This window comes from Theropithecus gelada, chromosome 14, assembly GCF_003255815.1.
Source record: "Theropithecus gelada isolate Dixy chromosome 14, Tgel_1.0, whole genome shotgun sequence".
Lineage (NCBI taxonomy): Eukaryota > Metazoa > Chordata > Mammalia > Primates > Cercopithecidae > Theropithecus > Theropithecus gelada.
Window position 1 is genome coordinate 117,197,973 of NC_037682.1, and position 144,179 is coordinate 117,342,151.

The 144,179-nt window shown below is 41.8% G+C and overlaps 1 protein-coding gene and 1 pseudogene across 2 annotated transcripts; one reads left to right on the forward strand and one right to left on the reverse strand.

Annotated features, from left to right (window-relative positions):
• Positions 1–8,563: 8,563 nt before the first annotated feature.
• Positions 8,564–109,977, reverse strand: CDON (cell adhesion associated, oncogene regulated). The gene is made up of 20 exons (XM_025358456.1): positions 109,923–109,977; positions 69,887–70,023; positions 67,305–67,577; positions 65,644–65,790; positions 64,335–64,478; positions 63,092–63,379; positions 61,248–61,517; positions 55,724–56,077; positions 51,154–51,452; positions 49,324–49,498; positions 47,151–47,282; positions 42,568–42,771; positions 40,220–40,401; positions 39,630–39,735; positions 35,055–35,177; positions 28,662–28,883; positions 25,902–26,182; positions 23,146–23,225; positions 9,697–10,040; positions 8,564–9,153 (listed from the first exon to the last, which is right to left on the reverse strand). Exons 2-20 carry the CDS (start codon positions 69,960–69,962, stop codon positions 8,990–8,992), a joined length of 3,864 nt encoding a protein of 1,287 aa, XP_025214241.1. The 5' UTR covers positions 69,963–70,023; positions 109,923–109,977; the 3' UTR covers positions 8,564–8,989.
• Positions 109,978–115,350: 5,373 nt separating this feature from the next.
• Positions 115,351–116,693, forward strand: LOC112606915 (annotated as a pseudogene). The gene has a single exon (XR_003115706.1). The product of XR_003115706.1 is annotated as a nucleosome assembly protein 1-like 1 pseudogene (transcript).
• The last annotated feature ends 27,486 nt before the right edge of the window (positions 116,694–144,179 follow it).

Sequence of the window (144,179 nt, forward strand, 5' to 3'; positions counted from 1 at the left end):
TGAGTGGCCTGGCGGCGAGCCCCCCGCCACGCTGAGCTGGCTTGACGAACAGCAGCAGCCCCTGGGCAGTAGCAGCTCCTCGATGGCCGTTCACCTCCTGCAGGCCCAGGAAGATCTGGCTGGCAGAGAGTTTACCTGCCGGGGCACTCACCTGCTCAGGACCCCTGACCCCCACTGCCACCTCCAGCTGGGTGAGTAGGGGCTAGCGAGTTTGTTCTGGGACTGGGACAGGAGGAGCAACCCTTTGGAACCAGGAGAAAGAGATCTTGGGGGGTGGCTGTGCTGGCACGGAAAGCGAGTCAGTGAGGACGGGGAAGCTAGGAGATAGGTAGGAGCTGAGCTCCCAGGGACTCAAGTTTTCTTTGATCCATAAAATGAGGGGGTTAGGCTAGGTCAGAGTTGTATAATAAAAATATAATGTGAGCTATATATGTGATCTAAAATATTCTAGCAGCCACATTTAAAAAGGAGAAGAAACACGTGAAACACTTTAGTTAACTCAATATATCCAATATGTTATCATTTCAACATGTAATCATAAAAATTATTAACTAGATATTTGACATCTTATCTTTAAAATCTGGTATATATACAATTACTGCACATCTCAATCTGGCCTGGCCACATTTCAAGTTCCCATATTGACGTGGCTGGTCACTACAATATTGGATAGCACTGATCTAGGTGACATGGAAATGTCAATTGCATAGTCTTCATTTACATGGATTTGCGTAAGAGAGATGCCTGATTATACTGTTGATTTGCATTAATGTTTCCAAAGTCAGTTCTTTACCTCTCTTACTCTGGTTTTGGTCTGGTTCCTCCTTGTCTTCATCTGGCTCTGCCAGTCTATTTACTGCAACCAGGAAAAAAGAATTACATATCAAAGTAAAAAAAAAAAGAATGTAAGAAAAGCAAACAGAGAAGCTGTCACACACAACAGTTCTCACAGAATGGTTTACTTCTTGGTCTCCAAAGGCTTGGTAACTAGCATGTTCTCAGGGCTCTAGGGAGGCCTCAACCCCAAATATTTCCTTCCCTATTACTCAGTCTCAGGACCGGAAATTCCATCGTAGGAGATTCATTGACACCTGAGAGTCTGGGTCTTTAATAAGTCAGTCCATAAAATCTGAGCGCCTGCTATGGGCCCAGCGCTACGCCTGGAGCCAGCCAGGAGGTGGGGGCCACTAGTGGGAGGGAGGACAGGTGCTGGAAGGGGCTGTTCATGCAGAGACGAGTAAGGCAGGGCCCCTGCCTGCAGGAGCTGAGGCTAGGGTGGGGCAGGAAAGGAGCAGGGAGGAACACTGCTGATTTTATCCTATATCAGCCAGCCCTGGAGCACACTGCGACAGGAACTTGGCATAGAATGGGAACGTGAAGAGAAAGCAGACTGGCCCCAGACAAGCCTCATTATCAACTCTGCAGCACTCCCGCTCCATCTCCTCTCCATCCCTTCCAATGCTGGCCAACACCTTGTCCCCAGGCCCTCCCACTAGCCAGCCTCTTCCTCTCTGTCCCCGCAGAAGCCCCACAGCTGGATGTGGCTGAGCCCCGCGTGTCAGTGTTGGAGGGGGGAGAGGCCTGGCTGGAGTGCTCGCTCCGCGGGGGCACACCACCTGCCCAGCTCCTCTGGCTGGGGCCTCAACAACAGCAGGTGGACCATGGCACTTCACGATTCATGCTGCACCCTGAAGGTGCCCAGCTGCGCCTGGGCATCTACGATGCTGACCCGGCACACCACAGGGGCACCTACCAATGCGTGGCCCGCAACGCCGTGGGTAACAGCAGTCGGAGCGTGCTGCTGGAGGTCCTGAGTGAGTGAGGGGTCGAGTGTGTGTGTGTGGTGAGGTGGGGGCTGGGAGACCAACAGCCACAGAGTGCTTTAAGTGGAAAGGCACAAGGATTCCCCACTCCAAAATGTGAGCGCTTGAGCTTCCTTGGGCATAGGCAGGACTCAAGAGCTAGATGGGTAACATGTGTGTGACTCTGGTACACTCATGGCAGACAGAACGCCATGCAGGCAGCATCGCCTCCCTTTCACTTTATACACGAAAGAACTGATGGGACAAGACAGGGCTTCTCAGGTCTACAGACCCCAATCCAGTGCCTTTTCCACACAGCCAGGCTGCCTCTCGACAGGAGCAAATCTGGGGGCACAAGCTCACGTGGTTGTAGGTATACATGTGCCTCTCTGTGTCCCCACCCTTACCCAGGATATCCAGCTCCTCCCAACGTCACCATCAGCCGCCTGACCTACGGGAGGCACCGGAGAGAGGTGCAGCTTCAATGGGCCATCGCAGGCCCCGGGAACCTGACGGGCTTCCTGGTGCAGCGGAAGGCCAGTGCCCTGGGCCCAGGAGCTGGGACGTGGGAGACGGCAGCTAGTGACATTGAGCCGGAGAGCCGAGGCCGGCGGCTGGGAGGCTTGGACCCCGGGGTCCTTTATGCCTTCCGCATCCTGGCTCTGAATCACCACACTGCAGGACATCCCTCTGAGGTGAAGATACCAGGTGCCAGCTAATGCCAGGGAGGGACCCACCTTTTCTCCAAAGCACTGGCCCCTGGTTCATCTTCCTCTTCACAGAGCATCCCCTCCTCTGTTCATTTGCTCCCGTCCTACTGAATTCTCCTGTCCCCAGCCCGTCCTTTTCTCCACTCTCCCCTCAGATAATCACCACGGCTCTTTCCCGTCCCTCCCTGGGGGGCTCAGGAGGCTCCAGGCTGAGGGTTAGGAACCCTAATTCATGTGATCAGAATAGAGAGGAAGGAAAAGGTGCTGGTGACTAAGAACAGGAGCCCACTCTGTGCCTCAGTCTCCCCTCCAGGGCTACAGGCAGGCTCTCGGCTTCCTGCTGCCCCCTCTCCATCCTGGGAATTCCTTATTTTATGGCATACTTCCCTTCAGCCCCAAGCCGCCAAGATAACCAGACTTTTGCCTTCTGCACCAGAAACGGGACTTGGCAGGAGAGTCAAACCCCACAGCACTAGGCAGACAGAGCGCCGTGTTCCTTGGGAGAGACCTGATCTCCGGGTTCTCTGGGTCCCGCATGTCAGCTGCAGGGGGAACTGGATGAGCAGGGCACCGCTTCTCCAGAACCCTGGTGGTTCCCTACAAGCCACTGTGGCTCAAGTTCTGCAGTGGCTCGAAACCATGTAACCTGTGCTCTCCCCTCCTAGTGGACCCCCCCTTCAGTGCCTACCCAGCGGTGTTGGGTGCAGCAGGCACAGGAATGGTGGTGGCAACGGTGGCCTCTCTACTGGTGTTCCAGTATGCTGCCCGGCACCCAGAGACTTTCCCCTGTGAGTGGGAATGGGAAGGGAAGGGCTGCTTGACCCCACAGGGTGGCCAGACCCTGAGCTATCCAAAAGAGATACAGCACTCCCGGGGGAGAAGAATCTAGGCTCTTCCTTAATTCTGACCCTCTCCCCAGAGCTAGATGTTGCCATTCAGGGCTCAAACCCCCAACCCAGGCACCTGGGGCCATCCCCTTCTGGGTTCCTGAGGCCCTAGTACAGACCCATTGGGAAAGAGAGGGCCATTCTCCTGGGATCTCTGCTGGGCTGGCCAAGTAATGTTCCTTTTCTTTTCCTTCCTACAGGCCTTGGTCAATTGCTTGTTCCCATGTGAGTGTGGAACCCGGCATCCTGGGGGCTAGGGCTTTCCTCCAGTTGGAAAGGAAAGCGAGGGAAGTGAGTTGCCACTAACTTTACTCTCCCACTTCACTCTCAGGGAGCAAAGGCACCAACAGAGGGGCTCCAGAGAAGATGCTGAGGTGCAGGCAGGTAAGCACGACTATATCCAGAAAAAGACGACTCGTGTGCAAGGAGACCACTGCTGGGTGCTGAGGGTGACGCTTGGTCTCTCTTGAGCTCTAGGAACATCTGGACACTCCCAAAGCATCTCTCTGTTCTTTGCCCACATACGCTTTTCCTAGGCCTTGAAACACCAACCACCACCCCAGGTTTGGATCCTGCACAAGAAACCACGGATGCTCCAGTGAATGTCACCATCACAGTGACTGCAACACCATGAGGTCCAAAGAGGAAGATGCAGATAGGCTTAGGGAAGGCAGGTGGCATTTGGGAAGAGCACTTCTGTCAGACTTTGGTCGTAAAACCAACGTAGCTAAGACACCAACTACCACTTTCACTTAACACCCAGTCTTTCCAACTGGTGCAAGGCCCTAAGTGACATGGTTACAAGAGAAGCCCTGGCCCAGCTTGTGGAAGACAGAGGTGGCAGGACGAGGAGGAGGACCCACAATTGGGAGAGAAGGATCACTGGGTGTCTGAGGGCAAGTGACAGCCATGGTACTGGGAACCGTCTGTGGTGCTACAGAAGTATGAGCAAGCTAGCTGCTTCCAGAACAAGTCTGGATGGAGCAATTCCTAAATAAATCAGAGCTGATGTCCACGCCCACAGAGGGCTATTTCCATTGCAACTCCCGCAGAGAGAGGCTGATGGCTGGGTCCCAGGTGTGGCCAGTGGGGACAAACAAGGTGTGTAGGCGTGTGTTCCTTCGCTCAACCGTAGCTTAAGAACATCACTGACGCTGCAGTGGCCCGACTCCAGGAGTCCCAGCCCACAAGATACAGAGCGGAGGTACTGCAGATGTAGCTTCCCGCCCCCAGGCTGGGGGAGCTGGCCCACAGAACACCGGGGCTGTTCCAGAGTCACAATGTCAGCTGCCAGCATGACTCACTAGCTCCAAGTGTGTGTGTGTGTTTGTGTGTGTGTCTGCAATCTGGGTGAAAACACAAATGAATGCTTGTTCAACTGACTAGAAGACTCGGGACTCCAAGCCGCCTCTGCAGGAGACACAGATGAGAAGAAACGGCAAGAAAGCCAACGGGTGACCCGCCAGCACAAGGGAAGTGGCGCCTGAAAGGAGACAGAAAATTGAGAAACCGAAGAAGGTTCTGTGGTTCTCACAGAGTTAGCCTTTATTAGATAAGGGGTTTCAGCTACCCTCAAAGCTCTCAGCACTGGGGCTAGGGTGTAAGGAAGGCTTATTTAAATACGGGAAATAAAATACGAAAGGGCCACACCTGATGCAAAAGACTTTGTTGGCCTTCTGGTCAGAGATGCCTAGAGATGTGTATCTTCTTAGGGCAGTAAAACAACACTTTTTCACAAGGCTAAATTTCTATACTGGAGTTCATAACAATGTGGCCCTAGGTTAACGGTAAAAATAGACAACGTGTGAGGCAGGACCGCTCCTCCTCATCCTTCCAAGCTCCTCTCCACCTCCCTTCCTTCCAAACAAATGCAAAGTTGCCTGGAGGAGCTGGGCCTGCCTCCACATCGCCCCCCAGGCTCAGGCACGTTCTCAGCCTCCCCTAAAACACTTGCCCAAGATCCTGCTCCTTCGGGGCCTTGATCTCTGCAGCCAGAACAGAAGGGGTGTGCACAGGGGAGGACAGGGGAGGACAGGGGTGGAGGCTCCAAAGAATTTCAGAGGAAGACATTCGCCCACCCCAGTCACAAACTATAAGCAGCGTTGTACAAACAGGGAGTAGCCCCGCCTTCAGGGGCTAAGCTATATGAAAGCAGCGTTCTCTTTTAATATAAAATCATGTCACCCAAATAAAACCTGCCAAAGCTACATCATTTAAAATATGTACAGTTTCACACATAACATTACAACTTTAAGGAAAATCAAACATACTTTTCAATATGATACAAAGCATGCATCTCAAAGTCATTACTTTAAAAGAGAGCAACACAGGTAAAATTCAGTCATAAACTTCACGTCCTGGCAGCGCTGGAGCTGGAATGAGATCTGTGGCACGCTCAGCCCAAGATGGATGCACTGAGTCTTCATAGACTCATTTGACAAAAACAAAACCCAGAAAGAAAGGCTTTTGCTAAGAACACTTCAAAAGGTTTAGAACATTGCCACTTCACTTGCACCCTGGCAGCACCTGACACCAGACTGTCAATGCAAAACTGAAAGGAAAACATTAAGAGGAGATAGTGAAATGATACAGTGGGAGCAGGGCAGTTTAACGCTAAAACAATCACACAGAATTCTAGATGAGAAGGAACATGAAGAGGCTTGACCAATTTCCTGATCACTGAGCACAGTAAAGCTCAAATTTCTAGGTGGAGGTGGCAGACGGGTGCATCAAGGGGAGAAATGTGGACTCCTGGAAGACGAAGTCATAAGCAGAGCTCTGCCCACAGAGGCCAGAGGGCAGCTTCTTCAGCTGTGGAGCTGGAGCCTCGGAGGAATTGCACAGCAGGGACAGATCACAGCATACGGAACGGGACTGGTTCTATCCAAAGAGTGAACCGCCATGCTTGTGGAAAGCAGGATGGAAAAATGGGAGGAGCCCAGATTATGGCTCCAGATAAACTGGGTTTGGATTCAGGTCCCATGGCTCACTGGGTGACTTGGGGATTTTAACGCCAACTTTGTAGATGTGTTGTGAGGGTTAAATGAGTTAACAGTAACAAGCACCGAGCATAGTGCCTGGTACACAGCAGTTATTCAACACGTGTTAGTGCTCTCTCTCACACCGTACCATGCCCTCTCATTTCCTGGTGAAGTGACATTAGGTAGGACTGTTTGGGTGCCTGTGCAGGGCAGAAAAGTTCAGAGCCAACTCACGCTTAGGGAGAACTCATACCACCTAAACATAAAGGCAATTATATATATATATGTGTGTGTGTGTATATATATATATTTATATATTTCAATATATAAAGGCATTTTTTATAAATAAAATACAATAAAAAGAATAACACTTAAAACAGCGTTACTAATATAAATAAAGCAGTCCACAATGAGATTGTCCTAAAGGTAAAGCCATTTTCTCTTCCTCGTGGACAGATCCCATATTCAAACTCAATCTTTAAAAGCAGTTCATGACCTAAGGCTCATGCTAATACACCTGTTTCCTGAATCAAAATGGCTGTCTATGGACATTGACTCGCCTGTTTTCTAAAACTCCCTTTGTGACAGCACTGCTGTAACTTGATTGGCTAACACAGGGTATGTTTCCATATTCTGCGCGCTGGGACTTCGTCCTTTGCTAGTCCCAGAAATAAGGGATGCAGCTATCCCCCTCCAGAGCTAATTGCATCTAAGCAACATGAAGGATAAATCCAGTATACTATAGGCACGGACATCTGGAATGTAGAACTTGGGTCTACAGCATCCCTAATATCTGACTAGGGAATTACATTCACTACATTCTACTGGAAGTAACTCTTGCATAGTGACCCAGCTTAAACAAGCACATTTTCACTAACAGTTCTATTATAAAATATATAGACATATGTAAGGGAATACTGATGCATTTATACAGAAAGTTGGTTAACATAGTATTATATTCTATTTCACTGCGATTTCTGGGAAACTAACATTTCTTCACTTCTGCTGGAATTGCTTGACTCTATATAAAGAGAATAATTTTCTGTTTCTTTCCCCAAACGGATGCATAATGCAAAAAGGAGCAGTGATCCTTGAAAGCTTGACTCAAGCTATGAAACACACTGATATAATTATTGCTTTTTAATGTGAAGAGCCTTCCAAAGGCAGCTGCAAATGTCCTTGTCACGCAGAGGCAGCCGTGGTCAGGAGCTCTGCTGACCAACGCTTTGGGTGCCTGTTTACAAGAGTGACATTCTGAAAGAGGTATCAGGAAATTTCAGGAAAAAAAACCCCAAAAAACTCTTTTCTTCCAACGTAAGTCTTTTCTGACACTCACCCCTGCAGGCTGCTGCCTACGTTGGAGATGGGGGATGACTAGTTTCAGCGTCAGGGCACCATGAGCATATTCCTACGCTAATCCAACAGACTGGAGAGCTCCCACCAAGACGGGCTCCCTGCAGCCTTCCCCTTTCTTTCTTCTAAAAATGTGTATCTTTCTCTTCAAGCCACCACTTAATGTCTTATTTTGTTCCTACTCCTAGAAACGGTCAAAGAGAGCCCCATACTAGCCATCTGATAAATTAATGTAATTTTAAAGCAGTGGGACATTAGGCATTATTTGTCTCTCTGGCCTTGGTTTCTTTTCTGCATACTGCCGTAATTCATCAAGACCTTACACTCCACCATGTCCACAACACCATGACTAGTGCCTAGCAAACTGAACATCACTTGTGCCCACGTGCAGACAGAAAGTCAACAGGTCACATCACCACTTTTGTGGAAGGCACTCTTGTAAAATTCGCCAGCCAGGTCTGCTATTATAAACATGGGTCACAACTGCAGTTGACTTCAAAGTGTTCTCAGAAAGTCTGGTAATACAGGCTGGGCATGGTGGCTCACGCCTGTAATCCTAGCACTTTGGGAGGCGGAGGCCAGTAGATCACTTGAGGTCAGGAGTTCAAAACCAGCCTGACCAACATGGTGAAACCCTGTCTCTACTAAAAATACAAAACAATTAGCCGGGTGTGGTGGCAGGTGCCTGTATGCCTGTAGTCCCAGCTACTCGGGAGACTGAGGCGGGAGAATTGCTTGAACTCGCAAGGCAGATGTCACAGTGAGCCGAGATGAAGCCATTGCACTCCAGCCTGGATGACAGAGCAAGACTCCATCTCAAAAAAAAAAAAAAAAAAGTCTGAGAATACACTATTAAAAGACCATTTTCTACCTGAAAACCCGGCTGGTGGCAACCTTCAATTGGCCCCTGCATTCCCAGCCAAGAGATGGGACCCTTTGCATGAGGAGCTCTTGCTGTCACTGTAGCTGTTAGAAAACATGGAAGGACCCCTCGGCCCTCCAGGTGACTGAATACTATGCAAAACAAGGTTGTTTCCTACTGAGGGGGAGGAAGGAATGGGGAAGAAAACATTTAAGGCATAAATAATATAAAAGGGCACACATTTTAAGATACATTCATATGACATTACTACTACAAAAAAATAAATAATGATTTTCTCTGATTTGAATTAAGGTCCTTCACACAGTTCACTCCCAGGCCTGTTTTGTGCAGTTACTGGCTTGAAGTCGGAAAATGACTGGTTGTTTGCACATCCTCAGGTTTCCTGGGGCTGCTGAAGGGCCTCTGTCAGACTGTCTGAAGGAATGCCAGGCGGAGACCACGTTGTCTTTTCAGCACAGCCCTCTGGGACAGGTGGCAAAATAAGAGCATTCCAACTTACAATGTTGTTCTCTGTTTCTGAATGGGCACAGCTGTCTTCTGAAACACAGAAAGGTTTGGGAGCATTATCAAATGATAAAGGTGGATTTTTACAAAGCAGTCTAAAAACTTCTTCACACTTTGAGCCATGAAGAAAGAAAAACAAGCGCAAGTAGAACCTGGTTTGTGTTTGAATTTGAGGGAGACAGAAGGTTTAAAAGGTTTAAATAAAGTTGAACTCTCATGAGTAGCTATACAATTCACCTGAGGATTAAAGCAACCCCTTAAAAGCCCTGCAATAACCATCTGAAAGAAAGGTTACCACTCCAGAACCAACTCATATCAAAAAGGGGCTCATGTTCACAAAATGCATTCTTCCACCACGTCTTCTGTTATCCTATGAATGAAATCAAAGCCTATTTCCAAATAGATTTTCCCAAGTGTGATGGGATTGACAGCCTGAGATGAAGGACATGAGTAATAACAGAATTTCAAAGAATCCTTTAACTCGAGTCCTATCTTTTCTTGAAGGACCCAGCACCCCACCCAGTCTCCCAAGAACTATGTAAACTAATCATAGAGGGGAAACTCTGAAAGCATCACCTTCCCATACACAGCTCTTAGCTAACTGAAGACGATCTGGAATCCCAAGGTTGATCATGCCTTCCTGACCTCTGCTGAACTCTGCTGGATCTTCTGCGCGATCAGAGCTGACGTCATTTACAATGTCCTGACAGCAGGTACGCTGAGTAGGGACTGGTTCCACATTGTCCTTGACGCTCTCCTCAGGCAACTGACCACAATCAGGGACTGCAGAAGCCAGGCATACAGGCACCTTCATGTGACTGAGGGGCTTCATTTCCAAACCATCCTGAGGATAAGGTGCTACTACAGGGACCACAGGGAGAGGGCTGCTGCTGAAAGTGCTGTTGGTTTTGGTGAAACACCTGCAGAGTTTAAACCAAAAGAAACAGAATTGTGTCTAGAGGAACTAATAATTAAAATAAGCCTATTCTGAAATATCATTTGGTATTCTGTATTCACAGACTCTTAAGACTGATGCTTAAAAACAACTAAATGATTCATCATGATCTGAAATCCTGAGAATTTGAAAATGATAGTGAAAGTGCCACACAACAGGAGAATACATCCAAAGAAGACTTAAGAATGCATCCTTATACAATGTCCGAGCACACAGGCTTCCTTTGTCTTAGTCTACTGTCAGAAGTCATCTACTTCATTATTAACTGGCTCCCAAAAGTAGCACCCAGAAGGAAAAGGCCATTAGCTACTGGGAAGAATGAGGGAATGAAAGAGGAAGACGAGGACAGGAAGCTAAGAAATGTATGGCCACATGAAAGAAATGACCTTAGGAAAGTTAACCAAAAACACACTGCTTTGAAATCAGATGATATGTTCCCCCTCATTCTTGGAGGAAGCACTAAGGATTAGACATTCAAAATCCAGGAATTTTTAATTTTTCAACTTTTTTCTTCACAGAATTAATTACTGGAATTTATTACCACGGAGCATTTCACATCAGTTCTGCTCTACTTTTAATTCTTGCCTTTACCTACAATGTGCATTTTAATTTTTTTCTTTCTGTTCTTCAGACTGGACAATTTCTACTGATCTATCTTCTTGTCCGTTCACTTTTTCCTCTGTTGTCTCCAATAGCTGTTAAGCTCATCTAGTAAATTTTCCATTTTAGTTATTGAGCTCTTTAGCTCTGGAATTTCCATTTGGTCTTTTGTATAGGCTCTGTTTATCGGTTAAATTCCCTATAAGTTCATTTATTATGTGTATACCTTCCTTTAAGTCCTTGAACATATTTATAATGGCTGCTTAAAGTCATTATCTGCTAATTGTGACACCTGGGTCATCTCAGAGTCTGTTTCTATTGACTTTTTTTCCCCCTTAATTATCACATTTTCCTGTTTCTTCACATGTATAGTAATTTTTTTTAAACTGGATTTTCCTTTTAATTTTCTGGTTGCTCTGTTGGCATCAAACTCAGTGCTCTGATAGCTTCTGCTTGCATCCTTGCCCCGAGATTGGAGAACGCTTTCAGACAAAAACCCATAAACTCATAAATCTCACATATTTTATTACAAGGGTAGACTCTTATTGTTTCTGCCTCCTTCTGTTTATTCTCCAATAATTTCAAGTAATCCAGATTTTATCATTATTATCTGTTGATGATCAAGCTATTCCAACATTCTGGAAGTTGGAGCCTCAGAGACATTTTTTTCCCTAAAATTGGGAGTAAGAAAAGTCTGGAGATGACACTGCACTGGGCTTTGATTTGGACATGTTAGGTAGGAAACACATAGGACTGACCAGTAGTATCCTGAAGCTAGATAATGTTAGGCAATGAAGATAAGAATTATTTGGATTTGCATCCTTTAAACATGGGCTGATATGTTTCTGGGGCAAAGAAAAATCAGTAAAAGTCTAATCAACTGTTGCTAGCAGTTACACTGGTTCAAGTTATTGGAAATACCAAATCTTAAGCATGAAGACAGATATAAACCTGAAAGAGAATAAGATATCTGCCAGTAAACCAAATCTTTAAATAACTCCAACTTTAATTTCAAATAGAGAAATATACTCACTATATAGATAATTAAATTCAGAGACCAGTCACCTGGTAAGTAAGGTAAGACAAGTATTCATCTGTGCAGAATAATTATCTAATATGACTCTAATTTTAATGCTTAATTCTATAGCAAAAAAAAAAAAAAAAGCCTAATTTAGATATAGCCTATGTGTTTCCACACATGTCTTCAGTGAATAAACAGTGAAGAAAACCCTGGTGCGGAAGCACGTTAACTGGAGCCACAATCAGAGCACTGGTCTAGAAGTGTCATGACTGCAGAAGAGTAGGGGATTCCTGACTTATTCTCTCGTCTATTTTATTCAACCCTGAACTGATAAAAAATGTTTCTGGATGCTGGCAAAGGTGAGCACTAATCTGAAAGCCACTTAAAAATGCCCATGTGATCAGTGTCTTTCTTTCCTGCATTTTGTCATTAGTCTCCCAATACTCAGGGAACCCTCAAGTCCCCCTGAATGTATTCAATGCATGGAATCTACAGACTCTAAACAGGGTGAAATGTGGGGCAAGGTCGGGCGCGGGGGGAGAAAAGCCTTTGTGAATTTGAACTACTACTGAGAATTTAATGATTATCCATCTATATAAATAACCTTATCTGAAAGAACCCTTTATTGAGAAAGCATTTGCTAAATACCTTCCATAGGTTAGACACCGTGGTAGGCACTGAAAGAGTGAAGAGTGAAGCAGAAAGACAGTAGAGAGGGCTTTTATAAAGACTGAAACTCAGGACCAAATCATGTCAATCCCAGAATGACTTAAAGTGATCTGGCCCTTGTCCAACTGCCTGCCAAAGGCAGAAGGAAATCCTTTCTAGAGGGGGAAAACATCTTCCAGAAACTCTGCAAGTTTGTATATCTGATGTCTAAAATTCAATAAAAAGTACAGGGCACATCAGGAGGCAACAACAAGAGAAAAACAAGTGACGTGGATAGTGAGTTAGCAAAGACTTTAAAACCTGGATGAATACATTCAATAAAGTAGACGACAATCATTTTAACAGAGAACTAGAATCTAATATTAATAATCACTTGGAAATTCTGAAATTAAATGTAGAGTAACTGAAATTTAAGAACTCAACACGTGGGGATAAGAGCGAGCTGGGCACAGGCGAACAGAGGATTGTTGATCATGAAGCACATCGGTTCCCACGACAAAGGATGGAAAATATGAAAACAGCTGAAGGAACACAGGAGGCACTGCATGGCAAAAAACTCTATGTATAACTGGAGTCTCTCTGCAGGGGAAAAAGAGAGAATGCAACAGAAGCCGCACTGGAGACATAGAGGCTAAGAGTTTTCTAAGCCTGATGAAAGCTCAAGCTGCAGACCCAAGCTCTGTGGATCCTAAGCAGAATAAATACAAAGAAAATTACACCTATCAATGCCAATAATTAAATGGGTAGAAGCAACATACACAGACAAAATCAAAAAAGCAGCCGGAAGAAAAAGACGTATTACCTTGAAAGGGAACAACAATAGCTGTATAGATTATTTTTCAACAGTAATGACGGAAGCAATAAAGTAACAGAATAATGTCTTTAAAATACAGACAGACAGTAACTGCCAATCTAGAATTCAATAAGCGGTTAAAAAAAAAAAGAAAAAAAATCCTTCAAAAAGGAAGACAAATCAAAGATATTCTTTGACAAAAAAGCTGGGAAACTCTGTCACCTTCAGTCTTGAACTATAAGAAATTCAAGTTGAAGGACAATGACTAGCAACAGATTTTTTTAAAAAAAGGAAATACAGAAAGGAATGAATAGCAACAAAAAAAGGAAACCAGGGAATTCTGAATAAATATGGATTGCAAAAGCAGTAATTTTAACGTCTTAGAGGATTTTAAGTATTTTTAGAATACAAATGATGAAAATAACACAAAACATTAGCGGGGGAAATGGAGTTAAAATGTTTTAAAGTATTTGTATTGTCTGAAAAGTAGTAAAAAGTCCCAATTCACATTAAACTCTAACTAATGTCATAATGGCTGGCACCAAGCACATAGAAAATGACACACAATAGGACCTCAAAAATGTTTTTTAAAAATGATAAACATTAGAACACCAGACTGGTTCCTTTTTTAATTATCAGGGAGCAACAATTAAACTAATAGTCAAAGTACCTTATAGCAGCCCATGCCCAACAGTAAGATAGACACATATATTAAAGTGAGAATGAATGGATACACTTTGAGTTTTTGTATCACGATAGTAGTTATTTCTGTCCTAGTTCAATACTGATTCTGGGATCTGTAAGGTTCTTCTATTATCTGTCAGCTTCAAAGTTGTCTGACTTACACTTCAGTCTCCTGGAGTAAAGGCAATGACAGTTCTCGGTGTCAGATGCCTTAGGACACACAGTACAGTCAGGTACTTAATGAAATACCTCAACAGTGATGGCCTAAAATGTACTAAGTGATCTTCTGCCTTGATGTCGCATTGCTCTGCAAGAATCTGGAGGTAGCTGGGCGCGGTGGCTCAAGCCTGTAATCCCAGCACTTTGGGAGGCTGAGACGGGCAGATCATGAGGTCAGGAGATCGAGACCATCCTGGCTAACACGGTGAAATCCCGTCTCTACTAAAAAATACAAAAAACTAGCTGGGCAAGGTGGCAGGCGCCTGTAGTCCCAGCTACTCGAGAGGCTGAGGCAGGAGAATGGCCTGAACCCAGGAGGCGGAGCTTGCAGTGAGCTGAGATCTGGCCACTGCACTCCAGCCTGGGCGACAGAGCAAGACTCCGTCTCAGAAAAAAAAAAAACAAAAACAAAAAAACCAAGAATCTGGAGGTAATAAAAAGCTACTAGAAACCTGTATTTTCTTTATGGGTCTCACTCTGTTGCCCAGGCTGGGCATGATCATGGCTCACTGCACCCCTGACCTCCCTGGCTCATGTGATCCTCCCACCTCAGTCTCCAGAGTAGCTGAGGCTACGAGAATAGGGCACTTCCCACATTCTAGGCAGAGGCTAGTCCCAGTATATTCTTCCTGATTGCATCAGACTCAATCAGACTACAGACATGTGCTACCATTCCTGAAAAATTTTTTAATTTTTTTTTTGTAGAGATGGGGTCTCATTATGTTGCCCAGGCTGATCTTGAACTTCTAGGCTCAGGCAATTCTCTTACCTCAGCCTCCTAAAGTGCTAGAATTACAAGTGTGGGCCACCATGCCTGGCTAAAACCTGTATTTTAAAAATGTAGAAGTATCAGATCAGAAAGAAAAGTTTTCATTTAAGAGAAGTAAAATTAAAATGTAGGAAAAAAACACACACACACATATTTGCCGGAATTTGAAAACCTAGGACAGCTCCCTACAAAATATTAGAAATTAATAACTTGTTTATATAGATCGAACTTGAATGAACTCATAATGTTGATATAACAAAATAATGATGACTCGCCAGACAATGAGATGCCCTTAAAGCCTCTGGCTTCCTTCCGTTTAATTTATTTTTTTCTGCTCTTTAATTTAAAGCCAAGTTACAGAATGAGATTTTTTTTAATGACGTCTAAAAGGCAGACTAACAGTTTGTAAACTACTTTTGTCAGAGTGACAGTGAAGTTTTATGGGTGGGGCAGGAGTGGAGGAGCGGGCCAGACAGAGGCACATGGGCCAACCACAAGTGTGGTCATCAGCGTGTCGACACAGGCTTTATGTGCTGGGCGCTAACAAGCGTATGAAATACACAAACTCCTTAAAGAAATTACAGATATTTAGCAAGAGAGAAGTATAATTTCCTATTACCTACTCTTTAGCATCTGTTTTTCAGAGAACTAAAACAGGAAATCATAGTAGTGTTTACTTTATTCTGAACTATGACCCTCAATTACTAGAGTGGTGTTGACAGTAACATACTTGGGAGTTAGATTTGTAAAGCAACTGTAACCTGAGTTTCAGCATAAACCACATTGATTTAAAATTTTCTAGTACACTGAATCTTAACTCATAATCATCAGTAATTAACCAATTAGCTAACCAAATGTAAATAATTCAGTTACATTACTTTTAGTTCAATTCCGGATGTCTACATGTGTCAGCACAAAAAATGGCTTTAACTAGGGGTTACATGTTGAAATACAGGCATAAAGAACATCATCTGCTAAAAAGGAATATAGTCTGTTCTGAATATAACCAGATATGATATGTGAAAACTATTATTATTATTATTATTAGTGACATGAAGTTTTGCTCTTGTTGCCCAGGCTGGAGTGCAATGGTGTGATCTTGGCTCACCACAACCTCTGCCTCCCGGGTCAAGTGATTCTCCTGCCTCAGCCTCCCGAGTAGCTGGGATTACAGGCACGCGCCACCACACCTGGCTAATTTTTTATTTTAAGTAGAGACAGGGTTTCTCCATTGTTGGTCAGGTTGGTCTTGAACTCCCGACCTCAGGTGATCCGCCCACCTTAGTCTCCCAAAGTGCCGGGATTACAGGCACGAGCCACCATGCCTGGCCCGTGAAAAGTATTATTTTACTAATAGTGCTTTAGTTAACATTTCCAAAGCAATTAGATGATCACAAAAATCCTATCTGTACCTATGCAAACTTAAGAGACAAATCTAAAGTAGTAAATAAGAAGACAGGACAAATGTCTGCAAACATATGACATTCAATAAAATGCTCTCACAATGCACATTTTACAGTTTATATAATGCAAATAGTTTGTCACTTCACTCTCTTAGGCTTTTCAAATGGTCTTTCAAATGTAGTTATTACTGGCATAAGGTGGAATAAAAGTTTTTACTGAGTTGTCTCTAGCTCAATGAAACTACTTTGTTCAATCTTAAGTTTAAAAACATTGAGTAAATGGAGCTCTATGCATCTTGCCACATACAGAAATCTAAGCTGTTCTGTAAAACCTCAGGTGGTCTGGGACCTGTTAGTTTACTAAGATAACTTTTAGTAAAACAGGAAAGGCCTGTCTGACCAATCTGTAAGATAGGAAAATTACTCTATTGTGGTGTCACAAAAAACAATAAAGTATTCTTTAAGCAACACTCTAAATAGCACAGACTAGGAAATAAAAGATTGGAAGAGTAGGGTAGGATTGTGCTTGGAAGAATAAGGTGCTTTAGTAGCTGACTAAACATATTTTGGATATTCTTGTAAAACTATACAGCACCTCTGAAATATTTTCTAGAACATATCCAAAATATTCCACTTTTGCTTACACAGTTTAATATTTGTGAAGCATGATTATGTACAGAATTACTTTGATTAGATGATTATATAATTTTTGCATTAAGTTTCCTCTTTTGTTTATGCCTAGAGGGAAAGAACTATCTGTGAATCTCCTGGATGTGTGATACTTATTCTCATGCATGTATTCTTGGGACTTCTGAAATAGTTACATCTTGGTGGTAGTTTATGTTTTTTTTTATTTTTATTTTTTTTGAGACAGAGTCTCGCTCTGTCGCCAGGCTGGAGTGCAATGGCGCGATCGCGGCTCACCGCAACCTCTGCCTCAGGGGTTCAAGCAATTCTCCTGCCTCAGTCTCCAGAGTAGCTGAGATTACAGGCACGCACCACCACACCCGGCTGATTTTTGTATTTTTAGTAGAGATGGGGTTTCACCATGTTGGTCAGGCTGGTTTCGAATTCCTGACCTCGTGATCTGCCTGCTTCAGCCTCCCAAAGTGCTGGGATTACAGGTGTGAGACATCGCAGCCGGCTGGTAGTTTATCTTAAAATTCCACTCACCTCTGCTGTTTCCACTTGTCACTGTGCCATTTTGCTGACCCAGCTCTTATTTTCGGGAGCTTATCAGTTACTACCTAAAGAACCCTGAAAATGTGGCACATATACACCATGGAATACTATGCAGCCATAAAAAAGGATGAGTTCGTGTCCTTTGTAGGGACATGGTTGCAGCTGGAAACCATCATTTTCAGCAAACTATCGCAAGAACAGAAAACCAAGCACCATGTTCTCACTCATAGGTGGGAAATGAACAATGAGATCACTTGGATACAGGAAGGGGAACATCACACACTGGGGCCTATTGTGGAGAATGGGGACGGGCGAGGGATAGCATTAGGAGATATAGCTAATGTAAACGACGAGTTAATGGGTGCAGCACACCAACATGGCACATGTATACATATGTAACAAACCTGCACATTGTGCACATGTACCCTAGAACTTAAAGTATAATAATAATAAAACAAATAAATCAATAAAATAAAATAAAAAGAACCCTGAAGGCACCGCTCCAGGCCACAGCTGTCTTGCCTTGTCACTGTCTGCTCTGTTGGACGCTGCGAGGACTGCAGCATTAGAGTGGGAGTTTCTTTTTGGGAATTAATTTATCAGCAGCCGTCACATAAAACATGACAGTAAATGCTGAGTGACAACAAATGACTGAGTGTATTCCTGAACATGCCAAGTTGACAGACACACACGAGCTTATAAAGAAAGACAAAAAGCTGGACTCCCTGACTTCCTGACAACAGGCCCTAGGTCTCCATCTTAGAAGTAGGAGACAGATTTGGGGAGATACATAACTTCCCCAAAAGGAAGGTACTGATCGATTTTTTTTTTTTTTTGGTTGAGACGGAGTCTGGCTCTGCCGCCCAGGCTGGAGTGCAGTGGCCGGATCTCAGCTCACTGCAAGCTCCGCCTCCCGGGTTTACGCCATTCTCCTGCCTCAGCCTCCCCAGTAGCTGGGACTACAGGCGCCCGCCACCTCGCCCGGCTAGTTTTTTGTATTTTTTAGTAGAGACGGGGTTTCACCATGTTAGCCAGGATGGTCTCGATCTCCTGACCTCGTGATCCGCCCGTCTCGGCCTCCCAAAGTGCTGGGATTACAGGCTTGAGCCACCGTGTCCGGCGGTACTGATCAATTTTTAAACTTCAACACAGCACTCTGAATTTCTTAGGGAAATAGGGAGATGACCATAGATGGAAGAGAAGCTGAATGCACGTTTTCTGCTGGAAGAAAAAGCTCGGGTGAACTGGACAACTTGTTGTTTTCATACTTAGCAAACCAACTGGGTAGATCAAACCTTAGGCCTGAAAGAACTACTATTATAATTAATGTTCTCATATTCATCTCTACATTTTTTTGTCATCAGAGGACATCTGACATCCACGGAGGGTTTCAGGTTGGCGAAAGAGCATTCCCAAATCCAAGACACAGACTTTTAAGGTTGTCAATATATAAAACTCAGAAGTCATCTGTAGTATCTTTGTTCTCTAAAGCACTGTTCCCAATCGTTTTACTACTTCTCTTGACTATCAGCCATGTAACTTGTACTGTTTTTCCCAGATGAATTATGTAATTTTTCCAAGCTGATTTTTGCTGGGAGACTTCCTGTCCATCTCCAGTCTCTCTAAGACTCTTAATTTCTCATTCCTTCCTGATGGGACCTCTCAGTTTGTTCATCTGTGAATTTCATCAGTGTCCCCTCTACTCTCTCTTACAAATTATCAAGGCTGATGTTAAAAAAGACCAGATTTAATGTCAATCCCTTTCCATTAAACTAGCCAAGCAACTAAGAAGCCACATTTGATTACATATACAGAGCTGCATTACTGCCTTTTGAATTCAGGAGAGGAGAAGAGAAGGGTAGAAAGCTTTTGATGTTTTTTGATTAAAATCCATTTAACTCTTGAAATGCCCAAACAGCACAAGGATTTCTTGATTAGGTCTCTGGTGTAAGGAACTGGCTCTCTGCAAAGCTGCATTAAATATGCTTCTTTCTAGGTGTTCATAGTGAGCTTTACCTATTACTCTTAAAAACTGCAAAGGGGGGCCGGGCGCGGTGGCTCAAGCCTGTAATCCCAGCACTTTGGGAGGCCAAGACGGGCGGATCACGAGGTCAGGAGATTGAGACCATCCTGGCTAACCCGGTGAAACCCCGTCTCTACTAAAAAATACAAAAAACTAGCCGGGCGAGGTGGCGGGCGCCTGTAGTCCCAGCTACTGGGGAGGCTGAGGCAGGAGAATGGCGCAAACCCGGGAGGCGGAGCTTGCAGTGAGCCGAGAGCCAGCCACTGCACTCCAGCCTGGGCGGCAGAGCCAGACTCTGTCTCAAAAAAAAAAAAAAAAAAAAAACTGCAAAGGGGTCAGGCGCGGTAGCTCACGCCTGTAATCTCAGCACATTGGAAGACCGAGGCGGGCAGATCACATGAGGCCAGGAGTTTGAGACTAGCCTAGCCAACATGGCAAAACTCCATCTCTACTAAAAATACAAAAGATTTAGCCAGCCATGGTGGCACATGCCTGTAATTCCAGCTACCAAGGAGGCTGAGGCATGAGAATCGCTTGAACCCAGGAAGCAGCACTGCAGTGAGCCAAGGCTACACCACTGCACTCCAGCCTGGGTATCGGAGTGAGACTCTGTCTCAAAACAACAAAAGAAAACCAAAAGAAACTAAAAAGGATTCAAGGTAATGGAACACAGTGAGGCAAGTGGTCATTTATGGCATGTCACAAGAGCCCCAGAATCAAGAAAAACCTCCCCACAGATCTATATAGTGCCCCCTCCCCTCACCTGTTCTCAACTGCTCATATCATACTCTCATATACATAATAGAGGCAACGTTTTCTCTCCAGAAGGAGAGATAAAAGGGGTCAAGGGTTGGCAATGTCTTGTTTCTTAAAAGCTCACTCTAAGAAATATGTTTAAGTTTACAACGGAGAAGGCAGAGAAAAAAGAACCTGGAGTGGCAGGGCACAGGGCAGGTAAGAGTCCATACAGAAAAGGCCCCACGCAAGACTTCTCCAGTTCTTAGTACCTGTGGAATAAAGAAGGTGAACTGCAGAGGCACCACCAGATCTCAGAGGGCAACTCCCCAGAAGTACACTGTGGGGCAGCAGCTCTTCATCTCCCGCAGTGCTTTCGGCCTCGAAGGCTGCACCCAGACACCTAGACATCACCTTCAACTGCTTCTTCCACTGGCCTCTTCAACCGATTACGTGGTCTTTTCTTTTTTTTAATCTCTCAGACTCATCTCTTTCTAAATCCTAAATCTCTCAGAATTCTTCTTTCTCTCCCTGCAACTATGCTAGTCTACTATTTCTCATGTTTGTTTTGCTTTGTTTGACCGAATAGCCAAAAACCCTATGAGGCCCACTCGACAGCCCTCATATAACTTAACTGAAATCATGCTTCTGTTTATGTTTACACTATTTCAGCTGACATTCAGAAATGCAAGCTCATTCATAGTAACAATGTGGATATTCCAAAAGCATAAACTTACTACGATTTTCTACATTTTGAGAGTAAACCACGTATCATCTACCTTTCAGCGTTCACAGCTTTTTACAAATTTTGTCATTTGTAAGATCTTACGAGGAGATACCTGTTCTCAATTCCAAAGTGAAAAGACTTAAAATCTTTAAATTTAATAATCCAAGTTTTCCAGAGCTGAAGGTAGGTACTTATTGATACTTATCTGTCCAATTAGTAAGTGTCAAAATCATACAGTTGCTCCTGGGAGCCAGGTGGGACACTGGCTAACCTTGGAGGCAATGCAGGCAAGTAAAGACTTGCCCTAAACAGGTAGATTCTCATGAGGAAGAAAATTTAAATCAGGAAGAAAAAGAATCTGGTGTTCCAAGCTGAAGAGAATTCACCTAAATTCCCAGATAACAGTAAAACCCACACACATGAAATGCAGTAAGTCATTAACTTGAAAATTAATAGAAATACAATTGTCCATTGTCTTAAAGGGGAAAAAAAACTATTATAATAAAAACTTTCAAATACTAAAATACTACATACACACGCACATGCGTGCACACACACACCCCCATTACACATACAAATAGCCACAAATCCAAGGTCATTTAAATGGCAGAGGTCATATAAGTCCTTCTAAGGAAATGGGATGTATTCTTGATATTAAGATGATACTTCATCATAAAGACATGATTGGCAGGAAATTGCCAGAGTCTACCATCACATTATGTTGGGAGCAATTTTACATTACCTAGGACAATTTTCCCCTTTTCGGTTAAGGAAATAGCTTCAGAAACATCATGTAAGTTTCACAGGATCACAGGTTTAAGCTATGTCAGAGCCCAGGTCTACTTATTCTTAGACCAGAGATCCCGTCGTTAAACCATTTTATTGTCCAGGGAGAATCAAGATCTGCTGATGACCAAGAACCATAAAAGAAAACACATTATCTTTCTCAACAAAACCGCTTGTAACTAAATCCATCTGATTATTCGCCAGGTACATGAACCACCTTTACCAGGTCTTTAGCATGTTGCCTAACAAACTATGGTAAAGTCCATGAAAAGCTCAAGACAAAAATGTGGTTTCAATGTGATGAACATTTTCAAAACCAGGGTCATAAACAATTGAGATACGTAACAAGTAAACCTTAGTACATAAAATAAGCAGATGGCTCTTTTATAGACACACTATAAGTAAATGATTAATGGGTTAAGTAAATGATAACAAAAAATCTCCAAGAAGCTTCGTTGCTTTTGTTCTGCAACTCTCAAAACGCAGGCTGAAACAATGTACTTTTAATTCGATGGTTGGCCTGATCCTTCTTCAAGTTCTGGTTTCAATAACTCCCAGAGACAACTCTTAACTGTTAATTCATTTTAAGTATATAGGCCAAACATCATTTCAATAATAAAATATCTAAACTCCCACCCATACGCCAGTTATTTTATGTACTAACTATGATATAATCTTTTTGGTTGTAGAGTTTTAGAACTGAGAAGGAAGGACTTTTGACACCATGTAATTCAATAACAATATTATGTAAAAGAAAGAACTAAGATTTCTGAAACAACTTTAATACAACAAAAAGCTTGGTAATCCTTTGGGATTAATATAGAGATAGTCGGAAGGTGTGCTGAATATCCTGTGTGTTAAATGTACATTGCTCTACATATTTCTATCTTGTTTGAAATATTGTGAGTACACATCACTTTTAAAACTAAAATACAAAATTCAAAGCAAGGTTTTGCTACTTAATCTTCTTAAGATTTTAAGAATTAAAAAAAAACACACTGGCTAATCTGGTAGGAAAATTTCAGTAATATTACTATGAAAAAAACGTTACTATATACAGAGTGTTCCCGCCTCCCCCCAACACTCGGACACACTGTCATTCATCCTCATAACATCCCATAACATAGAGTAGAAAATAAAACGGGAGAAAAGATAAAGTCTTTATAACAGGGAATGACCCTAATTTAAAATTTTCAAAAACATGAAGACTTATAATAGTATTTCTGTGACAAACAGACCCTTTAAGATTGTTTCTATATAGCTAAAGACACCGAGGCACAAAAAGATAAAAATTGGAAAGCAGAGGCAAAAAAATCAGTAATAGCCTTAAATTTAAGACTGCAAATCCTGAACTTTATATCCCAGGTAAAATTCCGAGAACTTCCTTCGCTGAAGGGAAAAATAAAAGGATGCATATGTCTTATTCACAACAGCTTGTGCAGATACATCATTAACGTACCTATTGTTGTTTCGACAGTTTCGGCAGTTAACACACTCCAGAGGGTCAATCTGAGGCACGGCCGTGTACATTCCACCACCCTGGACAGGAAGGAGGGTCAGAGAAAAAGAAAAGAAGAAGGAATGCTGAAGGTGCCCACAGACCAGTAGCCAAATAATCACAAATACACACAAGCCACGTCAACCATAAATGGGCACACGGTATATTCTAACCAAGTCCCAGAGCAATGTCATTGTCAATATCACTGACCCATATTCACAAAGGAGTGAATGAGAGTTCTGCACTATATTAAACTGTATTCCAAAAACTTCACTGCCAGGTTTTTCTATGTATTTCTGTAATAGACAAAAGCAAATATATGAAGGGAAAGGTTTAGTCATTTCCCTTCAAATCTAGTGGGCTCAAAAATACATTATACGTTATAGCCTCTGTTCATTTTTCCTTTCTCGGCAGTCAGGGAAGAATTTCATGTGATGCCAGTTGGAGAAACAGGGTGTAAAACCTGTGTGGATGATGTCACATGATAAACTCATCTTCATTTTCCTGTAATTATTTCGATGAGGTCTGTTCACTTGACAACGCTGAGTTTTAAAGCACGCTACATTTTTCCAGATGGAGGGGATCTGTGGCCAGCAATGACTTGGAGGGGGCGTGTTAATATTTGGATGTTGCTTTTGGCGGAACTGCCCAGCAATTAAGAAAAATGCCCAGATTAACACATACCTCATTGTAAAATGTTCACTTGACAGATAACGATAGCAAGGTTCTTCAAAAATGAAGTTAAAAATTAAACTAGCCTGATAGTCAGAGGCAGAATTCTGCTTTCAGAAGAAAAACAGAACTGAATTTGATACAAGGTGGGAGAGGCTGTCACACTGCACCCAAACCCAAAGCAGGCCTTCAAGGTTAGGAAAAGTTCAGGCAATTGTTTTTCCTAGAATACTTTCCATTGCCATTCATTTCGTAACAGCAGCCAGAATCTCAGCAGACCAAAAGCGCTGAAAATTTCCTTCAGTGTTTCTGACCCAACCAGCAATAGGAATGATTAAGAACATATCAAGAGAAAAGAACTCTCCTATACTATATTCCGTCTGAGAGCAAACCTGAAAGGTTCAGAAAATGAACTTCCCAACCTGCAGGGTAACGTTGTGGGTTAGGGATTCTCTGAATCCCTAAACATGTTAAAGTTAGTGCAATGATTTTTAGGGTCACTAACACTGTTAAAATTTCTTTATTTCCCCCACTCAGAAAAGTAAGAAATCTGATAGTTTAAAATCACAGATAACTTCTGACATTGTACACCAAATGGGGCGCCTATTATTTAAACAGAAATTCATTGTTCAAAAAACCCAAGGTTCTGTGTTCAAACACTAAAGCAAACATTGGCCTTATTTTTCTTCTTATGGAAACAGTGTGTGCTTGTCAAATGTTACTACTCTCTCCTTCAGTTTTCTTGGACAATGGTAGTAGTTTGGACTAGGAATGGTGACCAAAAAAGTTCAGAAGTCTGAATACACGCTGTATCTTTCCACACACAACAACGAAATCATTATTCTCTTTTAGTAATGAGATGCATTAAAGCAAATTAATATTTCTTCCACAAAAGCCAGGTCACACAAAAGCCATTCAATTTCTAGCTTTAAAATATGAGTACACATTAGTTTTGTTCTCCAAATAGATTTTAACAAATCTTTAATAAACTGAAGATGGGGAAAGAAAACCTCTAAGCTTCTTCAAATAGTAGCATGCTGTGGGTCACGGTAAATTTATTTGTAATCAGAACAATGCCAAAAACTGAGTGCTTAATTCGATCAATTAAACACATTATCTATTTGATCAAAAGTAATAGAGATGTGCATCCAAACAATGTCATGAATCAAACTTTCTAATGCAGACAACCCCAGCATAAGTCTAAAATATGCTAGTCATTCTACTCCCATTTCGAAAATTAAACGGTATCAACTAGTTATCTCTGAAATCAGGTTGTCTTAAGGGATTATCACTCTTTGTGGCTAAAGAATACTAACATTGTAAAATGTGAAAAGCTTACCAGCCACAACAACAAAACACATTGGGCAAAAACCAACAAAAGCAGCCCGTGAAAGGTCAGAGGTCACAACCAGTGGCCTGCAGAGACGTTTGGCATGGCCTACAGATGTTTTCAAATTTTGAATTAGGTGCCAGCATGTAAAAATCGGTCAATTTCACCTGGATTTACAGAGGTTTTGAAAAATCAGAAAATCTGGCAACACTGGGCCCTCAGCCCATGACACCTGTAAGTGTCAAACTGCGGCTGCTTCCCAAAGACACAGTCTGTGCTCTCCAGGTGGCCATCGCCTGCAGCGCTACCATCTCACTCCCACGATGTCCTGATCTGCCTGCCTCTTCTCGGCATTTGCATTTTCAAGACCCTGCTCTCAATAAATCAAATTTAAAGTATTTGGTCTAGTCTACGTCCAGTGGTATTTCCATTTCATCTAAAGAACGACTTCCAGTCTGTTCATTGCCGGTATTCCACTTTCAGTGTTTAATAATTTTAAAATGAAACTAAACTGATGAATGTAACTATGACCTGGCAATAGAAAACAACTTACAAAGACTACCCGGGATCAAAGGGCTGCCAGTGATCGATGCTGCTTCCATTCAAGGGAACCTGCGAGGTTTCTATATTGAACAAAGCCCAGCATGCTGTCCCCGTTCTGGTACTTGGCACCCTGAGGGACAGAGGGGTTTTTATTTATAGTTAAGTCTCTTACATTCACTAGATGATGAGGATGTTCGAAATCCACATGCGTCCTGGTTAGAGAGTTGGTGTGCCCAGAGTAAAGCCCTCCATTTAGGCTCCCATTCACGATTCCATTGACTCCGTTGGGGACCTTACGGTGAAGGTGGGAATAGCCACTGCTGAGACCGCCGTTGGTTAGGAAGCCTCCGTGAACATTTCCATTTATCTGACTCGCTCCCGAGAGAGTGGTGTATTCCACCATCTGCCCATTCATATCTGATCCTTGGTAGAGATATCCTGGTGGGTCATATTCTGTTAAAAGAGAACAAAAAAGCCACACACACACACACACACACACACACACACACACACACACAAACACACAAAATAAGACACTAAAAAGGACAATCTTCTTGCTGAGAAGGTCTTACTGATAAAATCTCTAAGAGACTACAAATAGACTAAAATAAAAACATTTGAAAAATGTTCACTTAAAGCCTACTTGTAAGACATAGTTTAATAAAGTTATTGCTATTATTTTCCATAGAGTGTAGAGATAGCTGTGAACTCTGAGTTAATTATGATTCTGTTAACGGGAAGAAAAATTAACTCAGGAGAAATTACTCAAAAGAGAACGAATATATTGGGCAAGCTAAACCATCAGAGTACTGGCAACACTAGGAAAAAGTGCTTAAACTCCTAGATATTATACTTCAAAGTGCTGAAAACAACGGCATAAAATGACAACAAAAGACTAGCTTTAGGTGGGGTATTTCCAGTAGCAATAAACAACTCTGTTAAGTAAAAGGATGGAGCTGTACATACAGTCACTGACCATTCATACAGCTCCTTAGTCATTATAACCCATTTGGAAGGTGTGGGGTACCAAAGGCAAAAAGTGATTCTCTTTTCTTTTCTTTTTTTTGAGATGGAGTTTCGCTTTTGTTGCCCAGGCTGGAGTGCAATGGCATGATCTTGGCTCACTGCAACCTCTGCCTCCCGGGTTCAAGCAATTCTCCTACTTCAGCCTCCCAAGTAGCTGGCACGTGCCACCATGCCCAGCTAATTTTTTGTATTTTTAGTAGAGACAGGGTTTCACCGTGCTAGCCAGGCTGGTCTCGATCTCCTGACCTCGTGATCCGCCTGCCTCGGCCTCCCAAAGTGCTATGATTACAGGTGTGGGCCACTGCACCTGGCCTTCGATTTTCTTCTATTAAAAGCATATAAATGACTGTCTCAAAAACTCTGATTTCCAGAGGCACAGCTACCAGATATATGTAGAAAAAGTAAAGTATCTCTTAGAAACTAAAGTGTCCAAACTGTACAGGATTTGTTGTTGGAGCTTGGATAAAATCTTCGAAGGTAGGAGAGCTCGCCAAGGCTGGATTAGGTGTCCCTCCTTTCCTTAGCTGCCCACATTACTGTGCACTCTTGCCCAGGTGTGTAATCTCAGTACACCTGCTTGTGGTCTCCACTAAACTATAAACTTTGAGAGGGCAGACGTGGCGTTTATTTTATTTACCATTACATCTCCACTGTCCAGAACAGTGCCTGGTATACAGAAGACAATGATTATCTTTTGAATAAATGACTGAATGAACACCACCATGAGAATTATCCATTTTTAAACATATTATCAGGTCACAAAGTAGGATGACTTTAATCAGATTAATATAGCTCAGATGACCAGATTAATACCTCTCTTTTAATGATTCAACATGCACTCACACAGTTAAAGGCAACAGCATTAAAACCACTTAGAACATCAAATGATCACCATCCCTTTCAGATTAATACTTCTCTTTTAATGATTCAACATGCACTCACACAATTAAAGGCAATGGCATTAAAACCACTTAGAAAATCAAATGATCACCATCCCTTTCAGCCTGATGCAGCCACCATCTCTTCCCCTATCTCTTGGATGGCACCATTCAATACAGACAGAGTACTTCCTTTCCCCGGAACCAGTAACTAAAAGGGGAGCATGCGTGAGAACTGGCTAACAGCCACTGGAAGTGCCTGCTGGGGTCGTCCCTCACTTTTCTTTCATTTCCTTATTCTGGAGCCAAAGGGAAAACCAAAAAACTTCCTCCCACCAAAGACTAAACTCTCTGCTTGATTTGATGATCCTATTTTATAATAGCTGAGATAATACGAAAAGTAAGACAGTGTGCTGAAGAGAACTGAAGGAAGTGAAAAGAGAAAGGGGGTTCTAGGTTATTTCACTGTTATTTCAAAGCAGAGCCATCGTCGATGTTCAAGCACACGTATTCCTAGATACACTCCAGGGAGAGGATGCCACGCTGGAGCAGTCTTGAGTCCATCAGGCACAGAAACAGGGCTGCATTATCCTCATTGGTTACGTGTCATTCAGTGACAGTGACTTAGAGAAGTTTTCACTACCTGCTTTCCATCATGGCTTTTCTATTCCCTGTTGGCAAGCTCTGTACCAGTGTAAAGGTGTTCCTACAGCAATTCCAGAGCTCAGGCTCCTCTTTGGTGGTCCAACAAAGCTGGAGTTTCCCAGCAATAAGTCAGCTATTTACTTAGAGACCTGCTTAGTTTTGGCTTTGGTGTTTATGTCTGCTGGGCAATTTAATTTGATGCTCCACTTACTCTGGCTGACAGCTAGGATAGTTTTAAAGTCATCTACTCTGAATGAAGAGTATCTCATGTGCTTCGTACCATGACACCAACACACAACAGTGTTAGAAATCAATATTTATTCTGACAATATTTGTCCACCCATCTTTAGAAAAAGAGAAGGAAACACTTATGAGTGACTTACTTTGTATGGTATTCTGCTGGCGATTCTTCCACAGGCACATTGCAATGAAAACCATCAGAATGAGGACCATGACGCCCAGCACACAGCCAACGATCAGATATAACATGTCACTGCTTCTAGCAGGGCTGGCTGCAGGCCCCACATTTCCTCCACTTCCCGAAGAATTTGGAGGGGTACTCAAGTCTTTGACAGGATACTCAGAAGCTCCAGGAACACGTTTCACTAGTTGAAATATAAAGGAAAACATGATGTCAGAGTGAATACAGACTCCATGAAATGGTTTACTCTCTGAAGGAGGTCTGGTTAGGAATGCAAGCCAGTCTGTTTACTCTTGTGACTGAGATGATCTGACCACCAATGAGTCACAAAGAGGGCTCCAAAGTTTAAAAACCTGATGTGCCAAAGTTTTAGTCCACAAACTTTAGAGAAATCCTAAGAGCAGAGGAACACATGCACTTGGTCTAATCCAAACTGCTATATGATTATCTGCTTAACTGTACTTGGAGAAGACTCCCAAATAGTTGAAATGAAAGTGTTTCCACTTAGGCCGGGCATGGTGGCTCACGCCTGTAATCCCAGCATTTTGGGAGGCCGAGGCAAGCAACTGTCTGAGCTCAGGAGTTCGCGACCGGCCTGAGCAACACGGTGAAACCCCGTGTCTACTAAAAATACAAAAATTAGCCGGGCGTGGCTGCGGGTGCCCGTAATCCCAGCTACTGGGGTGGCTGAGGCAGGAGAACTGCTTGAAACCGGGAGGCAGAGGCTGCAGTGAGCCAAGATCGTGCCACTGCACTCCAACCTGGGCGACAGAGCGAGACTCCATCTCAAAGAAAAAAAAAGTATTTCCACTTATGGATGGAACACAAACTCCTTTCTGTCAGGTATATTTTGAGCTAAACAAGACTCAGAATTACGTATTTTATGCTTCTACCATGTATATAAAAATCACTACCAATAATAGAAATTATGGCTTTGGGTTACTAGAACAATGACCTTCCAAAATCTCACACATAGTATTAAGCATTCCAAAAACAAAGCCTTTGGAGCCCACGTAGGTGCAGTACTCTTACCCGGTTCATCGGTATTCTGGGTAATAGCCATAACAAAAACTAGTAACAGGTGGGACTCAAACCTCATTCTCTCATCCCCAAATCGTATGTTCTTACGTCTCTACATGTCACAGAAAAGCAGCAGAGCAAAGTGGTCGGCAGCCCGTCTCCGGAAGCACACAGCCTATGTTTATACCTCACCTCCACCTATCATTAGCTGTATGACTTTTACCTCCAAAACCTCAGTTTTTATTTATTTATTTATTTTTTTTTTTTGAGACAAAGTCTCGCCCTGTTGCCCAGGCTGGAGTGCAATGGCATGATGTCGGCTCACTGCAGCCTCTGTCTCCCAGGTTCTAGCGATTCTCCCGCCTCAGCCTCCCAGGTAGCTGGGATTACAGGCACATGCCACCACGCCTGGATTTTTTTTTATTTTTAGTAGAGACAAGTTTTCACCATATTGGCCAGGGTGGTCTCAACCTCCTGACCTCAAGTGGTCTACCCACTTTGGCCTCTCAAAGTGCTAGGATTACAGGTGTAAGCCACTGTGCCCAGCCAGTTTTTACATTTTGAAATGGGGATATTAATAAGAGCTCTATCAATTATCTAGTGGTAATGAAGGGTAAACGTGTTAAGCCACGGAAAGCACTGAGAGCCTGGCTCAGGGTGGTGGTCAATCAGTTCTGCTGTTATTATTGGTTATACTGAATTTCCTGTTACGGTGCCAACAAACCACAGAAGCAAAGCAGCTTTTTAAAAATCTACTCAGCTAAACAGACACAGATGAGAAAAAATGCTCATCATCACACTGCTCATTAGAGAAATGCAAATCAAAACCACAATGAGATATCATCTCACACCAGTTAGAATGGTGAGCATTAAAAAGTCAAGAAACGACAGGTGCTGGAGAGGATGTGGAGAAATAGGAACACTTTTACACTGTTGGTGGGACTGTAAACTAGTTCAACCATTGTGGAAGACAGTGTGGCAATTCCTCAAGGATCTAGAAATAGAAATACCATTTGACCCAGCGATCCCATTACTGAGTACATACCCAAAGGATTATAAAGCATGCTACTATAAAGACACATGCACACGTATGTTTATTGTGGCACTATTCACAATAGCAAAGACTTGGAACCAACCCAAATGTCCATCAATGACAGACTGGATTAAGAAAATGTGGCACATATATACCATGGTATACTACGCAGCCATAAAAAAGGATGAGTTCATGTCCTTTGTAGCAACATGGATGAAGCTGGAAACCATCATTCTGAGCAAAACCAAACACCGCATGTTCTCACTCACAGGTGGGAATTGAACAATGTGAACCCTCGGACACAGGGCGGGGAACATCACACCCTGGGGCTTGTCATGCGGTGGGGGGATGGGGGAGGGATAGCATTAGGAGAAATACCTAATGTAAATGATGAGTTAATGGGTGCAGCACACCAACATGGCACATGTACACATATGTAACAAACTTGCACATTGTGCACATGTACCCTAGAACTTAAACTATAATTAAAAAAAAAAAAAAAAAAAGAGGAAAAACCAGGAAAAAAAAAAAAGACAAAAATCTACTTGGCTGGGCACAGTGGCTCATGCCTGTAAGCCCAGCACTTTGGGAGGTGGAGCTGGGCAGATAACGAGGTCAGGAGATCGAGACCATCCTGGCTAACAACGGTGAAACCCCGTCTCTCCTAATAATACAAAAAATTAACCAGGCTTGGTGGCACGTGCCTGTAGGCCCAGCTACTTGGGAGGTTGAGGCAGGAGAATCACTTGAACCCAGGAGACAGAGATTGCAGTGAGCCGAGATCACGCCACTGCACTCCAGCCTGACTCCGTCTCAAAAAAAAATAAATCTATTCAATAAACGTTAAATTGGGGTTCAATTTTCTAGCAGCATCAACTACACCAAACAGAGCTGGGAATGAGAAAAGAAGTCATCTTTCAAGAGAAGGTGTTCTCTCTTATTGAAAGCTGGATGAATACTTGGCAGAGATGCTAAAGGAAATTTCTACTTGAGGTGGTACGTTAGATTATACAATTCTATGTCCTGGCCGACCCTAAAGAAAACAAAAGAGTTTCTGAGGCACAATGGATGTTCCATATCATATATTAAAGATCATGATTACTCATAGGGAAGTCGGTCAGGTTTAATCACTCCTTATTTATTCTTAATTCATTTGTAATTCTATCAAGCTTCATGATCTGGTTTCCAACCCCTTGCTAAAGTTAAAAACTGAGGACAGATGGCTTGCATTGAAGGGTGAGTGAGATCCATTAACACTGATAGGAAGAGACAGATAACAGCCTGAAATAAGAAAGGTGAGATGAAAAACATAAAGAGAAACCAAAGAACTAAAAGAAACATCACAGCAGTCTCTGATCTTCGGTGGGAAGGGAAAACAGCCAGCCTTCAGCGCCTCTGTCATCCCTGAAAACCTTCCTCAATTACTCAAGATAAAACCATCATTGTTTACAAGAACCTAGAGTCATTTTTTAAAGGTTGAAGTATACATGAGATCTCCCATCTAAACAGGCTGGGAATTATGTAATACATAATTACATAAAAGTCATTCAACATGAATAGTTAACATTTCAAAGAAGTTTTTTGTTTTTCACTGATCTGAAAGTCTATAGGTAGAACCTTTTCATTCCCTACTGATGTCAGAAAATGAGGTATACTATTGTAATCACAGCTATACTACTATTATACTACTATAAATAACAGTTATGTTTTATGTTTCGTCTGGCTAGATTCTTAAATGTCCTGGGGGCAGAGATGATAAATTTCATTTTTATTTAACTTTACTCCAAGTATCCCATGCACACATCACAGTGTCTGGTACAAAAAGGCACTCAAATATGTGCTAAACAAATGAAATTCAAGGTAAGTCTAAAGGTATGTGGATATATGTTTAAGTATGGACTTAAGATGTGAGTATTGCAGCAGAGACACACATGATTTAGAATTTAAAAGCTAGAACTAAGCCTTGGCTTATCATTCAATCTTTTGGAGCCTCCATTTCCTCATTTTTTAAAAACCTACTTTTTCATGTCCTCATTTTTAAAAAGGAATAATAAGATCACCTGTAGAGGCCGGGCGCGGTGGCTCAAGCCTGTAATCCCAGCACTTTGGGAGGCCGAGACGGGTGGATCACGAGGTCAGGAGATCGAGACCATCCTGGTGAACACGGTGAAACCCCGTCTCTACTAAAAATACAAAAAACTAGCCGGGCGAGGTGGCGGGCGCCTGTGGTCCCAGCTACTCGGGAGGCTGAGGCAGGAGAATGGCGTAAGCCCGGGAGGCGGAGCTTGCAGTGAGCCGAGATCGCACCACTGCACTCCAGCCTGGGCGACAGAGCGAGACTCCGTCTCAAAAAAAAAAAAAAAAAAAAAGATCACCTGTAGAGACACTGATGGCTGCCCAGCTCACTCAACAGCCGTCTTTACCATGTTATCAGAGCTCCAATTTTGTTTGAGTGTCTACCTCAACCCCACAGAACTCTGGGATAAATCTGGTCAATGGTTTGGGGGCAGTGTGTGGCTGAATTGTGACTAATGAGACTTGTGGGAAGATCTAGTAGAGGCCTTTGGGGGAAATTTTCCTTGTTCTTGAAAACAAACACTATCAGACATTATAACACCTTAAAGGTGATGCCCAGGACTGAGGCGAGCTAACAGCAGTGCTAGTCTTAGGGCCAAGCTGGCAACGGGAACATGGCAAACAGGAAAGACAGAAAACAATGAACTTTTTTTTTTTTTTTTTTTGAGACAAGGTCTCACTCTCTTGCCCAAACTGGAGTGCAGTGGCCTGATCTTGGCTCACTGCCACCTCTATCTTCCAGGCTCAAGCAATTCTCCTGCCTCAGCCTCCTGAATTAAACAACCTTGGAATTAGTTACCTACTTCTGGGCTGCTTATTTTTGGGATAACACATTTCTTCACTGTTGAAGCCTACTGAGAGGAGATTTTTGTGTTCCTTGCAGTTGACAGTATCCTCAAAGTTGTTGTGAAGATTAACTGAGACTGTGGACAAGAGTGTTTTTGTTTGTAAACATCTACATGAGCTATTTCTATTATTCCCCTGTGGTATCTTCTCTTCTTAAACATGGCAACACTCTTGACAGTGAATCTACCTATGCAGGCAGAGTTGAGAATGTTCAATTTAGAATTAGCAACTGCTAATTCTAAACTTTACTACACTTAATTAAACAAGTAGATAGAAGTTACATTATCTGTCACTCAAGAAACTACTTTAAACATATGTTTCACTTCTTAATATTCTTAAACTTTTGTTAGTATTCTCATTTTCACAGCAATCTAGAAAGTAGTCAACAAATATTTTTATCATCTTTGTAAAGAAAAAGGGAAGGGTTCATGACCAGCCTGGGCAACACAGTGAGATGCCGTCTCTAAAAAAAAATAAAATAGGCTGGGCGCGGTGGCTCAAGCCTGTAATCCCAGCACTTTGGGAGGCCGAGACGGGCGGATTATGAGGTCAAGAGATCGAGACCATCCTGGCTAACACGGTGAAACCCCGTCTCTACTAAAAAAAATACAAAAAACTAGCCGGGCGAGGTGGCGGGCGCCTGTAGTCCCAGCTACTCACGAGGCTGAGGCAGGAGAATGGCGTATAAACCCGGGAGGCGGAGCTTGCAGTGAGCTGAGATCCGGCCACTGCGCTCCAGCCTGGGCAACAGAGCGAGACTCTGTCTCAAAAATAAATAAATAAAATAAAATAAAATAAAATAAAAATAAAGAAAAGGGAAGGGAGGTGATTTACTTAAGAGTCACACAGAAATTAACAAACAGGATTAATGATTATGTAAACTACTTTTTAGACAAGTATTCGAGCCCACATGTTATACATTTGTCTGGACAGTGTAAGTGTATGCACCTAGAAAATAGTCCAAAGCAGAAATTTCCTTAGGCAAATATATCAATAGTCATGGCTGGGTGTGGTGGCTCATGCCTGTAATCCCAGAAGTTTGGGAAGCCCAGGCAGGTGGATCACCTGAGGCCAGGAGTTCGAGACCAGCGTGGCCAACATGGTGAAACCCCATCTCTACTAAAATTATAAAAATTAGCTGGGTGTGGTGGTGTGTACCTGCAGTCCCAGCTACTTGGTAGGCTGAGGCAGGAGAATGGCTTGAACCCAGGAGGCGGAGGTTGCAGCAAGCTGAGATTGTACCACTGCACTCTAGCCTGGGCGACAGAGTGGGACCATGTCTCAAAACAAAACAAAACTCAGAATATATCAACAGTCAGAAGCAGTAATCCAGGGTTGGAATTCTATCACTGTCCAGGGAAAAAGCAAAACTTCTCCCACCTTTAGTCTCGCAGATCATCACATTGCTAAATTCACTTTCTCCTCCTTCGTTGAAGCATTGCATTTTAATGTCATAGGAGGTTTCTGGCTGGAGGTGGCCAATCATGTGCCACTGCTTTGAACCTAAAAGGAAAAATAAAAGGCTTTACACATCATACAGCCTAAATGATAATATCGATATAATTAGTTAATGTTTTCAGGATGAGGCTGGAGCAGCATCCACCACCATCTAGTAGTTTGTGCAATAAAAATGTCCTTAACAGTAAGTATTTGACTAATGCACCACAGATAAACAGCATTTCTATTACATGGCATGAAGGAAAAGTAAAGAGAAGAGATAAGCTGACTTAAAACTGTATCTGTGTGTTGGCAATAATACTTGTTTCACTAAAAATAATTAGTGGGGAGTCTTTCATAAAATACATGTTAATTTTATGCATAGGAAAGAAACCTCAAGTCCTTTCATCCCCATCTTAACCCAGCAAGTCAATCCACTATGTTCCTTCACCAAAAAGCAACAGTACATTTGGGACCAGCAAATGGTGCACTACCCAGAGCAACTGACCAGTTACGAGAATGGCCTGAGCAAAGCTCTCAATTCCATTGTCATGGATGCAACATGAACTGACATATGACCGAATGCCCGAATAAACTGCTGAGAATCACCAAAAAGCAAAATCTACTATGGGAAACTCTTGGCCGCCACCCCCACTCCTGCGTTCTTTTGAGTCAAGATCTCCAAACCACACAAGTATCTCCAGTAGAATGATTCTGTTATCCGTGGCACACAGCCAACATTTCATTTAGAAACACTCCTAAATTGAACACTCCAGTAGAAATCACTCTTCATTTTGACTTCCATGGACTGGTGACAACCTTTCATAAGCAGGGACACTTTTGCCAGATTAAATTAACTCTTCAAGCACCCTTAATCCCTTGTAGAAACATCTCTTCAGACTGTTTCGTAGAAACTCAAGCATACCCCCGAATGATTGAAGAATTAATTAAAGGGGGAGAAAAAAAGCAAAACAAAACCACATATGCAAGTTAAATCTACTTGGCTGACAGGACCAGTATCACCAGACTCCTTTCTAACTCAACGCAGACAAAAATATTTCAATCTGGAAGTACAAGCCTCTTTCCAGGTCAACAGTACAACACCCTTCACTTGTACAGACCCAAGGTTTCGAAGGAAGAAAATCTGCTTGTTTTAGGATCGTCTCTGAAAGGCTCAAAAGTGAGGATTTCTATGCCCCATTTACAAATGTAAAAAGGATCCCCCAAAAGATACTGACTCAAAAACTGGTTGAAAATGGAATAGATCTGTCTCTAAAATCCAAAGGCTTTCCAAAAAACTTCTTTTTTTTCTCTAGCCTTGGGTCTTTCCCAACCTGGCCTTACACTTACCTACACTACATTCTCTTGAATAATTACTACACTAGATTTGAAGTTTTCCTTTCATAGCATTCATAAAAATGGAATTAAACTAGGCTTCGGATATGTTACTAATAAGAGAAAAATCGTTAAAATGATACATATTTTGTTAGATTAATATTTCATTGTTATAGTTATTCTTCCACTGGCTAAAATTACAGGAAATAACAGCAAAGAGAAAGAATTTTACTGATCATTGATGAATAAGACAACTAAGTACATCATTAGGTTTAAAACCGACCAACCAGCACATATCCTTGGATTAACAGGCAATTATTTTCCCAAAGGATATTTTAGAAAAGGTAAGGATTTACCTCAGAGAGAAACCAAAGCACAGACTTAAAGATCAGAATGACTGATACTTTATTTGGAATTGACTTAACTTTAAAAGATAAAAATATTCAACACCAAAACACTGGTGTGCTGGAAACATGTACAGTTTACCTACATGTGGAACCTAATTCAGAAAACAGGATAGCTTAATTGTCCTTCTCTTACTGAATTCTTTTACAATTTGACTTTTAATTTTGTTTTCAAAAGTTTAAATGTTGGGTCAATTCACAGAAGTAATCCAAAACTTAAAAAAAAAAAAAAACTTTAAGTACAAAGGATGAATACTTTTGTTCCTGCTTTTTGGAGAACAGACCAATAGTTTCCAACTGCCACAAAAAGAATTTCAAATGCATAAACTTGAAAATATAGAATAAGCAAATTACACAGCATAGTGAAGTCCACTTAAACATCTAACTGCTCAGTATATTACATTTATAAACAAATGTGAACCTACGGCAAAACTCACATTTGCAGACACTACTAGATATAAAAGCTTCTTTAAATAATTTCCAAGTTCCATGCTCAATATGCATATTTCAGAAGTTTGTAAAAGCTCAAAGATTTGACTAGAGAATATGGTTTTAAAACTGTTTATTAGTGGATATTTCTAGAACATAGAACCAAGAAGGGTGATGATGAGAGAGAGAAAAACAGAGAGACAGAGACAGATACTCATTTTACTTAGAACTATTTTATGGCAAATGTTTAGCTTCTGTCAAAAAATTTTAAAAATAAAATTCTGACATCCCCACTGCCCTAAAGTCAATGAAATAAAAGGAAGACCTAGATAGGCCCAAAATGGAGAACAAGCACTATTAGTTTGGTGCAAAAGTAATTGCGGTCTTTGTCATTAAAAGTAATGGCAAAGACCGCAATTACCTTTTACTTTTGCACCAACCTAAATATTATTCTTCCTTTTCTTTTTTAAAATAGCCTTTTTACTGATGTAAAGTATGCATACAGAAAAGTCCACATAACTGTACCGCTCAATGAACGTTCACAAACTGGACATGCCCATGGCACCCATACCTAAGTCAACAAAGAGAACACAGGAAAGCCCCCACCCCAAACATCCCCTCATGCCCCTTCCAGGCTCTTCTTTCCCGTGAGACAGCTACTATGGTGAGTCCTAAGAGCACAGAATAGTTTTGCCACTAAAAGTTATGGCAGAAAGGAAAGAATCATTCCCTCATTCAAAAAATATTTACTGAGCACCTACTATGTGCTGAGCATTAAGAATTGGATCATAAATTTCTCATTATAGTACAAAAGTCATTCCACTGGATAAATATGAAAAGGACTGCTACAATATTTTAAGAAATGTGATACAGCATAAAGTAATTTATTAGAACACAAACTATATGCAGTATTTGATGTCAAGAAGTCATATGGAAAATAACCTTGGCCTATGGCAATTTTCTGACATAATTCACTAGCACATTTCTTATTTCAAAGAATCAGAATCTTGAAGTGAAAAAAAGAACTTGGAAGAAGCCTTCCTCCAAAGGCAAGAATCCCTTCCAAGATATCACTGAGAAGTGGGCGTTCAGCTTCTGCTGAGCACTTCCAGCATTAAGGAGCTGACGACTTTGTGGGGGAACCTATGTTAGGAATGCTATGTTAGACAGTTCTTTCTTATACTGCTTTCTGGCAACTTCCCCTCCCCCAGCTGACTCAGCTCCTCTTCCACATAACAGTCCTTAAATACTTGAAGGCGGCGATCAGGTTGCTTCTGCTAGTCTTTTTCAACCCGAATATTGTTAGACATTCCCTTGTTCTTTTTGGACTCCATTCATACATTAATTCAATACTGGCCACCTCACCATTGTAGGTTCTGGAGACATAGCAGTGGGAGAAAAGGTCCCGTGCTCACCAGGGAGTTAACATCTAGTAGAGGAGACAGACTTTAAGCAAACAGTTTCAAACACACACATACACACACACACACACACACACACACCCCATGTACTTAAACTTTGATAACTGCTATGAAATAAACATAAAGGGTATGGTTAGAAACTACGGCAAGGTACCCTCTCATGTAAATGAGAGGAAGTTACCTGAGAGGAAGTTACGGGGAAGATCCGACTCCCCGTAACTTGACTGTCAAACATTTTGAAAAGTGGGACAATTTTTCTGTGCACGCAACTAGGTAAAGGCAATAGGAACTACCCTGTGCCAAGGTCCTGAGGCAAAAATGTCTCAGTGCACACAAGGAAACTGAAAGAAGGGCCAGAAAGGGAGAGGTGCAAGAGACGTGGTGTAGACAGAGGCCAGCCAGGTCAGGTGGAGCCTTCAGGCCATAGGCAAAATTGTGGATTCTATTTAAATGCAGTTAAAAAAGCAGCACCATCTTCTTAGCTGTTTTCTTTCTTTTCTACATGCATTCCAGTTTCTCAGCATCTCTACAAGCGAGAAAGATGCTTAAGACGTGATCTTTCTAGGACAGACTCCAGCGAAAATGAGTGAGATATTATTTTTTAAAAGTAGCTAAACATTGCAATGGATTTTTAAACTCAGGTCACTGTTCATTTAAATGAAACAGAAATCAAAATGTTCTTTCAGATGAACTACTACTGATTAATCATATCTCCCCCAAATGTTTGTATAAGTTTCTGCAACCAAAATATAAGGTGCTGCATATATTAAATGGGAAAAGGTGGCTTTCTTTGGGACAAATTCAACAGCAATAACACATACATCATTCCACTTTGTACTGTCTTAACTTTGGATGATGCATTTTACATTCATCAACCTTCTTTCTCCAAATCTCCTTTACAGGGACTCCAGTAGGCCAGGCGGACTTACCTTCTACAACGTCCCTCTTGTAATCACTGTCATTGTCACTATCTGTTGGTCGGTAATAGATATAAAATCCTTGAATGGGAGTGTTATTGTTACTGGATGGAATGTACTAAAAAATAGAAGCAAAGACTTGTCAAAGAGAAAAATAAACACAACTTTCTCATTCATTAAGGTTTCTTTATCTACTTGGTCACATTTTTCTAGTTTTGTTTGGCAAACATACCAATAATGGCCATTTTTAATTTACTTCAAAGGTATTAAAAGCATTTAGCTTATTGCAAAGTTAAACAGAAATAAGGCAGTACATTTCCCCGGGTTCAAAAGCATAAAAGCACATTTGGTTCCAAATGAATAAATCACGATGGCAATTAAGTTAACAACATTTGGATGAGAGCTGAGGAAACAATAATTTTCCTTTTAACCCTGCCCCTCCTCAAAATATGTGCTCTTATTTAGACAAATATTGGTGCCCTTGCATGTCCCCTCAATTAAAGTTCAAAATTTGCTGTTTACTGTATTGTGTCATGAGAATATTAAATTGACTGTTAACATGACCAAACCAGAAGATCTCATTCCAGAAGATGTTTACTGACCGTCCACTTTAGCATGATCTGAGTATCGCTGACAGCTTCTGTGTACGCAATGTGGGGTCCAGTTACTGGACGGTTGGAAAAGCGACTGGGGAACCCAGCCACCTGATAAGGGCGAGATGCTGAACTCCGAAAACTCTCACCATAATGGTTGATGGCAATGACCCTAAATTTGTATGTTGAACCTTTGAGGGAAAACAAAAACAAACAAACAACAACAACAACAACAAAACATAACTAAGAAAAGCTGTAATAAGACAATGAAAGGCAGAATAGTCAAAATATGGCAATTGTGCTTAAGTACCTATCTATAATAAAGTATCTAAAGCCCGCATGGTAAATAGATTTCAACCCAATTGACAATTTCAATCAACTGGGAGTGGCTGCTCCATGCATCATTGTGTTCAAGATCCCAAGACCTTCTTAGGAGTCACCAAGAAAGAGGGTTGAAAAAGATTAATGACATCTCAGGGAAGAAGCAGGTAGAGAATAGGAAAGAGGACATCCGCTCTTTTCACCATCCTGTTCTAAGTCATACCCGTCAATGACAGTATTAGTTGAACTATCTGTCCCCAAAACTAGGTTCTTTTCACTTTAAAAGAAACAACTGAAGCACGGTTTAATCCGGTGAATACACTCATAAAGAGGCACTGTGCGGGCGGCCACAGATGTCACTCTGGCTTCACTGCTAACAGGGTAAGAGGGAGCAGATTTAACTACTGGGGAAGGAATTATTGGAATTAGATATTAAGAACTTAAAAAAATGTTGAGGACTGTGAATTTCTGAAAATCTGAACCTAAAGAATAAATTAAAATCCTAAAGCAAGTTTCCTGATAGCTCAAAAATAATTATTGAGCTTCTGAAGACAGTGCTTTCAATCTACGGAATGTTTCTTAGCTTCACCCACATTTAAAACTGATGCTTCTCCCAACTATATCTACTTGACCCTATGCTGCGCATGTTGCTTGTTTTAACAGCCATAGGCATTTGCTACTAACATAGCAAATTTTTTTCTGGACATTTAAAAGTCCAGAAAAAAATCGCCATGAAACCTAAACGAAAGTACAGAAAGTTGATTTATGCTTTTCGTCTTTTATGGTTTAATTTCTCTCATATAGCCTCAAGATTCTTGTGGGGAGGGGAGGGTTTCTCTGCTGAAACAAAACTTAAAGAACAAACGGGTGTTCATCACTGACTCACGTCCATAACACGAAGCACTGAGTATTACAACTATGCTGAAATTCAGCAGATCAAGTAATTTTTGTCAAACAACAAGCAATTTTCCTCTCAAAGCATTCAGTCATAGCAAAACACACACACATATAAGATGTATACCACAGTATTTCTAACTCCAAATAAACAGAAATACTCTGAAGATCAGAAATAAAGAATAGCTAAGTGGATTATGCTATATTTATTTATATGAAAGGTAAATCTCTACTAAAAGTTGAGTTTGTGAAGAATTTTTAATGATACTGGAAAACATATATGATAAAATATGGGGAACATGGGATAACAAAACAGTATTTATGGCATGATCCTGTGGTGGCTCATGCCTATAATCGCAGCACTTTGGGAGGTTGAGGCGGGCAGATCACCTGAGGTCAGGAGTTCGAGACCAAACTGACTAGCACAGTGAAACCCCATCTCTACTAAAAATACAAAAATTAGCCGGGCGTAGTGGCAGGTGCCTGTAATCCCAGCTACTCGGGAGGCTGAGGCAGGAGAATCACCCGAACATGGGAGGTGGCGGTTGCAGTGAGCCGAGATCGTGCCATTGCACTCCAGCCTGGGCGACAGAGCAAAGCTCTGTCTCAAAAAAAAAAAAAAAAAAAAAAGAGAGAGAGAGAGAGACAAAGGCTACGAAAAAATACAACGAAATATAAACAAATATAAACAATGATTATCTCTGAATGGGTGGATTTTAGGTGACTCATTCTCTTCTTTATATTTTCTTTATTTACACATTTTTATACAATAAGCATGACTACTTTAACAATCAGAAAAAAATATAAGACTACTAAAAATTTCCATCTGCCAGGTGCTATGACTCACGCCTGCAATCCTGGCATTTCAGCAGGAGACCGAGGGTGGCAAATTGCATGAGCACAGGAGTTCAAGATCAGCCTGGGCAACATGGCAAAACCCTGTCTGTACAAAAAATACAAAAATTAGCCAGGCACGGTGGTGAGTACCTGTAGTCTCAGCTACTTGGGAGGCTGAGGTAAGCCATGATTATGCCACTGCACCCCAGCCTGGGCCAACAGAGTAAGACCCCATCTCAACATATATAAATGTATGTATCTAAAGTTCACATCGATGGTAAAAGGAAATGTTTGAATATTACTACCTGGTTCTAAACTACGAACTTCCACTGAAAGTTTGGAAGGAGGGATGTCTTCAGCTGCCACCAGCCAATCGCTGGTCCTCATCCGTTTATATTCAACTTTGAAGGCAGTGATTGGAGACCCCCCATTTGCCCGAGGAATCCAGGTGACATAGACCGACGTCTCTGATGCAGTGGAGATGGTAGGCCGATCTGGTGCCTCTGGAACTAAACACGGAAACGTTCATTTCAATAACCCACCATGTCAGAGACAAGAATTACATAGATAAATGAATAGGATTAAGTCCCAAACTTCCTCTTATTAAACGTTCTTCACCAAACTTTTTGCCAGAGTTTATAACATTTACAGCTATCTTCCCGTCCTCTGTGAAAAGCTAATGGGAATACAGGAAATAAAAGAAAGAGAAAGTAAAACGAAAGAGAAAGTAAAACAATCTATAAATTTGATAACTAGCTCTGAAAAACTGAAAGCTAACAAGTATGATCATTTTGACCATGCTATTCGGATTCATGGCTAAAATAATATGTAAGTACTATTTGATGCTTCCAGTTTGACTGTGGTTAAAATTTATAATAAACTTTCACAGTTATGTGTTATCTTATTTATATGTTTTTCTTCATCTATCCAAGCTACACAAAATGCATTCAGCAACCTACTAATTCTAATACTATTACTATTCCATATTATCTTAATACACCTCATGGCTATAGGAAGGTTACTCCAAAATACAGACTAGAAGTTGGCAAACAGAGATAAAATCTGACTGATAAAATCAATACTGTTAATAAAGGGGAGAGAGAACGCTGCTCAGGATGAATACGGGAAGACAGGAGATGTCGTTAAATCAAAGTGCTAGCAGAAAACATGATCCACGTGAACATGTAGAAAGGGGGTCAGGGAGCTAGGGTCTAGCAGTTTTCACTTGGCACTGCCAAGGAAAGGGGATGCCCTGACACACGAAGTACATGGTCTAGACCCTGCAGGAGGTGAAAACATGAGGAAGAAGCTCATCAGCCACTGAAACCATGTATCTAACTCTTCTTGATGACCAAGGGATATGGCTTGGATACTTATTCCCTCCAAATCTCCTGTTGAAAAGTGATCCTCAGTGTTGGAGGTGGGGCCCGGTGGGAGGTGTTTGTGTCATGGGGGCAGTTCCCTCATGGTGGCCTGGTGCCCTCCCCTACATGGTAGTAGGCGAGTTTTCACTCTGTTGATTCACAGGAGAGCTGGTGATTTAAAAGCATGCGGCGTCTCTCTTGCTCCCGTTCCCACTATGTGATGTGCCTGCTCTCGCTCCAGCTCCCACCATGACTGTAACCTGAGGCCTCACCGGAAGCCAAGTGATGCTGGTGCCATGCTTGCATAGCCTTCAGAACCATGAGCCAAATAAAGCTCTTTTCTTTATAAATTACCCAGCCTCAGGTATTCTTTTATAGCAACACAAACAGACCAACACAACAAGCAATCTTGTGGTTGTAACTGGCTTCCCACTGGGTTCCTACAAGGAAAGAATGCGGATAGAAATAATCCGGTCTGTATGACAGTGACATTGCAAACTTGTAATTGCCATTCTGGTTTGCCTTGATCATCTGTGAATTGTGTAGACATGAGCCGGTTTTCAAGAAACCAGTGATCTTCCGGCATGCTGCCAATCAAGTTTCTAGAGCTGGAACGTGGAGGGCCAACTCTGGGCCACGGTGGCAGTAGCTACTTTGGGAAAGCCAACAGGGAGCCCCACCTCTAGCCTATGCCATGCTCCTCAACCGAGCAACACCCTTCCACCTCAACAGGTCTTCAACCCGCCATACAAATACATAAGAGAGAAGAAAATAACATTCAATGTGGTATTTGTATGGAGAAAACTGTAGCACTTTAAAAAACAAATTGCTTACGGGATAAAAGAGGACTATATTCAAAGCAGGCAATGCTGAGTGATACTTACTGTATTCCTTTCAAGGTAGAAAGCAATGAAAACAGAATGAATAGAATGGTTAGTGACTCTTTTTTAATACTAGAAAACCAAACGACTTCCTTAATGTTGACTCGTCTGAAATCAAAATTCACCTAACACCACAGATCAAACAGGAAAAATAAAGTTATTGGAGAAAATATCTCTACAGAAAAGAATATCTTCAATATCTAAGAGAAATAGCATGTGACTATCAACAAGGTATAAAAGAAAGACGGCACTTGGAGTTAGACATGGACTTGAATAGCAAGCAGTTCCTCCACTTTCTGGATGATCTGAGGCATCGTGCATAACCTCCTCGTGTGTCACTTTCCTAATCTGTAAAACAGATACGGAAATCTGTTCCTCATTGGGTTGTTATGAATATTAAATAAATCATTTCTTATGGTTATCTCTTCTTGGACAACTCCAAACTCATGATTTCCAAAACTGAATCCATAATCTTCACCTAAAAACTCTTATTACTTATCTTGGTAAATGGTCTCCTGGCGCCCACGCCCAATCCATCATCTTTCTCCTTCTCATTCAGTGTGGATTCCATTCCCCTGATCTCTCATACAGGTCGTCCCCCTCCTCCATCCACACTGTCACTCGCCTTATTATTTCTGTAGCCTTTTCTTTTGCTATTCCTCCCTTCTCCTTCTCTAAAATCCTTAGGGGTTCATTATAGCTTTCAAGGAAAGATTCAACTTTGAAGTGTATCACACAAGGCACCTACCTGCCTGCCCACTATAGCATCATTCCCCACAGCAACCAGTCACACTAAATAAAATCTCTAACCTCTCAATCTCTAAACAAAATAGAACATGTCAGCCAGTTGTCTATTGCACAAGATGCCTTTGCTAGAAACTCCTTTCCTGTTTCATCTATCTGTATCGTCTTTGTCCTTTGCAGCTTAGCTTACGATGCAGAGAAGCCTCTCTTATCTACTCACCCTTGTCTACATTGAGTGACTGACTTAGATAGTTCTCTTGTGAACCCGTAACACAAAGGGTATCAAGCATAATCAATCAAAATCGTTACTAGTTTGTCTACATTATCCACATATTGTTATGGGTTTAGCTATCTGTATCATCCACTATACTGTAATTAAAAAAAAAAAAAACAGGATCTCACTCTATCACCCAGGCTGGAGTGCAGTGGAACAATCATAGCTCACTGCAGCCTCAAATTCCTGGGCTCAAGCGATCTTTCTGCCTCAGCCTTCTGAGTAGCTAGGACTACAGGTGCACCCCACCACACAAGGCTACTTTATAAGTAGAGACCAGGTCTCACTATGTTGCCCAAGCGGTTCTCAAACTCCTGGACTCAAGTGATCCTCCTGCCTCAGCCTCCCAAAGCACTAGCATTACAGGCATGAGCCACTGTGCACCACCATGCTAGGCCTACATTGTAAACTTCTTGAAGGCAAGGATTATTTTATCTTTGCTGTTCCAGCATTTCATATAGTATCTGCCAGAGGATGTGTAAAATAAATGGCAAGGTTTTTGTTTTTCAGACGTTACTTTTATTCACATGAAATTAATACTCTTATACATAATCTGCTTAAGGTAGCTGAAAGGTGCCTCAGAGACAAGTAGAAGAGATTCATGATACTGAAGATACAGAGGTGCTCCGGAGGGAGTTCAAAGTGTTACAACCTGCTTTTGTCTGAGATCAATTCATGGAAAATGGTAAAAATATGGAAGAGAAGTCTGAAAATTCTCAGAGCTTAGCAATGAAATTTTAAGTCTTCCCTAGATGTCCTGATGTTTTAGAACAATCACAAAAAGCACACCTGGCTGTAAGTGTAGAGCTCATGTAAGTGTGAAATTTAAATACTAAAAAAGTCTTTTGAAAATTATATAGCCAAGACCTTTAAAAACCATAAGATTAACTAGATATAGCAAAAAAAAAAAAAAAAAAAAGAAAGAAAAGAAAAGAAAGGGGAATGTAACATGTAATCCTTCAGTAAAACAACTTATCACAGGTACCACTATACATTTTGATGAGTCACACACATAAAAAATGAGATTTTCAGAGTTCAGAATATAAATTTCCTTCTCTTACCAGAGAAGAAACAGAAAACTCATTTTTTTGTTGTTGTTGTTGTTTTGTTTTTTTTTTTTGAGACCGGGTCTCACTCTGTCATCCAGGCTGGAGTGCAGGGGTGCGATCTCAGCTCACTGCAACACCTTCCTCCCAGGCTCAAGCGATCCTCCCACGTTGGCCTCCTGAGTAGCTGGGACTCCAGGTGTGTGCCACCACACCCGGCTAATTTTTTTGAATTTTTAGTAGAGACAGGGTCTCCCTCTATGTTGCCCAGGCTAGTCTCAAACTCCTGGTCTCAAGTGATCTGCCCACCTCAGCCTCCCACAGTGCCTAGCCACAAAACTCCTTGAGTTCTAAAAACTTAGTACCAGAACATTTTGAGTCAAAGTTAATGAGGTTAAGTACTAATCATGACACTGAGATGCCAAAGTTTAAATATAGGACATTAAAATGGCTGAAATAGAACCTAAAAGACCTGTACAGTAAGATATGAAAATAAACACCCTATTCCACCCCACCTCCCAAAATCTGAAGCAGGTCAGTTACATTTGTAAAGAAACAATAAAATATTATTCTTTTTACCTCCACTGTGCCTAGAGGAATCTGTAAGTACCACTCCAAAATTGTTGTTTGCAGCCTCTGAAACAACAGGATACTTAGGGATGCCCACGGGTGGAGAGGATGCCTGGGTGTTTTTTGATGATGCTGTTTTTTCTAGAAAGGTAAAAAACCATATACAGTAACATGAGCTTATACGCATGTGAAGTGGGGAAAAAAAGTACTGTGAAACTTACCTGGTATGTGGTTATAAATCTATGAACTGATCTGCCACAGCATCTACATGTAAGACCTGCTTCATAAATACTTAGCTGATCTGAGGAACTGACCAAAAATTACTTTGTCTTTTTCCAGTATCTTTAAAGTAAAGCTAAAATATGCCTTTCTTCATTCTAACTTTACGTATCCAAAAAACATAGGTGAAAAAGCCAAATGACTAGGGGTTCAAATTATTCGTCCATTTTTCTTTTTACTGTATATATTTCTTAATTCTAAGCCATAAAACTCACCATTAAAGAGCTTCTGCTAAGTTTTCTAAGGACAAATGTCACATCGCTTTAATATTTCAAGAGGCAAAAAGTGAAACTGCGTGATTTGTTAAAAACTGAAACGTAAGATTACTCAGTATTTATAAGTCAGACTCTATGAACACCTAATGACTGATGATGAAAATTAACTCAAGATACATTTAACATAGAAAGTACCTGTTATTTTTCTGGCCAGACTTAGTAATTATTTGAAAGGGTCTTTTTCAAAAGCCACTGGCTGGTTTCTTCTCAATCTTCACACCTCCTTTTCGTTACAGTGCCATACTAAAATACTCTTCCACCCAGTTCCCTTCTCTACCCACTGACGTCTCTTTGTTCATTTACAGCCAAGCCATGACGGCATCTTTTTTTTATCAAGGATTCCCTCACAAGCTGCCCCGCAGAAAAAAATATCCTTCCTTTGTGCTTCCCCAGCACTGTCCTTGGAAATCTCCTGTGGTGCCTGGCATATGCTGGTGTCTTTGCCTGCACTCCTGCCCGCCCCCACTCTATCCAGACTCCAGTCAGTTCCAATGCTCCAGCTCTTCCCAGTTCACTCAGAGGTAAAGACAAAGTCCTCCCAAGGTGGATGGTGTGCTGTGTGATGTGGACACCCCGTTGTTCCCTACAGCCTCCTCACCCACGTTGCTCCCATCACAGTGGCCCCCTCGTGCTCCTAGTGAACACCACGCACACCCCACCCTGGGCCCTGGCGCTTGCTATCTCTGCTGGGAATGTTCTTTCTCTAGAGGGACATGTGGTTTTCTACTTCCCCTCCTTCACGTCTCTGCTCTGATGTCAACTGCTCGTTGAGGACTTCTCTGGCCGTCTGCTTAAACTGTTACCTCCTACCCCATATACTTCCTATATCCACCCCAACTTGTATCTCTGTTAACACCTTCTAATGTACTTATAACTAACGTATACGTCTCTCTCAGCTAGAATGTAAGCTCTTTGAGGCCACAAGTTTTGCCTATTTTGCTTCTTGCCTGACACATAAAAGGCATTCAATAAATATTAGCTGAACTGAATACTGTCTTGTAGTTGGTATTAAGTGACACATCTTAGCTTTCTTATCGAAGTACAAGCTCTGTCGGGATGGATCTCATCTTGACCATCTTCATTTTCCCTATATCATCTATCCTCACTGCCTTATATAACATAAGCTTTCAAAAACATCTGTGGAATATTCGATGGAACAGGACAATACAAGCACCTAAATGTGACCCCAAAATGGAAGGGGGAGGGTATAATAAGGTCGTTTAGTGTATTTATATATAGGAATTTCTACTATCCAAAAGAATTCTGGTTGGGCGCGGTGGCTCACGCCTGTAATCCCAGCACTTTGGGAGGCTGAGGCAGGCGGATCACGAAGTCAGGAGATCAAGATCATCCTGGCTAACACTGTGAAACTCCGTCTCTACTAAAAATACAAAAAATTAGCCAGGCCTGGTGGTGGGTGCCTGTAATCCCAGCTACTCGGGAGGCTGAGGCAGGAGAATTGCTTGAACCAGGGAGGCGGAGGTTGCAGTGAACCGAGATCGCGCTATTGCACTCCAGCCTGGGCGACAGAGCAAGACTCCATCCCCCCCCAAAAAAAGAAAGAATTCTTACTGGTAAATTGACATCAGGGCAGCCAGCTCGTTCCTCCAAAGGAAGCCCTCACTCACCTTTGCTGGTTCGGAAGGTAAGCATGGCAGGTTGGCCTTCACCTGCTGCGCTTCTTGCTACCATCAAGACTTCATAAAGACTAGATGGCTCCAGCTCAGCTAAATGGAGCTCGTTTTCACTTCCTGGGACTCGAACCGTGTGCCAGCTTCCCACCATGCCAACCCCATCGTCCAGCTGCCCAAGAGAAAACACACCAGAAAAGCAGGAGATGGAGGATAGGAAAACTTTCAGTCACATTTGATCAAAACTAGGATTCATTTAATTCTAGAAGAGTTTTAAGAAGTCAGACACCACGATAAGTAAAAAAGACACAATATTTCTTCACATTAAGAAACACAAGATCTGTTGCAAGAACGCTGCAATTCTCACTGCAGAAAGACTCCTGGCTCTGCATCTGACCACTAATGTGTGGCCTCAAGCAAGTTACTGCCCTCCCAGACTCTGCTTCCTTTACTTGTAATGGAGACATTACCTTCTTTCCTCCTGGGCTAATGAGGAATAAAATAAGTATAAAATAATAGGTATCACTGGTATTTATATAGTGTACCTAATAGATATATGGTAATGTAAGATGGATATTATATTACATGTATATTAATTATATAATTATGTATTATATATTTCCAGCATTCTTGCTTCATGTCTTGACACTGTTCAATATGTGTTAGAGGAAATAAAAAGATCTAATCAGTTGTTTCTTGATAAATGGAACCAAGAAACACTATTGCATGGAGGTTTTAGGGTAGATGAGATTATTAGCAAACTTCCTCATCTAGAATCATTCGTTAGGTTAGAAACAGTATGTAAACCTTAAAATATCATCATGTTAAAATATGATCATGTTATTTTTCCTAGTCATTAAAAACATTACCATTCAACAATGTATACTAAAATTTCTTGAACAAAGAAAAAGATTTTAAATATGAATGCATCCCTCCCATTTCATTCATTTACTGGGCTCATTAAACAGAGGAACTTTTCCATTCTGCTCCAATACAAGCCCATGGGGAAAACAGTATTTGAAGAGTTAACTGAGAGAGGCCCAAGGTTTACCCCAAAAAATGATCAAACAATGTATGATTTTAATACATTTGAAAAGGCAACTTGAAGCTGGGCACAGTGGCTCATGCCTGTAATCCCAGCACTTTGGGAGGATGAGGTGGTGGATCACTTGAGGTCAGGAGTTCAAGACCAGTCTGGCTAACATGGCAAAACCCCATCTCTACTAAAAACACAAAAAAATTAGCCAGGTGTGGTAGTGCATGCCTGCAATCCCAGCTACTTAGGAGGCTGAGGCACGAGAATTGCTGGAACCCAGGAGGTGGCATTTGCAGTGAGACGAGATCGCACCACTGCACTCTAGCCTGAGTAACAGAGCAAAACCCTGTCTCAAAACAAACTAACAAACCAACTTGAAATACAAACAATTGACGTAAATTATTCCACAGACTCTGTTCAAACAGTTGTTTTTAATAAAAAACTGCTTTATTTGCTAAATAAATAGTATTCTACTACCTTAGAGAGGGAAGGAGTTTGTATTTTTAAAGTGGTTATAGAGCTTTATATTGAAGGGTTAAAACGTTTGATTAAACATGTAAAGACATCATTGGGTTCCTAGAATTCCAATTTGGGGGGAAATTATACTTCATTCTCAGTGCTTTCCTAGGATTGGTAAATCCAGCATGACTGGGATCTCTCTGACAAACTCATCAGTCTGGACACTCTTGTTCTGTTTCCTGCCATTCCACAAATGGAAAAGACAACAGTGTATGTCATACAAAGAATGTTCAGGTGTGAGCAGAGAAAGATGATAAACGACAAGATATTACCTTTCGATACTTCACAAAGTAAGCATTGATGGGCAGCCCACCATCCTTGCCTGCCCTCCATAGCAGGTTGTACGTGTCTGGCGTGTGGGTCTGTGGGGGGCTCAGTATGATGGGGGCGTCAGGAACCGAGACACCGCTGGCATTTTTCTCTGGCGCTGATTCCACTGCACTGGGATGGACCTTCACTGGAAATGAGCTCAGTAACCCGGTTTCTGAACCATCTCTCTTATTTCTTTCATCATTCTGAGCAGCATCAGGAAGTGTGACTATCTCTGCTTTTGTATTTGTTTCAAAAGGAACTACAGGGAGAAAGAGAGAAGAGAGCGTGAAGAAACCCTCATTTCAGTGTCTTTTACCCAATCTGTGACGTGACTGCCCTCACTTACACTGTTAGCACAATTTGAGCCCTGGAAGTTAAAACAGGTAACACTGCCATTTATAATTCATGGAAACATTTAACCTCTAGTCGCAATCTTTTCTCATAGTGGAGCAAACGAATTGCTTGAAAAACCAATTATATGATGCAATAGTGTAGCAGTTAAATGTTTTCATTTGTTCCTTGTTCTCTAAGAGTATTCTCCTTAGTAATAATAATTTGCTAGTTTAACCTCAGAAGATTGCAAGTTGGCTGGGCATGGTGGCTCACACCTGTAATCCCAGCACTTTGGGAGGCTGAGGCGGGTGGATCGCTTGAGCCCAGGAGTTCGAGACCAGCCTGGGCAACATGGTGAAACCCCATCTCTACAAAAAACACCAAAATTACCCAGGTATGGTGGCAGACACCTGTAGTCCCAGCTGCTTTACTTGGGAGGCTGAGTGGGAGGATCACCTGAGCTTGGGGAGGTTGAGGCTGCAGTGAGCCATGATCGTGCCACTGCACCCCAGCCTGGGCAACAGGCCAACTAACTTCTACCCGAGGGGATCCTGCAACTACACCTGTCTCAAAAAAAAATTAACAAAAGATAAAACAAGCAGGCAGCCTTAACACTTACTACTAACAGCATACAGAATATACAGAGGAAGATAAAAATAATTTATTTGCACTGAAAAAATACATAGGTTGCATATAGTCAAAGATAATTACTGAGCACATATTATGTGCCAAGCATTGTATGAGCTATCTTATAAACATAATCTCATTTAATTCTCAAAACATTCTTAGGTAGATGGTAATACTCCCATGTTACAGGTGAAGAAATTAAGGTTCAGAGAGACTAAGTGACAGCGGCCAGGAAGAATGTTAATGGTGCTGCTGTGAAAAAAAAATAAGAAGGAACAATTTATGACAACAAATATACTGCCAGTACAATAAAACCGAAGGAGTGACAGCTTGGTTTCCCTGAATTGCTATTAATACTGGCAACAGAAAATTCTATTTTTCACTCCTTTTGTGGAGGAAAAGTGCAGAGGAAACAACGTACTACTTTTATTTCCAAAATGAAGTCAGATTCCTGGTAAAAGGTGGGTGTGTTTTTGGGAGAAGGGCTGCACTGTAGTAGAGAACCAACAGAAATAGGACTAACAGTGTAAGGTTAGTTCTCTGTTAGTGTAAAAGAGAGAAAGGGTGTCCCAGAAGATGCTTCAGAGAAAACAAGAAGCTAGTGAGGAAATAATGTAGAAGAAAGCTAATTAAGTTCACTGAGACAACTTCAAAATATTGCTCCTGGAACAGCAGTGTTTATCTAGTGAGTCAGACTGCAGACTGATGTTCAGGGTGTGATCTGGTGCCTGCTAATGCAGAGACAGACTCAGCAAGTGGAGGTAATTAACTGTGGCTTGAGGTAGTGGAGAAGGATCTTTTTATCATTAGAGGTTTAGTGGATCCTCCGGGCAGTTTTCCACTGGGAAGTGGGATCTGGCTGTAAAAGAGTTTAAATGCCACATGCCTCAGTTTATACAGAAGCATGAGAAAACCGTTATGCTGCAGCTTCTCCACTGTCTTGAGTATCAAAATTCCATTTCTGTAAGATTTAAGATGCAATGAGACCTCTCCAGAACTTTTATTAAAAGGGGGATTCAATTAACTTTCTTCTTCTGTTTCAATGATATAATCTGGGCACTTGAGAGATACACTCAATACAACTGAAAAGACCTTACCAGTACTTCCCCAGTGTTTTTGCATGTATTATCTCAACTTATCTTCAGAACTCTATGAAATGGGTAGAACAGGCATCTAGCATCTTTTAAGGTGGAATGTTTTTTGAATTGGAAAAGAGATTGATGCAACTATGGCAACGTAAATAAATTTAATGACTCTAAATCGGGAGGGAGTACAACCATATCTGTCAAAGATGCTCCCACTGTGACCACTGCTGCCAGCAACTCACACCCAAACTATTTAGGAAACCCACGCCAACTCCCATTATAGTTTTAAGGAGTACCACACACTCTACAAATATTTGTACATCCAGGACCTCAAAAACCCAAGGTCTCTGGAAAGAACAAAGGCTGGGGAGGAAGTTGTCTCTTTCTCTAACCTAGCTTACTCTCCCCTTTACAGTACAGTAGACAAAGTAAATGACTTGTCAGGATGCTACAATTTCATAAGGCTCAGATTCCTATGCAAAGAAGTGAGTTGTTATGTATTGTTTTGAGTTTTAATAAATTCAGTTGGATCTTAATAATTATACTAGAAAATTTAAAAAAGACAATGTAGGACCTCTTTGGTAGAATATAGCTGATGGGGTTACCATACACAAAAGTGGTATTTATCAAGACATAAAATCCTGGAGCACACGGGAATCTTAAAGATCTTCTCAAGTTAGTTCATATAACTTCAAAGGGCTTCCGATTTCTCATATTTAAGATGAGGAAGTCAGACAAAATGTCTAGTTCCATCAGCCATAACTATGACATCTGTCTCTCTACACCCTGCATTCACATAATCCCTTCAGCTAAATTCTACCCAAGAAGCTCCTGCAACTACACCTGCCATGCAGCTAACAATTTCGAGCAGAGCCACTCTTATTTTTGCCTAGAGGAATAGAAATATAAAACACACACACATATTCATTTATAGGTGCAAATTTATGTAACACTGAACTACTTTCTTCATTTGAGGATTCTTACGGTTTCTAAAATCAGTAACTATTTCTTCCTTCCCTTAACACTGCCACAAGAGATCACTATAATTTAATAATATTAGACAGTAATAATCATAACTTTATACTTAGTATCAATGGAGGGCTTTCAATTGCCAGACACCATTCTAAGCGCTTACTATGCACTGACTCCTTGGATTCTCACATCAACCCTATGAAGTTGATCCTCACATCAACCCTACGAGCACCTTCACTATACCTGTTACACAGATGAGGAAACAGAACAGAGTTCAGTGATTTGCCCTTAGGTTACAAAGCTGCTAAGCGGCAGAGCCAGGATTCTGACACAGCCCCTGTGCTCAGCCTCCACATCTCTCCCATCTCTAACATGCACAGGAGGATAAGGGGAAGTCCCTGGTCCCCACCACTCCTCCTCCGCCTCCACCTTCATTCAGAGCAAGAGCATCCTTGTTTGCATGTGAAGGGAAATCGTATGTGCACATACAAACTCTTTTTATTTCAACCATCACTCCTCTGCCAAGGACCCCCCGTTGGCCACTGCTCTGGCTAAGGGTGCCCACACACTAGTCGTGGGAGCACACTGGGCCAGGGGAGAGGAACTGTGGGGACAACTGTGAACTCACTAAAGCAGGGGACGCTGGATCCCAGACCTGTCTAGAAGGAGGAACGTGGGCTCTGAGCTCAGCATAAGCACTGCTCCTTGACCCCGTGGGCTCTTTGACCCGTGGAACCATGGCCCCAGGCAGAAGAGAGCCACGCTAAGCCCCTTAAAGCAGAGGCCAGGCTCAGAGACCGCAGTTACCCGAGACTGAAGGCACTATTGCCTTTGATATTGGGCCTCACAGGACAAATAAGGTGACAATCTACAGCCAACTGACTAGTTGTTGGGGAACACTGCTCTAAATGCCTACGATGGAAGGTTTGAATTTGAATGAAGTCACATTTGAGTTCATTTCCATGAATATTAATAGTCTATATACCAGTACATCAAAAATCATATACAGTTTTTAAGTCATCATCACAAAAAATCAGTAAAATAGGAAGAATTAATATTATACATCCCATTAGAAAATAACTTTGGATAAGATAGAGGGAATATATACAAACAGGTATTACTTAATAGTACCACAACTCTACATTCTCAATGAAGGCCAGTCCTTTAGACCCAATACTGTAGTTATCAAGGGCATAAAAAAGGTCTGCAATATCATTTTCGGTAGCTTAGAAAACCAAAAGTATTCATCCCAGAGACAGGTTATATTCTGGGCCTGCTCCCAAATGAGAGCTTTCTATATTGCAACTACAATCTTAACACACACATCAGAAACAGAGACCAACATTCCTGTGATTCACATAAAGCGAAATACCAAGAAACACAGTTCTACATTTCACTGTCATCAGGAAAAAATATAGATTGCTGGATTCATTAAAATAACATTTCAAGTCGGTTTAACTTATATTATAAAAGGAACTTATTCAACTAAAAATAAATGATAATGGCAACTCACCAACCATGAGAGATGCTTCCGCCTGTGTGGTACCATGTTCATTTGTAGCTTCGCAGATGTATCTCCCCGCATGTTCCTGAGTCACAGCCTGAATATGGAGAGAGCTTGCACCAGCTTGGGACATGACGAAGTACACAGGCTCCAGGTTCGAGCCCTCAGGTCTTGATAACTGTGATTTTCGGGATTTAGATCTCAGGACTTGAGATGGATGGCTGGTTATCAATCCATGGCTGTCATACCAACGAATGACCGGAACCGGCATCCCACTGGCATTGCAGGACAGAGTGACAAAGCCTCCGTCCGCCACCTTTGCACTTGCTGGTGCCGTAATTATAACTGGCTTGAATCCACTGTCTATTAAAAAAGTAATTGACATACGAAAAATTAAGAACACTGTAGTATCTACGATGCAAAACAATTTCATTCTATCATGTAAATGTGGGAGTAATGATTAAAACCAAGATAGCTACCTCCTTGTTAGTTCCCTTCTCAACTTTCACCAAGTAAAACTGTCAATAAATGGTAGAGTTGTTTCATAGCTGTAGGCTCCTAAACATTTCCTACATAAATTTCCTGTCCTTCAGAAAGAAAGGAATATATACAAAGAAATCTTTTGAGAGTTTTCTGAAGGTACACTATACATATTTGACCACTGCAAATATAGAACATATGAAGTTGAAACCTCAGACCTTAACAGGAAAATGTGTAAATAAGTATAAAAGCAGATAATTTTCCTTCAAGAAAATGGTCAATTTTGTGGGGTAGGATGGGAAGGGAAGCAGAAATTTGATTATAAAAAGCTTGGGAGAAAAAAACCTGTTCTGAATAAAAGTTGATACTGATGATACCTGTATTTTTTTCCCATAGACATGAACAGCATCTTTGTTTCTAAATTAAAGTGGCACCAAGTCTTTCCTTTGGGTCTTAGTATTCTCTGGAGGCATTTTTAAGAGAGCTTACAATGGAATATTGATCAAAGTAAATGACATTTTCTCCAGTTTGTCTCTTTTTCTCTAGTCCTCCTTCCCATGACAAAACCACCCAACAGCTGATATCAGATTTCTGGATTTTTGCCAAGCTACTGAGTGTAAAATGCTATCTCCCTGCTCAGAACATGCATTTTCCTGAGGTCTAATGAGGCTGTACATCTTTTCACATGATCATTTGACATTATTAATTTTTGTACTCTGTGAAATGGCCTTTGTCAGTTTTTCTATTGGGTCATGAATCTGTTCTGTAATGATTCGGAGTTCTCTGTATATACTAGATTCTGTTCTTTCGTTCAGGTATGTATGTGACTAGTACCTCCTTCCTAATGTCCTGTTTGTCCTTTCAGCTTTTCACAGTATCTATTAGGAAGATGTTTTCATTTCAATGTGGTCATATCTTTTAAAATCAGTCTTTTAAAATGTCTTATTAAAAAGTTTTACCCACAGATCATACATTCTTCAATGTTTTCTTGAAAACTTTTTTCATCTCATCTTTCATATTGAGATCTTGAATCCACTGAGAATGTATCTTTTATACAATGTGAGTAAGACACTGAGTTTCACTTTTACCTCCATGTTGATAGTCAGTTATCCCACATCAAAATGCGAAATCGGTCTTCTCCCTGCTGATGTGCAGCGCCGGCTCAGTCAAGCCCTTACATGCAAATGTCTTTTTGAAAGTCTCTGTCTTGTTCCCAGAGTCTATCTGTTTCTGTACCAATATAATATTTTCTGAATTACTACAGATATTTTAGATGTTTAAGGCAAGTCTCCCACGTTCTTTTTCTCCTTCTTTTAGAGTACCTTTGCCATTCTTGGGCCTTGGGTTATCCATATACATTTTAGAATCAGTTTGTCAAGGTCCTTAAAATACTATGATGGGATTTTAATTAGAATTGCATGAATCCACAGAAAATTTTTAGAAAGACCAGATAACTATATAATACTGAATACAATATATAATATTGAGGAACTGGTATATCTTCTTATATAACTGGCTATGTTTTACTGCTATAATATTTTAAAAGGTGGTTTTTAAATTATACTTTCTGTTGCTGGTATACAGACAGGCAACTGATTTTTTTTTTTTTTAAGAGATGAAGAGTGCAGTGGTGTGACCTCAGCTCACTGCAACCTCCGCCTCCTGGGTTCTAGAAATTCTCCTGCCTCAGCCTCCTGAGTAGCTGGGACTACAGGCGCACGCCGCCAAGCGCAGCTGATTTTTTTTTTTTTTTGTATTTTAGTAAAGACAGGGTTTCACCGTGTTGCCCAGGCTGGTATCGAACTCCTGAGCTCAGGCAATCCACCTGCCTCAACCTCCAAAGTGCTAGGATTACAGGCATGAGCCACTGCACCCAGCCAAGGCAACTGATTTTTGTTCACTGGTCTTCATCCATCCACCTTGCTAAATGTTATTATTTATCATAACAGGTCATAATAGGACATACAACAGCCATAATAATGGCCAGTAAACTATTTGGGATAGTCTGTGTTGACAATCATATTGGTTGTAAATTAACAATGATCTGGGTTCTTTCCCTCTTTTACTTTTCATGTCTTTCTGTGCTGGTTAGGATCTCCAGTATAATGATGGCCAGAAGAGATTTTCAAAGGGAGTGCTTCTTATATTTCACCATTAAATGCAATGTTTCCTGTAAGTCCTTGTTAGACACTCTTTATTAAGAAAGTTCAACTCTATTTCTACTTTTCTAAGTGTCTAACATGAGTACTCAATTACGTCTAATGTTTTTCCATCTCTAGTGAGATAATCATATTGTTTTTCTCCTTTATTCAATAAATAGAGTGAATGGCACTCTACATTTTCAAGTGGATTCCTGGGATAACTGTTTGGAAATGACGTCTTTTCTTTTTTACACTGTCCTGGCTTGTTAATATATTATTTAGGATTTTTACACCTATGTTCATAAATGAGACTGGCCTTTGATTTTCCTTACTTGCACCATCTTACTGAGGTTCTAGAATCAAGACTGGAGAGTTTCTATCTTTTCCTCTTCTCTGGAACAGTTTGTATAATATTTGAAATGGTCTATCCTTCAAAGTTTGGTAGAACCTCCATAAAATCATCTGGCCCCTTATTTTCTTTGTGAGAAGATTTTTAACTCCTAATTCAACTTATTTCACAGGGTTAGGACTACTCAAGCTTATTTCTTTTCAGTCAGCATTGCTAAGTTACATTTTTTCCTCAGAATCTGTCCATTTCTGTCTTTATTATAAATTGTCATAAAATTTAGCTTAATCTTACTATCTTTAATTGCTGTAAGACTTGTATTTATAGCCCTCTTTTGTTCCTAATATTATTTGTACCTGCTTTCTTTTCTTTGGATCATTTTCCCCAAAGATGTGTCCATTTTCTTAGACTTTACAAAGGGCCAATTCTATCTTTATTGACCCTCTCTATTTTTTCTTTGTTTTCTATTTAATTGATTTCTGCTCTTATTTTTATGATCTTTTTTCCTTTCTTTGAATCTATTCTGTTACCCTTTTACTTCACGCAGTAGTTTTTAGTCTTACTAATTTTCTTTTACAGTCACAGAAGGCTGTAAACTTCCTTTTAAATTCTATTTGGCTGTCTCTTACAAAATTGACTGTAGCATTTTCATTATCATTCAGTTCAAAGTATTTTAAATTTCCATTATGATTTCTTTTTTGATCCAACCATTGAGAAGTATAATTTTAAATGTCCAAATACATGCCCATTTTAAAAAATTATGTTTTCACTATTAACTTCTAAATAAATTACACTAATGTCAGAACATTCAGTCCATATGATATTGATTCTCTGAAATTTAAAATATTTATAACTCATATCATAAACAATGGACTTCCCTAATAAAGAACTCTTATAAATCAAGAAGAAGGAAAGACCAACAACCTAATTTTTTCAATAAGCAAAAGACAAAGAACAGTCAATACACAGAAACGCAAATTTAAGGGGCTCAAAAACGTGAAAAGATGCCCAACTTTACCTGTAATAAAAGAAATACAGATTAAATGGTTCTTTTTTTTTTTTTTTTTTTTTTTTTGAGACGAAGTCTTGCTCTGTCGCCCGGGCTGGAGTGCAGTGGCCGGATCTCAGCTCACTGCAAGCTCCGCCTCCCGGGTTTACGCCATTCTCCTGCCTCAGCCTCCCGAGTAGCTGGGACTACAGGCGCCCGCCACCTCGCCCGGCTAGTTTTTTTGTATTTTTTAGTAGAGACGGAGTTTCACCGTGTTCGCCAGGATGGTCTCGATCTCCTGACCTCGTGATCCGCCCGTCTCGGCCTCCCAAAGTGCTGGGATTACAGGCTTGAGCCACCGCACCCGGCCTTTTTTTTTTTTTAACCTATCAGATTGGCAAAGACTTTAAAAATTGACAACACCCCATGTTGGCGAGGGTTTCAGGAAACAAGGAGAGTTAAGTGTTGCTGGTGGGAGCGAACACTGGGAATGACTATGGAGAGTGATTCAGTAATCTCTACCAAAATTACCACCACAGATGCGCTTTTATTCTGCAAGTTCATTTCTAGGAATTTCTTTTACAAATACTCACATGTGCAAAATAATCTTTGTAGAGGGGCATTCCTTATAGAACTACTTGTAATAGCAAAAGATTAAAAACAACCATCAATCAGGTACTAGTCAAATTGTTACAGCTATACAATGGACCACTAAGCAGCCATTTTTTAAAAAGGAATGAAAATACTTTTTATGTACCATGTGGGAAGATATCCCAAGATGTTAAGTAAAAAATTTATAGTAAAGCATGCTACCACTATTTAGGTAAAAAAACAAAAACAAAAACAGATATTGTTATAAAATGCACACACACTCTCTCATGTTGTGTGAAACCACCTGTATGTGTACTACATACAAGGCTGCTCAAGAAACTGACAAAACTAATTACTTCTAAAGAAAGGAACTGACTGCCTAGGGAATAAGCGTAAGAGAGAGGCCGGGCGCAGTGGCTCACATCTGTAATCTTAGCACTTTGGGAGGCCGAGGCAGGCGGATCACAAGGTCAGGAGATCGAGACCATCCTTGCTAACACGGTGAAACTCCATCTCTATTAAAAATATTTTTAAAAAAAATTAACCGGGCATAGTGGCAGGCGCCTGTAGTCCCAGCTACTCAGGAGGTTGAGGCAGGAGAATGGCGTGAACCCAGGAGGCAGAGCTTGCAGTGAGCCGAGATCGTGCCACTGAACTCCAGCCTGGGCAACAGATTGAGACTCCATCATTAAAAATAAATAAATAAATAAAAAAGATTAAGAGAGAGATTGTACCATATAGATTTTTAAAGTATGAAGAATCTGTTGAAAAGTTTTTAAAAACTTTTTTTTAATGAGCTTGATTAAATAGGATTACTTCTTCATGGAAATGCCTACCTGTCACTAGCAAGGAACATGGAAAATGAACACCGTTCTTGTATGGTGCTGGGGTTATTTTCTTTTAGTAAAAATAATTTCATTTTTGACCACAACAAAAGCCCACCTGGAAAATAAAAGTTCTTATGACTGGCATGACCTAAAAGCCTACCATTTTCAATTTCAAGTCTTCCAGTAGACTGCATAAATCCAATCCCATTATCTGCTACACACTGATACATCCCAGCATCTTCCACGGTAACCCCACTGATTTTCAGTCCGTTTCCTGCAGTTAGATGTCGTGCGGAAGGATGAATAGGCTGTGCATTGTGAAACCAGGTACAGTTGGGGGCTGGGTTCCCACGAACGTCACAGGTAAAGTGTACTGTGGCACCCAGAGACACTGTCTGATCCTGTAGTCCTTTAGAAATGGAAGCATGTTCTGAAAATAAAACACACAAATTAAACTCTGCCCTCAAAATGGACTTCTTAAATTATCAAGTCATAAAAACCTTCTTTCTACCAATAACCAGTTGAAACAAAGTTGCATTGTTTATTCACATTCTTCTGTCTGCTGTGGTAATCAAGAAAAAAATTAGAAATGTTCCACTAATAGGATAAACCATATGTTACTAATAACATATCGTCTCGTTTCATAGATTACTCCACCCACTTAACTCCCCACAACATATGGGAATACACACATATACAGAAAGAGTTTCTAATCCTGGGCTTCTCTTAGCATTTATTTCAGGTGATTAGTTTGAAATACAGTAACAATTTCCCTGGATCTCACACTAAACAGGAGCCAAAACAGAAGAAGGTTTATTCAGAGGTTAAATTATTTTTACGGTCAACTCAACTTTGAGGTTAGATGTATAATAGGCAAAAACAAAAAAATGAAACTTCCTTTAGGGATCCTTCAAGTCACTTATTACCCAGAAAAAGTAAATCATTTATCAGAATTTGTAGCATATGTCTAAATTATGCATATTAATCCAGTCCTAATCACTGAGTTCCAAAGCCCACTTGTCATACACTTACGTTAATTCCAGTGTCGCTAACCTATAGCAGGTTATGGTTATAAATATTATAAATACATGCAAAGGGTTTACAACAATTTTATTCATTATTAAACCACTTTCCACCTATTTTTTTCATGAAAATCTGTTTCAATAAAGGAAAACATTTTCTGTAGCTACACATGATAGTGAGGTAGGTAGCTGCTTAGAAAGAAAGGAATAGCTTTGAAATAAAGTATATAGAAATGTGGGTGGAAATAATTCAATTTTGTCACCCAGGCATTGATAAAGCATCCAAAAAAAGAAAATTAAATTAAATAGATTGATTTCTTTTTGAGATGACATTTTCTTTTTTGAGACAGGGTCTGGCTCTGTCACCCAGAATAGAGCACGATAGCGTGATCTCAGCTCACTGCAACCTCCGCCTCCCGGGTTCAAACCACCCTCCTACCTCAGCCTCCCAAGTAGCTGGTATTACAAGCCTGTGCTACCACACCCAGTTAAATTTTGTATTTTCGGTAGAGATGGGGTTTCGCCATGTTGCCCAAGATGGTCTTGGACTCCTGGGCTCAAGTATTCCGACCTCCTCCCAAAGTGCTGGGGTTATAGGTGTGAGTTACTGTGCCTGGCCTGACATTTTCTCAATAGTACTCTGTCTTAGTTACTACTACTGGATACTACACACGGATATCAGCTAGATTCTTCCATTCTCCTGATTTCCAGTTTTCTCCTCCATGTTATGAAGAAGAGAGAGTGATCACTATATTGCATAACTAGGTTGGGGGTGAGGTTCCCAAGAATATTCCATGCGAAATGCTCTATGCCACCCAGAAAAATGGCCTAATTCCGTTATAAAAATGAAACTTGTTCTGGCTAGGGTGTAGATATTTCTAGATATTCCCTATTTCAACGTCACAAATGGATCTTTCCTTCAGATATCAGTTAGACCAGAAAAATGGCTTCATTTGAAAAAAATTAAAAACTAACATCTTACCAAGTACATTAACCATGTAAGTCACATATTTTACATCTCCAGACTTGTTTCCCACCATGCAGGAATAGTTTCCAGAGTCCGCTGGGTCAATGCTGTCTGTGGCAAGATGAGAATACAACCTTCTCCAGCTGCTTCCTGGTGCAATGTCCTGCCCGTCCTTTAGCCAATACACTTGAGGAGCCGGGACCCCACTCACCACACACTCCAAGGTTACGGGGCTACGAGAAAGAACAGCTAATGCCTGTGAATGGGTGGGGTGAAGAATGTGAAAATCATCTGAAGAAGGACCTGGAAAAGGAAAGGAGACGAGAGATTATTAGTAAGTCTTCGTTTCTAATCTCTTGCTTAGCAAAGCTGTGGGTATCACTGTTTTCCCATGTATTCTTTATACTACAAGGTCCTATTTGGCAGTTAAATCCTTTTTAGTTGAGAATTAAAAGATTTCTGTGGTCTTTTAGGGCTACTTCTGAATTGGCGGTTTGGAAATGCAGAATTCCCAACAAGTTCAGAAGCCACGGCTTTACTATGCTCTAACTACTGGTGCTACCTCAACGCAACCGCCATAACCTAAAACTCAACAGTGATTTTCATCACATCTGAAAGAAAGAGGACAGACATATCTCTTTTTTTTTTTCAAAATTCACAGACACCAATTTAATGAACTATGAAGCTGTATCTCCTCTATTTCTTCTTGTTTGAAAAAGGGCAAAATTCTCCACATGTATTCACTCTGTCACCTTGGCCAAAATTCCCTTCTGTAAGTTACATTTTTAAAGCATGTACAGTACTCTTCTATAATGCATTAATGTACTTATTTTTTTTTTTTTTTAAACAGAGTCTCACTCTGTCATCCAGGCTGGAGTGCAGTGGTGCAATCTCAGCTCACTGCAACCTCTGCCTCCCACGTTCAGGCGATTCTACTGCCTTGGCCTCCCGAGTAGCTGAGATTACAGGCGCGTGCTGCCACACTCTGCTAATTTTTGTATTTTTAGTAGAGACGGGGATTCCGCCATGTTGGTCAGGCTGGTCTCAAACTCCTAACCTCAGGTGATGCACCTGCCTCGGCCTCCCAAAGTGCTGTGATCACAGGGGTGACCCACCATGCCCAGCCTGTATTTCCTTTTTTGGTAAGACTTTTTATGATAAACAAACAAGATTTGAAAAAAAATGAACTATCATTGCCCACATTTTTATGAGGACTCTTCCTCTTCCACCAGTTACCATTCTTCTCCCAAATACTTACGACTCACAAGGAGCTTTCGGCCAATAGGTTCAACTTTTAATTGATGTGTGACAGGATTATAAGCTGCACATTTGTATGATCCCTTGTCCTCTAAGGATACATTCAAAATCTGAAGATTTCCTGATGGAAGGATTAAGTAATTCTCTGAGGAAGGAAGGGAGTGCAGTTAGGCCTCTCCCTTTATGAAGGACACCACAGCACAACTAAAACTCACAAAGGTTGATCATTATGCTTTATTCCATCTTATTTTGTTTCATTTTATTTTATTTTATTTTAGAGATGGGGGTCTCACTCTGTCACCCAGGCTGGAGTACAGTGGCATAAGTACAGCTTGCTGTGGTCTAGAACTCCTGGACTCAAGCGGTCCTCCCACCTAAGCCTCCCGAGTAGCTGAGACTACAGGTGCAGGCCACTACACCCAGTTAATTTTTAAATTTTTTGTAGAAATGGGGTCTCACTATATTGCCCAGGCTAGTCTTGAACTCCTGGCTTCAAGTGATCTTCCTGCCTCAACTTCCCAAAGTGCTAGGATTACAGGCGTGAGCCACAAGACAGCCTGCATTACGTTTAGACGTGAGATTAGCGGCAAAGAAGCAATCAAGGAAAATTTCTTAAATGAAGGAAAGGGAAAGTCAAAGCAGAATAGAAAAAAAAGGTCAACAGAATTAGCACAGCAAATCAAACTCGGCAGAAGCACTTTAACGATAGTGAATCTCAAAGCACAAGAAACATGCTTCGACTTTGGCAAACCTCTACCTGCAGCACTGGTCACATGGTGTTTCTGCATTGTCTAGTCACTCATTTTTTTCCCACAAATACATATTAAGGGGCTACTTTCCGCCCACAATGGCCAGGCACAAGTGCTATGGCAAGGAAAAGAGCAGACAAAAACCCGGCATGCATGCAGCCCACGTTCCAGTAGGGGTATGTGGGGAGGTCAGAGAAAAAGAAATATAATCATAAACTAACAGAAATATGAATAACACAGTATCAGGTGTGATCAATTCTATGAAGAAAAGCAAAACTAAATAAAGGGGCCAGAGAGCACCAGGTATATTATTTTAGATAGGACCATAAGGGCTGTCTTCTCCAAGGAAGTGAAATCTGATGGGGGTCTGAAGGAACTGAGGGAGTGAGGCCTCAGGGGATGGGGCCGTAATTATATGTATATTGTAACCACTTGTTTTAGTCCTCTCCACTCATGCCTTCTTGCATCTACAGTTCATCTCTAGCACACAGAGCTTAGAAGCGGCTTATTTAATGAACATTTGTTCTGTGTGTGCCACCAGCTTTTCACAAAAGGTCTCACCTGTGGAATGTTTCAGCCATTTTCCCCGGATTTTATAGCGCACCTCAGCTTTGGGGTTACTCTCTGGTACCCTGCAGCCAATGAAACCAGCACTGTTTTCTTCTGCTGTAATAACATGCTTTGTGGATGAACCAAAATCACCAAGAACTGAAATAAATAAGGAAACAGATAAATAAGTAAATAAATAAATGCAAATTTGAATTCTTTTTCCCAAAGGAAGTTTAAAAATCAGAAACAACATCTGCAGCGTGGCCCTTTGTGGCCGCTGACCCCAGTCCAAAGGGCTGCATGATCTTTTCATCTCAGAAAGCAGCTGGGGCAAGCTACTCAGGAGGCTGAGGTGGGAGGATCGCTTGAGCCCAGGAGGTTGAGGCTGCACTGAGCCAAGATCGTGCCACTGCACTCCAGCCTGGGTAACAGAGTGAGACCCTGTCTCAAGAAAAAAAAAAAGAAAAAGAAAGAAAAAAAGAAAAGAAAAAAAAAAAGAAAGCAGTTGGGGCAGATGTGCATGGTTGAGGGCTAAGACCTAAGTCATGGCACCCTTTTTCATAAGTCAATGCTTCTAGGGAACCAGAATAAATATAAACTGCTCTGAAGACATCTAGAACTATAAAGCATAATTATTCCCATTTGGTCAAGACAAATCCTTTTCAATCCAGTCCCCCATCAAAACTCACTTTCCCTACAGATCCCTAATCTGTTTGTAGTTATTCACATTGCAGTAAAATGATTTCTGGAACGAACCTAGGACATCAAAAAAATAAGGAAGGATATCATTATTTAGATTATCTGAATCTACTAACTTGGTCTCAATTCCTCTCAGTCTCAGTTCACTATGGATGGAGCCTGCGGGGGAACTCTTTATGATCTCCAGGGCTCAAAGCACTCAGCAGCCTGTCACGAGGAGTTCAGCCCGCCCGTGTGTGTCTTACAGCTGTCCATGGGTCACAGCTCTACAAAAACATTTACTCTTCTCAGTTATGACAAACTCACTACTCCTGGGGAATCCAGATTTCTTCTGTAAATAGGGGTGCCCTTACAAAGACGTTTTCCATTACTGGAAGCCATCACCATTTGAAAGGCAGATGGCTCCAACTTACTAAGAAAAACCACGCATTCCGGATTTTCCGTAAGTTCAATACTCAACATTCCTTTCTTTACAGTTACTTTTTTCCTGCTTTTTAATCATGGTTTCAATTAAATGAATTAAAATCACTCAGTAATCAAGGCAAATAAAACAGGTGTGAAAGAAAGACAAAGGACTCCAGGAAATAACTAAGTGTCAGAGTAGACAACAGCTTTTGCTGTTAATGATATCATGGACTTCCAAGTACTCATAAAGAAATTGTTCAGAATTCACATTAGAAAAGGGTCCTTCCCTGGCAAAGCTGCAGAGATTATAAAGAAAAAAACAACTGTCCTAACTGTGTAACTTTAAAACAATCATTTCCATATCATTGTCACCGATGAGGACACCAGGCCAGGCTCACAGAGGTCTAAGCGCACTTCCACAAGTTCTACTCACAGCACGAGCCAAGGCTGAGATAAAAACTCCTATGTGCCTTACACCAAAGTCCATAGTCTTTCCCCTCTTCAGAAATGCAAGCACTAACAGTAATTTCCAGAAAACCCATACATAACAGGGACAAAATTAAACTCACCTGCCACAGATACTGTTGCTGGGCCACTCACAATGGCACCGATGCTATTGTTGGCAAGGCACTGGTAGTAACCCAAAAGGGAGGAGTTAAGAGAAAGAATTGTCAAAGTCCCCTGATGAATCTTAATATGTTCCATGTTTCCATCCAATTTTTTTCCATTATGCAACCATGAGATATGAGTGGTCCCAGGTTTAGCAGAACAATGTAGTACTACAGGTCCACCAAGTTTCTGGACAGCAGAGAGTGGCTCAGAAGTAAAATAAGGTGCCAAGTCTACAAGGGAATATTCCCCATATGCAAAGAAAGCGCGGGAGGTAAGAGGAGAGAGAAAGATTATATTAAACACATTTCATCTGTATCTTTAAAACTACAGGCAATCTCTTATTTTATGTTTGTTATGGTTCTTGCTGCTTGTAAAAGTTCTAGCAAAATTCTTAAGAGCCTATTTATTGGAAGTGAAAAAGAAAGTTAGCCTAGGACTTAACAATTAGGGTACAAAAGACAAGAATGCTGATGATATAAATCAGATACAATACCAATCCTATTAATAAGAAATAGCAAAGTGCAGCTGGGCCCTGGGGCCCCGCCTATAATCCCAGCACTTTGGGAGGCCAAGGCAGGTGAATCCTTGAGCTCAGGAGTTCAAGAAGAACCTGGCAACATGGCAAAATCCTGTCTCTACAAAAAATACAAAAATTAGCCAATGTGGTGGTGTACACCTGTACCTCTAACTACTCCAGAGGCTGAGGTGGGAGGATTGCTTGATCCCAGGAGGTGGATGGAGGCTGCAGTGAGCCATGACTGCACTACTGCACTCTAGCCTGGGTGACAGTGGGAGACCCTGTCAAGAAAGGGAAAGGAAAGAAAGGAAGAAAGGAAGAAAGGAAGAAAGGAAGAAAGGAAAGAAAGGAAAGAAAGGAAAGAAAGGAAAGAAAGGAAGAAAGGAAGAAAGGAAGAAAGAAAGGAAGGAAGGAAGGAAGGAAGGAAGGAAGGAAGGAAGGAAAGGAAGGAAGGAAAGGAAGGAAGGAAGGAAGGAAGGAAGGAAGGAAGGAAAGGAAGGAAGGAAGGAAGGAAGGAAGGAAGGAAGGAAGGAAGGAAGGAAAGAAAGAAAGAAAAGAAAGAAAGGAAAGAAAAAAAGAAAGAAAGGAAGAAAGAAAGAAAAGAAAGAAAGAGAGAGAAAGAAGGAAAAAGAAAGAAAAAGAAAGAAAGAAAGAAAGAGAAAGAAAGAAAGAGAGAGAGAGAGAAAGAAAGAAAGAAAGAGAGAAAGAAAGAGAAAGAAAGAAAGAAAGAGAGAAAGAGAAAGAAAGAAAGAAAGAAATGGCAAACAGCCATTTAATAAAGTGACTTGGAAGAATTGGAAGTTAAGAACCTGAAAAAGTGAAGATGACTTTCCCAATAAAAAGAATTCTCCCCTATTTTACCAACAGGATTTGATTTATGAGAGCAAGTTTTTCTACAAATGAGGGCTGTGGTACTTTCTTATTACTTCCCTTCAATATAAAATAATGTTTAAGTTTTAAGAAAACAGAAATAGAAAGTTAGGAAGCCACAGCTGAAATACAAAGGCTATCCTTTCTTAAATATACGGCTTAGTATTTTTATTTGGGATTTGAAATTGTTTGATCTGTGATTTCTATTACTCCAGGAACATGGGAAGGCAGGGGTGTTCCTGCACCAAAGTATCCACGCAGATCCTTCTGTTCCAACCCAGAAGTGGGAAGGGGGAAGAAATATTTGTTAATTTGGTGGAATAAAATACTTAAGAGAAAAAAAAATCAATAAATTGCTGAATCTACTCCTACAGAATATTTAATCAGAAACGAAGTTAAGGGGAAGTATCTCTTCTGGCTGAATCTGGGGTGGTTGTTTAGCAAAACAGAAATAAAACCACAAAACCAATATTCCCCTTATTAAATTTAATACAGCTATATGGTATTTTTAGCAGATATTAAAAACAGTACTCAATGAATAAACATCACTGTATTTGTATCTACTTATATATTCATGTTTACACAAGTCTAAAATAAAAAGAAATGCACGTGAACCATGTTTTAGGCATGGGGCTTACACACATATTTAACAACAAACACATTTATGCTTTTCAGTAGCCCAAAGAGGCAGACAATAAATTAGGCAAGGTCATAAGAGAAAGTGGCAGACCTGGAATTTGAACCAAGTTCTCTCACTCCCAATTGAACATAGTATCATGCTGATTCTAAAACTTCTCTTTGGCCTATATGGTCCACATTTTATTCCTGTTCTTTCCAAATCAGAAATTAGTAATAACATATCCCCTTATTTTAAAAAAAGTATGATTGGAACATACGTATTAAAAAAAAAAAAAAAAAGGGATAAATTACAAGGGCCAGGACAGGAAGGCCTGCTAATGTCCAAAGCACTACTAAGAGATCCTTAAATTGCTGAATTTATCAAGTTTTTAAATCAAGTAGTTGGTCAAACCAATCTTAGAAACATCTTTAGATAGCACCATTACCACAAAGCATTGCAGTACAAATTTATTTGCTGTAAGATTAAGATAAGTAAAGGCCAAACCACCCCCTCCCCAATTCTTCTACTCTTACCTGAACTCACAGAAGAGCACAGAGCTGTAAGAGTAACATATAGCAGTGTACATAAGGCTCCAAGATCCGGATGCATAGCGCCAGATGACAGAGGCAGGCAGGACAGGCTTCCAGAGCAAAACCCAGGCCTTGGTTCACTAAAAAAGAAAAAGGAAAGAAAATATAAACCATTGAAATCTTTCATCTGAGCAGCTGGAGTTGTGAGCATGATGGCGGCCATGTATTTTGAAAGCTCTGTGTAGAGTACGTCAAATACTAGGCACTTAATGATCCAGATCTTCCCAATTCACAAACTGATCTCTAGACACTAGAGCTAGAAGTTTTGCTCATTCTTCCAAGGTCCTAGGATATCTCTTACTACACAGAACTAATCACTCTGAATGAATACATTCAACTGCCTATAATGCATTTCTACTTACACATCTCGCATACATACAAAACTCAATGCAACCAACATGTATTCCTCCTCCACATCCCCCAAAATAGTAAATATAAGGAAAATAACAAAATAGTGGCTAACATTTACACAGTGTTTACTATGTGCCAGACACCGTGTCAGTGCTTTAATACACGAATTTAATCTTCATAACAACCCTGTGAGATAGGTACTACTGGTTTTTGTCCCTTTTTTTCAGATGGAGGACTCCTGGCTCATGGACTGGTCAAGCACAAAGAATATTAAGGTCAGGCCTGTGTTGGGATTGGGCTTGGCACTATTGTGAGAGTGGGATAAGCCAAAAGGATAGTAATGGATGAAGCCAGAGAGGAAGGCTGGACCAGATCACATATTCAGCTTTGAAGGCTATGGTAAAGATTGTGGGATTTATTCTAAATGAAAGAGCAAACCCTTAGAGGACACAGAGAAGGGGAATGATGTAATCTTATTTATGCTTTAAAAAGATCACTGGCTGAAGTGGAAAAGGGAGACTAAGCTGGACATACTGTAATCACCCTGGAGACAGATGAGGACACAGTGGTTAGAGCAATGAGTCAACCGTGGAGGTGGAGAAAAGTAGTTGGACTCAGAATATATTATAAAGGTCGACCCAATAGGACAAGTCGAAGGCTTGGATATAGTGTGGGACAGAGATGTGTGAAGGATAACTCTTGGGTTTTGGTGACACAAAATAAATAATAGCCCTGTTTACTGAAATGGGGAAGACTAGAGAGGGAGAGACAGAAGAGAGGGTTCATCACTAGTTCTGTTTTGGCCAAGGTAAGTCTGAGCTATCTATTAGACATCCAAGTATTACTGTCAAGTCAACAGTTGCATGTATGAGTTTGGAGCTGTATGAAGAAATCAGAGCTGGAAATGTAGATCTTAAAAGTATGAATGCCTTGGCACTAGATGAGCTCTCTCTAAGGAAAATATGTTTAGAGGACTGAGGAAAGGGGAAGAGATAAAACAGAAGAGCCTTGGAATACTCCAACCTTTAGAGACGGGAAGTAGCCAAGGACACGCAGCAGAGGTAGTTAATGAAATAGAAAAAAAATCTATTTGTCTAGGGAGAACATAAGAAATATTTCTAGGCTGGGCACAGTGGCTCACATTTGTAATCCCAGCACTTTGGGAGGCTGAGGAAGGAGGATTACTTGAGGTCAGGAGTTTGAAACCAGCCTGGCCAACATGGTGAAACTCCGTTTCTACTAAAAATACAAAAATTAGCCGAGCCTGGTGGCATGCACCTGTAATCCCAGCTACTTGGGAGGCTGAGGCAGGAGAATCGCTTGAACCTGGAAGGTGGAGGTTGCAGTGAGCCAAGATCGTGCCACTGCACTCCAGGCAGGGCAACAGAGCCAGACTCCATATCAAAAAAATAAAAATACATTTAAAAAATAAGAAAAAGAAATATTTCTAGAAGAAGAGTGTGATCAACAGTCTCAAACATCAATGAAAAGCAGAGTAAGATGAGACACCATCAGAAAGGACTACTGAAGGTCGTTGGTGATATTGACAAGAATGGTTTCAGTGGAGAAAAGACAAAAGCATGATGGTGGGTTCAGGGTAGAATGGGAAGACAGGAAACAGGAAGCAGGCACAGACACTTCCTTCCAGGGTTCTGCTATACAAAGGCAGCAGAAAAACAGGGAGAACTGCTGAAGACAGATGGTAGTCAAGGGATGGTTTGTTTGTGGGGGGTGTGTGTGTGTGTGTGTGTGTATTTTACTATAGAGACAGTATAGCACATTTGGTAAAACTAAAAAAGTTTCACAAAACCCAGCACTGGCAAGAATGTGAGCAAAAATCATTATCACATATTGCTGGTGGAAATAAAATCAGTACATACTTTTTGGAGGCAGTCTGCTATTTCTATCAAAAATCATTCATGCAACAAACACTTATTGAATACTTATCATATGCTAAGACTATCCTAAGAGGTGGAATTGAGCAATTAAAACTGTATACATAAAACTAAGTAACACATAAAAATGTATACTATATATTCAAGTAGGAGAGATGGACAATATAAAAGATAAATAAAACTAGTAAAATTAACAATGTCCATGCCATTCTCCAGATATGGCCAATTCTTTCTCTTCTATCCTTCCTCTACACCTGGGACATGCGTAACCACAGCACTCAATACTTTCTTATGTAACTTATCTAGTGACACAACTGTGACCTCTTTGAAGGCAAGAATGACATCATATTCAGCTTTGCAAAATTTTAGTGCCTAGCAGAAAGTAGGTATTTCAAAAATGTTTCTTAAAATGAAAGGAATACAATAGAATGCAATTCCAAGAAGTACCTTAAGGAGTAGTGTTTAATGAGAACTGCCATCTCATCTGAATTTGGTATATTCTAGCTGTATTGTTTATTCCTTCACTCACTTATTCATTCATATGTGTAATTTAAAAAATCAACAAAAAATACAGTAAGTGCCTACTATATGTCAGGTACTATGCTAGACTAGGCTACTATGTCTGCAAATGATGCCCCATGTTCCTGCTTAGCCAGGGCTAGACACTGGATCTATGACTATAGAATACAACAAAATCTAATGACAGTACTACATTAATGACATTTTAGAAATGAGAATTTTACATGCATTTATGCAAAGAAAGATGAACGCTAGCCATTAATAAAATTAGGTAGTAACACAGACAAAGGCACCTTAAGTACAGCTTTTAATAAATCAAATAGTATCTCCCAGAATCTGCTCACCTTCTCTATGCCAAGTACTCCAAAATCTAAAAGGTGCAAACTCAAGTTTCTCTAGCTCGCGGATATCAGGTTATGAATCCGCTTTTCCAGTTTTTTCTTGCTGACCTCCTTTAAAAAGTGGGAGAGAGACTACTGGCATGACTCAACGGCAGAAGAGTCCAGCTGTGTGAAAACTTTTTTGGTTTATTTGAATTCTCACTTGGTTCAAGGGTAAGAACTGACACAACACTGGAAAGCAGTCAAGGCAAAGTAAACATTCAAATAACTTAACAGGAGACATTTTCCTGAGAGAACGAGGACAAGAAGGATTGTGATTGTTTCTTCCTTTTGCCAAATCTTTCAGCTATTTATTTGTTAAAAAGTACTGAAACAAATTTCAGAGTCAACTTTAACCCTAGTGCATGACCTACTGAGTGACTGTATAGTTGTCCTTGAAAGTTTCACAGTTCATTACAGCTACCTAAATATTATCACACAGGAATCTTCTTTATTGAGTCTATCTTTCTATTGGGTTACTCTTTACATGCTCTCAGTTGATTTTGGAAGTTGGAAAGAACCTATGGCCAGAAAAGGCATTTACTAAATACGTGTTGGCTTGGTTTGTATTTATCCAAGGCAAGCCTGCTCAGTTTGTTAAAGAACTGTGATACTGACAACAAGGAGTTGGACTCTGCTGTTTTATGGAGTTGGGTAGCTTGACATTATAGTCAACAGCTAGTTACAGCACCCCAGGCCCAACCTCACAAATAAACATTACTGACCACACAAAGATTAGATACGTATAAATCACAGTATATCCATTAGTACTACTGGAAAATCTTTCAATGATATGTCATTTTCAAAACTACTATCTTTATCAAAAAAGAAACCCTTAACATTAGTATTATGGCTATTTAACTAGTAAGTTATTAGAAAACCAAATATATATGTAATTTATTCATGTGTGTGTGTATATGTACATGCAAATGCGTGTGTGTGTGTGTGTGTGTGTATTTAAGTTCCCCTACATTGCTCTGGCAAATAAACACAATTTTGTTTGACAAAGTTCACCATAACTAAACAAGGTTTCTGCCATCTTCTTATTCACAAGTCAGTGGCCTTAACGTGTATGTCATTTTTCTCACCTATAGAAACTGACCTTGGCAAAGGGGACAATAACCCTAATTTCTTCTACATAGTTGTTATCCCATCCTCCTTACCTTTTCTTTCAATCTGGAAATAATGACCAGCAGAGAAAAAAATCCATGATAAGGATAACCATCCCACTCTATTCCACACATAACGTGGGCACATTACTTGCCAAAGGTGCTTAACCTCTGTTCTAGTGAACATAACATTCAAATCTTCTCGTGTAAAAATTAAAAACAGAATTCTGATTTAAATCATGTCAGATAGAATAGAATTCTGACTTAAACCACACTGTCTTTTTTTTTTTCCTTACTTCAGGGATTTTTTTTTTTACTTCAGGTTTCATTTTGAATTTTTTTAAAGCACTCTATGTTGTCAGCATAATGCCTGGTGATATTTTAAACAAATTATTCAAGTTTTCTTCGCATATTTTACATGTCAGTTTTACAAGAACTGCTAAATTTCTATACAAATACTCATCCCAAAAAAGTACACATTCAATATAGAATGTGCAGAAAATACATAAACATATAAAAAGGAAAGTAAACACGACAGTCCCGCCCCCTATAGAAAACAAGTCAATATTCTGATGCACTGCCTTCTCATCTTTTCCATATACGCGGTGTACTGTATTTACATAATTGTGATAATACATGTTAGGGTTTTAAATGCTTTAATTTACAATTTAATGATCATTTTTCCTTATTAAAATTCTTTTTTGGTTATTTTTGAGATGGAATCTTGCTGTTGCCCAGGCTGCAGGGCAGTGGGGTGATCTCGGCTCGCTGCAGCCTCCACCTCCCAGGTTCAAGTGACTCTCTGCTTCAGCCTCCAGAGGAGCTGGGATTATAGGCGTGTGCCACCACGCCCGGTTAATTTTTGTGTTTTTAGTAGAGATGGGGTTTCATCATGTTGGCCAGGTTGGTCATGAACTCCTGGCCTCAAGTAATTCGCCCGCCTCAGCCTCCCAAACTGCTAGGATTACAGGCATGAGCCACTGCCCCTGGCCCTTATTAAAATTCTTCATAAACAAACCATTTAATAGCTGCAGAGAATTTACTGCATGGATGTCTCGTATTTTAGTCTACTTAACCATTCTCTTTTGGATAGTTAGGCTACATTTTTATATATGGGGGCGTGTGTGTGTATATATATGTGTGTGTGTGTATATGTGTGTGTGTGTGTATATATGTGTGTGTGTTACTTTTTTGCTATTCTAGATAATACTGCTATGAACATTTTGTCCATAAATCTTAAACCACTCTTCTAATTATGCCCTTAGGACATTTTTAGGAGTAGAATTATATTAGATCAGGGAATACAGACATTTTCAAGACTCTTAATACATATTGTCAAGTTGTGTTCCAAAAAGAGGCCCCCAATAGCCAACCCCATCCCTCACAACAAAAATCGGCACATGAAGGTAACTCCCCATCACTGGCAAATGGTTTAGATCCTCACACTGTGGTAAGCAAAGTGTGGATATAAATCATGACTTTGAGTAATGAACTAAAATACTTGCTAAGGCATAAAGTGACTTTCACTCTCTATTAGGGATTTTTTAAAACAATATTCTAAAGTTACATAAAAGTAACTGGAAAAAGAATGTAAGGCATGGACATTGCAGGCCATATTCATCAAACTTGGTCAATCCGTGAACGTCCAATGACGAAAAAAAAATGTGGACACAAAACCTCTGCTTTTTACCCATAATCTATTATATAGTAGAATAAGGAGTTACTGTTGTTACACTGTGTGGGTTAACTCATCAAACGTATTTCTCAAAATAAATTTATATGCAAAAACTGCTGACACCTTAAGGGAATATTTGCTGACATTCAAAACAGTAAATTGCCATTCATTTCAAAACCGTATTCTCCCTTTCCTACTGCTTTTCTTGTCCGTTTAATATATATATGTGTGTGTATATATATTAAATGTACATATATGTGTACATATACACACACATATATGTATATACACACATATATACACACATATATACACACATATATATGTGTGTGTATATATATGTACCCCTCCGTAATCTACTAGAGGTAATAAAATCAGTAAAGAGGTTAGAATTTGAATTTGATTCCTTATGTGAAAAACAGAAGTGGTGGGCTCATCGAACCCAGTGGTCTCAAATGGAATTAGCACAACCACGAGAAAGTTCTTCCATCTCCTTCCCATCTTCATATAAAGCTAGTGGCCCACATAATTGCATTCTTTTCACTGACAAGCTGAGTGGGTGATTTGTCTGAGAAGATGCTTAGTGGTCACTTTGCTCTCAGGAAAGCGCCTGGCAGTAGTCTCTCCAGAGAAAGACTGTAGAACATGCACGCACACAAACACACAAAATGCAGCTACGTGTCGTAAAACCATTAACCCATCTACAAAGCAGGACAACTTGTTCCTCAATGCTGTAAAAATCTCTGGAGGCTCCCCAGTCTTGTGTGGCACAAGTACTGCTCCCAAAGTCCAAATGTCACTAAGCAACAGCTGGTGTTTCCTAAGTCACAGGGCTTTCTTTAAGCCTTTCTCCCACATCCACATGGGAGGCAGTCTGTCCTATAAGCTCTACTTTATATGCCATTCCAAGCTTAGAGCATTTCTGTGGGCAGAGGGAAGCTAAAGGTATACCTCATCCTAGAATAAGAAAGGAAATACTTTCCTAACGTTTACTTAACTTATTGTTCAGGTTGTGAACTTATTGCTTTTATAACCCCTTTTCAACATGCTGCCAGAATAATCCTTTGGGAAAAGTCTTTCCTGAATTTCTAGATTTGATTACTTTGTTTTTGAAGCAACGCCTTTGCTTTCATAAGGATGATCAAGGCTGTCTTTCTGAATCATTCCTCTTCCTAGCCTCCTATTTCAAACTTTCTTGTAGTTTTCTTTCAAGCTTAGGAAATAACTGTGATTAATTTGTGAGCAAAAACTTGGCTTTGAGATCAGTATAGTTCCTCAAAATAGGAAATTATTTAAGTTAGATTCTGTTTTTTAAAAAGAATCTTATTCTATATGAAACATGGTAATTTCCTTTTTTAAAACAATGATTGATCTCTATTTTCAAACAATCTATCTCAAAATACGCTATTGATCAACTAAGAAAAACTTATTTTCAGAACTACAAGGAAAAACAAAAACATGTCTACTTAAAAATTCTTGATTAAGTACTATCAAGATTAGTGCAGTCCAATTTCAATTATAGAAGTCAAATATAGTATATACTTTTTTTTAACCCATTGGGCTACCTTGACCTTAACCACAGGCAACTTTAAATCTCCTGTCAGTTTTCTTCATTCTGAATATTTGACTAAGAAGTTAACATCATTTCCTACAGAAACTTCTCAAATAACTCTACTTTTCAAGTAAGCATTCATTCAATCAATCCATTTAATACACAGAACATCTACTTTTGGCAAGAACCTATAAGGGGTACAAAGATGTACCGAACTAAAGGAGACTGCTCAATTGAGAAACAAGGGCATGAACATAATTATCTCCAGAAAAAAGAAAAAAGTCGTAAATGCAATAAGAGAGTAAAAAGTACTGAAAGAGTTCAAAATAGAGGAATTCATCTTTTATTCAGTAAATACTTGGTGCATGCTTACTATATACCAGGCACTGAGCTATCCTGGAAACTCAGCTATGAATAAAAGAGACATAGTGTCTGCCCGCATGAGGCTTACAATCAGGTGAGGAAAGGTGACAAGTAAGGAAGCAATTAAAATACAGACTCATCTAACATAGGAATGGCGCAGATAGCAACTTTTTGCTATAATGGCTCTTAGAAAGTTATTCCACTTTTTAAAAAACATAGCTTCGTTTTATTCAGTACAACAACTTTTTCAATCAGAAACTAAAGAAAAACACTCTAAAAAGTGATACTCTGATATTATAGCTTCAGGCAAAGCTGCACACACCAATTTATATAATACCACAGTTTTTAGACTTTACACCACGTCATGTAGAAAAAAGTGAATTGCATGCTATGTTTGGATGACCCCAAACGTTGTGCTTTGTGTTCAGATGCCAACTGAGGGGGAGGACAGTGGGCATTCTACTGATCTTCTGTGAGATTCCACTAATTAGTGAGATTCTTGTAATCTTCTGTCTGCAGTGTGTGTGCACCATTTCCGCGAGTTGTGAAACAGTCTTGTGTTGAGCTTTTGTTTTGCCATAAGGTGATTTTAGGTGCTTTTATTTTCTAAGTGCAGTTTGAATGCGAGGTAACTACGAGCCTTAAGAAGACTTCCAGTGTCCAAAAACCCATTTCCTGACTCTACACCACCCGTGAAGGAATTCCTCACCATTCCTCTTTCACCAGCCTCAAGGCTTCTCTTCCTCCTTTCACAAGCATAATAAAATCAGTGCATTTTATTTAAGAACAAACTGGATTTATTTACTTTTAAAGTATCTTTTACCATCTCTACAAATGTGCTTTCACTGCTCCATTGATATGTTTTTCTGTCTGTGAAATCTGGCTATCTTGGATTGGGAAAGAACATATCATAACTCTTTCCATGAAAAGCAACGGACATGCTTTATACTAAAAGGCAGAATTTTTAGGAAACAAAGGTTTTCAGAGATTAAAGCAGTTACATGAGAAAGAGACAGGTGAGCAACAGAATAAAGCAAATACAGGTAGGTGCTCCAGGAAAAAGAGAAAGCTCACTTAGCCTAGATTTGGACTTGGAGAGGGGAAGACTTCTCAGAGGAAACAATGACCAGGTGAAATCAGATGGATACGTTTGGGGGATGCAGTAGAGGAAGCTAGGAAGAGAAGGAAGGAAGTATTCCAAGCAGAAAGAACAGTGTGTTTGCAGAATCAGAGTAAGGAGGTATGGGCTGGAGAATACAGTAAGAAGAGAAGGATAAGACACAGTGAGAGGAAAGCAATATAGGTGAGCAGAAACAGGAGTGTAAAGAACAATATAAATCATGTTAAAGTGTTTGACTTTTATTCTGAGAGGAGGGTGTTAAAGGCTTTTAAGCAGGCAAGGACATGATCAGTCCCACACCTTTGAAAAATCACTGACACTGCAATGTGGAAAATGGCTGAGGATAAGAGAAGTTAGAAGGTTATCGTGAAAGATATGGGGACATGTACTGGAGAATTATTACGGAATAAATTTGAAAGATTTTTCAAAAATTTGTAAGACACGGTCATATTTAAAAGATGTAAGAGGCCAGGAGCGGTGGCATACACCTATAATCCCAGCACTTTGGGAGGCCAAGATGGGTAGATCACTTGAGCACAGAAATTCCAAGACCAGGCTGGGCAACACATGGAGATCCCATCTCCACCAAAAATACAAAAAGTATCGAGGCGTAGTGGTGCACACCTGCAGTCTCAGCTACTAGGGAGGATGAGGTGGGAGGATCCCTTGAGCCCAGGAGGTTGAGACTGCAGTGAGCTATGATTACACCACTGTACTCCAGCCTGGGTGACAGAGTGAGGCTCTGTGATCAACAGGACTTGGACAATGAATGAGTTGGACTGGAAAAGAATAGGACCTAGGACATCTTTGGAATCCATTCATCTATCCACTGCTCTGCTTCCCCACTGCTGTGACTATAAATAAGGAATCGAGGCTGCTGTCCGGAATTCTGACTTAGACAAGTGAGTGAGTGGATGATGTGCATTTACTGAGATGGGAAATGTGTAAGGAGCAGCAGGGTCTTCTGCGGTCTGCTGCCGCTGTTTGAGGTGGTAGAGGGAATGGAGAGCATCTGAAGGTGTGGAGATAACGAGATGAGCTGGATGTAAGTGGGTTCTAAGGAAGGTCGGGCAGGCAAGCAGAAAGAAGCCTGAAGCTCTTAAGAGAGATTTGGGTCGCAGATGACACTCTGGCAGGCAACAGCAGACACACGGAACTATGGCTTAGACTGAATCCCAAAACTACCATGCTTGAAGGGGTAGGAACTCCTCATTCAAAATAAACCACACTATCAATACTACTAATGAAAAAATTTTAAAACAAAAAAGGAAAAGACAGAAATGATATTCCAGGGATGGAGTCAAACACTCAGACTTTAAAAATGAGTTTCTTAATGTGATTTAATTTCACATTTCACACTGTTATACCTTTCTAAGGTACTACAGTATAGGGTAATCAGACACATTCCTTAACCGTTGACTCCTTCATGTTTTGATTCGGGACAGTCTTCATGCTGTCCACGGGGGGTCTCCCAAAATGAGAGTAACAGCTGGCATACATCTTCCACGATTCTACAGGAGGAAAGGAGAAGCAGAGTGCTACAAGTCTAGTCGCAACAAACATACTATCTAATAGCATGCTACTCTCTGGGGCTTATGGGGGTTTCTTTAGAAACTAAAGAATTTCTTAAAGCAGTCATGTGCAATTAACAATGATGTATCTTCTGACCTGCCACATAGCTCCCAGTCCATAGGAGGAACATATAAATCTTATCAAAGTAAAGCTGCAGGATCTCAGACACCAAGGCCCACTGTCAATCACTGGGAGCGCTCTCTTCCTGCCAGAACGAAGCCCCCTGGGTTTGAAACGCAGCTTTCCACAGTACTCACTTTATAAGCACTTATTAATGATTGTGCAATCATTCAGATCAACTTAAAAAAAAAGTTCACACCTACAGACTTCACAACCCTTCCCCCACTTCTCCCAAGTCTCAATCGAGTCAGCCAAGCATACAAACGATCCTGCTGCCTGCAAAAGCATTTCCTTTCACTGTGGACTGCCAAAAGTAGAGGAAGAAAATGGAAGTGACTTGGAGTTATGGCACCAAAAAGGCCAAATGAGCAAAGAAATAATCAACTCCACATGAGCCACTTCAGCTCCAACACAATGAAAAGGGCCCAGGACGAACCCCAGGAAAGGTCACTGAGATCAAGGGTCACACGCAGAAAAAGGCAACAGTGAGGGGCTGCCAGCTGCAACAGGAATCAATGTGGTCCTAATTACACCGAAGGAGAGGGGACAAGAGCTCAGTTAGGTTCTATTCACAATATTTGTGTGTTTTTTAAAAAAAGTCAAGTGTTCCTGTTCCACTCTCTTTCTAAGAGACTATTTCTTCCTGCCACTAGAGCACAGGAAGCCAAGAATTGTGAAGATAATCCTGGCATCCACAGTGGCTTGTACAGGAGCATTATAAATATTTAAAAGCATAGCTGCATACAAATGGTGAAATTCTAAAAAGCACTGTGAGAGAGATTATTAAAAAGACAAAATACAGAAAATTTCAAGGGGATTATTTTGCAAGTCCCATGGAGTCAGCACTTGCCACAAATCCAGCACTTGGTAGATTTTCAAGTTTGTCACTGGAATTGGCTTCCTGGGAAAAAATAACCGTTATGGTAACCACAAAATAAATGCTAAAAGCTAAGTTTGCTAAGAACTAGCTATTGCAAAGATGCAGACACACATCTCACTAACTTCTGATGGAGGATGAGGAGGAGGAATATGGACACATTTGACTAACTTCTGATGGAGGATGAGGAGGAGGAATATGGACACATTTGACTAACTTCTGATGAGGATGAGGAGGAGGAATATGGACACATCTGACTAACTTCTGATGGAGGATGAGGAGGAGGAATATGGACACATTTGAAAAAGAGCTCCGTACGGGTGTTAGGTAATGTAACTAACGGAGTTGTTAACAGGTCCAGCGCTTTGCTTAGACCTAACTGACTGACGCACTGGGCTAACCTAAGTACAAGAGTTTCCCCGGCAGTTACAAAAGACTCACCCTCATGGGGTTTGGCTTAGATTCCATTTTAATAACAAGGAAAAACTCCTCAAGGAGAAACTCATTTCCATGAAGTACATTATTCAAATACACACAGTCAACATTGAAAAGGCAGATAAGAAAAAACAGAAATCTTGGAAAAGGATCTTTGCTGCAAATAAACTTGAATCAATGCTGGCTGAACACTGGGTCTCTGCCACAATGACTTTTACATTATCTTACTGTCAGGTTATGAGTTTCCTAGAGACCTAGAACATATTAATACTAGTTTCCAAGTACCTTATTCCATCTTTAAACTTGGCCACATACAATAATGGAAGAAATCTAGATTTCTTATAAGCCCCTGCTTGGTTCAAACTGGTAACGGGAATTAGGTCAGACACAGCTTCATCAAAGCTGTCATCCTACCATGGAAAAGAGGCTGTGCATTGATAAAGGGGTTCTTCAAGCACATTCATAAGCTGACGTACAAGTCAATTACGGATTACTCTGTAGTTAGTACGTAACTGGCACCAATTGACTGATAAGTCCAAAATTAAGTAAAAACAGACATTGGCCTATGCCAGGAAAACTTGCACCCTCGAAAACTTTAAATCAGTGTCAGGCAGTTAAAACCAAAGTAACCATCAGGATACAATGCTCTGATGAACTAGAAAAGAGAAAAACAAATCAATTAGGATCACAATATCTTTGTAAACATAACACGACGCAGCATGAAGTTTTAATCCAATTAGAAAAGCCCACGAAGCGGCCTCTGGCATCAGGTCCAGCCTATCAAAAGTAAAGCACAGTTTGTTGGAACGACTCTGCTAGGCCACATATGCATGTAGCAGCAGCGGCTGGATTGTAACTAACACCGGCAGGATGGCCAAAGAAAATTCACAGACGCTGATACAGAAAAGGTACACACACACACACAAATACACACACGTATCCATACTACCAAACAACACAGCCGCAGACAGAACCAACCTGGAACACAGAAAAACTTACTCCAATGATGCCTCTCTGTGCAGAACGTAATCCCTTATTAATTATTCATTGCAGGCCATAGTCATCAAACTTTGTCAATCCGTGAACTTCCAATGAAGTTCGTGAATCCCTAATTATTTTCAGTATCAATGTATAAAGCAGGCATGAATATCATTCTCATTATGATTACATCTGATTTTTAAACACATATAGTCTTAACTCCAACATTACGACCCAATTTATTCATTAATGACTATTTCCAAAAAATCAAGAACATCAAACACTTTCTTTCTTTAATGTACCACAACCAAAAAAGGTAATTCCAAAAGAATTCCAATTTTTTTGGCACAATAACAGCAGCACGAGAGTAAATATGCAGTTTCCCAAGGTGACTGACTTCTTTAAAGAAACAATTCTCATGTATAAGTCTTGGCATAGTTCTTAAAGCTTCTGTATTATACTATACTCATATTTCATAGTTACACAATAACAGACCTTATGTTTACAGAATACACTTCTACCTGTATATATCCTTGTAGGCCTCCCTCTTCTTTGAAGGACTTGTCATTGTTGACTTCTGTGCACAACATGAGGGTTTCTTTTGTTTTCAGTGAGTTTTCTTAAAACGTACAACTTTACTCATATTTTTTTGAGACAGGGTCTCGCTCTGCTGCCCGGACTGAAGTGCAGTGGTGCAATCATGGCTCACTGCAACCTCTGCCTCCCGGGCTCAAGTGATCCTCTCACCTCAACCTCCCAAGTGGCTGGGACCACAGGTGCAAGCGATCACACCTGGCTAATTCTTCTACTTTTTGTAGAGACAGGGTCTCTCATGTTGCCCAAGCTGGGCTCAAACTCCTGGCCTCAATCGATCTGCCTGCCTCAGCCTCCCAAAGTGCTGGGATTACAGGCATGTGAGCCACCACAACCAGCCTACAACTTTATTCTTTATATAACATCATGTAAACTAATTTGGGTCTGAGGATTATAAGAACGCTGGGGAATGGATCCTTAATTTTTTAAAATCTCTTCATTCAACCCATTTTCTTTCTTTTCTTTTTTTTTTTTGGAAGATGGAGTCTTTCTCTGTTGCCCAGGCTGGAGTACAGTGACACAATTATGGCTAACTGCAGCTTTGTCCTCCCTGGGCTCAGGTGATCCTCCCACCTCAGCCTCCCGAGTAGCTGGGACCACAGGTGTGCACCACCACACTTGGCTACTTTTTGTATTTTTAGTAGAGACGGGTTTCACCATCTTGGCCAGGCTGGTCTTGAACTTCTGATCTCAAGTGATCTGCCCGTCTTAGCCTCCCAAAGTGCTAGGATTACAGGTGTGACCCACTGCACCCGGCCCATTCAACCCATTTTCTAAGGACAGACTGAGTGGGGTGGGAATCTACAACCTAAAACTGCAAAGAGCAGCTTTTCATTCATTTATGCAGCAAAACATACTGAGCTCCTATATTCAAGGTAGTTAGGGAAAAAATATGGGTGGGGGGATAAAGTAGAATAAAATAAGAGACCTTGACCTCATTTCTTAAAACACTCAATCTCTGACATCTTTAACTCTTGTATAGCAATTCATAAGCAATTGAATTTTAAATTTTTTTGGTATAAAAAAGTTTCAAAACATGACAGGATCCCTAATTTTTTAAAACAATATATTGAAAACAAAATTATTAGTTGGTGGTCTAAATGGATTCATCTCCTTTTCCTAGAGAATGTTAGGCAGAACACTTACTAACTTAGTATGGCTTAGGTCCTGTCTGCAAAGGGAAGAAAAACTCCACAGTTTTTTCCAGCTTTAGAATTCTATGACAATATTTACAACTGCTGTGTGTAAATGAAAAAACATACAAACACTTAAAAGTTTATCTTACACTATAGTTTTGCCTCATCTATGGCAGGCTCCAAAAATGACTGCACTAAGAGGAAAGGAGGGAAAAAACTGCAAAGATATCCAAAATCAACAAAATGTCAGCTCCAAACATTTATGTTCATCACTTCAGTTTGCAAGCAAAAAAGAGTGTTCATGTTCACTCAAAAAAACAAAAAGCTAAGTTGAAAAGAAAAAAAAAAAAACAGTAGAAGACGTGAAGTTCACAGTTTCATTCTAAGAACCTGGAGAGGTGGGCCTTTCACTTTATATTTGGGTAAAGAATTGAGAGAAATTTCCCTAGCCAACTTTACTTTGTGAACATCACGGCCACTGTCAAACAGTCAGTGAGGTATCGGTAGAATTCTGGTGACTGTCAGAAACACGTATACAGTAGAAGAGATAGGTCTTCTCCTGAAGACTCAGTATTTATCTCAAAAAAAGAATCTCGGGCTGGACATGGTGGCTCACGCCTGCAATCCCAGCACTTTGGGAGGCCGAGGCAGGAGGATCACTTGAGGTCAGGAGTTCGAGACCAGCCTGGCCAACACGGTGAAAACCTGTGTCTACTAAAAATACAAAATTTAGCTGGGTGTGGTGACGGGCACCTGTAATCCCAGCTACTCGCGAGGCTGAGGCAGGAGAATCGCTTGAACCCAGGAGGCAGAGATTGCAGTGAGCCGAGACTGTCCCACTGCACTGCAGCCAGGCAACAAGAGTGAAACTCCGTCTTCAAAAAAAAAAAAGAATCTCTGGTTATGAACAAAAGAGCATTTCCAATTTGAAAACTATTTAGTTACAAACTGTTCCAAGAACTTACATTTTAAGATGTTTCATAACTCTACATAATCATCTTTTTCTCTTCCCAGTTTCCCTGCCAACCTAAGTAAGTACCTCAGGAGTAAAGGATCAGATGGCAAATGTAAGTATTCCAAAACAGAAGAAATGATTTTGTTGATTTAAATTACCTTCTGTGCTTGAACAGCCTCAGGGTGCAAATAAAACATACTACTAATTAAAAGAACCAATAGTAGTACTAATAAAACATCTACAAAGCAGTTTTTATATAGACAGAGGCTTTTAGGTACTTGCCTCCTAACCTCAGCACATGGAACAATGAATGTGCCCCTAAAACGAAGTGAACTATTTCCACTTCTGTTGGAGAAGAATAAATAGTCAACTTAAGTCTATGGCTGGAGAGAGAGAACCCTACTTGATATTGAGGCATCATAAAAACTTGGGCATAAATCTTACAGATGAAGAAGCATCTAGCATGAGAAACAGCACAGAAGCCATTTCCCAAGATAGATAACTGTACATAGGTCATTGTACTCAATGGAAATCACAGCAATGGTTCCCAAACTTTGGGATTTCAATAAAAGGAAAATTTACAAACAAAATACCTGTATGTCCTATGTAAGCTTTCCAAAATCTGCCCTCAAAACATTTTTTAAAAATTAGTAACTGCCATCTACTATTGGTATTTCATTAGAAAACAAAGTAGTAAGCAAGAATTAATTTCAGTATAAATGCAGCTTATGACTTTTGGTTAGCTGTTTCTCATTTTACTCCAGACGAATATAAAATCTTTATTAGAGATCATGCTGGTTCAAAGATCAGTGTCAAAAAACAACTAATCTAGAGACTTAACGTTTTCACTGTCTTAAATCAGTAGGATTATGCTACAACTGCTCAACACCACACATTTGGCTCTGAAACAGGCTGAGTCATCTGTACGCACAGGTATTCCACAGCTCTTCATCCTCAGTGTCAGCGACAGTCTCCCTAAAGCAGCATTATCACTCTTCTCAGCAGTGACAGGTTTCTGCCACTCAAAAAGACCCAATGTGTCCCAGAGTCCCATCCCTGTCTTCATGATTAAGCTTCCCCTCCAAAATAAGCCGAACTCTTAGACCTTGCTGGGAAGCTGATGTCTCAGAGGCAGGACCCCTCATCATAAGCAGCCCTGCATTCCACTCAAACCCCCCCATCGCCCCCTCGCTCTCTCAGCACACTGCTCTCCAATGTCACGTTTTAAAACTGTTTTCCTTCCACACTCATGGCCTTCATTTTCATTTTAATCTGATTTCTCGTGTGTAAAAAGCATAGACAAGGAAGAGTCATGAAGGGACAGAGCAGATGATCCTACCTGACTCACTATACTCAAAAATAAGTAAGCAAAAGAGTAAGACTAGTTTATTCACAGGTCACATAAATGCAAAAAACATCTTTGGGAACAGGGGTCTGGGGATATATGGGAAATCCTTGTACCTTCCACTCAGTTTTGCCGCGTATCTAAAATTGCTCTAAAAAAATAATTGTTTAAAATATTTCTAGAGGAACTGGATTAACCACTAGTTTGTCAGTTCCATGAGAAAAGGGGCCTTGTCTATTTTGCTCATCACTGTACAGATACTACCACCTTGCACAAAATGAGTGCTTAGTAAATTGTGATAAATGAAAGAACTTCCACTGTGAGAAACCCAGCAATGTTTTCTGGGAATTATGAAGTTACTTAACCATACCGACTTATGTTTTACTACAACAATTTTTAAAAAGTGATTATAGGATATATAATTTAAAATAGGTACTAAAGTCAAGGCGACTAACCAAGAGCATGGTGCAGCGCTACAGTAAAAACATGGGCAGGCTGGGCACGGTGGCTCACGCCTGTAATCCCGGCACTTTAGGAGGCCGAGGCAGGCGGATCACGAGGTCAGGAGTTCGAGATCAACCTGACCAACATGGCGAAAACCTGTCTCCAATAAAAATACAAAAATTAGCCAGGCGTGGTGGTGCATGCCTATAATCCCAGCTACTCAGGAGGCTGAGGCAGGAGAATCGCTTGAACCTAGGAGGCAGAGGAGGTTGCAGTGAGCCAAGATCGCGCCACTGCACTCCAGCCTGGGCGACAGGGTGAGACTCCGTCAAAAAAAAAAAAAAAGGCAAAAATTAAAATAGTTTAACAAAAGGGTCCCTTTAAACCTAAGGGAAAAAGACCACAAACAACACCAAAGCGCACTATTATTTTGTTCACAAATAGAAATGACTTGGTGGGCTGCAAAACATTTATTATGATCTTAAAAGCTCTAAAAGGCGTATGACCAACTGTGGGTAAATGGAAATCTCTACATTTAGGATGCTCTAAGGATCTGTAGCCAAAACAAACACAACAGACTCTCTTCACACACTTTTGACACACCCAGGCATTACTGGCTAAACTACCCGTTTTTTATTGTACATAGGCTTCCTGCAACATATGAACTTCTGTATAGTCAAAATCATGTAATAGCAAACTATGTTAAAATAAAATTCTACCACATAATGCTAGTACTAAACAGGGTAACTTCTTAGGATAAATTTTAAGCAGATTTTAACAGTATTGGACAAACGAACTAGGTCAAACCACAAATAGTTTCATAAATCTTCTTAAAACCATCAGGTCAATCTATCCCGCCTCTTGCCAACACTTTTTAAGTCTTAAATTTGGTAAACATCTTAAGGAAAATCAAATACACTTTTTAAACAATCTGCCACAACGCTAATTTAACCTGCACATACATGTGAGGTTAATCCAGTTCGCATGTGAGTTGTTCCCTGTCAATATTAGGCAGTATCAATTTGCTGATTTTTTTTTTTTTGAGACGGAGTTTCATTCTTGTTCCCTAAGCTGGAGTGTAATGGCGTGATCTCGGCTCACCGCAACTTCCACCTCCCAGGTTCAAGCAATTCTCCTGCCTCAGTCTCCCGAGTAGCTGGAATTACAGGCATGAGCCACCACGCCCAGCTAATTTTGTATTTTTAGTAGAAACGGTGTTTCTCCATGTTGGTCAGGCTGGTCTCAAACTCCCGACCTCAGGTGATCTGCCTGCCTCAGCCTCCCAAAGTGCTGGGATTACAGGCGTGAGCCACCGCGCCCAGCCAATTTGCTGATTTATTTACATAAATTCATCTTCATAAGCAATTATAAAATTAGGATTTTAAAATATTGTACCAGTATTTAAATCAGAGCTACCTGAGAAAGACTGAACTGTTTTGAGTCGATAGCACTCATTTTTCTGCCTCAGCACAGCCGAGCTATGCCACATTCCCAGGGGTAATTGTGGGTCACCTGTAAGTGATAAGAAGGTGGGACACATGCAGTATGAAAAATCTTGCCAAATAATTCTGATACTCTAATCCACCCCCGCCTCTTGCTTCCACAAAGCAGACAATAATTGGTTTGTGCAAAAACATATATATATGCATCTTATTAAACATCTGTTTTATGAGATTATTCAAAGAATAAGAGCTACCAATTATTAGGTTTATAACTACTAATTATTAAGTTTACGGTTCAAAGATTTTATTATTTATTTATTTATTTATTTTGAGACAGGAGTCTCGCTCTGCCACCCAGGCTGGAGCTCAATGGCACAATCTTTGTTCACTGCAACCTCCACCTCCCCGGTTCAAGCGATTCTCCTGCCTCAGCCTCCTAAGTAGCTGGGATTACAGGCGCACGCTGCCATGCTCAGCTTCTTTTTTTGTATTTTAGTAGAGACCGGGTTTCACCATGTTGCCAAGACTCGTCTGGAACTCCTGAGCTTGGGCAATCCACCTGCTGTGGCTTCCCAAAGTGCTATGACTTCAGGCGTGAGCCATCTCACCTGGCCAATTTTACAAAAATTATTGAGGCAAGAGAATAGGGTCTGGAGGCAGGGAACCTAAGGCTGTTTCACACAGACTTCCTAGAGCTAAATTGAAAGGAAAACCCTAACTTTCCACACCTAAGTAACAAAAGGACCAGAGGCTACTCCCTTTGACCTTTTCTGCATGGCAGGTGGGAAACTGGCTGTCAGCAACAAATCAGACTGATTTCGGGCTGAGTCTTCGTTTGCACAGAAGTATAACTGTGTGAAAAGCAACCAGTCAGATGTTTGCACAGAAGTGTTACCTTTGTAACTGCACTTTGGCCTCTGGTTGGCTCCTTCCTGCAACCAATCAGACCGATTGCGGGCTACCACTTAACTTACATGAGATGAGCATGAAGTGGCCAACGGGAAACTTCTAGGGGATATTTGAACCCAAGAAGATTCTGTATCCGGGCCCTTGAGCCGCTGCTTGGCCCACTCCCACACTGTGGAGTGTACTTTTGTTTGCAATAAATCCTCACTTTCGTTTTTTTGTTGCTTCCTTCTTTCTTTGCTTTGCTGGGCGTTTTGTCTGATCCTTTGTTCAAAATGCCAAGAACCTGGACAACTTGCAGTCATGACCCTCTACCAGTAACACTGTTACCAATCCTCAAACAAACTTAAGGATAGGTATTATTTCCATTTTACAAATGAGAAAACAAAGAACACTCAGATAGCCTCCCCAAGGGACCACAGCAAATAAAGACAGGGGTGAGGTTTGCACCCAGGGCAACCCCAGGCCTAAGCCTTCCCGCTCCATACACAGCTTCCTAAATAAAAGAAAGGCCTTGAGTACACAGTTGCGCTTACATCCACTCACTTCAGTGCGAATCGATGGCCACGTCTCATTCTGGAAGATTCTCAAACCTACCAGGTTTTAGTTCTTTTTCTCTATTTAATCTGCAGATGGATTTCAGGAGGTAAGAAATTCACTGAAAAAAAAGGTCATTGTGGTTATGCATTGCCGATAAATAAATTATGGTGATAATCTGATCCAGCAAAGTCTGGAACATCAACCAAAGACAGGTCCCAAAATTTCAGTGCCCAATTGCATTTGCATTTTTGGATCACAGAGATGACATCTGAAGGTCACATGACATTATAGAATGCTGTACAAACAAAGTTTGAAACAGGTGAAAAGAAAAGTGGGAGATTTATCTTGTAGCTCATGGCAGCATGGGTGTGTCAAACTTGAAAAGCACAACACAGGAGATGACCTTACACAAAGCAGGAACACACATATTGCACAGATCCCATGTTAATATGGTTCATCAACAAAAAGTAAATATTAACACAAAACAAAAAGTTTTCATTGAATGGGTTTCATCATACTTCGGTATTATACATTGGGGTGTACTTTTACACCTGGCTGCCCTGCAAAATAATGGACTGTTAAAAATAAATTCACTGTTAACAGACTACAGTAAGATCTGGCAATGACACTGCTGGATATATATCCAAAAGAAAAGAAATCAGTATAATATATCAAAGGGTATCTGCATCTCCACGTTTATCGCAGCACTATTCACAATTGCCAAAATATGGAATCAACCTAAGTGTCCATCAATGGATGAATGCATAAAGAAAATGTAGTATACACACAAAATGGAATACTATTCAGCTATAAAAGGAATGAAATCTTGTCATTTGCAAAAACACGGATGGCACCAGAGGACATTAGGATAAGCGAAACAAGCCTGGCAGAGAAAGACAAATTTCACATGTTCTCATTCATATGTGGGAGCTAAAAACTTTTTAAAATTGAACTCAGGGGGACAGAGAATAGAATGATGGTTACTAGAGGCTCAGAAGGGCAGCAGGGAGGTGGGGATAAAGTGGGGATGGCTAATGGGTACAAAGATAATCAGAAGAATGAATAAAATCTAGCATTCAATGGTAAACAGGGTGACAATAGTTAACAATAATTTATTGTTTTTTTTTGTTTTGTTTTTTTTTTTTGGAGACGGAGTCTCGCTCTGTTGCCCAGGCTGGAGTGCAGTGGCCGGATCTCAGCTCACTGCAAGCTCCGCCTCCCGGGTTCACGCCATTCTCCTGCCTCAGCCTCCCGAGTAGCTGGGACTACAGGCGCCCGCCACCTCGCCCGGCTAGTTTTTTTGTATTTTTTAGTAGAGACGGGGTTTCACTGTGTTAGCCAGGATGGTCTCGATCTCCTGACCTCGTGATCCGCCCATCTTGGCCTCCCAAAGTGCTGGGATTACAGGCTTGAGCCACCGCGCCCGGCCTATTGTATATTTTTAAATAACTAAAAGAGTGGAATTGAAATGTTCCCAACACAAAGAAAACCTAATTACCCTGATGTGATCATTACACATTGTATGCCTTCACCAAAACATTACATGTACTACATAAACACATACAACTATTATGTACCTATAATAATTTAATTTTTTTTTTTTTTTTTTTTGAGACGGAGTCTTGCTCCATTGCCCAGGCTGGAGCCAGTATTTACTTTGGAAATTTGTTTTAGTTTTATAAGATGCTTCCATTTAGTTTATTTTATACATAATTACATGAGATTAAAAGTAAGAATTATTTAATCAACATTAAGATTTTATAATAATTTTTCCTTTTCAAAAAAGTCACAAATTCAGCTGGGCACAGTGGCTCACCCCTATAATCCCAGCACTTTGGGAGGCCGAGGTGGGCAGATCTCCTGAGGTTGGGAGTTTGAGACCAGCCTGACCGACATGGAGAAACCCTGTCTCTACTAAAAATACAAAATTAGCCAGGCGTGGTGGCACATGCCTGTAATCCCAGCTACTTGGGAGGCTGAAGTAGGAGAATTGCTTAAAGTCGGGAGGCAGAGGTTGCAGTGAGCCGGGATCACACCACTGCACTCCAGCCTGGGCAAGAAGAGCGAAACTCCATGTCAGGAAAAAAAAAAAAGTCACACATTCAAGGTTGAGTGCTAGCCCCTTTTTAGCAAAATACAGGATATTATCATCTCAATTAAGACATATTCACTGAAATGGCGTTGTAACTAGCCAAACACATAGCTGTTTCCTCGATCACACATCTTCACAAATCTGGACTAAGAATGGTGTTGGGATGGTAGGATAAGAATTGAAGTTTCAAATACAAGATTCCCATTCCCTAGAATCAAAAAAGCTGTAAGAATCTTATAAATGCTACCCTAGCTATGAAGACCATTACCCTAACAAAACTCCATAAATGCAATGCAATAAACTTATCCTCTATTTTAGGGGACCCACATAGACATGGTAAAGTCCAGGCATTTCTAGAGCTGTGGTACAATGTTTCCTCCCGCATTCACGTTCAATATTGCTACAAAAATTACTGTGCTGCTCGGAAAACCTGTAGACCAGTGACAAAAATTCAGTAATCTCGCCAATCTGTAGGGTCAAAGAAAAGGATGAGATTCTCAAGACTTATCTAAATCATAGTTTTTGAAACTATTTAAGACAAGCATCTACTTTCTGAAGCATTGTTACTGTCACTGCTGAAGACAGAAAGGCAAGAGCTAGCTGAAAAGGGATGACGGTGGCCCCTTTGTCATTTTCCAATTCTACAACGCCTTCTGGCTCCAGTTTTTTGGATCCCCCTCCATTACTAAATCCCAACCTTCGATGGCCACTTGAGGTCAACTTCTACTGTACTTATCCTGGCCAGCTAGAAACAAAACAGGGGAGTGTCTGGGTGGAGCTGACAGTGTGCACACGGGTCTATCTCCAGGCAAATCTCTGCTCTGGCGACCCCACTTCTACTCTATTTCTTTTAGTGAGGCACCTTAAGGATGGTACTTTATTGGTGGCTTTTAATACTACCAATCACAGTTAAGTGTTTATCTGCTCCAACCACATGTAAGCCCAAAAGAAAAGTAGGAAACCTGAAAGAACAGATGTGACAATCATGCTCAGTATTTAAGTATACATTTTAAAATTCTAGGAAGTACTGGGATTTCCCATCGATGACAACACTCACACTTGTGGGGGAAAACTATTACTAGAAAAGTTAGCAAAGGATTCCAACAATAGCTATCCCCTTACTTTTAGCTATCCCTTGCTTCATACCGAGCCTAGTAAGGCTCGGTATGAAGTACATCTCTTATAAAAATCAATGTTATTTACCTGGTATTAAACTGAAGAATGTTTAGTTTACATTAAGCTTGAGGAGATGGAGGGGGAAAGGGAGAGTAACAAAATTGAAAATTTAAAGCAAGAAAATCAAGACGGTGTTCAGTTGCTTGAGGATATTAGAATTTACCCAAACTTTTACCATCACATATTACAGCACTCCCCAACTGCTCTCTTTCCTAGGAGCCATGTCCTCACCAACCCAAACACATACAATGAATTGTAGTTATTCCCACGTCAAGAGCTCCTTAAATTTTAATCCTACTCATTTTACTTTGATTTGACAGTCTCTAAGTAAGCTATATCACAATAATATCACATTTGTCAATAAAAGCACTCCATCTCAAACAGAACAACAACAGGAACAGCAACAGCAACTGCTCACATGCAATAAGTACCTAGCAAGTGCCAATCACTAGCCCAAGTTATTGTGTCCTCACTTTGCCTGTAAAGACTAAATGTGATGATCCCATAGCCCCATGGACCACCATATACAGATGGGGAAATCAAGGCACAGAGGGGTCACATCACTAGAATATGGTGGAGCCTGGCTTTGACCCCAGGCCTCTGACTCCAGGACCTATCCTACTCTAAACTGCTATAATACACTGCCCAAAAATGCCTAGGTTAAAGCTCCCATGTATGTAACACAAATTCATTCTAAATTCAATCATTTCATTAATCTACAAATTCCACATGCTAAATTTATGTAAAATAAGGATGTGGATGTCTTTCAGTCCCATATCTACTTCCAAAGAGTAGTACGTGAATGACATAAATGATAAAAATCAAGAAATGGTCCTCAGCTGTCGTGGTGGCTCCTGCCTGCAATCCCAGCACTTTGGGAGGCTGAGGCAGGTGGATCACTTGAGGTCAGAAGTTCGAGACCAGCCTGGCCAACATGGAGAAACCTCGTCTCTACTAAAAATACAAAAATTAGCCAGGCATGGTGGCACACACCTGTAGTCCCAGCTACTCTAATTGGGAGGCTGAGGCATGAGAATCGCTTGTGCCCTGGGAGGCAGAGGTTGCAATGAGCCAAGATCGCACCACTACACTCTAGCCTGTGCAACAGAGTGAGACTCTGTCTCAAAAAAAAAAAAAAAAAAAAGAAAAGAAATGGTCTTCAGTTGGACTCAACAGTGTTTGTAGACGAATGATTTACAGTGTTGCCAAGAACATTTGGCACATTCCCATCACACATTGTATTAATCTGTTGGTAATGGGAATGAGATAAGGAACAATCTAGCAAAGAGGTCAGCAGCAACATTCAATGCCCCAGATATGCTATTACAATCATCCAAATCATTAAATCATCCAAATATAGTTAGAAGGCAAAGGTCAAAAATCCCTTAAGTTAAAGCCAAAGACTTCCAAATAATTCAACTTCATTAGAGAATGAAGAGGAAAATTTCCTAGAGATTAAAAAAATTCTACTATCGTAAAGAATATATAGCATCAAAGAAACCCATGTTAAGAAAGATATTAAGATACAAAGCAGGTTCTCTAAAATTTCAACAATTTCTTTATTTTTTTTTCTTTTTGAGATGGAGTTTCGCTCTTGTTGTCCAGGTTGGAGTACAATGGTGCAATCTCGGCTCACTGCCACCTATGCCTCCCAGGTTCAAGCGATTCTTCTGCCTCAGCCTCCCAAATAGCTGGGATTACAGGCATGTACCACCACACCCAGCTAATTTTGTATTTTTAGTACAGACGGGGTTTCTCCATGTTGGTCAGGCTGGTCTCGAACTCCCAACCTCAGGTGATCCGCCCACCTTGGCCTTACAAAATGCTGGGATTACAGGCGTGAGCCACCGCGCCTGGCCCAATCTAATTCTTTAAAAGCCAAGTTAACCTGCAGATCTGAAAACATTATTATTTTTAAGCCATTTAATTATAACCTAAATAACAGCACACAAATTAATGCATATTGCTCACTATGGATAGAAACATTACAGACAGTTTCTACTGGGCAATTAGACATCTGAACAAGTAGTCTTTCTTGTTCAATTTTTCTCTTTTCAAATTAAAAAAAAGAAAAACTTACAGACAAGCATCATCAATCATTAAGAGGGCCTGGTTCTGATATTATATGAGCTCTGTCAACCTTAATCAAATTGCTTGACAGATCGTAGATAAGTAATGACTTGCTTAGGTTAAGCAAGGCCAGAGTTTTCCTTCTGTAGTATATACATCTCCAGAGTGAAAATAAACAGCCTCACACCTCGTCCTGGGAGCTGCACTCCCCTGCTATTACAACTCAGTCTTCATTTCAACAGACGAGGAGGAACCTTTGGCTTTAAGAACATCTATTTCTCTTTCCTTCCTTCTCAATATGGTCATCAGAAGTCATCAAAACCATTTTTAAACTATCTCATTAAACAGTTAATAATTATTTGAATCTACACCAAAATAACACCAATTAGCTATCATTAAACGCCAAAACATTTGTTTTGGCCTGCATTACACAGTGATACAAAACAAAACAGAAATAGTTAACAACTGACAGAAGCAATACTAAAGGAATCACTTAAAACTGCAAAGCTTGAATTCATGTTGTAACATATCCAAGAAATTGAAAAATTTTGTTTCAATACCATCGGTCACATTTTGGCCATAGGGGCACCACGGAACAACAGTTAAAATAAGAAAAACAGCAACCCTATTCAGATTTTGTATTCATTCTATAACCAAGACACAAAGAATGAACTAAAACATCCTCCTTGGTAACTTCTTTACATATAATTGGAAAGGGCTTTCATACTTCATATTCAGCCAGGATATACTGTTAAAAGAATTTCTAAGCATCCAAGGATTCTGCCTGCTCTAAAGAAAAGTGTTAAAAAGCAAGGATCCGGGGCCGGGCGCGGTGGCTCAAGCCTGTAATCCCAGCACTTTGGGAGGCCGAGACGGGCGGATCACAAGGTCAGGAGATCGAGACCATCCTGGCTAACCCGGTGAAACCCCGTCTCTACTAAAAAATACAAAAAACTAGCCGGGCGAGGTGGCAGGCGCCTGTAGTCCCAGCTACTCTGGAGGCTGAGGCAGGAGAATGGCGTGAACCCGGGAGGCGGAGCTTGCAGTGAGCTGAGATCCGGCCACTGCACTCCAGCCTGGGCGACAGAGCGAGACTCCGTCTCAAAAAAAAAAAAAAAAAAAAAAAAGCAAGGATCCCAGTAGCTAGGGGAAAAGAAAATGAAATGACTTCTTTAGAAGAACTTTAGAAGAATAAGTTTAAAAATACAAGATACCAGGGAGTCAATTTTACCTTAGGCAAAATGTGCTTCAATGTTTTCCATTAGGTCAACAGTATCTAGAATGCAGAGCTTGTGGTTTAGAAATGTCAAAGACCAAAAAACCAAAAAACCAAAAAAAAGCACCCTTAGAATTAAACTATTTTAATCTATTCCTAAACACATACAACTGTGCAATTATAACCTAAAATAAACCTAAAAAGAAAGACTAAAGTTCCAAATAACACTTTTCTCCAACATGCGAAAGAGATATTTTAAAGGACACCTAACTTTGAACTAGATTAAAACTTCTATATCTGATATCAATGCTCGATCATTTAGTCTTCATGATTTCCATTCTAACAAAAATTTTACAATCTCATACATTTCCTGTAAGCAGCAAAAAAAAAAAAAAGGTCTGTAAAATACTTTGCAAAATACAAAGCGCTCTATAAAAGTTATTTAAGACATGATCATTATCGGAAACAGGAAAGGAGAAAATTATTCTGTATACAGAATAAAAAAAAAAATCACAAAACAAGATTTGTAATTGCTGAAATACAAACTCCTCAGCAGGGGACCAAGGATGGGGTGTGCTGTGGCTCCTCCTAAGCCCGTCTGCGCACGCAACGCACAGCCTGGGTCAGGACTTTTCTTTCCCAGTCCCCAGGAGGCTCCATTCTTATAGCCTGCAGGGCACACAAACAGACAAGGGCCTGGCTCTGCAAAAAGCAATACTTCACTCCTTTGACATCATATTAGTTATTGTTAAATTGCCCAAGTACACATGCAGCATACATTCACTCTAGGTGAATCGGAAACAAGACACTAGTATTTCTCAGTGAATTAGAAAGAACCTTTACGAGCGAATGGGGACTTCGCCTACTCAATGTAAATTTTTTTTCCAGAAAAAATTCAACATGAAGGAAAAATTCAACATTTCAACATGAAGGGAAAAAAACCCTTAATTGCACAAATGAAAAACTCAAAAATCAGTTTCTCATTCTTGGTTGTTAAAGGCCTGTAGCATTTGAGATGTGGTGGCTGCTGCTTTGAGTCCACGGCCAGCTGACACCTATAATCACAACTAATTAAGTGTCCTGTATACATGTACAGCTAAGGAAACATGAATCTAGCCAAGTGTTATAGTTTCTGCTCTATAAGGGTAATCACTTCCTTATCTTTTCCCTAACAATCTGCCTATCTGGGAAGAGACACCCTAAAATAACAAGTAAAACACTAACAGTGTTTTCTTTAAGATAATTTCGGATATTATTTTCAAGGGGGGTGGAAAGCATTCGCCTGGATTTACCAAGGTTCACATTTAGAAATCCACTTTGGGAGTTAGCTACAAGACTCCTATTAACATTACTAAGATGCCTGCAGTCCAAACCCTGAGTTAAAGTTTATCTGATACCACAAAATATTGATAGGAAATCTTTGCACAAGCTGTATTGTATAATTAAAACCCCCACCGCGACTGCTGTCATAATAACAAATGTGAAATTAGTGTAAGACCTAACCGCTACAACAATAGCTTTTTTTTTTCTTTCTTTCTTTTTTTTTTGAGACACAGTCTTGCTCTCACTGCTCAGGCTGGAGTGCAACAGCGCAATCTTGGTTCCCTGCAACCTCTGCCTCCCAAGTTCAAGCAATTCTCCTGCCTCAGCCTCCCAAGTAGCTGGGATTACAGGCACCCACCACCATGCCCAGCTAATTTTTTGTATTTTTAGTAGAGATGGAGTTTCACAATGTTGGTCAGGCTGCTCTCAAACACCTGACCTCAGGTGATCCACCCGCCTCAGCTTCCCAAAGTTCTGGGATTATAGGCATGAACCACTGCACCCGGCCAACAATAGCTCTTTTAAAATGTATCCTCAAACACAAAAGAAATAACAAATAACATCAATTGTGTTTGCTAGCCTAACAGGAGACCACGATTAACAGCCAATCTCATAATGACTCAAAATTGGCTTTAGTTAGCCATGGGATTAAAACAAAACAAACAAACCAAAAAAATTTAGCTCTAAATGTACTATGAAAATTATACAAAAGACCTATATACAGTCAAAACATGATTACTGCAATTTCTTTTAAGAGAGAAACCCAACGAAAATATAAAATAATTTAAAACATGGTGACTAGAGCTTGGAATTGGGAACTCAGGGTAGAAATCTGATCTATTTATTTCTGTTGTAACCCTAAAAAGGACTCATACTATAAAAAAGAAAGTATGCCTAATTTTCAATAAATAGAAATCAAACTACTGATTTAGAGATCACAACAATTCTAATCAAATTATAACATGACTTGAAAATATGTTACGTAGAGTATACACACTCGACACTTGGTATCCACAGTTCCTCATCTACGGATTCAACCAACTACAGACCAAAAGTATTTGGAAAATAAAAATATAAAAAATAATACAGGCCAGGCGTGGTGGCTCATGCCTGTAATTCCAGCACTTTGGGAGGACAAGGTGGGTGAATCACTTGAGGTCAAGAGTCCAAGACCAGCCTGGCCAACATGGCAAAACCCCGTCCCTATTAAAACTACAAAAATTAGCCAGGCATGGTGGCAGGTGCCTGTAATCCCAGCTACTTGGGAGGCTGAGGCAGGAGAATTGCTTGAACCCGGGAGGCAGAGGTTGCAGTGAGCCCAGATCACGCCACTGCACTCCAGCCTGGGCAACAGAGCAAGACTCTGTCTCAAAAAAAAGAAAAACAAACGAAAAAACCTTTAAAATATACAGTAAAACAGCTATTTACATTGTGTTAGATATTATAAGTAATCTAGAGATGATTTAAACCGGAAGATGTGCATAAGTTATATGCAAATACAGGGAACTTCAGCATCTAAGGATTTGGACAGCCACAGGCAATAGGGGGTATCATGTTCTGGAATGGATCCCCCATGGATATTGAGGGACGACTGTATTTACAACTAGGTGTAAAATATACTTTTACCCACCAGAACCAACTCAGCAGAACCTCGCTATAATTCTTATTACTGTAGAAGAAAACCCGCCATTTCCTTTTGGATGAACATCCAAGATTTAATGGAAGAAACAATAAAATGACCTCATTTAAAAAGCTGATCACACAGTAAGATGCACCCAGGAGGTAAATCATGGGCACAACATAGCAGTTAAGACTCCAGTGTGGCTCTACTCAGGAGTGTAATAATCTATTAAGAACTATAAAAATACCTCCTCCAGGTTTAGTAGTCTCAAGGTTTACTGGAACTACTGCTTGGATGTTAGGACACCAGACCAAAATCCTGATAACGAGCTGTCATTAAATCATGGTCATATCTAGAAATCTAATTTCACAATAACAGTGCACAGGATGAAATGGGAAGGAGGAAACACTAAATCAAATCAAACTGCTCTGATTGGTAATCTGATATTATTGGACTGGTGTTTTTACACGGAGGCATAAATAGCACCTTTCTAGCAAAACTGTACGGTCACATACATAATCACATTCAGACATTCAGCCACATGATCATTTTATGAGCCAGTATCAGATGCTTTCACTACATTGCAAGCTATGTAATATCAAGCCAAATTGTGACGTTTAACCCCATTTTATAAATGAGGATTCCCCATACCCACTCTCATACCCTCATAGTCACCAACAGGAGAGGGACCGTTAGAATGACTGAAATAGAGCTTAGTGATAAACACTATGTCCATTCCAGCTGAAACCATGCTCACTCCCTAATTCTTACTGCCTGTTATTCACTGCGTTGCTGTTTTGTTATACACACACCCTAAGGCCAAAATCACGAAAAGAAGCCAAATTAAATGGGCAGGAAAAATGTCTTATCCCCAGCTTGCAATGCTATTTTTCTTTTTATTGGAATAAGAGACTGCCAAGTTCTGATGTCACTACAATAATTTCATGGCCTGATAAAAGCAGTATTTTATCCAATAAACATTCATTCCCCTTGCCAATTTTACCTCTAACCAGGCAGTGTGTACAATTACTCACTGAATAGATATCAAACTATAGTAAAATAAAGAATTCTAATTACTTTTATTCTGATACTGTAAAAAGCCAGTAACTGTCAGAAATTTCCCTGGCAAGAAACACAATCCAGAATATATTTTCTAGTACCTACATACCCAGAAGAACCCCTGTGAAACACAAAAAGACAAAACATGACATCAGCTCTCTGGGCACTGCATAATGCTGCACAGAACAACTATATACATTTTAAATATACAAAATTGTTAAAATATTCAAAATATTTGACAAGGATTCCAGTAATAGCCTGATAATGCATGTCCTAGTATCTTCCACATGTAACTGTTTTTTTCTTTATCTAAAGCTTTCGTTCATCTTCACTACTTGAAGCTGTGGTATCGCTCCCCGAACTTGAGAGTCATTGATGTCACTGAATTTTTAAGAGCAACATTGTGTGCTGAAATCATTCATGGACCTAGAGAAGACGGTTCAGCATCTTTCTACTCAGTGTGTTCCACCCAGCTCATCAGGATTATCTGGAAACTTGTTAGAAAGGGAGAATATTGGGCCTCACCCCAGACCTACTGAATCAGAACATGCACTTGAGCACACCCCCTCACCCAGAAATTCAAATGCACATTAATGCCATCCAGGATATCTGAGTGTTTAGGACTTGTTCAGCAGAGTGCAAAGAAAGGAGTGGGCGGGCCAATGTACATAGGGGAAAATCACATTGTCCTTAAGGAATAAGGGGGAGACCAACATGTATGCAATTATGATGCCATATCAGTGCCAAGAGAGATGCGTTTCCAGCCTGCGAGAAAGCATGGCATATTCATGCAAGGCAAAGTAGCTGGGATGGCAGAAGCTTCCAGTAGGCATATAACACTGTATATGCAATTAAAGACCTGGGCTTCAATAAGTGAGCAGTTCAGGGACTTGAAAGGATTTTAACGAAAGCAGTCACATGACCACATTTACATTTCAGAAAGATCATTACTCAGGCAAAATGTAAGAAAAATCGATGATCTGGAAGGGGACAAACCAAGACTGAAGACAAGGGGATGAGTTAGTAGCAGTTTAAGCAGGAGTTGCAAAGGCATTTTTTTCATCTCACGTGCTGAATCTCCTCTGTCCCTCTCCCAAAGTTTGAGAAGGAGAATGGAGGGGTAAAGTAACGGTAACAGAGAAGAGATAAAGGCGGCCCACTTCTAAGCTACAGGGAGGATGGAATTGGTATTGATGGGCATACATAAATATAAAACAGTAAAAACTCAATATACTTTTCTGTTTTATAAAATGGAGAAAATACTATTTTGGTGATTCAGGATTCCACAGTTCCTTCCATCATTTAAAATATCATAAAGTACTATATTTACGGATACAAGATGTGTACATGGTTAAATATCTATGGATCCCAGAAAATATCTTGAATATGGTTTTGATACTTGGATAAGTCACTGATATCGGCCTTTTCCCCCTGTATGAGTTATTTATCTCTCTTGTAACTCAAGTTTAGAAAAGTTGCAGTGGAGGAGGGACAAGAGGGGCATTTATTAATGTTTACATATAATGTGTTGTAGGAATGAATAAATAACTGGGCCAACAAATGGCTTCAGATGTATACCTATATAAAAAGGTAATATATGCTATACTTTTAAGTATTATCATTTCTGATACTGATACACTTAGAATATTGGAAAAGTCCCTATTTAAGTAAGGAGGAAAGAATATTTGACATTTACTTGTTAGCGATAAACTAAGGATTACATTCAAAGTGAAAACAGCCAGCAAGTCGAGGCAATCTCCAACTTTAAACTGGAGCTGGTTTAAAAAAATGTATTTATCCAATGGCTGTTTGGAACTTTTAACATATTTCCTACCTCCAAAACCATGTACGTGGTGGGTATGTAGCCTAGGCACACCATAAAAGCCTATTTCATGGAGCCTCAGCCCTACAAACGCCTTAGAGGTTATTTGGTTCAATGTCGCACCCAAGGAAGAGATTCTTCCCACAGTACCCTTTGCAAATGCCACTAGAACACTTTCAGGAATCAGGAGCCCATGTCCCTTCCAAACAGCACTGTTTCACATGAGGCAGCTCTATTTGTTGGATAGTTCTTCTTTCTTCTGAAATATAATCTGCATCTTTGAGTGTGCCTATAGATCAAAAGATGAATCATGTATCACTATTTCAACACTCCCAACCCCACTGAAATCCTGGCCACGGATGGTCTGATTTAGGAAGAAAAGGGGGCAATTTGCCCCTCTCCAGTCCAGAAGAACCCATCCCTGCATATGGCTGTACGTGAAGAATGACCTTGTGTCAAGAGCTACGAATAGTCAGATTTAATACAATTATAAATGTTGAAAAGTACAATGTCTCCTGAGAGAAAAATGGCTAGTGTTCAAGCAGAACACCCAGAAAATCCTTCATCAACATTTCCAATAACAGAAATACAAGCTATTAACCGCAGCCAAAGTCCCTTCCAAAATTTAAAACAAACAAACAAAAACCCTTCTGATTCATCTACTGAATCATCTTGTCTGTTTGTGAAATAAATTTTATTTAGCCTATTTGAGAATTTCAACAACACAAACAGAAATTCTAAATGTATAGGCACAGCCTGGCCGCAATTGTTAACAGGCGAGTGGCCAACACTCTTCATCCTGATATAAGTGCTTGGTCCTGTTCTTCACAATCTCACTGCAGTATAACATCCTAGCTCTACTTTCTTCCTTTTATGATGGACTTCTTCTTTTTTCTTCAGAAAAGCATTGTGGTGTTTCATTTTAAACTCAAAGAATATTACACTAATGCTGGGCTGGTGGTTACTTCTGTACAACGCTAAGTGTTGATTATGGCATTTAATCCTAAGCGTGAAGGCTATAAGCTACCTTAGATGGTCCTTTTCCCCTATTTTGAGGCTCCCTCCTAAAAACACACACATAAAAATGAACACAGTTTTCAAAGCATTTGGTTTATGGAATTGTAACTGAAGGTAATTATACCTTCAAGTAGTGAATAAATCCAGTTCTGTGGATAAAAATGAGGTCATGGTTGTTTTCCTAAGATAGCCATTGGGATCTGATTTTCTAGTAATGCAGGAAGAAGTGTTATTTTCTTTTTTCCTCCAATGTGCCCATAAAATGAATTACTATGAATTTCAAACTGCACAAAAGACTCTACAACAATTTTAAAAGCATGAATTAGTACTGTATACATAAATAAATGTTATTCAATAATATGAGTAAATCTCACAGGCTTGTGTCTATTATAGTGCTCATTATCGAGCAGCGCAGGAACTCCGACATAGATTATATACTGTCGGAGTCCATTTTCATATGGTTCACGAACAGGCAAAACTCATGTATTCTATTTCGTCAGAATAGCTGCTGCCTGCTAGCAAGAGGGAGGGCTGCCTGGATGGGCACCAGGGAGCCTTCTAAGGCCAAGGAAATGTTCTATATCTCAATCTGGGTACTGGTTACCACAGACATGTGCATATGTAACAATTCATCTAGCTGTTCACTTAGTATACATTAGCTGTACACTTGTGTATATTACTATGTTACACCTCAACTGGAAAAAAATAACACATGATGTCCAACTGCCTTCTAAGTTTCAACTGCAAATTTAAGAAAGCTGTAGTGTTCCATGTGCTGGCACTATTACTAGCTTCTGAGAACTCCTCATTATTGAGTATTTCAAAGAGATCTCTTCTGGATCAAAGTAATACACTTACACGTACAGGAGGAGTTCATAAAAATAACAGCAGCTAACATTTACAGAGGTTTTACTATATGCCAAGTGCTTGACTTTCATTATCTCATTTAATCCCACAACAGTGGTAAGACATAACTTCTGTTACTATCCCCACTGTACAGATAAAGACCCCCAAGGCTTAAGTCAAGATCATTGCCCAGGCTCACATAAATAACAAGAGGTGAGCTGGTCTAGAACGAGAATAGCTGAAAAGCAAGCTCTGCGTCAGCTTCCGAATTCCCTGTTTGTATTAGGGTAATATCAAAATAAAATCGGCCTCACAGTTCCAAGTAACAAAACATCAACAAAATACGTAACTCAAGTTCAGTAATATAACCCATATATTTTTTTCTCACGTAACATTAAAGGCACATCAGTGGCTCTTAAGCATTCTACTCACATTCCAACAGATACACAGCAGAACAAAAAGTCCTTTGGGCTAGTTTTTCATTCTCTCTGACCATCAAAATACACCGCACAGCAAAGCGACTAAACAGCTGTGAGTGCGACAGGCACAAACTGCAGTGTTTACTCCAATCCAATCCAGGGTCCCTTCAATTTGGCCAGAGTAGTAGGAGAAACGCCCAGGATTAAGGTGGAAAAAAAGCTAAACATATCTTCAAAAAGACTTCTTTATTTTCTAAACACACTGTATTGTGAGGAGAATTTGGTAGAGGGCTACATGGGAGCAGGACGGAAAAGGCTGTGCACTATTTACAACATGATTTTACTTGGAAACAAAATATATCAAATGAACCATCAAATATGCTACTGCTTTCTGCATTAGCTGAGAACTAGGAGCATTGGAATTCACATTCTTGGTAGACGAAAACCAATTAACTACACTATCCACCATTCGGAACTGGTCTTCCTTGAAAAGTACACAAGAAACAAACTGGGCTAATATTCTGAAAAAAAGGTTGTGCCCAAACATTATTTGAGGCACGGGAAGAGAGACTTGGGAAGGAAGACACACTAATGTTTCTCAAAAATGTTGCTCCAAAGATTATACAGAATGATTTTGGCAGATACGTTTTCATTTACTTGGCACTGCTAGCAAGTCTGCAAAGTAATGCCTCAAAAACACTAGAAATGATAGAATTCTTAAAAAGACAACACAAAAGACAATCTAAATTAGAATTCTATAATAATAATAATGTAACAGAAACAATCAAATTCTATCAAGAGTAAACTAAAATATGCCTATTCAAACAAGCATTTCATCACTGCAAAACAATTTGTTTCACATGAAGTCTGATTTTGCTCTCAGTTTGAAAGTTACTAAAACTGATACATCAGCCTTTACAGGAAAGACCAAACAGTAAGATAATTTTACATATTTATCAAAAAATCATTCAAAGAAAACTTACCAAGTCTGCAACGTGTATAAGCTTGTGCTTCGGAGGGAAAGCAGAGAAGCCACTTTCTGTACTTACACTGGAGTTCACTTCAGCGCTAAACACACATCACTGCAGTCCTGCTTGTAATAAAGTCTGGACTAGCAATCTGCCTTTGGGTTGGGCTTTTCTCTTACAAGATAAGCTGTTAAGTCATGCCTTGATTTTAGATCTGCCAACATATGGAGTCTTCTAATGTAGCCTTCCCTCCACCCCCTCAACTCCCCCCTGCCCACATCCCCCCAATCCCCGCTCTGCTCCACTCCCTCTGCACACACACACATACACACATACAAAAAAGGCACTGCAGGGCAGAAATTCCTCAGGTGCTCGCTAATGGAATTCCCAGGGTCTTGGAGCCGCTTCGGGGATCAAGAGATCTCATAGCCCCTGCTGGGGTAAGGAGCAGCGAGTCTGTTCCATTTAATCAAATACAGAATGAATTTTCAGCTCTATTCACTAGCTTGTCTCCAGGGCTCTCAAAAGGCACCAGGCAGCTAGAATCACACACATGTGGCTCTTTTAGGCAAGTATAATTAGCTTGATTTTAAAAAGCCACATTAATAATATCACCTCAGGACTATTATTCAGGGGACAGATGACAATGATACTGTATGTTTTAAGCCTGACAATGGAGGAAAGAGCATAAACAATGAGGGAAAACTTGAAGGATTAAAAAAAAAAAAAACTAACAAACCAGTTTTTCATTTAATTGGAATCCAATATTTTTCAAGGGACATTAAGAATATTCCATACACCATCCTTTATTTTTAACAGAAGAGAATCAAGTAAAGCCCTCCCCTGTGCTGTTGAAAGTCAATGAGTGCCAAATACACAACAACAACCTATCACATGGAATGTTTACACACAATATAAAAATTTAAGTAAAAACATTCTCGAATTCAAGTTCACGAAATTTCTTGAAAAAAATTCCCCATCAAAAAAATACTATAAGGAAGCAAGTCCTTCAAAGCAACATATTTGGCAACCAGACTCCAAATTCTGTTTCTAATCTAATTAGTTTGTATTAAGTTCATTTACTTAAAAGGGGGGGGCTACCATGTACACAGCTCATCTACAGCTCCACTGTGTTGTCTTACCCATACTTCTACGTCATGCCACAGCTGATCACAGGGCACTGGCTCATGTCATTACATGTTAAAGCAACACATTTTTCAATTCATTCTTTATTTTCTAACCCTTCCCTGATTTTTACTAAGATAATATTTAATTCCTGAAATCATTTCCCTAGCATTTAACTTAGAAACAATCACCAATTTTTAGTCTAAATGTTCGAGGAAAAAAAAAAAGGAAAATTTTACTTCAACTTACATTTCGACAAAACCATACATGAAATTGTCTACAAAGTCATGAAGGCAGATGGGCAAAGTGGGAAAAGAAGAAGAAAGCCCAAGAAATAAATAGTCAACAAATTTTTACCTGCCCTCTTTAGAGCAAAGCCCTAGGACAGAAGTTCCTATTCCCACCTACTGCCTTCATCTGTATATACCTCGACGATCTGGGGCAGAAAGTCCTATCTTAAAGTGAACTTAATTCCTTTCCTGCAAAGTCAAACCACCTGCAAAGAAAGCAAGGCATAAGACAGATTTAGAAGCCAAGCTACACAAGCTAGATCAGTATCCAAGTCCTAAGGGTTCTTTGTACTTGAAGGCTTGAGAGTCAGAGCTGTTTAAGTACTTTGCACAGAAGAGGAGGTTGATGAGAACCACGGCAATCAATCAAAGCATCGCAAGTGAGTTATTACACAAACAACAGCACAGTACCTCTAGTAACTGATTTTCCTGGCTGACTAAACCATTCAAAGACAGACAGATTTCCCAAACACTGGGAAGTTTTTGCATGAAAGTTAAACAATATACATTTGTGTGTTTCTTAATAGCAATATAAATGTTTCTGTTCTACACACTGCCAAACACACACCCAGGGCACGTCTTTACAAAATGAAACAGGTTTTCTCCATCCTTCTCATATAACTTCAAGTGTGAGGCAGTTCATTTCAACATGTGCGTAACAGAGACTGCAGTATTTGATGCTTTCCGGGTTCCGAAGAATGCTATCTAGTTAAGCACTAATTTAAAATTTCTAGAAAATTTTTTGAAGGTTTTCTTTCATCTTATCCTAAAAGTTGAACTATCCCCAAATTTTCAGCTAAAAACAGACTGAGGGTGACTATAAAATGTCATAGAATGTTCAGAATTATGCTGACAATAAACTCATTTCATTTTCTAACATCCTCCCCACCTTCCTCTCCTTGGAGACACTGTCCACTAGGTATGCCAAGTGTCAGTCGGGAATGTGAGGGTTATGTTATCAGCGCAGAAAGGAATCAGAATTCTCTGACTTGGCCTCTTTCATCTTTACTGGCATAGGCCTGAAAATAAATCTCATGTGAGCTTTTAGTCCAATCTCCCGTTTTTCAAGGTGTCTGGTTTGGGACACAAAGGCTGACTTTCTGTTGATGAGGTTCCCTAAATTCTGGATTCCCACTGCAAAGCAGTCTTCCCTTAAAGCACCTGCCACCCTCTGTCGTCCTGACGAGGAAGGGCAGGCACTCTGGAAACAGCTCCTTTTGGAGAGCCTTCCACCTGATTTGGTGGGGTTAGGGAGAACAATGAAGGGAAGGGCAAGAGAGTCTATCTATCCCCCTCAGTGATTTATTGCTGAAATTCCTAGATGTGGAGAGAAAGCAACAAAGGTCTGGAAGCTGCCGACTGAAATAAATAGCGAGCTGTAATGTATTTAGCAAATGATAATGCAATCCACAGAAAGCTTTACAGAGGAGAAGGAAAAATACACTCCCTGGGGCTGGGAAGTCACTGAGTCTTGTGAAGGCAGAGAAAGATACATTGTGCAGGAAATTTCTCCTGCTTCTCCCTACACATAAATCACTGTCTCTCGCGGGTGCTCTGCGGGGATGGAGGTTGAGAGAGGCCAGGGACCCTGCTCCCTTGGGAAAACGCCCGGGTGCCCTAGCTCCCCACTCTGCGGCATCTCACCTGCCCCCGAGGACCATCGTCAAGAAGAGGTTTCGTCGTGTCACTGACACCTCACCCCGCCTCCTCCCGCGAGGTGGCTCCGAGCGCCGGAGGACGCGGAACGCCGGGGCTCCCCGCCCGGCACGCATCAGCATCCAAACCCCGCGCGCAGCCCTAGACCCCCACGCCCTCCCGGGAACGCCAGCCCGCCAGTCCCCGGGACCTCCCGCCCCCTAAGCCAAGGCCCCCCAAGCCCAGTGCCCGCGCGCCACCCCCCCTCCAACCCTGCGGCGGGACCCCCGCCCCCGCACCTCTCCGCGGGGCTGGCTAAGCCTCCAGACCTCCTGCGCGGCAGCCGGCTCGGAAAGCCACCCCCAGGTCATCCCCCCGCGCGCGCGCGGCGGCGGCTACGGTGGCGGCGGCTGCGATCCGAACGGGCCCCTCCATGCACCGCGCAGGGCAGAGGAGGGAGCGGCGTCTCGCACGCCGGGACGGGGGCGCTGGGCAGGGCGGGCGGGCGTGGGGTCCCGGGTCTCCTCGCACCTAGCCGCGCGAGCCGGGCTCCCGGGCTCAGGGGAGGGGTGCTGGGGGGCGGAGTCACCGGGGCGCGCCCCCGCGGCCGCGCTCCTCCCCGCCGAGGAGCGCGGGCGCGTAACTCGGCGGGTGCTGGGCCGGCCCGGAGCACGCGAGCAGCGGGAGGAGGGACCGGGGAGAAGCAGACGGAGGCGGGCCGTAGAAGCCGCTGCGCCCCGCCGGCCCGCGCCCCGCCGAAGGGTGCGCGCGCAGCCTGCCAGATCAGCGGCGGGGGCACGGGCCGTACCAAGTGGCGGAGGGGGGCACGCTCTCTGCAGGACCCTCTGCCCGTCGTTGACCTGCCTATTCTGCAAGAGAGATACCCCAGGGGAGCATAAAAGGGCCTATTTTTGGGTGTAGAACAGGTAAGGATGAGTTGCCTTAGCAAGTCACGGAGATTCCCATCATGCCTGTACTCACGCTCCCCTCACCTTTCATTCCCCTGGAGAGGCGGCTCTTCTGGCAAGTCCCCAAATGGTCGACTCCGTCCCCGAGGCCCCGCCCCTCGCCTCTCTACCTGAGTTCTCTGAGCCGCCAACGGGTGCATCCCTTCTGCCGGTTCTTGCCTAGTCTCTCTTAGGGTTCCAGCGGCCCACCGCTTATACCTCCTTCGCCTTTCCACCACTCCACATGTTTAGTTCCTTAGGCGGCTTCATCTGATTCCTCACCCACCACCCACCCGCCCTGCCTGCACATGCACGTAAGCAGGTAGCAAAACTCGGGGCTAGGAGAGGCGTGGCGTGGCCTGGTGGCCTTTGGCCCCAGAGTCTTCCCAACTCGTCCGTTGGACCTGCCCCAAGTTATCTGAGCTCAATGAACTTCAGTTGTTCAAACAGAAAAAGGAAAAATAAATTTCTATTCAAAAGGATGCTGTAAGGCATAAATATGATACTTCGTGAAAAGCACCTGCCACTCAGTGGGCATTCAAGGACTGTAACTTCTTTATCAATTATTATTATTAGCAGTTATCTCTTTTTTTCCCATCATCATTGCTTACTATTAGTTTAACTACAAAAGGAGCCTTAATAATAGTTAAGTTTATAAATACTCGATACTGAACTTCAGGAGAAATATGCCAGTCCTCCCTTACCTTCTCACGTGAATTTTAAAAAGAAATGCTTGGAAGTGTGGTATTGTTCAAGCAGGTTAGCTTTCTGCATTAGCTAGATTCAGGGTTTTTGTGAAGCCCCTGGAAAGAGACAGTACAGGAAGGAAAAAAAAAAAAAAACCACACACACACTTTTTTTTTAAGACGGAGTCTCACTCTGTCGCCCAGGCTGGGGGTGCACTGGCGCGATGTCGGTTCACAGCAACCTCCACCTCCCAGGTGCAAGCGATTCTCCTGCCTCAGCCTTCCGAGTAGCTGGGATTACAGCACGTGCCACCACACCCGGCTAATTTTTGTATTTTTAGTAGAAACGAGGTTTTGCCATGTTGGCCAGGCTTGTCTTGAACTCCTGACCTCAGGTGATCCACCCACCTCGGCCTCCCAAAGTACTGGGATTACAGGCGTGAGCCAGGGCACCCAGCCGGAAAATAACTCTTAACTCTAGTTTGTTCTCCACTGTTCCATTGTTCACTTATTGAGACCAAGAATCTATATGTTATTAACAAGGTGTAGTAAACGATTTTTCATTCAGCAAGTAAGACCTTCTATGAACATAGAGGATTTAACTCAAATAAGAGTTTTGTGTGGATGTAATAGAAGTCTTGCAAGTTTATTGTGGCTACAGAGAATTCCAGGTTCTTCTCCTGGGACACAATGCACTCTGCGCATCTCCAGATCTCACAGTGCCATTTGAATTCACTATACCTGCTGTTAATCATAGTCAGACTGAGAAATAATCACAATGTTTGTTGACACTAATTACTTCCTCTCCCCCTTTTTTTGTAAAGCGGAGAAATCATTTCAGGTGTAAAACTGTTTTTCGTTAATGAATCATTCATCCATTTGTTCAACATTAAGAAACAACGTGCCGTCCCACGCTTCAAAGAGCTCACAATCTAACTGTGATACAGACACACACACAGATAAGTACAAGGAGACGTCTTCAGTGCAATCAACAGGGAGCTGTGTGAACACAAGGTCAGTGTTGCCTACCCTGTATGGAGCTTGCGAGAAAGGCTTGCCAAGAAAGTCTTACCAAAAGTGACCCATGAACTAAGTCTTAAAGGATAGTAGGAGTTGGCTAGATAAAGGTGAAGGAGTGGAAAGATGGTCTAGGCAGAGGGGACATTAGTAACAGAGGCGTGGCCAGGCACGGTGGCTCACGCCTGTAATCCCAGCCCTTTGGGAGGCTGAGGCGGTCGTATCACGAGGTCAGGAGTTTGAGACCAGCCTGGCCAATGTGGTGAAACCCCATCTCTACTAAAAATGCAAAAATTAGCCGAGCATGGTGGCAGGTGCCTGTAATCCCAGCTACTCTGGAGACTGAGACAGGAGAATCGCTTGAACCCGGGAGGCAGAGGTTGCAGTGAGCTGAGATCACGCCACTGCACTCCAGCCTGGGCGACAGAGTGAAACTCAGTCTCAAAAAAAAAAAGAAAGAAAGAAAGAAAGAAAGAAAGAAAGAAAGAGAGAAAGAGAGAGAGAGAGAGAGAGAGAGAGAGAGAGAGAAAGAAAGAAAGAAAGAAAGAAAGAAAGAAAGAAAGAAAGAAAGAAAGAAAGAAAGAAAGAAAGAAAAGTAATAGAGGCATAGAGGCAAGCAATTATGAATACACTGTAGATCAAGGGAACTGCAAGCTCTTCTCTGTGGCCTAAGTGTGAGGGGTCCAGTAGGGATTGGTAAGTGAAGGCACTGCAGAAAGAAGCTGAAACCAGGTCACAGATGGCCGTGTATGTCATGCCAAGAAGCTTGGACTTCATCCTGCAGGTAATGGGGAGTCCATGCAGGATTTTAAGTGGGAATGTGATGTAGTCAGATTTGTGCTTAGAAAGATCGCCTAGCAACAGTGATCTTTTGCAGATAGATTTGAGGGAGCCAAGCCTGAGGTCAAAAAATTTGGAAGCTTTGAAGCAGTGCAGGCAGTTTAATTCAATCAAGAGAGTGCACTAGGAAGATAGTAATAAGGACAGAGAAGTGGGGATAAACTTCAAGAACATGAGGAAATTTTGGCAGGACTTGAAACTGATTGCATGTGGAAGGTAAAGAAGAGAAAGGACTCAAGGATGAGCCCAGCCTGCTAGCTTTGATGGAGAGTGGTTACTCTGCCTACCCCCACAGCACCGAGAAAGAGAGTAATGTCCTGCAGAACATACAGGTTTCAGGGAAACAATCACGTGTTCAATTTGGAGCCTTTTGAATTTCAGGTACCTGTATACTATTATCTAAATGTGTTCCCCCAGATTCATATGTTGAAACTTAATTGTTGGCCAATGTGGTGGCTTATGCCTGTAATCCCAGCACTTTGAGAGGCTGAGGCAGGAGCATCACTTGAGGTCAGGAGTTCGAGACTAGCCTGGCCAACATGGTAAACCCCATCCCTACTAAAAATACAAAAAATTAGCCAGGCATGGTGGCGCATGCCTATAGTCCTAGCTACTCAGGAGGCTGAGGCGGGAGAATCACTTGAACCCAGGAGGTGGAGGTTTCTATGAGCCAAGATTGCACCACTGCACTCTAGCCTGAGTGACAGAGTAAGATTCCATCTAAAAAAAGTAAGAAACTTAATTGTCAATATGATAGTATTAAGAGGTGAGAACTTTAGAAGCTGACTAAGTCATGAGGACAACCCTCATGAGCAAGCTTCATGACCTTATAAAAGGGCTTCAAGGAGTTAGCTAGCCCCTTCTGTCCCTTCTGCCATGGGAGGACACAGAGAGGTCACCATCTGTAAGGAGCAGGCACTTACCAGACCCTGAATCTACAGGCACCTTGAACTTGGATTTCCCAATCTCCAGAACTATGAGAAATAAATTTCTGTTGCTTAAAAAGTACCCAATCTAAGGCATTTTGTTATAGCAGCAGAAGCAGACTAAGACACTATGGGGCCTCCAACCACAGATATCCACTAGGTAGAGCACTAGGAAATACGGATTTAAAAGTCATCAGCATAAAGTAGTGTTTATACCATTAAAGTGGAAGCGATCTCTCAGGAAGAATATGGAACCAGAAACTTGTAGCCAAGGATGGATCTCTGAAACTCCAATAACTAACGCCCCCCATTATCTTGATGAATTTGGAGCAAAGGTTGTTTACTGAACTCAAGGTATGGGACTTGAGAAGGATGCTTGAAGAAGGTGGTGAAGGTTTGGAATAGTCATTAGGAAAAATGAAAGTTGAAAAATCAGAGAATTGATAAGTGATGCTGAGGTCCTGGCTGAGGTTGGAAACCATTAGTGTATAGTGATGGAGCTTGCATGATTATGTGGTTTTCTCCATCAAAATGTAATCATTCAGGTAGAAGGGGAAAAGCATAACACCCAACCCAATTTTGAAGTTTTTCTGGGGGTTGTACAAGAAGGAAAATAACACATGGTATTGGTAAGAAAATATTTAAATCATCAATCATAGAATCCAGGCAGTGGAAAAGGTGGAAGAGGTTTGAGAAGAATAATAGACTGGAAGAAATGACAGATCAAAGAAAAGGAGATATGTATGAGATTAAAGAGCTGTTGTTACAGGATTCAGTAAGAAAGAACCAAGAGGTCTTTGATAATAACCAGAGTTTACCATTTCATTAGAATAGTTCCAGGAAATGATTGGATCTAGTATGCTAACCGGTGCTGGTAGATGATGTGGTGTAGCTATTTATGCCATCAGGGGACATATTGAAGGAACTGAGAGACTGATAAGTGAAATACCATGAGCCAAGTACTCAAGTCCTCAGGGATGAGGTGGGAAGGTTGTTAGATACTAAGTGACATTTAATACATTCCAGGCCTGAAGTAGGTGCTTTTATAATACTAAATACATGTTAAAATTGGTTCTCCAAGAATAACATAATAGAGTAACTAGAGTCCATAAACTTGTATCACATTCTGACTGTACCTTATTTGATGTTGGTCAAATAACTTAAACTCTTGGAGTCTTGATTTCGTCATTTGTAAAGTAGTAAGTGACTTCATCATTTGTAAAGCGTAATAATACCTCATATAGAGTTGTTAATAGGACCTACTTCAGTGGTTTGCTGGGAGGATTAATTGAGATGATACACACAAAGCACTTAATGCAGTGACTGGCAAGTAGCAAACACTGGATAAAAGCTATTTATAATAATAACAGTTAATGCTTATATAGTTCCTTCTGTGTGCCAAGTATTGTTTTAAGCATTAGTCCCATTATTACAAATGAGAAAACTGAGACATGGGCCGGGCGCGGTGGCTCAAGCCTGTAATCCCAGCACTTTGGGAGGCCGAGGCGGGTGGATCACGAGGTCAGGAGATCGAGACCATCCTGGCTAACATGGTGAAACCCCGTCTCTACTAAAAATACAAAAAACTAGCCGGGCGTGGTGGCGGGCGCTGGTGGTCCCAGCTACTGGGAGGCTGAGGCAGGAGAATGGCGTAAACCCGGGAGGTGGAGCTTGCAGTGAGCCGAGATCGCGCCACTGTACTCCAGCCTGTACTCCAGCCTGGGCGACAGAGCAAGACTCTGTCTCAAAAAAAAAAAAAAAAAAAAAAAAGAAAACTGAGACATGAAGCATGAAGTGCATTGACAACAGTCACATAGCTAATCAGTGTCAGAGCTCATATTAAAACTCAGGTAGTCTGTGTCTAGAGGCTGAACTCTTAATTATTACACATTAATATCTCCCTACAATAATGGGAAGTATTTTTATTAATATCACTTCAAATAAATTGATCAGTTAAAAAACTTTGGTTCTTTTTAGCACCGTCTGTTCGCAGTGCCACCTCCTGCTCCTCCTGCCACCACTGCCGCCTTAAGTCACTGCCTGCGCAGCTCAGGTCTCCTGGCTCCCCGTACTTGCCGCCGATATTTGGAGTTCTTACAACATGGCAGACATTGACAATCAACTTGATCAAGATTTGGATGATGTTGAAGAAGTACAAGAAGAAGAAATTGGTAAAGAAGCAAAAATCAAAGCACGTCAGCTAACTATTCAGATGATGCAAAATCCTCAGATTCTTGCAGCCCTTCAAGAAAGACTTGATGGTCTGGTAGAAACACCAACAGGATACATTGAAAGCCTGCCTAGGGTAGTTAAAAGACGAGTGAATACTCTCAAAAACCTGCAAGTTAAATTAAATGTGCACAGATAGAAACCAAATTCTATGAGGAAGTTCACAGTCTTGAAAGGAAGTATGCTGTTCTCTATCAGCCTGTACTTGATAAGCGATTTGAGATTATTAATGCAATTGATGAACCCACGGAAGAAGAATGTGAATGGAAATCAAATAAAGAAGATGAGATTTTGGAGGAGTTGAAAGAAAAGGCCAAGATCGAAGATGAGAAAAAGGATGAAGAAAAAGAAGACCCCAAAGGAATTCCTGAATTTTGGTTAACTGTTTTAAAGGATGTTGACTTGTTCAGTGATATGGTTCAGCAACATGACGAACCTATTCTGAAACAGTTGAAAGATACTAAAGTGAAGCTCTCAGCTGCTGGCCAGCCTATGAGTTTTGTCTTAGAGTTTCACTTTGAACCCAATGACTATTTTACAAATGAAGTGCTAACAAAGACATACAGGATGAGGTCAGGACCAGATGATTTTGATCCCTTTTCTTTTAATGGATGAGAAATTACGGGTTGTACAGAGTGCCAGACAGATTGGAAAAAAGGAAAGGATGTCACTTTGAAAACTATTAAGAAGCAGCAGAAAAACAAGGGAAGTGGGACAGTTCGTACTGTGACTAACACAGTTTCCAGTGACTCTTTCTTTAATTTTTTTGCCCCTCCTGAAGTTCCTGAGAGTGGAGATGATGCACAGACCTCAAAAATAGGTCACTTTTTACGTGAGCGTATAATCCTAAGATCAGTGTCATACTTGACTGGAGAAGCTATTGAAGTTGATGATGGTGTTTATGATGAAGAAGGTGAAGAAGCAGACGAGGTAATGTTTACCAAATGAGCAAATAATTATCTCTGTGTTTAACACATTGAGAAGCAAATTGAATGACTTATGTATTCCTTTGCTATAATTATTCTATGATTTGGAATAAAAACATTTTGGAAAATATGATTTTAGAATTCTACAGCCAAACAATATATGTATAAATTTTCAATAAATAAATTGCAAAAAAAAAAAACACACACAAACTTTTGTTGAGCACGTTTTAGGTATAAGGCCCAAAATTAAAGACATACAAGGAAATACCTGTATTAAGAACATCTTGGCTGGGCGTGGTGGCTCACAACTGTAATCCCGGCACTTTGGGAGGCCGAGGCAGATAGATTGCTTGAGCCCAGGAGTTCATAACCAGCCTGTACAACATGGTGAAACTCTGTCTCTACAAAAATTATAAAAAATTAGCCGGGTATGCACTTGTAATACCAGCTATTCAAGAAGCTGAGGTAGGAGGATCGCTGGAGCCCAGGACACAGAGGTTACAGTGAGCCAAGATCGCGCCACTGTGCTCCAGTTTAGATGACAGAGTGAGACCCTATCTCAAAAAAGAAAAAAGAAAAAGAAAAACATCTTATGTGGCCTCATCAGACTCTCTTAGCTTCACCTGTCTCCAAGACCCTGCAGTGACCCACTCGGTGTCCCTCGCACCATTTCTAGGCACTGCAGAGCTTGAAATCTGGCTTCTCCAGGAGCTGCTGAGAGGGCTGAGCAATACAACTCAAAAGTATAGTGTGAGACCAGGCGTTTTGGCTCACACTTGTAATCCCAGTGCTGTGGAAGGCCAAGGTAGGTGGATTGCTTGAGCCCAGGAGTTCAAGACCAGCCTGGGCAATATCGAGAAACCCCATCTCTATTTAAAAGAAAAAAAAACAAAAAACAAGAAGAAAGAAAGTGCAGTGTGTTATCCCCCCTATGTGAGGAGGGAATGGGGGCGGGGCAACAGATAAACTCCTTCTCCCATTCTCTATCCATGGACTGCTCCAAGGCATGGCTTGTCCACACTACTTGTCTGCAACCATCCCTCGTGGCCAAGCAGAAGCACCTATTGAGGGCCCAGATGGGTCTCATGTGACTTGTCAAACGCAATAGCCTCATAACAGTGCATCGCCTTGCATTTGTTTCCCAACTTTTTCTATGCTATTTCCTTTTTCCCTTACTCTCACCTGTGATTGACCAGCCTCTGTTTATTAGAAACTCTTTGTTATAAACCTAAAGAGTTTATAATAAAGCTTTAGAAAGTTTAGGCCTATGTATATATAAAACAAGTAACAGTGCAAGTCACTAGCTGATATACACCAAATGAGAGGAATACAGCCAGGCACAAGTTTGAGGTCCAGCCTGAATGTTATTAACCAGTTAATTTTGTATTTTCTGTGCCTCGGTTTTCTCATATATAAACTATAGATAGTGATATGTGTGTTGCACTTTCATACATTGCTGGTGGGAATGAAAAATGGTATGACCTCCAGGGAAGAAAATTTGACAATATTTATCAAAATGTAGCATGCTTTTACCCTTTGATCCTGCAGCCCGAGTCTGGAAATTTGCCCTATGGATACTCTTGCATTCATATGAAAAATCCACTCACTGCATTGTTGTTTATAGCAGATTAGAAATAATACAGGTGTCCACCATCAAGAACTACATCCACACAATGGAATACTGTGCCACTGAGAAAAGAAAAGGGAAGTTCTCAGAGAACTGCTATGGAAGGTACTCTAGAATATGTGCTAAATGGAAAAGAAAAGAGGAAGAAAGAGAGAGAGAGGTACAGGACATCTTACGGGCAGTATTATGCTCTAATTTCTAAGAGGTAGAAAATAAGAGTATATATTTGTGTTTACTGATTTTTGTGTGTGTGTGTGTGTGTAAACAACCACTAGAAGAAACCAAAGAAGACCTCTTTCCACTTTTTTTTTTTTTTTTTTTAAGACAGGGTCTCATTCTGTTGCCCAGGCTGGAGTGCAGTGGCATGATCACGGCTCATTGCAGCCTCTACCTCCTAGGTTCAAGTGATCCTCCCATCTCAGCCTCCTGAGTAGCTGGGACTACAGGCACATGCTACCATACCCAGCTATTCAAAGAATATCTTTAAAAATGATTACTTATAGTGGAAGGTGGATAAGATACTTTTAAACTTAAATCTTTTGGCTGGCTGCAGTGGTGCATGCCTGTAATCCTAGCACTTTGGGAGGCCAAAGCAGGTGGATCTCTTGAGCCCAGGAGTTTGAGACCAGCCTGGGAAACATGGCAAAATCCCATCTCTACAAAAAATACAAAATTAGCCAGGCATGGTGGTGTGCAGCTGTAGTCCCAGCTACTTGGGAGGCTGATGTGGTCGAGGCTGCAGTGAGCCGAGATGGTGCCACTGCACTCCAATCTGGGTGACAGAGTGAAACCCCATCTTAGAAAAAAAAAAAGTGTAGATTTTTATACTGTCTTGATTTTTGAACCATGCAAATAGGCTACTTATCCAAAACAAACAAAAAATTTAATGTGAAAGTTACACCTACCTTTCAAGAGTTAAATGAAATAATGCATCACATTTCTAGCACAGTACCTGACATGGAGTAGGGTCTCAGTAAATGGTAGCTTCAGAAATAACTTGCAACTGAAGTAGAGGAAGGAAGGCTTCAAGGAGGAAGGAGAACTTAGCCTAAGTCTAGAAGCTGGGAAATACTGAGAGAGAAGTAAAAAGGTGGAGACCATTGCCAAGGAGGGATTGGGAGAAGCAATGGGAGACAGTGTTAGTAAGATTGGATGAGGCTGCATGGGAGAGGGTTTGAATGGTAGATAAGAACTTGGGATTTTATTCTTTAGGTGACAATAATAATAATTAATCTTTATATTTGTACTATGTCTCATGGTTTATGAAACCTTAATTGCAGATTCCCATCCAGAAGAAACTCAAATCTTATTGTCTCGAATTTGATGCCAACTCAAATGAGCATTATGAGCCTCTAGAATATTCTTGGACTAGATCTGACAGTTGTAGCAAATGTCAGAAAGTGCCCATTTAGCAACTGCAAGAGTGGTCAAAGTTGATCATCACCAAGCTGACTTAGTCTGCTAAAGGCTTGCAAACTAAACAGCGATTTCACACATTTCTCTCCTGGTTATGACTTTGGATTTTTATTTGATCTTATTTACATGAGAAAAAAGCAATAATCAATTTAAAACCAAAAAAGGAAGGGAAACTGACTATCTAAAAGTCAATTGGTTTAACTCCTTTCTTTCTACTCTCTGCTAAAAAGACCAAAGTTCAAAACAACTAAACTCCCACAATGAGTTAGACCCAGAGGGCTAAACAATAACGTAAGTCAGTTGTCTCAATTTGGATGATTTCCAAATTTACACAACAAAGTTCTTGTTAAATATTCAGGAAGTTCCAGTTATTTATGATGTAACTTAATATTGACATGGTATTAAATGACCTGACCATCCCCCAGGCCTTAGGAATTTTATATCTAGTGACTGACTGCAGGATAACTCTCCTGACAAGGCTGGAAGGTTGGCAATCAACAATTTTCCTTTGCAATCTATTTTTGTCTTTGAAAAAGTAATTCCAATAGGTTGACTGTATTCTCACTGTCTTGTACATTTCCTGAATTGTGTGCAAGAGGATTTCACGGAGAGAGGGATTTCTATGGCTTTTCTTATGCTGAACTGGCTAAGCTCCGGAGACTCACTGCCTAAACCCATTACACACAGATCACCTAACTCTGTTACTGGGTTTGTGATGCTAGATTGATTTACCCATATACCAGGTCAGGAGAAAGTGACTTTCCACATCTTCTTTGCACTAGCAAAGAATGTGGAGATCCTTTTACAGGAAAGAGAAAGGCCTGTACGGGAGCCTGGCGCTAAGCAGACACAATGCTACCTTCCCTGTCATTAGGGTACATGTGGCAAAGGAGCCCCTGTCTGGGATATGAAAGAAAGCAAAGGGCCTGAAAGAGAATGGCAAGGAGTTGGGGATATTTGCAAAGGATAGGGAGCTAACGAATGAGTTATTCGAGGCTGGATGGTCTCATAGAAAAAAAACCAAGCTGAGATTGGGGAACCTGTCCGGTATAATTTATCCCAGCTCCCTCATTATCCTCCTGTCTGCGGTGTGGACTTGGGCCAATCACTAAGTCTCCATGGTAGAACTTCTCTTCTTCCTCTCCAAAGGAAAAATGAACTACTGTCTGTCAGAGTCTCTAAGGGGCTGGCATTGTTAGAGCAAGTTCTGACAACTTTAACAGCCCTAGTGCAGGTTGGACCAACAAGATTTGGATATAATGACTAGTCCCTGGAGGTAGCAGAGGTCTTCTGTTTGGTCCATTGTCCATAAAAGCTGTAGGAAGTTGGGCAGATTGCCTCACCAGTAAAACAGGTGGAAATGCTCCGTAGGCTGCCAGGCTGTTTTGAGGATTTAAGATGTATAAAATGCACCTGGTACTGTGCTTCACTCATAATGGGCATCATTATTATTCATCAGCTTGGTTTCCACACCTGCAGTTCCTTATCAATTGTGAATGTTTTCTGTATCAGAAGCAAGGAATGCTATTAAAACTAACTCGCATCTTGGGCAAATCACTTAACGTGCTTTGTGCATCAATTTTCTCATCTAAGAAACAGTAATAGGTGTAGCGGTGGCTCAAGCCTATAATCCCAGCACTTTGTGGGTGCTGAGGCAGGAGGATTGCTTGAGGCCAGTAGTTTAGACCTGCCTGGGCAATGTAGTGAAACCTTATCTTTACAAAGACTTTCAAAATTAGCCAGGCGTGGTGGTGTGCACCTGTAGTCCCAGCTACTCAGGAGGCTAAGGCAAAAGGATCTCAAGCCCAGGAGTTTAAGGCTACAGTGAGCCGTGATTGCACCACTGCATTTCAGCCTAGGCAACAGAGTGAGACCCTGTCTCAAAAAAAAGAAAAAAAAAAGAAAGACCGTAATAGTACCTATTTTTTTTCTTTTTTTTTTTTTTTTGAGACGGAGTCTTGCTCTGTCGCCCAGGCTGGAGTACAGCAGCATGATCTCGGCTCACTGAAAGCTCCGCCTCCCGGGTTCAGGCCATTCTCCTGCCTCAGCCTCCCAAGTAGCTGGGACTACAGGTGCCTGCCACCACGGCCGGCTAAATTTTTTGTATTTTTAGTAGAGACAGGGTTTCACTGTGTTAGCCAGGATGGTCTTGATCTCTTGACCTCGTAATCCGCCCACCTCAGCCTCCTGAAGTACTGGGATTACAGGCGTAAGCCACCATGCCCAGCCAAGTACCTATTTTCTATATCTGTTCTGAGTGAGGATTAGGTGAAATAATGCATATAAAGTACTTGGCCCAGACATAACCAACAATAACTAATTATTTATTATACGTTTAACAAGTGCATAATCAATATAAAAATCAACTGTTATTATTTTTCTCATCACCATCATCATTGTGGTAAAAATCATTATGAATTCTACCCCTATAGGTCAAAATTTTCTCTTATTTTTTCAGTTGTTAGCAACTATCATGCATTAGCAGTGAAAGTTTGAACACACATGAATTACTGATTTGTAGTGTCATCTATTACATATTAGTAATATGGAGAATATTTGTTCTACAAATTGATACGTATTCATAAATGACATAGCTTTAGAAGATGTATGAGGATTAAGATAAGCTTGGCCCATGCTTATGTAAGTGCTTGTCAACAAAATAAACACATACATACATATATTCAAAGAACATGAACATCTCTTGAATCTCTGTTACTAGTTTTGCTTTTACATTTTCTAACCAAGTGTTTCCTCTTCTCTTGGTCAGTTAAAAGCACTGGCCCATCGCTTTGGCGCCTATAATCCTAGCACTTTGGGAGGCTCAAGCAGGCTGATTACTTGAGCCCAAGAGTTTGAGATCAGCCTGGGCAATGTAGCAAGACCCTTATCTCTATTTATCTATTAAAAAAAAAAAGAAAAAAATTAAGTGCTCATAAATAGCATCGATGCTGACAGCCCTTAAAAGACAATGGTTCTGGGTCTGGCACAGTAGCTCATGCCTATAACCCTAGCACTTTGAGAGGCCAAGGTGGGCAGATTACTTGAGGCCAGGAGTTCGAGACCAGCTGGCCAACATGGCAAACCCCGTCTCTACTAAAAATACAAAATTAACCAGGTGCGGTGGCACGCATTTCTAATCCCAGCTACTCAGGAGGCTGAGGCAGGAGAATCACTTGAACCCAGAAGTAGAGGTTACAGTGAGCCAAGATCATGCCACTGTACTCCAGCCTGGGCAACAGAGTGAGACTCCATCTCAAGAAAAATAAAAAATAAGAATAAAAAAAGACAATGGCTCTGCACTGAGCCCTCTGGAGTCAGGCTCCTGTGTCTTCCCCAAAATCATGTCCTCATACTAGCCTCACGCTTCCCACTTTCCCTCTTCTGTGCCTCATCTTCTCTCTCCCCTTGGCCAGATCTTTGACCAGCTTATTCACTACCTGCCTGTTCCCCAGTTACTGTCTGTCCCATTCTGGGGGTCCTGGGGACCAAATTTCCTGGAAAAAATGGAAACCACGCTACTGACTCTCTGCCTCCATCTCAGCTGTATCCCTTCCCTGGGGGCCAGAGAGAGGCTGGACCGGGCATGGGCAGGAAGAGGACACCATGAGAGGAGTGCCTGGAACTCTGGCATCTTGGGGCAGGGGTAGGAGACTAAAGAAGCTAGTGGCTCCTGCCTTGGCCTGCTCTTCTGCGATGGTCTGAATGTTGGTGTTCCCCGCTAAATTCATGTGTCAGAACCTAATATTCAGTGTGATAGTGTTAAGACGTAAGGGCCTTTGGGAAGGGATTAAGCTATGAAGGCTCCACCCTCATGAGTAGGAGTAGAGGCTCCAGTGAGCTTTCTTTACTCTTCTGCCATGCGAAGACACAGAAAGAAGTACCATCTTTGAAGCAGATCATGAGCCCTCACCCAACACCAAATCTGCTGGTGCTTTGATTGTAGACTTCCTAGCCTCCAGAACCGTGAGCAATGAATTCCTGCTGTTTAGAAATTACCCAGTGTAAGGTATTTTGTTGTAGCAGCTCTAATGGACTCAGACATCTTCTCACAGTAGTTTGGATATAGACGTTCCATTCACATTTATGTCAGAAAAGGGGGGAAACTAAGTAGGGAGAGTACACACACAGAGGAACGAGATACCCGAATAAGGGACGTTTATAGGGAAGGTGGCAGGGATGGAGAAAACTTAAACTTGGGGCCATTTCCCTTCCCCTTCAATCCATTCCTCGTGGATGTGCTGTTACAAAGTTGTTACCCACCCACCAGGCATGGTGGCTCACGCCTGTAATCCCACACTTTGGGAGCCTGAGGTGGGTGGATCACCTGAGGTCAGGAATTCAAGACCAGTCTGACCAACATGGTGAAACCCCCATCTCTACTAAATACAAAAAAAAAAATTAGCCGGGCATGGTGGCGTACGCCTGTAATCCCAGCTACTTGGGAGGCTGAGGCAGGACAATGTTTGAACCCGGGAGACGGAGTTTGCGGTGAGCCAAGATTGCGCCACTGCACTCCAGCCTGGGCAGCAAGAGTGAAACTCCATCTCAAAACAAAACAAAACAAAACAAAACAAAGTTGTTACCAACCATTCCTTGCCTCCTTGCATCAAGGATTGCCTTCTTCAATGAGTGGAGTGGAATGGAGGAAAAGACAGCAATTTTCTCACGGTTTCTCTTGGTCATAACTGTAAACTGGTCATAGCCTTTTCTGCACGTTTTCAGACTGAAAAGACTTGAGTGAAGGAATTCAACCCAAGGTGTCAATAATGGAGAAAAGCTTTAGAATTAGTTCTCCGGGGATCTAAGGAGATCCCTATGCAGCAGCAGATTTTCAGATACTCTAGTAGGTCCCTCAATTTGGGGGATCTTGACTTTTCATCTTTCAGCTCACAGCAGGCACTTGACTCTCTGTGCTACTAACACTTAAGGTCCAGCCACTTTTCACAGCTTGTCCCAAAGTCAGTCATTTCCCTGGTGACCAGCAAGAGCTCTAGGGGCTGAGAGTAGCAGCTTATGACCTGTGTGAATGGTCCCAGAGTCGGAGGGGGCATGGGAAGACCTGCAGAAGGGCCTGCTCACATGTCTCCTCCCATCCTTCTCAGACCCCCGCCTGCACTGAGGAACACCTCTTTTCCCACCCCTCTGTTCCATTCATTTCATGGATTTGTCAAAAGCTCATCACTGAGCCATTAGCAGCCCAGCTTCTCCACCGCCCCTTCACAAAGGGCTTCCACCTTGATTAAAGGACTGTGCCTGAGGAGATGCTGTGCTCACAAATGCCAGAGGGAGGAGGCAGTGGGGCCTTACCCTAGAGGGAGGAATGGAGGTGGGGGTGTTGAGCACTAAGAAAAAAACCAAACCAACATGAAATATTGGGACTTTGGAATCTTTTCCAGAGTGAGATAATTTTCTCTTTTTTTCTTTTTTTGTTTTTTGAGACGGAGTCTTGCACTGTTGCCCAGGCTGGAGTGCAATGGCGTGATCTCTGCTCACTGCAACCTCCGCCTCCTGGGTTCAAGTGATTCTCCTGTCTCAGCCTCCAGAGTAGCTGGGATTACAGGTGCTGGATTCTGTGTCTGGAGGGGGCCCTAAAGGTTCCATGCCTTGTGGCCAGGAACCAAGACACTGACAAGTGAGAGGGAAGAGTAGAATAAGGACCAGTCTTCCCTATACCATCCTCATGCATGGAGGCAGGGGATGGGCCTCACGAGCTCTACAGGGTACACACAGTCCCCAAAGTCATGAAGCCTGATGGTTGGTAAAAAAAATAAAATTGGCCAGGTGTGGTGGCTCATGCCTGCAATCCCAGCACTGTGGGAGGCCGAGGCAGGTGGATCACTTGAGGTCAGGAATTCCAGACCAGGCTGGCCAACATGGTGAAACCCTGTCTCTACTAAAAATACAAAAATTAGCCGGGCGTGGTGGTGGGCACCAGTAATCCCGGCTACTCAGGAGGCTGAGGAAGGAGAATCACTGGAACCCAGGAGGCGGAGGTTACAGTGAGCTGAGATCACACCACTGTCCTCCAGCCTGGGCTACGGAACAAGACTCCGTCTCAAATCAAAAAAAAAAAAAAAGAAAGAAAGGGTTGGTTTCCACTGTTTCAAGACTAATGGAAGAAACTGTTCTCATGAAGAATGGGAAGGACAACCTATAGACTCACAGGAAGCTAAGGGGTAGGGTGGGAACCTTGCCTGAGTTAGGAATAGGGAAACTAGGCAAGTTCCTCTCTGCAAAATGACGGTAACACTACTGCCTGCCTCACGGCGGTGAGGATTAGAACAGTGTCTTGGAAGTAGTAAGCTCAATGTCAGTGTTCACTACACTACTACTATTTTCATTCTTAGGTGAACTGTTTTACTGCGGGACTGGCTAGAGGTGGGGGCTGGGGGGCTGGCTTATATTATGGTGTCTTAGGTTAGTGACTGAAACACACTGACAATCTTTGTTCCTGGCAAAGCAACACTATGCTCTCATTTCAATCCCACTTATAAATTCTGCAATGGAAAAAATGGAGCCGGCCCTTAGGGAACTCACTACAGGGGCCTGAGACTTGGGCCATGCTCTCACTAAACCCTCTGGCGGAAGACCTTTGGGCCGCCCAGCCCCACCTGGAGGTGGAAGGTGATTAAATGGATGATCTCACCCGGTCCCTTTTGAGAGGGTGAGTCTGTGATCCTGTAAACAGACTCCTATGCACTGCAAACCATGGGCGTTTTTGTGGATTGTTCTTTGTTCAGAAAAAGCCAGAGCAGTTTTGAGAAGTCTGCAGAATGTTAGAGCTGTCACTTCTAAAGTAACGTAACGCTGTCTGTTACCCCACCTATCAGCAAAGCAAAGCAAGGTATATGTCTGCATGAGTCAGGGTTTATTTAATATTCACAACCCCGGCAGTTTTTTGACTGGTGAAAATATTTTGCAAACAGAACCTGGTCCTGTTTTTCTCCTCGCTCGTTCCCCCTGCCAAATGTAGAGTGAGAGGTTGGCAGAGGCAGTGCTAAACTAGTAGGGCTGATGAGATACTATCTCCGTCTCCTTGTAACACAAAACATTTATTTTGCTGGGAGTGAACACAAAATTGAAAAGGGGCCAAGATTCCTGGGAGCAGGAGGTTTGGCTTTCACCCTGGCTGGACTGCCCGGTTTGTTGACTTTCTGCCTTTGCCACCCCCTGAGCCACACACCAGCCTTACCTAAGACACAGACCATTACAAAGGCAGCTCTAGAAGCACCAAATGACCCCCACCCCAGCGCCAGGGGAGAAGACCAGCCAATACTCAGCAAATGAGTCAGCTGTGAGTGACAAAGCCAGGCTTGGCGACTCCCTTCCGCACTTGGTGGCTTTGCCCTCTAGCTGTCTGTCCAGGGACGCAAAAGTCGAGCGATGGATGTCCCAAATGCAGACACCACTTGGAGACCTACCCCGCAGCTAGGCAGATATAGCAGGCCCTTTGCTGAGGGCCTAACTCCCATGCTGCAGAATGAGTGTATATCAAGATCTGTGATCACTGGAGAAGTCTCCTTTTCCCAGACGTGGTTCCGCAGCTGTGCGGCCTTCAGATGCTGCCTTGGTTGAAATCCTGGCTCTTACTAGGTATGTAGCCATGGGCAGGTTATTTATCTTTCCCATGTTGCAATGTCCTTATCTTCAAAATGGGGATAATCATAGCACCTTTCTCCTAGGCTGTTGTGAGAATTAGAGCAACACGCTCACCATAGGTGTTAGTTATGTGAGTACTGTTACTGTCAAAGGTAAAGTAGGAGTATAGTTTCCTCTTGTACTCTCAGCTTCACAGTACACGAGTCATTGACACCTGCTCTCAACTGCCTCACTCTGCCCTCAACGCTGGGCCCTGGTGCCTCTGCCAGGGCTCTCTTCTCTGCATGAAGAGTCACCTTCCCCTTGTGTCACGGCTGGCTTTGTGTAGGTCTCTGGACTCATAACCAACTTAGACCTTGCCAGCGTGTTCTTTGGTCTTGCTTCTCACGTGGGACTGCCAGTATCAGTGTGCCACTGAGCCTCAGTCTGTTCCATGATTTGTTTATTTTAAAATTTTATTTTATTTTATTTTTAGAGACTGGGTCTCACTCTGTGGCCAGGCTGGAGTGCAGTGGCATGATCATGGCTCACTGCAGCCTCAAATGCCTGGTCTGAAGTGATCTGCCTGCCACAGCCTCCTGAGGAGCTAGGACCACAGGCACCCACCACCATGCCTGGCTAATTTTCTCTCTCTTTTTTATTTTTGTTAGAAATGGGAGTCTGTGTTGCCCAGGCTGGTCCCAAATTCCTGGCCTCAAGTAATACTCCTGCCTCAGCATCCCAAGGCACTGGGATTACAGGCTTGAGCCACGGGATGCCTAGCCTATTTAAAACCTTTTCTTTCAAGAAAAGAGAAGTCACTTAGGGGATTTAGAACCATTCTACTATGGTCCTGCTCCAGAAAATCTACTCTCTGTTTATGTATTTTTTCATCTAACTCAGGTAGTTGTCAGAGGGGTTTTTTTTGTTTTTTTGTGGGTTTTTTTTGTATTTTTAGTAGAGACGGGGTTTCACCATGTTAGGCAGGATGATCGCGATCTCCTGACCTCGTGATCCACCCGCCTCGGCCTCCCAAAGTGCTGGGATTACAGGCGTGAGCCACCGTGCCCGGCCTAGGTCAGAGTTTTTTAAGCTCAGCACTATTGATATTTCAGGCCAGATAATTCTGTGTTATGGGGACTCTCTTGAGTAGTAGAGAACGTTTAGCAGCAGCCCTGGCCCTCCCCGCACTAGATGCCAGTAGCACCCACTCCCCCAGTTGTGACAAAATATCTCTAGACATTACCAGTGTCCTCTGGGGTAAGGCTGTCAGATTTAGCAAATAAAGATATCAAAATATATTTTATCTGGCAGCCTTCCTCTGTGGGCAAAAATCACTCCAGGTTGGGAACCATGGGTTTAAATACCCTACGCGTTCAGTCATTTACTCACATGATAACTGTGTCAGGTAGTTACTAGCAACCCATTCTAAAGATGAGGAAACTGAGTCTTGAGGAGGGAAAGTGGCTTGTCCACAGTCACCCAGGTCGATGGCTCATTTCAGTGCTCTTTCCATTTTATTACAGTGGCCCAACGGAGCTCAGCCTCTTGCAGCATCTTCCTTGTTTATGAACATTCAGGAGGCCCCATTCCAACCCTTCTGGGCTGATGCTCTGATAATTGGGACATCGATTGTGTGAAGGGCCAAACTAGACATTGTCCTACAAACCTCTCCACCTCACACAGCTCTGAAAACGTTTCTTGGAGAGAAGGCAAAGGGAGAGGAAGGGAAAGGAACAGCAGGGGGTGCAGGGTCCCTGCCTCCCACAGCTCCGCAGCCAAAGCCTGGAGAGACAAAAGGCAGCGCGGCACAGGGATGATTGTTTCCCTTGCTCTATCACCCAGCTCAATGGGGCATTCTGGATGCCTGCCCTCTGATGCTCAGGGGCCTTATTAACAGACCTCAGCTGTTGCCCAAAGCCCTTACCTCACCCAAGAGGGCTCTATTTGCATGATAATGCCCTCTTTGGGGGAATTATTGCTTAATTAAAGAACAGCAATCACTTTAATTAGCATGTCTCCTTGCTCCCTGGTACTTTGCATGGATTCAAATGAGCTCCTCATTAGGTATTGGCACTTGGACAAATCCAGGGCCTCTGGCTGGGAAGGGAGGCTCCCAGGGCAGGCAGCCCCAGCCGGGACCTCAATGGCGGGGAGGCCCAGCCCTGCCAAGAACACAACCCGGGCTTTGTGAGGGGAATGGCAGACAGGGCCTGGGCCAGCGCCCTTTGAGGCCCACAACAGGGCACACAGGGGAGGGCCAGGCCCTGGAGGGTGGTGTTTGCAGGCGCCGGCCAAGGGCTTTCTCTTTGCCTCTGTCCGCTGGAGCTACACCTCCCTTTCAGCTCTTTTGCCGTTGGCATTTAGCTGCATTACACCATCCTCCTCCTCCCGTAAGGATGTTTGGAGCCTTTTTCTATCAGTCCCCCCTACACCCATGCACACCTGGCTCAATCTCAGTGCCCCTCAGACTCCTGACTCCCAGTTTTGGAGCGCAGTTTTCTCCTCTAACTGGTAGTGTAGGAGGATGGCACATAAAATAAAACAAGCAAACACGAAAACACACCTGTCTTCATCCAGAGATGGTATCTCTCCCAGGGCAAGATCACCCCGCTCTTTAGCTTCTCTCCCCTGAGATCTAGAAAGAATCCGGGAACAACCCCGCCCGCAGACCCCTGAGCTGGATTTCCAGAAATAGGGGCCACTGTGGATTCTCCCCACCACAACGCACCCTCCCCCAGTTATTAATAAAACCGAGGTTATTTTGTAGGCCACCGAACTACTGCTTTCAGCACATGGAGTCCAATGCCAACCTAATTATACTTTGATATTTCTCTTGATCTCTCTCAGAGTAGAGCAACTGGCTTCCCTCCAGGAAGAATCTTCTTCCTCTGCCTGGATGTCAGTGCACCTAAAATCACCTGACTTTTGTTCTCCTTCCTACCTCTCTCTCTCTATCTCTTACACACACACACACCCCCCACAGAGAAGGTAAAAATGTCTCTAGGTTTGTATTCAAGAGATCTGGTTTCCAGTCTAAGCTTAGCATCCAGGGCAGAAGTATCTTTCTCATCTGTTTTCTGGAGTTTTCGGAAAGAGAGTGAGAATAGCTCCAGGCTGCCACCCCAGAGAGACCCAAAGCAGCTCCGACTCAATCCAGGACCTTCCTCCACAGCCCTGGCAGGTGCACTTTCAGTCTCTCAGGCAGCTCCAGCTCCAGCCCCCTCACCTCCAACCTCTCCCGCAACCCCAGTGAGCAGGAAACCTGGAGCTCCCCTATCTTTAGAGTCTCTGCTTTCCCTGTGTGAGAGGAGAATTCCACAAGAAGAGGAGGTAGCTGTGAGCTATGTCAAAGGCTCAAGCTGGAGAGCTGTGGAGGGAAGTGGAAGGGGGGAGCTGGTGGTGGTGTCTGGGGAGAAAGGAACTCATTCCCCTCAGCATCATCCTGCAGAGAGAGTAACAACAAATCAGAGGTAAATCCACTTCCTGGCAGGAAGCTGAGCCTGAAACCAGATGAAGCCACAGTGGTTCAAAGGCAGAGTGACACCCAAACAAGAGAGCAGCCCTTAATCCCCCATAGAAAGATGAGAACGGCGAGCTCAGGCCCAGGAGGGAGACCGTGCGGCTTTGTTTAAGCAGGATTGAAAACACAGCCCTATTGAAAGGCTGGGACTTTGAGACACAGACCCGGAGGGGCAGTTGCCAAGTTGAAGGCAGCCCAAGGCTGCCAGCTTTCACCTCTTTAGTTCTGGGCTTGGCAGTAATGAGGTGAAGGGCCGGGACTTTTAACTGGCTAGGTCAAAAAGGTTTCCTTATTAGACAAACAGTGTGGGCTGGGGGTGGGGGGTGTATTGGTGTCTAAGCTTAGAACTGATAGCTTCCAGAAAACGAGGCAGAGCCAGAGGCCTGTCTCCTTATACACCCGCCTCCCCCACCAAGCCAGCCTCTGGCTCTTCACCTCTGTCCCAGCCTGCTCCTGCCCATCCACACCAGGTTTGAGAAGGGGACTTGAGGAGGTGTCAAGAGGGTCAGAAGAGGGTCCACCGAGATATGGAGTGACACAGAGGGGGATGGGGAGGAACCTGCCCTGAGACTGCTTTTTTTTTTTTTTTTTTGAGACAGAGTCTCATTCTGTTGACTGACTGGAGTGCAGTGGCATGATCTCAGCTCACAGCAACCTCTGCCTCCCGGGTTCAAGCGATTCTCCTGCCTCAGCCTCCGGAGGAGCTGGGACTACAGGCACGTGCCACCACGCCCAGCTAATTTTTGTATTTTTAGTAGAGACAGGATTTCCCCATGTTAGTCAGGATGATCTCGAACTCCTGACCTTGTGATCTGCCCACCTTGGCCTTCCAAAGTGCTGGGATTACAGGAATGAGCCACCATGCCTGGCCAAGGCTGCTTCCTGACCTGTAGGTCAGTGCCTATGATAAGGCAAACTTGGGGAGAACAGCCCTGTTCAGTGGGTAGACAGCCTGCAGCAGTGAGCGTCCCCTTTTCTGGGTGGCGGCAGAACAGCTCCATGCGCACCTGCTGTCCCCAGCACTGCTCTGGCATCAAAGGCCCACACCCTGCTTATGTCTCTAAAGCTGTTGGTCAAGCAGTGCTCTACGAAGACCTCAAGTTTAGAAGCTGGTGCCTGGGGGACCAAAAGACAGGGTATAGGGGGTGTAGGGGAAGAGGATTCCCAAGCTGAGTGAAAGGATTGCCTATCCCCTCACTCACACATTGCAACCAGAGCAGCTTCTTTTTATTGACTTGCCATATCTTCCATGTAAGTTTTCATCCGAGGAGACAATTACAGAACCCAGAGAGTTGGAAAAGCACTGTCCTACAAGGTGAGAAGTGCTCTGGAGGGGAGGCTTATACTTCTCTAGTTTCATAACAGTATCTTTGCACAGTTAGCATCCAAATATAATTCATTAAATAAGTGCTTCTTAAACACCTTATTCACATGGCCGCTAGTTCCACAGAGCATTGGTGGCTTGCAAAGAGATGCATGCAGTAAAGCACGAGTAAGTCCAAATGGGAATGAATAACTAGGATCACAGAAAATATACATGAAATGAAATCAAGACTAGGGAAGAGAAACACACATACGTGGGGGATAAAGTTCTGCATATTTACTGTTATTGGACTCCAGATTGGCTTCTGAGCTTCCCTGAAGGCAAATCTGGGGAGGAAAAGAGAGAGGAAAAAAAGGAGACAGACAGACAGACAGATGTCTGGAATCTAATTCTCTTTACCAGAATGAAGGAAATATACCAGCTTGTCAGGCTAAGCAAAATGTTTTCCAGCTGTAAATTTTAGAACAAATTTCTCACAATGAAATTCGTATAGGCAGTGCTGAGTAACAGGATTGGCAATGTCTTTAGTTGACAGCCTACAGAAATAAGACTCCTGTTGAGGGTACAAGATAAAATAGCCCAAAAGAATAGTCTTGTATCGTTTTAGTTTGATCCAAGCATAACCCATCCATTTTTAGTTTGGGTTCCCCCAGAAGCAGACCTTGAGAAAGGGATTCAAATACAAGTCATTTGTTTGATCCTAGTAAACTGGTAGGAGAGTGGGCAAGTGAGACAGGAAAGGAAAAAAAGCCCCCAGAAAGGTGTGTTACCAAGCTAGTTCCTACTAAGGGAATTAAAGCTCACCCCCATTGAGGAATTCTGGGAGTGTTGAATAGCCTCTGAATCATCCTACCTGAGGCGGGGAGGGAGCTGGGGTATTTATATACCAACTCCCATCAGTCATTGGTTGAAGGTTGCTTTAGGAGCATGAATTCCCTGGTACGTCTGGTTTACCACATATGTGGGCAAAGCAGGCTGCAGCAGGCAAAGAAAGGCCTCAGGCAAGTGGTATGGAAGCTGGCAGTTGGAATGTCAGCCAGCATGCCCCGAAACGGTACAGGCCAAGGAGGTGCCGGCAGGACACTGACAGCATCACATCAGCTTGGGGACACATGGTGACACCCTAGCAGGAGCAGCCACAGGATGCCACCACACTCCAGCCTGGGTGACAGAGTAAGACTCTATCTAAAAAAAAAAAAAAACAAAGAAAAAAGAATGTCATTCTGGTTTAGAATGTTCTAAATTGTCATTTTTATAATACATTTATAATTTAAAAATTTTAAAAATGTTTATAATGAAATTTCTGCCAGGAAATACTCCCTGTGGACTTTGATTTTCATGGCAGTATCAAAATGCATGTTTTATATGTACATCAGCAACTAAGGATCTATACTCTCCACATGTGGTCCACTTCCTGGCCCCTTTATCAAGGCCAATGAAAGGCAAGTAAAAACCTCAATCTGGCCAGGTGCAGTGGCTCGTGCCTGTAATCCCAGCACTTTGGGAGGCTAAGGCAGGCGGATCACCTGAGGTCGGGAGTTTAAGATCAACCTGGCCAACATGGAGAAACCCTGTCTCTACTAAAAATACAAAATTAGCCGTGTGTGGTGGCATATGCCTATAATCCCAGCTACTCGGGAGGCTGAGGTAGGAGAATCGCTTGAACCTGGGAGGCGGAGGTTGCGGTGAGCTGAGATCACACCATTGCATTCCAGCCTGGACAACAAGAGTAAAACTCTGTCTCAAAAAACCAAAACCAAAAACAAAAACCCTCAATCTTCTATTGGTTTACACAGATTCATTCACAACCACAGATGGTAAATCAATGATCAATAATGGAGTGGCTGTGCTTGAAAACTCCTATTGCTCCCCAGTAAAAATATCAACCTGGGGGAAAAATGGGTTAAAAAAGAAAGTGTGCACAATTTTATTAAATACAATTTACTTCATTTTATTCCTGTAACAGAAAGAATATTCCATATCATTAAATGCTGCCCCTAAAAGATGAGTAAGATGAAAGCTAAAAAGAAGTTGGAGGGTCTTCCTGCAGTTAGAATAGAGTTTCTGAGCCTTGGACAGTTATCAAGGAGCTGAATCTTGAACTGGCTGTTGTCCGGTTTCTCTCCAAAGCCTAGTTGAGACCACCAGTATTTGAAAAAGTTGGGGTAAGGGGCATTCTGGTCACTGATACTATGAACCCAACCCAAGTATGAAGCCTAAGGTAGTCTGCTTTAATGGCAAAGGTATGAGCCTTATAACCTCCACCTTCTGGCTGTGTGGCCTTACCAAAATCATTTAACCTTTCAGTTCTGTCATTCGTTAAAAGAGGATAATAACAACTTCCTTACAGGCTGTTATGAGAGTTAGAGATAACGCATGCAAAATGCTGGCCCTGTTTCTGATATATAGTAAAGGCACAGTAAAAGAAACTATGATTTTCTAGTGAGACCCATCTCTACAAAAAATAAAAATAAAAAAATAGCCAGTCGTGGTGGTGCATGCCTGTAATCACAGCTACTCGAGAGGCTGAGGTGGGAGGATCACCTGAGCCCAGGAGTTCAAGGCTGCAGAGAGCTATGGCCACACTGCACTCCAGCCTGGGAGACAGAGTGAGATCCTGTCTAAAAAAAAAAAAAAAAAAAATAGAGGAAGAAGAAGAAACTGATTTTCATCACCAAATGAGGAGTTATTTAAATGGAGATGGGCTACATCTTCTGTTTGACATGACCTAGGATTATAATCAGGGGACCTTGGGTTCAGGTATCTAATCATGCTCAAAAAGACTTAAAGTTATAAATCAATCTAGCAATTCAAAAGTACATTTACAATTAACTTTCCTCAAAGAGCCATCAGAGCTTCGCTCCAAGCTAGATGTTCTAAGGGAGCATTTTTGAGATTTTTCTATGGCTGTGTATGGTCATTGACTGGCAACATTCCCCTCCAAACATCAAGGCCCAAGTAATTTAGATCATTCTTTACGGCCAAGCTTTTCAAATAAAGTTTCTATATCCTGAGGGAAACATCCAATATGCCGCAGGGTGTGTAAAGCCACAGGATAAAAATGGCTCTTAAGAAAGAGGATCCTGGACCAGGCGCGGTGGCTCACGCCTGTAATCCCAGCACTTTGGGAGGCCGAGGCGGGTGGCTCACAAGGTCAGGAGATCGAGACCATCCTGGCTAACATGGTGAAACCCCATCTCCACTAAAATTACAAAAGATTAGCCGGGTGTGTTGGCAGGCACCTGTAGTCCCAGCTACTCGGGAGGCTGAGGCAGGAGAATTGCTTGAACCTGGGAGGCGGAGGTTGCAGTGAGCGGAGATCGCGCCACTGCACTCCAGCCTGGGTGACAGAGCAAGACTCTGTCTCAAAAAAAAAAAAAAAGGATCCCTTTGGTTAAAGACCTTTAGGGAAAACTTTAAGTAATTTAACAAGTAATTTCTCAGAAGTACACTATAGATTATAAAAAAATTTGAAGATAAAATGTGAGAATTTGAAGGAATTTCATGCTAACGGCAAGCGACATCTGGCGTGAGTCTCAGGCTCTTCGGGCTGTGCAGAAGGTCCTCGTGAATGGAGGGCAATCGATCCCGGAACATGGCCACTTAAAGTGAATCCACTAAAAATGGGGACCAAATATTTCATAGTAAATAATAGGGGGGAAAGTGTCTATTAGAATTTTAATATTGCAAATTAAACCCCCAAAAATACATAAAGTGAGCTGCTTAAGGCAAAGAACCACACCCTTCCTCAAATGACTTAGATTAAGACTTTACCTATGACAAGGCTGGTCACAGACCCTCCAGAGTCCCTTGCTCTGCCTCATAAATGATGAGCTAAGCTGCTTGTCTCCACGGATCAATTGGGACAAAATGCTTGTTAACCGAACTTCAGTGAAGAGTTTCTTTTTCAAGGCCCCTGGACTTTGGGCACCCTCAGCCTGAGCCAGCAGACAGCCCTTCCTGAGAAGAGGCAGGCCCCTGGGTCAAATAGTCCCTGCCTCACTGCCTGACCTTGCTGCCCTTCACCCACCCCCTTCCCCACACCTGCTTCTTTCTAGCCTTGTTTACTCTTCCCTAGAAAGGAAAAAAATCCCTGTCTGCCTTATTCTTAAGATGCTTTCAGAAGGATGGTCAGGGCCTTCTCCCTATTGCAATAGTCCCTTCCCCTCCCCCAGCCTTGCAATAATCCTCTTTGGATAAAAGTCAACTCTTACCAAGTCTGGATTTTTTTTTTATTAAACAAGAGTAATTTATCATATAAGGAGTAGTTTTATATATAACTTGTATATAGACTCTATTATATATAGTTATATATTTTATATAGTTATATATTTGTTGTGTATTTGTTATATAAGTCTACCCTTTCATATGGTAGTTATACATTTATATACTATGTTAGATATTTTTTAATATATAAGCAATTTTTTTGAGAGATAATCTCCCTCTGTCACCCAGGCTGGAGTGCAGGGGGTAATCATAGCTTGCTGCAGCCTCTAATTCCTGGATTCAAATGATCCTCTCGCTTCAGCCTTCTAAGTAGCTGGAACTACGTGTGTGTGCCATCATACCCAACTCATTTTTCTAATTTTTTGTAAAGACAGGGTCTCACTATGTCGCCTAGGCTGGTCTTGAACTCCTGGCCTCAAGCAGTCCTGTTGTCTTGGCCTCCCAAAGTGCTGGGATTACAGGTGTGAGCCACCATGCCCAGCCTAAAGCTACTGTTTATGTGGTAAATTATATGTGTGTGTATGAATTCATTCAAGTTTCATGATAACCATATAATAAAGTCCATATTCTTGTTTCAACTTTAATTTACAAATAAGAAAGCAATCTGAAGAAACACTTGCCCAATAGGTGAAGTAGAGAATCTGAAACCATATCTGTCTTTAAATCCTGGCTTACTCTTGCTACACTATCCCTACTCTTTTTTTTTTTTTTTTTTTTTTGAGACAGACTCTTGCTCTGTTGCCCAGGCTGGAGTGCAATGATGCGATCTTGGCTCACTGCAACCTCTGCCTCCTGGGTTCAAGCGATTCTTCTGCCTCAGTCTCCCGAATAGCTGGGATTACCGGCACCTGCCACCATACCTGGCTAATTTTTTGTGTGTATTTTTAGTAGAGACAGGGTTTCATCATATTGGCCAGGCTGGTCTCAAACTCCTGACCTCAGATGATCCACCCGCCTCGGCCTCCCAAAGTGCTAGGATTACAGGTGTGAGCCACGGTGCCTGGCCTCACTCATCTTTTTTTGAAAGTGGACAAGACACAAACACTAAGCACTTCACACCATAAGGGAGAGTGCTTGCCTCTGGCCTTTCCCATCTCTCAGGCCTGCCCTCATGTGCTTACTCACACACTGTGACAGTTGTTTTTGTTTGTTGCCCCAGTGCATGCAGCTGTGCTGGTAATTAAGAACATTCTGTGGTTACATGGAGCCCAATCCCACAATCCCTCTGTGCCTTTAGCACAGAGACCAGCATGGAGTCAACCCTCCATGCATACGAGTGTCAACACTGGGCCCTATGCTGGACGTGTTATTGAAGTCACATTTGGCCTAGTTCCAAGTGGACGTGAGGTTTGACTTAGTTACTGCGTTGAATCTCCCAACAGTTTAATGAGCCAGGTGGAAGTGAGAAATGAAGACCTGAGTGTTTATCCTTTGGTAGATTGGTCTGTGTTTCCAATAACCAATAGTAGACATGTGGTTACCACATATTAGAGACAAAAAGAATCCTGCAAGTTATGTACCATCATCCTCATTTTTGCAGAAGAAAATAATGGAAATGAAATAATTTGCCCAACATACAGGAGAGCTCAGTCTTCTAGACTCTTAGGGTCTCCCTCTTTTTTTCCTCCTCCTGTTCCTCCTTGTATCTTGTATCACATTCTCTTAATCAGAAATTTTCAAGCACATAGTTTAGAGACACCAAGAGTTCTGCAAGACTTGATAAGAAACCCAACGGCCCCTCCATCACTCCCCCTCTCCCCACCAATTCTTGCTTCTCAGGAGTAACCTTCTCAACCCTTTTTTTTTTCTTTTATGAGACAGAGTCTCCCTCTGTTGCCCAGGCTGGAGTGCAGTGGCACGACCTCAGCTTACGGCAACCCGCCTCCCGGGTTCAAGTGATTCTTGTGCCTCAGCCTCCCAAGTAGCACGCGCCACCCCACCCGGCTAGTTTTTTTTGTATTTTTAGCAGAGATGGGGTTTCGCCATGTTGGCCAGGCTGGTCTTGAACTCCTGACCTCAAGTTATCCGCTCACCTCAGCTTCCCAAAGTGCTGGGATTACAGGCGTGAGCCACCAGGCCCAGCCTTTTCTCAACTCTTTTGAACGGATTCTTTACTTTCTTTGCTAAATAGCAAGCTTATATCGCTACTGCTTAATTTTCCAATGTTAACCATTTCCTAGATTTTTCTTAAGTTAGGCCTTTGTCTATTTTTCATTAGGAAAGGGGAGGATTTTTCTCTCTGTTGCCAAAACCTCCCGTTGCCACACACTGACGCACGCAGCTCCCGCCCCCACTCAGCGGGCCATTTCCCGAGTATAATTAGATCATAATTTTCATTAGATCAACATTCAATATTTACTTTATCACGAATACATAAACGCTACCCACAGCCAAGTCATGAGTGTATAATGATTATTTTCCCTCTGCTAAATTTTCCTCCTAGAGTTAAAAAGCATTTGGTTTTGTTTGTTTAGTTTTCTATATATTTATTGCTGGTGTATTCCCAAACTCTCCCCAGACTGAGTAATCTCGTCTCAATTCCCTCCAATATTGAGATGACTTAGGTATTCTATCTGTCTCACTTTCTCAGGGAGCTCATCCCTGGATCTTCTGGCTGGGCCAGTCTGCACTGGTTGTTCCCAAGGCCTGTTACAAAGCCGGTGGCTTGAGATCTCCCTTTACTGTTATTGGAGCTTCCCATTCTCTTGTTCAGGGTTCTCTCTGTGCTGAGTGCCATGCCTTCCTTCTTGGTGAAGCATATCCTTCGCAGTGGAATCCTGAGACGTGCATAGCAGACAAAATCTGGACACGTGGCATACCTGAAAAAGTCCTCACATTTGATTGGGAGTTTAGGTGAGTAGAAAATGCTACCTTGGACGTAGCTGGCCTTTCTCCATTGTCTTCTAGCTTCCAGTGCTATTCTGATTCCCTGCTATGAAACTGGTTTATTTTCTCCGGAACCTTGTAGGATCCTCTCTTTGTTGCTAATATGTTGAAATGTCATAATTTACTTTCTTTGGGTGTTGGTTTTCTTCATTGATTATTCTGGGCACTTAGTGGGCTCTTTCATTCTGGAAACTCACATCTAAGACTAGGAAAATGTTCGTGTATTATACCTTTGATCCGCTGATTTTTTTTCTTTTTATATTTTTTAAAAATAGAGATAGGGTCTCACTATGTTGCCCAGGCAGGTCTCAAACTCGTGGACTCAAGTAATCCTCCCCTCTTGGACTCCCAAAGTGCTGGGATTACAGGTGTGAGCCACTTTGCTTGACTGATTGATTGAATTCTGTTTCTTTTTATTTCTTTAGAGGTAAAGTCTCACTCTGTCACTAAGGCTAGGAGGCAGTGGCGTGATCATAGCTCACAGCAGCCTCAAACTCCTAGGCTCGAGCGATCCTCCTTCCTCATCCTCCCAAGTAGCTAGGACTCCAGGCACCCATCACCATGCCTAGATAATTTATATTTTATTTTTTTAGAGATGGGGTCTTGCTATATTAATCAGGCTGATCTCGAACTCCTGGCCTCAAGTGATCCTCCCACCTTGGCCTCCTAAAGTGCTGGGATTCCAGGTGTGAGCTGCCATGCTCAGCCTGATTTACTTTTTTAACCTCTATTTTCACTATTATCTCTTTTTGGAATTCCTGTAATTTAAATATTTTCTTGAATGCATCTTATAATTCTCTTTTTTTTTCTTGTCTCCTAACTCTTCCCTCTACTTTCTGATTAATTTCATCCACTAATTTTTCTATCATGTATTGATTGTTAAAATTTATCCTATCATATTTAGTTTCCAAGAGTTCTTTTTTGTTCCCCAGTAATTCCATTCTAGTTTTGAGACAGGGTCTCACTCTGCTGCCCAGGCTGGAGTCCAGCGGTATGATCATAGCCCACCACAGCTTTGACCTCCCGGGCTCGAGAGATCCTCCTGCTTCAGTCCTTCAAGTAACTGCGACTACAGGCACACAACACCATGTCCAGCTAATTTTTGTATTTTTCGTAGAGATGGGGCTTCACCATGTTGCCCAGGCTGGTCCCAAACTTCTGGGCTCAAGTGATCCACTCACCTTGGCCTCCCAAAGTGCTTTGATTATAGGTGTGAGCCACCATGCCTGGCTAATAATTTTTTGTATTAGTGTCCCATCCTTGATTTTTTAGATGCAATATTATATCTTTCTAAGTATATAAGCGTTTTCTTCCCCGTGCATAGTCTTTGTTTTTTCCAAGATTTGTTGTCTTCCGTTTGTTTGTTCGGCCCTTTGCTTCTCCTGGTAGAAGCTTTTTTCAAATGCCGGGTGCTTCTTAGTGACTGCTGATGAACAGAGCACCAAACAGCTGTGTGGTAATACTTACCAGTGGATGGCCAGGGCTTGCCAAGTGTAGATTTCACTCCAAGTAATCTAGCTGGGCCATTCCCTTGGGAAACTCTTGATGTCATTTGACAAAGTTTCTCTGGGAAACTTTATCTCCTGCTTAGAGAACATAAGCCTAACTTTCACTATTCAATGGAAGAAGGCTGGTGGTCTCAAAATTCAGTGGTAAACTGGCATTTAACTTCCATGTTTTCGTGTGTTGCAAATTGTGCCTCCTGTCTCCTTCAAACTGTTGAAACTATTTTATCATGTCTAGAGAACAGAGGTCTAACCTTTGCTAGGGATGGAAGTGTGGAGTAGGGGAGGGGACACACAGTCTACCCACCTTTTGAGCAACCTTTTAACAAATCTTGTTTTCAGTGCTAATTTTGCCCCTCCCCTTTCTAAAAGAATCTTATATGGCTCATTTCTGAGTCTTTGGGGCTTCTGAGATATAATGTGGGGTGTTCCTGTCTGAGTTAGGATTGAACTTAGGCCCTCTTAGACAGTTCCCACTTATTAATATGGTACTTGTCAAATTTGCTTTCTAGCCTCCAGAATTGTGTTGCTCTCATCTCCTTTCCCATAGTTTTTGTGAGTTTTAATATGTTTTGTTGTTTTTTAATGTGATGGTTAATATTTAGTATCAGTCTTCTGGCCTTCATCCTTCTCCCATGCTGGATGTTTCCTGCCCTCAAACATTGGATTCCAAGTTCTTCAGCTTTTGGACTCTTGGAGTTCCACCAGTGGTTCGCCAGGGGCTCTCAGCCTTCAGCCACAGACTGCAGGCTGCACTGTCAGCTTCCCTACTTTTAAGGTTTTGGAACTCGAACTGGCTTCCTTGCTCCTTACCTTACAAACAGCCTATTGTGGGACTTCATCTTGTAATCATGTGAGTCAATACTCCTTAATAAACTCCCTTTCATATATACATCTATCCTATGAGTCCTGTCCCTCTAGAGAATCCTAACCAATACACTTTAGTTTTTTTGTTTTAATGGGGTTTCAGGAAGAATGAAGTTAGAGTATACATCATCTGCCATCTTTAACCAGGAGTTCAAGCCAGTACTTGAACTTAACTTCCACTGTTCTGGACTGCCTCTCAGGAAACAGCCCCGATGTAAGAATAATAGTAATCATAATAAAAAGAAATAAATAAATACCAAGCTTTTATGATCTGCCAGACACTATTTTCAGCATATGAAAACTCATCATACATTAGCTGAGGCCACCGTGAATGCTTGGGGTTCTCCTTTGGAGCCTTTCCTTGCCCCAGGGCAGTGTGAAGGAGGGCTTGTAGAATCCTCTAATGGTAACAATACTGGGTTCTGGAATGACTTGCGTTCAATATTTGGCTTCAATTACCAGCTATGTAACTACTTTCTCTGCTGTGGTGTACACATCTGTACAATGTAGTTACTAAATCATACCTATCTGCCTTCCTGGGCTATCATGCAGACTATATAATATAATGCATGTGAAGCTCTCAGCACAGTGTTTAGCAAATAGAAGCATCCAGAAAAACAAACAAAAAAAAGCACTAGGATGGGGAGAACAGAACCCTTCCCGCAAGAGGCCACGTGTATGTCCTGGGGTGAGTGTGACTTTGGCAGCCCTGTCCTGGAGACAGATCTGGGGTGAGGGGCGGAAGCTGGTGTTTAAGGTCCTTGAGGGGGCCACACCTACACGTGTTCCCCTGCCTGTGCCTAGGATCTGACATTTCTCCGTGTTCCTCTCTGGTTGTGCCTTTCTCCTTGACTATACTTTTCGGTGTCCCAACCCCTCTGTTAGTACCTTACTGTCTGTGTCTCTATGTGCATTTGCTAATTAACCTACAGTGTGAGATTCTGTCTCAAAACAAAACAACAACAACAAAAACAAAAACAGGAGATCTGACCCTGAACCTGTGCTCTTCACCCGCCTTGGCCTTCGTTTCTGGAAGGGTCTTGATAGTCTGTTTTTGGGTCATTCCATCACCAGTCCTAATGACTACTTTGTTTTCATTCTTGCTAGATGTTTTTCCTTCTCTTTGAGCCCTTCTCATACACAAACCTCCTCTCACACCATTTGGCCTTGTTTTTAATGCTCCCAGTGGAGTTTTCACACACATTTTGGGCCCAGAAGCCTAATACGAAGAAATGGAGCCCTGGCCAGGTTGCAGGAAGTCCTCCTTGGAGTACAGTTTCAAGCTGCTGCCTGGGGATTCCACCTCATGCTAGCTTCTTTTTTTTTTTTTTTTTTTGAGACAGAGTCTTGCTCTGTTGTCCAGGCTGGAGTGCAGTGATGCGATCTCAGCTGACTGCAACCTCCGCCTCCTGGGTTCAAGCGATTCTCCTGCCTCAGCCTCCCAAGTAGCTGGGATTATAGGCATGCACCACCACACCCAGCTAATTTTTTTTTTTTTTTTTTGAGATGGAGTCTTGCTCTGTTGTCTAGGCTGGAGTGCAGTGATGTGATCTCAGCTCACTGCAAGCTCTGCCTCCTGAGTTCACACCATTCTCCTGCCTCAGCCTCCCAAGTAGCTGGGACTACAGGCACCCGCCACCACACCCAGCTAATTTTTTGTATTTTTGGTAGAGACAGGGTTTCACAGTGTTAGCCAGGATGGTCTCTATCTCCTGTCTTCGTAATCTGCCCGCCTCGGCCTCCCACGGTGCTGGGATTACAGGCGTGAGCCACCGCACCCAGCCTATTTTTTGTATTTTCAGTAGAGACAGGTTTCTCCATGGTGGCCAGGCTGATTTCGAACTCCTGACCTCAGGTGATCTGCCCACCTCAGCCTCCCAAAGTGCTGTGATTATAGGTGTGAGCCACCACACCTAGCCCTCATGCTAACTTCTGATGGAGAAGTTGGAGAAGTCCTTGCTCCAGGTCTCACAGTGAGTGGTACGCGGTAGAGTCCTGCTCTCCTACTACTTGCCCCAAATTGCTTTCACCATGAGCCAAAGCCTCAACACCTTTGCTTCACATTTTGGCCTAAGGTGGTTTAACCACAGAGCTCACCACTAGACATCAGCCACTGTCAGGTTCAAAGTACGCTCACCATGCACCAGCCTGTTCTCCTGGCCTGGTGTCCACGGTTCGGACCACGTCCTCCTCTGAGATAACCCATCTCCAGGTTCGTTGTCAGCCAGAATTCCCGACTTCTCCCTCAGCAAATGCTTCCTCATGGTTTCAGCTTCCCCGTGGTCTCCTCTCCCCAGCTCCTTCCTCCTTTTTCCACAGGTTCCTTATTTCCCTTCTTTGACTGTCAGAATGGGGCACAGAGGAGCCCCGGGGAAGGCGCCTGACACTTAGCTCCACCCTAGGCTGCAATATATTTCTTCAGTTATTTCTCAGTTTAATTCCCTTCTTATGAGAAACTGAAGTCCAGACAGGAATATTAAGAAAGTCGTCACCCCATAAATATACACAATTATTATTTACCCATAAAAAATAAACTTGCCATAAGTGCTATAAGGTCATGTAGCCAGAAAATACTGGAACAGAATTACCTTCACATCAGATTTCAGAGCAAGCAAGACTAGCTAAAGAGACGGGATATCCGGGAACGATCAGGAGGGAAGCTTATGGTGCAGAGACCAGGAGGGTACCCAGAAAATGTGGAACAGTGGAGAAGGTAATGAAATCA

Coding starts and splice junctions, on each gene's coding strand:
- CDON (XM_025358456.1), bottom strand. CDS start 69,962: ATGCATCCGGATCTTGGAGCCTTATGTACACTGCTATATGTTACTCTT. Junction 49,499..51,153: donor ACTTTGTGAAGTATCGAAAG/GTAATATCTTGT, acceptor TCTCTTGGGCAG/CTGGACGATGGGGTTGGCAT. Junction 9,154..9,696: donor TAAGAGCTGTGTATGGGAAG/GTGATGCTTTCA, acceptor TCTGTGTTTCAG/AAGACAGCTGTGCCCATTCA.